The 132,105-nt window shown below is 35.9% G+C and overlaps 1 protein-coding gene across 1 annotated transcript; it reads right to left on the reverse strand.

Annotated features, from left to right (window-relative positions):
* Positions 1-41,727: 41,727 nt before the first annotated feature.
* On the reverse strand, positions 41,728-99,144 carry LOC145683084 (uncharacterized). Its single transcript, XM_081754443.1, has 10 exons — positions 99,084-99,144; positions 85,407-85,485; positions 82,536-82,592; positions 75,259-75,303; positions 66,714-66,755; positions 65,221-65,277; positions 60,693-60,749; positions 54,017-54,064; positions 48,225-48,272; positions 41,728-41,783 (listed from the first exon to the last, which is right to left on the reverse strand). Exons 1-10 carry the CDS (start codon positions 99,123-99,125, stop codon positions 41,728-41,730), a joined length of 531 nt encoding a protein of 176 aa, XP_081610569.1. The 5' UTR covers positions 99,126-99,144.
* Between the last annotated feature and the right edge of the window lie 32,961 nt (positions 99,145-132,105).

Here is a 132,105-nt window from a genome sequence, read left to right on the forward strand (position 1 = left end):
ACTCGAAATTTCGATAATACCCGAAACTTCGATAATTTCAAATACTCGAACGGTTTCGAGTAACCGATGACAACTTAGTAAAATTTCACTCCCGAAGTTCGATAGGTCCTCAGCCTTATCGAACACCCCTACAACACGTATAAAGTGAGAGAAATAACTAAGAACTTCCTCTTTTTTTCTATAGTCTGTTAAGAGGGATATTGGCATCAGCAATAATTTTAGACAATGTATTTCGTATAGCTCTATTGCTTTACTTGATGGTATATTGAAATTAAGTTATAATAAATTTACATTAATATAATGCACAATTATATTACGAACAATAATATGTAATATATCTGTGCTTTTGTTTACAACTGTCATATCCGTTTTCAGATTTGAGTATTTTATATTTAAACTAGCTGAAATACCCATTCTTCTCATGGGGGCTGTATTTGGAAGTCAACACCTGTAGGAGTATCACCATTCATCTCAGCAACCGCAAAAACTATGGATTTGACACTAATATCAGTCATTTTGGATTATTTTTACATGTCTTGGTAACCCGTCCGCAGATAAACCTCGGCCGCACACAATTGTAGCTGAATTTGAAAGTCATCGCTAATGGGAGTGTCACCATTAATCTCAAGGAACGTGAAACTATGAATTCGACACTAGTATCGGTAATTTTCTACTATTTTTACATATCCCCCCCAGAGACCCCCTGGTTCGAAATTTAAAAAAAGAGCTTCGTCTTGGTCTGGGACTTAGACCAAGGTACCCGTGACCCAAATTTGGTAATTCTCGGTCCACTCGTCTTATCCCCATGCCGCACACAGACAGATAGATAGACACAGAGACACACAGACAAACTCTATTTTATTTATATTAGATGATATATTCACAGCCGTAAGTTTAAATCGTTCACTTTTGGTGCATGGAGTCCCTGGTTTGATCCCAGCTCGCGCCAAGTGGACTTTGTGGTGAACAAACACCCTGTGCATTTGTTTTCTCGGGGTTCTCCCATCTTCTCCCACTTTTTTCATTCCACCATTTTCATTCGTTTCTTATCATCACCATCTGCTTTAGTGTAGCCGGTATAATTGTGGGACGTAAAACTTAAAGATTTTATTTCAGTATTTTCGTGACTCTAAATCAAAGCCTTCAAAGAATGAAAAGCTGTTCATACTTTGAAGTTCACAAACCCATAGTTCAAATATACACTAAACCTATTTCGTAAGTGCATTTAAAATTAATTAAAATCCTTTTAACCAATTCACTTACAAAATCCGATAATTAATCTTTCACTTGCTAGCAATCAATAATAGAGACAATACGCGTATTAGTGATAATAAAGACAATTTTGATTATAATCGAAAGTCTTGGGTTTGTCTAGGTTGTCTTGGCAAGAGTCGAGGTTGTATTGCCTCGAAAAGGTGTCGTGAATGTTATGTTTCTTCTCGGAAAGTAGTTATATCTGTATCTATTGGAAGACTTCTGTCTTGTCTCATGGGGAACCTTGTAAACGTGCGATTACCAGAATCAACATTACTTCCTCAATTTAGATTTTTAACAAGTGAGTATCGTTTCGTAGTGTAAAACTAAGACTTCCAAATTATGCTAATTCAATACTCAAACCTGAAGTAAAACATCTATAACTACTGGTTCCAGTAGAGTAATAAGATTAAAGATAGAATTTGTTTCTCGGAAGCTGGATATATATCAGGAATCCATTACTCGCTATGCCTTACGGTTTTTGTTCTATGGTGGTAAAGATTGAAACCAAAAATTGTTTATCTTAACAATTTCTGGTTCAAATTTACTGTTGCTGTCGGTTTCAATACTGGTTTCCGTAGAGCAAAAACCAGTGTTTGAAGTGAAAAAAAAGCAGAGGCGGTATGTTTTATTATGATTTTGACTCGACATACCGGCTATGTAAATGCTGAAATACAGTGAGGGTATGTTGCCTAAAAGATTGCATTCCTATTTACATAATGACTGAAAACCATTGTAGAACTCTTCATAGTTACAGGAGAGGGAGATGGAGAGATTTTGCCAGTGCCTTCAACTTTCTGAGAATGAAAAAAAGATTTCCTTATGTTGTATTGTAGAAAATTATACACAAAAATGCTCTAAAACCGAATTTTATATTAAACAATTTTAAACAATTTTTCACTAGACTCCCTACTCGACTGAGGGATATTCCAGACCCCAGAAAGTTTGTTATCCAATTATTAGATAGACGCAAAAATACGTTTTAATGAAAGTACACAAGCTCAATCAATTTACTCTTCTTGATACACCACATAAAAACGAACACTTAAGCAAAACAACAGATTTTTTGATTGCATACACTACGTATATTTTTTCGTAAATACCGGACTCAGTTACAATAATATCATTGTAGATACAAAAGAAGGCAAACATAACAATACTTTCCAACTTCAGTTTAAATGAGTCGCCTTAATTACGAGTTCTTGCATAGGAGGAAGGCGTGTACTTCTTTGTAGACACATCATTTTAAACACACACACACACACACACACACACACACACACACACACACACACACACACACACACACACACACACACACACACACAAATATTACAATGTTGGTGTTACCAACTTGGAAATTATTTCTACATAAGAAATAAGATCTTTGATGGGCAAAGCTCTTCGTCAACTACTGTGTATAAAAATGAATTTATTAAAGGTGCATTAGCATCCACTTTCCAGTGACGATATGTCTTGATCACTGAAAAATCAGAGGCGGTATGTCTTGATCACTGAAAAATCAGAGGTGGTATGTCTTCATCACTGAAAAACCAGAGGCGATATGGCATACCACCGCATACCGTCTCAGTTCGACCACTGGCAAAACGATAAAAGCTATCAAGGTGCTGCTTTTTGCAATCGATTCAGCGTTCCAAGAATACAGTGGTGCCCCCCCCCTCATGTCCATGACGCACCCCCCCTCAATTGTCTATCCGTAGGTGTTCTTCCATGCAAAAAAAAAAAAAAAACTTTTCGATTAATTTTTACACCCCCTCAAACATATTTATATAGATTTTTACCCCCCCAATATTTCAATGACGCAGTTTGCGTCATAGCCCCCCCATGTGGGCACCCCTGCAAGAATAAGTTCCAACTCCTCTGAGAAAGCTCGATTCAAACCAGAAGTGGTTAAAATTAACCATTTCTGGTTTGAACATTTACTGCTATATAACAAACACGGTAATGAAGCGTTTATTTTCTTGCAAACAATTTAACGTCTGACGATAACATCATGACTATCCACAACACTCTACCGAACCGAAAGTGGTTCAAATTTACTATTAACTTCCTGTTTCAATACCGATTTCCGTAGAACAAAAATAGTAATCGCTATCAACGTGCTGTTTTTTTTTTTTTTTAAATCAATTTAGCGAACCAAGAATAGGTTTCAGCTCCTCCGTTGAAGCTCTCTTCAAACTGGACGTGGTTGAAGTAAACGCTTTTTGGTTTCAACCTTTATCATCAACAAAAATAGTAAAGGAGAGCAAGTAATGGCTTTTTGATATGGATTCAGCGTCTGAGGAACAGGTTCTATCTTTGATCTTATTTCTCCATTCAAGTAGTTATGGGAGGGGGGCGCGGTTGGTCAGTGGTACAGCGTTCACCTCTGGTGCATGGGGTCCCAGGTTCAAACCCTGTTCCCGACAAGTGAATTTTCTGGTGGACAAACACCATGTGCGTGGGTTTCTTCAGGGTTCTCCCGTTTCCTTCCATTTTCTTCATTCCACCGTTTTATCATTTCTCATCATCACCGCCTCCTTTAGCCTAGCCGGCAAAACCGTGGGGCGTAAAACTCAAAGTTTTCATTTAATTTCATTTTCAAGTAGTTATGGCAGTTTGAGAACTGAATTCGCATTGTTTGGAAGTCTACCATAGTTTCACACTGTGAAACGAAACTCAGTTGGCTTAAAGTTAAAGAGTATCCACAAATCTGGAAAGTATAGAAAGAAAATGTGCTGTAGTTTTAAGTTCACGAAATAGTGTACCGTAAGACGGGGTTACTTTGCACAAAATATGGAAAGAGTTGCACAGTCCTCTGTCCGTAAAACCATGACCTGTAAAGAGGAAGTTTCAACTGCCACCGTTATGTAGAGGTTGCCAAAATTAGGGAAAGCAGTCACTGTAAAGGCCGCCAAAATTGAAAGATACAGTAGTATTTAATTTCTACAGTAGTGTAGAAATTGAACACTACTATATATAATGGCACTTTGATGCAATAATTGAAGTTGAAATGTGAAACGTTTTAAAGTCATAAAAAAATAGAACTGAGAGATAGTGGTTTCAGCCTCTACTCGGTGTTACTTTGCACCAGTCCAAAATACCCCTTAAATAGGAAATTATTACTACTGGAAACTCCCGCATTCTAAATTTAGGTAAACAAATGGAAATTTAGGTAAACCTCCTACTTAGGTAGATGCCGGAATGAATTTCTTGCTGGAAAATAAATTATGAACAGCGGCGGATCCAGAAAAGTAGTTTGAGAGGGACTTCACTCACAAAGGCTTCTTTTTTTTTATTTATTATAATTTTTATTTTAGAAATCACGACTTTTTGGGGGCTTGAAGATTATACATAGGAATGACTAACATTAGATTTTTTTTTTTTTTTTTTTAAAAAAAAGAAATCATGCAATTTGGGGAGCTTCAGTCTGAAAGTTTCAAACCCCGTAAATCTTCCACTGATTACGGTTCGGATGATATTCTTGGACATACGAAATAAGCAAGGCAAATCAGTTCACGCAGGGTTGCCCACAAAAGGGGACTATGACGCAAACTGTGTCATTGAAATATTTGGGGAGTTAAAAATCTGTATAAATATGTTTGAGGGGGTGTAAAAATTAATCGAAAATATTTTTTTTTCATGGAAGAACACCTACGGATAGACAATTGGGGGGTGCGTCATGGGCATAAGGGGGGCAACCACGGGGATTTTTTTCTGTTCCGAGTTAGTTGGCATTTTTATGGGACATATGCTAAACTATTAGAATGTGGTTCCTGTGCCGGTACCAGAAAATACATAATTCTCTTTACAAATATTGGTATTTCATACTAAGTATCGATATCGGTACCCTCATTGTAATATCAATGTTTGTAGACTGTGCAGTTTTGTGTAGAAGATAAGATGTATAAATACTGAAGGGAAAACTTTGCACAGAAATGTTATGTTCGTATGTTGAACATACTTTTTTGTATGTTGTGTAAAGTACTTTGCACCAAAGTTTATATTTCAATAACTATGGTCATACTGAATGTTTACTAATGACTTGCACTGTTTTCCTGATATATATATATAGCTATTATATGTTTAAAATACAGTGTTCTAAATCATTACATTTGTAAGTTACATGCGATTTCTTTAAAATTTCTTAAATCTTGTGCAAAGTAACCCCGATATCAGAAATAATTATTAAGAGCATACGAATACTTTATATCTGACACCACACTCAACGAATGATATTTTCCTCTGCTTATCATTAGTAAAACATGATTTAACCTACTATCGGTCGTTGCACATATAACGAAAAGGCGTAAACATCTAGTTCTTAGACTTTCGAACTATTCTAAGATGGTGCGTATGCATGAATTTATTTTGGAAGAGTTCCAAAGCATTTGAGGGTCCAAACTCTATTAAAAATTACGAAATAACTTCTAAAATTAAACTACATTTAATTGAAAGTAAGGATTTGATGAGAGAGAAGACCCAGTTCTTCAGGACTAATCGCGTACGTATATCCGTGATACTAAGCATAAGAAGACCCCTATCGGAAGTCTTATAGAACGGCTATGCCAGTCAGTCTTTCCACATATATCAGAGCAATGGCGGTAAGAGATATCGATAAACGGTATTCTGGAATCGATTCGAGTCCCAATACCCTAACAGCACAATTACATAGCAGGCATATGCCTATCATGTTCCCTCCGGTACATGGGAATGTGTCCAGTATGCGCCTTATTTACCTCTGACAGAGAAATCACATGAATTGCAAGTGATAGTCACAGTCTATGTCCGCCCCTAGGTACATGCCTGACATGCACCTGGGGAACATGCCTAGTATGTTCTAGTTATGTTCCCCATGCCGTAAGGGTCAATGAACCACAAAATTACTCCCCCAAAATATGTTAAATCGCCTATAAGCGTAATGTGTTTATATTAAGGCGATTCTAACAACTCTTTAAACAAGTAAAAAATATGTACTCCAGGGTGGGTGCAAACCCCCAACCTTTGGATTACTAGCCGTGTGCTCTTCCGACTTGGCCACGGAGGCGATGAAAAGAACGGCGCTTGTAGAGGGATAAATTGTTGAGGTCTTTTGAATTTGACTAATCAGAATGCTCCTTTAACCGCGTAGATTCGACAATAGATAAGATAAAATTTACTCGCCATGTAATTTTATAACAAAATGACGAGTGTCTATTTAACTTATTTCATGGTTCTTCCATATTCACTTTCAAATGATCGGTGACAGCTGCCATCTAATCAAGTTGATGCGTTTATTGCTTCTAGTACACAATCGCTTAGAAAAAGAAGCAATAAATGCATCAAATGTGGAAGATGAATTTAGAACATCTAAATGGCACATGCCTGGCATATTTTGTGCTGTTAGGATATCTGAAACAGTATGTACCTAAAGGAAGTACCTAGAACATGACATATATGTCCCAAGTGACAACATAAAAACAAATGACTGTTAGAGTGCAAAACTGAGCCAGCTATATAAATGCTATATTTGTGGTACATACAGATGGTGATTAGAAAAATGGAAACACCTGTAGTTAGCAACACGTCAGATGTGTGGGTTGGCAGTGGTGTCGTGACACCGCAGCGCCGGACCGCTGGTGGTGGTGTGTTAGGCCGGTCTCCATACTACGTCAGGTGCAGTGGAACAGCAGTGTCCAGTGGCTACAGCAGACGGAGATAGGTAAAATGGGAGACCTTTCAGATTTTCAGAGGGGGCAAATTGTTGGTGCGCGGTTATGTGGAGTGAGTGTGACGGCAGTGGATACTCTGTTAGGTGTGTCGCATGGGACAGTGTCGAGGGTGATGACGGCCTACATAACAGGCGGGAAAACCACATCGGGGAAGCGGAACAGTGGGCGGAAGAAACTCATGAGTGACAGGTCACGCCGGGTATTAAAGCGCATTGTTACGCAGAACCGTCGTGCCACTGCGGAGCAAGTGACGGAGGAACTCAATCAGCACCTCCCCCACCCTGTTTCGACAATCACAGTCCGCTGCGAATTACATGACATGAACTTACGGGGTCGTGTTGCACTGGCCAAATCGCTTATCAGGGACCATAACACTTTCGCACGCCGCAAATGGTGCCACGACCATGCAACTTGGACCGCTGAGGACTGGAAACGTGTGATATGGTCGGATGAGTCATTCTTCACCCTATTCCCAACCACGGGCCGTGTTTATGTGTGGAGAACGCCCAAAGAACCTTATGATCTGCAGTGACTCCGCCCAACTGTAAAACATGGCGGCGACTCGGTGATGCTGTAGGCCGCCATATCATGGTTTTCATTGGGTCCTGTGGTCACACTTAGCGGACGAATCACTGCCAACGATTATGTCGCAATTTTAGGAGACCACTTGCATCCTATTGTCCGAATGTTGTTCCCGGACAATGACGCCATCTTCCAGGATGATAATGCACCCATTCACACAGCTGGCGTTGTTGCAGCATGGTTTGAGGAACATCGGGATGAAGTTCAACACCTCCCCTGGCCCGCCCAATCCCCAGATCTCAACATAATTGAACATTTGTGGTCCGTCTTGGAAACACGACTCAGGCGACGATTTCCACCTTCATCCTCTCTCACAGAACTGGCCGATGCCCTGCACGAGGATTGGTGTAAAATTCCACTTGCTACCATTCATGACCTTTATGCCTCCATCCCACGTCGCATCAAGGCTGTTCTGAAGGCGAAAGAGGCCCGACACCATATTAATCTGGTAAGTTGCAATTTCGTTCAGGTGTTTCCATTTTTCTGATCACCATCTGTAGTTGAAGATATCAATTAGGTGTAACAAGTACCTAAAACTGTAGGTAGCTGAAGTACATACTTATCAGATGAATATGAAATGTGCCAAATGTCGAGTACCTAAAAAGTAGCTGGGACACCTAAATGGCACATGCCTAGCACATCTTGTGCTGTTAGGGTAATAGGTTCCATCTCATCCATTTACCCTCTGTTCAAATCGGAAGTGGAGTCATTAACTGGTTTCGGTTTTAACAGCGATCAACATAGAAGAAATACGGTAATGGATAGCGGCAAGCAGTTCATAGGAATGAATTCAGTGTCTCAAGAATAGATACCACCTCGACTTGTGACATTCTACTAAAACTAAAAGTGGTCGAAATTTACTATTTCAATACTTATTTTCTTAAAGCGAATAAAGCAAGATATTTCGAAAAACGGTTTTTGAGACAGATTCAGCGTCCCAAAAATTAGTTTTGTGTCGACTTTTGTATACCTGTTGTCAGTGTTGGAAGTGAAAAAAAAAAGCAGAGGCGGTATGTTTTATTATGATTTTCACTCAACATACCGGCTATTTAGATATTGTCTTGATCAATGAAAACCCAGAAACGACATGTTCTCATTACAGAAAAAACAGAGGCGATATGGCATACCACCGCATACCGTCTCACTTCGACCACTGCCTGTTGTAACCAGAAGCGGTGAAAATCTACGATTTTTCTATTGCAATACTGATCGCATAATGGATGGAAGAGAAAGATAGTGACAATCAGCTTTTTGGTATGAATTTAGTACCGCAAGGATGTGTTTCATTTCCGCTTTTATTTCTGGATTGTAACAGGAAGTGATAGACATCAATTAGCATTTCCAGTTTCAGTGATAATCTTTATAGAGACAAAAGAGGTAGCGAGTAGTGGTTTTTGCTATTGAATCAAAGTTGGAGAAACAGGTTCTATCTTTGATTTTATTCTTTTATTGCAACCTGTAGATGCAGAGGCGGCGTTAGGTTTCGCGAGGCCCTAGGCGAGACCCTAAAGCGAGACCTCCTAAAAACCCGTCCCTGGTTACATAAGTTCCAGGCGAAAACTGTACTGGTTACATAAGTTCCAGGCGATGGAAAACGTGTGTTTTACAACAGTTGCGTACCCACAAGTTTTGGTTTCGGAAGGATCTGCTCGGGTTGTATAAGTTCTAGGCGAAACCCAACATGTTCTTAATAATAACACGCAATATTTAAATAAAGCCACTAACATGTGTTTGCACACACAAATACACTTAAATAGAAACTTACCTTTATTGCATTTACCTTTACCTTTATTTGTTGTATCTTTTCCTACTGTTCTAGGGAAACGTTTTCAGTCAAGATCTTCCTAGTCCTTTTATACGAAAAAGATTTATACAAACCAGTTTTTTCTTAAAAGTCTTTCATTTCTTTTTGTTTTCCAAAATATCCCATTCACTTGCATGTCATAACTCTTTTTTTAAAAAAAGGAACATATTTTTTTATATTATTTTAATAAGATGGCAAAATCACTTTCGAATATGCACTTTAGGGTTAAGATGTGTGGAGTTGTGTTTTTCCACTTAAATATTCAAAAGTAAATAATATTACAAACACTAATCCAGAATAAAAAATTATATATACACAGTAATTACGAAGAAATATTTACATCGTAATTTCAACAAACTTAGATCAGTTTCCATTCATTCAAGCATCATCATTTGGTTGTTAGTTGCACCTCATAGAGCTCGTTATCATAATCGTTCGATTTTTTTTTGTTTGACTTTTCTATTGTGGAGAATTTCTTCGGCAGTTTTTGAGCATACTTTGAATTATAACGACAATATGTTTTAAAAAAGTTGGGAGAACACCTTTGATTCTGTCTACAGAGGGATTCTTCAAATTAGATTCATAAAGGATATTTAAAAATTGCTAAACATATCTAAATGGGAACTTTACGAAATTTCCTGCTGCTGAACACTTGGATCGCTTCTGTCATATCAATACTGCTGGATATGTCGTTTTTGATAGATAATATAGCTAATGAAGAAAGTCTGTCCTGACTCATTCTCAACCGCAAGTATGTTTTAATTAATTTCAAACGCGGAAATCTTCTTTCTGTTGATACTACCGACACGGGCATACTCAGAATAACCCGCAAAGCCACCTCTAAATTAGGATACACTTTTCCTAACTTATTTTTCGCTATAAAGAGAGCAGAATCTTAAAGAGAGCTTTAACACATCTTCCTTTAAAATTAAGAATAAGGGTATTTTTTCTTACAAGTGTTGATGCGGGGCCCCTTAAAGCGCGAGGCCCTAGGCGGTTGCCTACTTCGCCTATGCCTAACGCCGCTTCTGTATAGATGTACTACTTCAAGCTTGAGTATTGAATTCGCATAGTTCGGAAGTCTATCGTAGTTTCATACTGTGAAACGAACTCGCTTGTTTATATAAATTAAAGTTTTTTGATCATTTTTACTGGAAAGCTTTATGAAAAGAAATCTACGTATAAAAACAGGGAACCATACCTTTGAAACGGACAGAAAATGTTCGTTTTATATGGCTGTATTTTCGTTTCCTACTTTTGAGAGAGTCTCCATTCACACTGGATAAAAGTAAATTGAAGTTACATGAGTAATGTTATAGAAGCCATTTTGATATATCTGATAATTACTATGGAGATTTTGAATGGCTAATTTCATGGACAAACACCGTATGCGTGAGTTTTCTTGGGGTTCTCTCGTTTCCTCCCACTTTCTTCATTCCACCATTTCCTTCATTTCTCATCATTACCGTCTGCTTTAACCTAGCCGGCATAACTGGGATAACCTAACCTGGGATGTAAAACTTAAAAGATTTCATTTCATTTCCATTTAATCGCTTATTTCAGCGTTCTTTATTGGCTATTCTATTCTTGATAAAGAAAAAAAAGCGGGTTGGTATTACTCGTGTAGCTTCCATCCACTCCTACTGGAAGTTATAACTTCTGCCATCTAGCGACCAGATGCGTAACTGTTAGAGGAAGAAGCAAAAATTTGGGCTGACTCATTAGCAATTACAATAATCTGCAAGGGGAAGACGAGCTGTCATTTGCAGAAAAAAAATGAAAATGAAAGGAAATCTTTCAGTTTTACGTCCACGGTTATGCCAGTCAGGCTAAAAGAGACGGTGATGATGAGAAATAAATGAAATGGCGGAATGAATAAAGTAGGAGGAAACGTTAGAACACCGCGGAAACCCACAAGTACGGTCGGTGTTTGTCCACCACAAAGTCCACACGGCGCGAGCTGGGATTAAACCAGAGACCCCAAGTACTGGAGGTGAACACTCCATCACTTAGCCAGCGAACTCCCTCATTTGCAGGAAGTTTCTGCTATAATAGGCACTTAAATTCTAGTCTATCCAGTTCAATTGTATTGACTTTCACTGATGAGTAACATTAATAGTTCCTACACTCTAATAACAGTTTCGTGATCACACATTGTAATATATTAATAAGGAAATATCCTACAAGTTATTTTCATTTCCTTCCCATGTCTAAACTATTTCACCATGATATCTATCTTTGTTAATGCATTATCCAACAATATCATGTAATTAACTGTTACTTACCTGGACATTCAACAGCAACTGCTACAATTCCATTAAGTTGGATCTGGTGCTTTTCCTGATATCACAAGCTCTTAGACAAATGAAACCCTACTTACACTCAATGGTACTATTCAGCCGGTTCGCATCGGTTCATTCGAATTCGCAGAACCATTTGTCATACCCAGACATAACAGTAAATTTTTATCCAGTTATATCCAGGAATAGTAAATTTTAGTTTAACTATCTTTATTTTTTAGAAATTCTTACAGTTACAGGATTAAATATATGTTCTCTCAGAATAAGGTATAAGCGTTTATTTCTTAATCTGAAATGCCCAGGTATCAAGAATGAGAACTGAGTCACATGAGTGTGGTGGTGAGGGTTATTTATATCTGAAACGCATATCATTACTAACAAATGTATCTTCCCAATACTTTTTGACAACCATCTATCTTGAATAATTCATTTCCAACATATTTACAGAGCTACCTAATTTCGTAACAAAACTTTGTATTGGGGTATGCTGTGTAGGTCTCTACTTGTCACTTGTGGTATCCAGGTAAAAATTTTGCTTTTGTATATCTTGTATGGTTGTTTCCTAAGACAAGCAATATCTATACATCTACTCTCTCTTCTCTCTTCTCTCTCTCTCTCTCTCTCTCTCTCTCTCTCTCTATATATATATATATATATATATATATATATATATATATATATATATATATATATATATATATATATATATATATATATATATATATATATATTATATAAAAGAAAACATATATATATAATATAGGGAGAAGAAGGGTGCATGCATAATACTAATAAGAGATTTCAATGCAGTTGTGGGAGAAAAACAGGAAGGTAGTATCGTAGGCAAATATGGTTTAGGCGAAAGAAATGAAAGGGGAGAGGGACTGGTGAATTTCTGTAGACAGAATTCACTAGTAATTGGGAACACTTGGTTCAATCAGCACAAGAGAAGAAGATATATATGGAAATCACCAATAGACGGCGGAAGATATCAGATAGACTATGTTATGATTCAGGACAGGTATCGGAATAGCTTAAAGAACGCGAAGACTCTTCCCGGGGCTGATATTTTCTCTGATCATAATCTTGTGCTGGCCGAAGTAGATATTCAACTGAAAAATGTAGGCAGAAGAAAAGTAGGTAACAAAGTGTTGAATACTGAAAAGTTGAAAAACGAGGAAATAAGAAATCTTTTTGCTGAAAAATTCGAAGAAAAATGTTCAAACGAGGAAAGGATACTCGCAGGTAGTAACGCACGGTGGGAACATATTAAACGTTGCTTACAGCAGGCTGCAGAAGAAGCAGTAGGTTACCGCGAACACAAAACTGCTAAGAAACCATGGGTTACAGAGCAGATGTTCCAGAAAATGAGGGAGAGGAAGATGTGGAAACAGGTTGATGCAGAAGAGGGCAGAAAGATGTATAGAAAGTTAAATAATGAATTACGAAGAGAAACAAACAGAGCGAGGGAAGAGTTTTACACAAAAGAAAATGCGAGGACATAGAAGAATTAGAAAGAGTTGGGAAATATGAGGAAATGTACAAGGAGGTGAAATCTATGGAATTTCGAAGGAAACAAGGGGTATTATGATGGCAGTAGAAAATAAGAATGGGAAGATAGTCAGCGAGAGAAATGAGGTCATAGGAAGGTGGAAAGAATACGTTGAAAACTTATATGAGAGTAGGGATAGACCGTGTAGCCTAAATGTTGAAGTAGAAAATGAAGTAGGCGAGGATGATAAAGTATTTAGTATTCTTAGGGATGAGTTTGAAAAGGGTATATCCTAGATTAGGAATGGAAAGGCAACCGGAATAAATAACATACCAATCGAATTCATTAAAAATGTAGGAGACAAGGGAAAGAAAGAATTGTTCTATGCAATGAAATACATGAAACAGGAGAATGGCCAAAAGACTTTATGAAAACGATCATGATACCGATGGCTAAGAAATCGAACCCAAAGAGATGTGAGGATTATAGAACTATTAGTCTCATATCTCATGCAGCTAAAATTCTGCTCCGAATACTGAACAGAAAGTTATATGGAAGAACAAATAAAGATGTTGAGGAAGAGCAGTTTGGGTTCAGAAGAGGCAAGGGCACAAGAGATGCTATTGGATTATTAAGGGTGATCGGTGAAAGATTTATAGAAAAAGGGAAAGAGGTGTATGTTGTATTTATTGATCTAGAAAAGGCTTTTGACCGCGTGAATTGGGAATTGTTGTTGGGAGTTCTAACAAAGATAGGGTTGGAATGGAAAGATAGAAGACTCATAAGAAACTTATACATGAACCAACAAGTAAGTGTTAGGATAGGGGAAGAACTGACGGAAGAGAGCGCAATTGGAAAGGGAGTTCGACAAGGATGCTGCCTCTCGCCAACACTATTTAATGTCTATCTAGAAGAGATAGTGAAAAAGAGCCTACATGATGATGATGGCATTTCGGTAGGAGGTAGAATGATTAGATGCATAAGATTTGCAGACGATATGGCGCTTGTTGCAGAATCTGAAAAGAAAATCAATAAAATGTTAGAGAAAATGAGAAAGGGCTTTGAAGAATATGGGATGAAAATAAATGTTAGAAAGACAAAAGCCATGGTGATTGGAACGAAGGGGTCTGTGTCAAATATAAAAGTAGGAGGGGAGAAAATAGAACAAGTGAATAGTTTTCGATACCTGGGTAGTATTCTTAGTAATGACATGAAATGCGAACGTGAAATAAAAGCAAGGAAAGGAATGGCGAAAGAAGCCTTTAAAAGAAAGAAAAGTCTATTTTGTGGGACTTTGAACAAAGAGTTGAGAAAAAGACTCATAAAATGCTTCGTGTGGAGTGTTGTACTGTATGGGGCGGAAACATGGACATTACGTAAAGGTGACGAAAATCGACTGGAAGCCTTCGAAATGTGGGTGTGGAGAAGAATGGAAAGAATTAGTTGGGTCGAGCGGAAAACGAATGAGAGAGTGTTAGAAATGGTGGGTGAGAAAAGAACACTTTTAGATATAATTAGGAAGATTAAGAGAAACTGGTTGGGACATTGCCTAAGAAGAGATTGTATCATGAGGGACGTCCTAGAGGGTATGGTGGCGGGAAAGAGAGGGAGGGGGCGAAGGAGACTACAATTAATGGATGATATTAAAACAGAAAGGTCATACGCGAAGACGAAAAGGTTAGCAGAGGACCGTGGAGCATGGAAGCTTCTCAGCTGCGGCAAGTGACCTGCCAATAAAGGCAGAATACCTATGATGATATATATATATATATAACAGATGTTAAAAATATTAGAATAACTCCACTGCTTACACCTAAAGTTTGAACCAGGAGACCAAGCTGGTAAGCCTGGTGGAGCACTGAAACAGGTTTTAGCTGGGCAGTTCATATATAGGAAATGTCTCCAATTTAAGATTAATCTCTATTGTTCGAAGCGTGTTGTCCAATGAGTCATATCAGTGGCATTAAAATTTGTTGTGTGCATAATGTATTATTTCACTACATAGGCATGTTCCATACGAGAGAAAAAAACAAGACTATACTCGAGTTAGAAAATGGTTGAAATTAACTGAAAATATCAAATGTAGAACAATTGAAGGGAATGAGTGTCTAAATCTTTGTCTCAATTCATGGATCTATTTCAATTCCTCGTCAATTACGTCAATGAACACTTCTTTCCTTCTCCTGAAGTGAAAATCTTGCACATCACACATAGCATGGATTATAATTAATGTTAATGCATGTTAATGTTAATGCATAAATTTCGAGTGTTCGGGATTAGAACTCGTGCCGCCTGGATAGAGTCCAGTGCGATAATCATTTAACCAGGGCGATCACTTACTTGGTGTAACACAAGAACTGTTAGCTAGTTGAAAACTTTTCATGTAAGACCAGTCCAAATACTAAAGCTTGTATGAAGAGACAATCATGTGTTGAATTACTGATCATGTCCTTCTCCAACTCGAGAAAGATTAAGTAGACTTTCCCCAATGAAGGAAACGTCTCAAAACGTTCCTCAAAGTTAAGGCTTATGTTTCAATAGCTGTCCCGCATTTTTTTTTTTTTTTTTTTTGCAATTCCTTAAACTGTATCAAGACATGCAGGAAATATTTTAAAATAAAATATACTTAACAAACGTATGTCCCGAGTAATTAGTAGTTTAATTGGTCAACTTAACATGAAGGACTTGTATCGAGTGAAACTGCCAAGTCAGATCTGGGTTCGAATCAATGTAAATTAATTTTCTTAATCAAATTCTATTGTTTAGGTAACTGTTATTGTAATTCTATTAATGCTGTATAATTATTATTATTAACGATCATTCCAATCTCAACATTTCACGGATTGAAGCTATTTTACATTAGTTATTGTAACGTAAAATAAAATGAGACTTCAGCGAAAACTATGTTTATATGTTGAAAGAATTGTAACTCCCAATCATTCAATCAGCCGTGTCTGATTGTAAACAAAACCTTGCAGAGGCGGACTGGGAGTACAAGGATCCACCTGGAGAATGATGCTTAAGGGTCTTGATGAATATCGAGTTGATCTGGAGTCTGGACTGCCCTTTAAGGAATGAACCCTTAGCTGGAGATTTGGATGGCTAAACCCCCTCCCCACGAAATGTAAAGTTGTGTATGTGTATCTATAGCGAAGTATTATTTCGCTTTCTTTATTTTCTGCAGTCTGAAACCTTTGCAATGAATCGCACATGTGCCTTCTAAGCAGCGACTGTTTATATTGAAAGAGATCTGAATATGATTCGATTCCATCTTCAAAATTATGAGGAATTTAATTTTCATGAATGGTATATGCAAATGCGTGAATACATTATAATAAACTTAATTTTATTGTGTAAAATAATAGTCTGTCTTTGTAGATTTGTTTACATGATATATAATGAATAACATTGAGTAACCATCCAATTATGGAGATAAGAAAAACGAAAGTAATATTTTGAAAACTCAGAAAGTTTAGACAAACGGTTTTAAAACATTTCTGGCAAAGCACGCTGAGTTTGATAAGAAATAATATCTTGTTGACTTCTTAAACATTAATTAAATTGGAACATTACTACAATATATTAGCATTACAGCCTAAAATATTATTTCTACTAACGGCAGTTAGGAATCACCCTCTCAAAATGAAGAAAGAAAAACGGGTGACCTGTTTGATTCGGGGGCCCTTCGTATTAAAGATCCATATGACATGTGTAATCCATATATTTTCCTAGGATGAATTATTACACATAACACACGCATAAATACAATTTAAATTATATTATTTTTAATGTTACTATTAATAGTGTAACTAAGATCGCATCCCCCAACTCTCCGCAGTATTCGTAAATGGGCCCCCGTCAATATTTGTGCACTATTGTTAGGTATACCAAATTAGAAATCCCATCTTGCTATCCCCTTTTCCTCTTTATCGACTCGAAGTTTGATTGCATCAGCAATGGAGACCTCCTTCTACCCGAGTTTTGAAAACAAGTAAAAATATAAAATAAAAATCAAAAATGCTAGCGGAGGAAATAAAATAAAGATTTGAAAAAAAAGGAGTGATGTGCTTCCATTGGGTTCACCATTTCCCATGTACTTTATATATATACATTAAAAAGAAACTGTCCCAATCTAATGACCTATTAATTACCACAGCTTTGTAATGTCTTTGTTACTCTTAGATAAGAACATGGAGAATATTCCATGAAAATCCTCTTACAGTAAGGAAACCGTGTCAGACATGGAGTTGGAAACACGAGTTGTGGCGTTGGTTAAGAAAAAGTTCCTCTGAGCACAGCGGTGATGTTAGAAATCGGTCTTGTGGCCCGAAATCCAAGAATTCGGATACCACGTGTTTGGACTCAGGTCCCTTCTATTCTATATCAAATATATTGCGCTTTCCCTTACTGACATGCAGCATCACGGTATTGTCTTGTAATGTTCAGTTGAATAACGATGATTCAGGATAATAAGGAAACTTACTTTTGTGAGCAAACAGCATGGAGAATATGGCATGAGCATCCTTTGGGGGCTGATTTCTTGGGCTTCGGACTCCGGGCCAGATTTACGACATCATCGGTGTTTCAGGGAAATCTAATGCAACCGCCCACGTTCAAAAATTCTATGCTTCATTGGTAAATAGAAGATCCAAGTTCGAAACTTCGGGGCCCGATTTCTGGGGCTTCGGGCCCGTGTTCGGGACCGCTGTGCTAAGGGGATAATTAGTTATCGCAATCACTCGCGTCCAACAACTTCATGTCTAACACGGTTTCCTTACCATAGGAGAATTAGCTGCATGTTCTTTATATGCTATCGATTGCACATCATATTATTGAATACATAAATTATGGACGACATTACATTTTCGAGTTAATAACTTACATGTATTTTTGAGACATTTTTATTGTCTTATTGATTTTTCAACAAACAAGACTATGGGTTGGGCAGTTGCCCTCTTTTCCTAGTTGCTTCCCCTCCGCTAGCACTGCGGATCCGTTAGTTACGCCACTGGTAACTATGAACGAGAACGGAGTTTTGAATTAGTTATAACTAATAGAAAAATATCTTAAGTAATTTCGCAAAGGACAGGGTCCACCCGGAAATTTCCCGGTTATCGGGCGGCCCAGTCCGTCTCTGAAGTTTAAAATAGGAAAGCACTTTACTCCAGTGAAAACAGTGGCAGAGCCACAAGGAAAAGTGACGCACCCTATACAAAAGAAAAACGTTACTCTTTTTGTTATATTTTCTGAGAACATGGAAAACTTTTGGATATGTGTTTTCTTAGCACATAGAAACATTTTAAATACATTAAGTTCTTAGTTAATATAGATAGTAATGAAAATGTTATGGAGACTATATATATAGGTATAGTGCAGCTACCGCAAAAGTTATGGCAATGAGACTAATGCAGGAAATTTTACAATGGTGAATTTTGAAATCGAATGAGATTTCCAATTTTAAAAAATTACATGTGGTTGCCTAAATTTAATCACTCAAAGTTCAGTAGATACTACTTTATGTTACTTCAATGACACAATTGGGTGAAAGTATTATTTTTGTGAATATATTAGATCAATAATCTGTTGTCAGTTTATTGTTAGTACCTAATATCCCAGAGTGTTACAGCGGGTAACATTGTGCTCTTCATTTGACTCTTCATTATTTCTGCATAAGAATGAAGAGATACAAATTATAAGAATTGATTGATTGATTGATTTTGAGTTTTACATCCCGTTCAGCAGCGAGGCTATATGAGACGTGGACCTACTGATTAACGTGGAATCCGAACCACATGAGCTCCCGCCGGGAATCGAACCCGGGTCTCCCACGCCAAAGGCGCGTACGCTAACCGCTTAGCCACGGAGGATCTCATTATAAGAATTGTTCAACACTTTTCTAATGATGTGGCCTTCACCACAGCAACATAATATATGAATATAAATATTTCCAGAATGGTTAGAAAAACACGATATAGTCATATTAAAATTTAAAAACAAGCGTCTTGAAATTGAATTATATAGAGGTTTTAAGCAAATTTTGAATTATACAGAGATTTTTATACAAGCGATCGAGCCGGAGTATCAAATTTCGTAAGACCACATTGCCACGTTAAATGAATCTTGTAGCTGTCATAAAAAAAAAAAAAAACCTTGTTCATTTTGAGAGTAGACCTTAGGGAAGGAGGAGGAGAGGAGGGGAAATATATGAAAATGAATAAAACTTAATAACTCTTGAACCACCCGACCGATCTCGATAAAACTTTTAACATAGATAAGGTTTGGGCCTGGGATGTTTCCTTCATTACACTTTTAGGCCTACCGCTCACTGGCAACAAAACAGTTGCGCAACTATCTCGTCGCTGTCGCCTGCAGTCAGCAACTTTACGGAGACAAAACAGTTTTGTTGCCATACCCTCGCTCACTGACGACGGCAACAGAAAAGTTGCCGAGCATTTGATATCACAATTTACATAATTGGCAACCGGAACAGTTCATATAATCGCTGGTTTCGGTCATTTAAAAAAACTATAGCCCATTCCAATGGTTAAATAAATATAAATAAATGAAATAAGACCTGCTTGGATAAATTTCAAAGTCCTCCTTTTCTACTAATTTCAAGACGCTCAATCCAATAGAACTATTTTCTTAACATGTCCCTCTCTGGGCTCTCGAGAAAAATAATCTCAAAATTGGGTGGATTGAGCGTTCTCAAATTAGTACGAAAGGTCTATTAGACATGTATCCTATCGTGGGCACCTTTACCATTTGCATGAGTTTTTTTTTTTCTTTAATCAATTCACACTCGGAATTAGTGCACAAGTTTTCGGGCGTGTTAAAGGTGTATAAGTTCAAAAAAGTCATGAGTGGAACTAACAATGCGGAACTAAATAATTTGAAAAGATTAACAATGAGGACGGAGGATGGACTCAGACGACGTAACATTATTATAACAAGATCTTCTAAAATGTTCTTGCAATGTTTAGTCTAGAAGTAAGGAGCCATGGCTCTCCAGCAAATTACCCTAATTACACCAATGCTATCAAATTTTGGAAGGTAGCGTCAAGAGGGGCGTCATTTCAAACTTCGCTTGAGGGGGACAAGAGCACTACCGACATAAGACTTTCACGTTTTGTACTAGTATATTAATAGACAATAGATTAGAGTATATATATGGTGGCAATTGCCCCCTCTAAATGACGTCCCTGAGCGTCAATGAGTGACAAAAAATAACCGCATTATGTAAGCTAATACGAACGGGAACAATTATTCGAATCAAAAGATAACAACGAAAATATAAAACGACTGGAAATAACTAACAGAACGAAACTAACAAGAGCGGCAATCCGACAACACTGTACCGTAACTGAATACTCTCAGATGTTCTACGTATAGCCATAAAATAAAAATTGGCTTTCTTCGTTCTTCCTGCGTATTCTTCACGTTTTAAAATCGGCTACTTTTATACTGTACAGTTTTTCTTTTTTATATTTGAAATGGAAAGAAAATTGATAATGATAATTTTATCTCTATTTTTCTACTTGTGGGAAATTAATGAAAGTAGTAGTGTGTAGTATGACAGCGATATATCATTATCAATTAATGTACACTCATATCCAAAATGATTGCCGCATATCTATAACTGTATTCTTGTAAGATTATAATTTGATAATGATTTTGCAGGATACTTTTAATACTGATAGGGCCTACTATGTGTACGAGGGCTATCCAGAAAGTAGATTACGTTTTCGTCTGTGTCCGCTAGGGGCGGGGCTAGCGCGGCCATCTTGGGGTCAGAGCGTTGCGCAGCTCAGGCGGCATCTAGCCGTGCTAGTGAGAGGTTCGTGCTGTGCTCCGTTAAGATACTGTGACGGTTTGAAATGTCTGCGTTAATTGAAAATCCCGCGAGCTGCGAGGTGCGTGCAGTAATAAGGTTTCTGACAGCAAAAAACTGTAAACCGATAGAAATCTATCGGCAGCTGTGTGAAGTGTATGGGGACAACATTATCACTGAAGGTGGAGTGCGACAGTGGGTCATAAGATTTAAAAATGGCCGAACCAATGTTCACGACGAAGATCGAAGTGGGAGACCCAGCAAAGTGACTGCCGAACTTGTCGAAAAAGTCGATGTTAAAGTCCGTGAAAATCGAAAGTTCACAATAACGGAACTTTCTTTGAGTTTTCCACAAATTTCGCGAAGTTTGTTGCACGAAATCATCAGCGAAAAGCTTGGTTACCACAAGTTTTGTGCAAGATGGATTCCAAAAATCTTGACAGAGGACCACAAAAATCAGCGAATGGCTGCAGCGTTGCACTTTTTGGACGCCTACAATAAGGATGGTGACTCTTTACTCGATCGCATCGTTACTGGTGACGAAACATGGGTGAAACACGTGAACTGTGAAACGAAATTGCAATCAATGCAGTGGGGGCACACAGGTTCTCCCCAAAAACCCAAGAAATGCATGCAAACAATGTCGGCAAGGAAGATGATGGCGACTGTTTTTTGGGATTTTGGTGGACTTCCTGGAAAGAGACACTACAATAAACGCTCAAAGGTATTGCCAAACTCTGCAAAACCTCAGAAGAGCAATTCAAAACAAGCGCAGAGGAATGTTGAGCTCTAAGATCTTGTTGATTCACGACAACGCCCGGCCCCACACGGCAAATGTCACGCGTGAAGTTCTTGAATCTTTTCAGTGGGAGTTGTTTCCTCATCCGCCGTACAGTCCCGACCTGGCACCGAGCGACTTCCACCTATTCCCAGCAATGAAGAAGTGGCTGGCTATGCAGCGTTTTGATGACGACGAACAGCTGCAAGAAGAGGTAAGGAAGTGGTTGAAGTCGCAGGCGGCCGAATTTTTCGACGAAGGAATTTCCAAGCTCGTACATCGCTACGATAAATGCCTTAATTTGAATGGTGACTATGTCGAAAAGTAGTATTTGTGTGTGGCTTTCATCTGTATATAATAAAATTTGTTTCCTATACTTTGTTGATTTTTTATTCCAAAACGTAAGCTACTTTCTGGATAGCCCTCGTATAATCAGGAAATGTATATTTGTGGTAAATTTCATAGGAAAAGTATTATAAATACGAAAATTAGAATGAATAAAACAAAATGTTGCTAAATAGACAAGAAAGTTTTATTTTCATTTTATTGTTCTTACTCTTTTGACATGAAATTTTCCACATACATGTCTTCGCTGATTATACACATACTAACATTATAAGAAATACCGGGCGAATTCGTTATCAAATTATATTCCTACAAAAAACATATTTATAGACATGCGACAATGATTTTGGACATGAGTGTATCTACCTGTGTTGTTTTTTCTTGGCTGGAAAGCTCATTCTAGTTTCTTACAACAGCAAAACACACTTCCTTCAACAATTTCTTCTTTATATATATATATTTTTTTTTCTTTAGCGCTGGGCGTTTCCCTATTTCCTCAATTATTTTTTCATAGTCTGTATCACTAATTAAAGACATACTAGTCACTAATCAAAGAATGTGTTAGTTTCCTTTGCGAACACTTCTTTTCACGCGCTACACACGGAACGAACTTGTAGAAAACATTTATTTTTTACCTTTCTACTTCGCGGTACCTCGGCAACTTTTCTGTCGCCGTCGCCTCAGTGAGCGGACTCCCATTAGACTCAATGCATTTTTAGATGTTGCGCAACTGTTCCGTCGCCGAGCTGTTGCCCTGCTGTCGCCCTGCTTGGCGACACCTCGGCAACTTTTCTGTCGCCGTCGCCTCAGTGAGCGGACTCCCATAAGACTCAATGCATTTAGCCAGAGCAACAAGATAGTTGCCCGACAAAATGTTGCCAGTGAGCGGTAGGCCTTACACTGCAACGAAGAGGATGGGGAGGGGGAGATATATGTAAAAAAAAGTCAAAATAAAAGTGACTGTCTTTGTGACTTTATCACGTTTAAACTACCCGACCGATCTTGACCAAATTTTCAACATAGATGAGGTTCAAATATGAGGTGGCTTTTATCATATCACTTTAACTGTAAAACTTAGGGAGGGGGAGGGGAGGGGAGAAATCTATAAAAATAAATAAAACTTAATAACTCTTGAACCACTCGACTGATCTCGATCAAACTTTCAACATAGATAAGGTTTGGGCTTGGGATGTTTTCTTCATTTTACTTTTACAGTGCAACAAAGAGGAGGGGGAGGGGGAGATATATGTAAAAAAAAGTAAAAAGTGACTGTCTTTGTCACTTCATCAAGCTTAAACCACCCGACCGATCTTTTAAAAAAATTCAACATAGATGAGGTTCAGACCTGAGGTGGTTTCTATCATATCACTTTAACGGTAGAATTAAGGGGTTAGGGAGGGGAGGGGAGAAATCTATAAAAATAAATAAAACTTAATAACTCTTAAACCACCGGACCTATCTTAATCTGGTGCATGTAGTTGAAGGTGCGCATTTGTAAGAAAATTAAATTTAAGGGACATTTATGGTTCTGCCCTAACTAGCGATGAGCAAATCAAGACCCGGCGGTCTTGGTCTTGCAAACCCAGTCTTGGTCTTAGTCTCGGTCTTGCTTGCAAGAGTCTTTCAAGTCTTGCTTTTAAGAAATCTTATGCTTTTCATAGGTAAATTTTTCTCTGGATAAAAGGGATAATAAATTCTACAATGCGCCAATAGTAACGGAAATGCAATGTATATTTCTAAATGTAATGTAGTTTACCTTCTTATACGTATGAACATAGTGTAAAACATAGATGATGACCATTATTTTCTTACTGGGTGCCCACACTTCACTACTTATAAGATAAATCCATTTCATAATCTTTTAATATTTTTAACAGATCCATTACTCCACTGGCTCCCAAACTGGGAAGCTACCCTGAGACGTATGACAGAAAATCAAGACGGCACAGATTATTGAAATACCATAAATTGCAAAATTATTTTTACGCTCTAAAGGCATCTTATTTTTCTTTTCAACCACGATTAGCTAATCCTTGTATTGATCAAACTTCCAATTAAATATTGATATTTTGTTTTACTGATTCCAATATGTACGCTATGGGACATAAACATAGACATTACGCAAAAGCTATGAAAAAATGCAGGCTTTCAAAATGTGCATGTGGAGAGACAAGGAGAGAATTAGCTGTGCTGAACGGAAAACGAATGAGGTGTTAGAAATATTAGCAGTAGGGGAAAAGAGAACAATTTTAGATATTGTCAAGAGGAGGAAGAGATGGTTGGGATATTGGCTGAGGAGGAACTGAATTATGAGGAACGTGTTAGAGGGTATGGTGGAAGGAAAGGGAGGGAGGGAGCGAAGGAGACTGTAGTTGAAGGAAGGTGTTAAGACAGAAAATTGCTACATCAAGGCGAAAAGACTGAGGACCAATAGTGGCAGAATAGCTATGGTGATGAGATGATGCTGATGATGATATGTTTAGCAATATTCACCAAAAAATAAGAGAAAAAATTAAAATAATAACCTCTTAATATTTTAGCATAATTCGAGTGAAAACTGAAAAAGATTCAATTGTCTATGTCTTTTATGTAAACTCAATTCATATAAATACTTTCGATATATAAGTACTTTTGACCTATATTAGAAATACAAAATAATGACATCAAACTCCAAGTTATTTGAAATAATTGTACAAAATCAATCTCACTTGTAAATATGGATTACAAGTATCAATTATTCATTTCGTTAGGTTAAATTAATAAAATAATAGTAATATGTTTCGTTGGTCAGTCACTTTTTACTATTACTAAAGCGTTCTCTGATATCAGTCATTTCCGATTACTTATATATTTCTCTCCCTTCCTCCATCCCAAGTTGCGGGGCTGAATTTGGATTTAAACGGCATCAGAAGTGTCCCTGTTCATCTCAGAGACTCCGAAAACTATGAATTTGGCACTGGTAAATATCGGTCATTTTCAATAAATTTATGTATTTCCTCCTCCCCCATGCTGCGAGACACGACATCGGAAGTGTCACTGTTTATCTCAATGACCTCGAAAACCATGGATTCCATATTGATAATGATCATTTTCGATAATTTTTATATAGCTCCTTCCTCCACCTACCCCAAGTTGCGGAGCTAAATTTGCATTTAAAAGGGATCGGAAGTATCACTGTTCACCTTAGGGAACCCGAAAACAATGGATTCGACACTAATATTTGGTCATTTTTGATCATTTTTATGTATCTACCCCTCCCCCAACTTACGGGGCTGAATTTGGTCGTAAACGGTATCAGAAGTGTCAGCATTCAACTCAGCGACCTCGAAAACTATGAATTCGATATTAATATTCCTCATTTTCGATCATATATATATATATATATATATATATATATATATATATATATATATATATATATATATATATATATATATATATATATATACCCTCACCTCCCCGCAAGCTGCACCGCCAAAGTGATATGACAGAAACCATCTCAGGTCCGAACCTCACCTACGTTGAAAATTTTATTGAGATCGGTCGGGTGGTTCAAGAGATTAGGAGTCACTAACATAATCACTTTCAATTTTATAATATAGACTAGCCTTTGGCTAGCTCAGGGCTCCGCCCCCAGTCCGTCTTTGCTCGGCCTATGGCCTCGCATCTCTTATGAATCAGCCTTTGCATTAAGAGTGAATTTTGTGCATTTGCTCTCAAATTTCATGAATTTGTTCAGCTCGGGACTTCACTTCTACACCACCTCCTTTGTTCGACCCACGATCTCGCACCTCTTAAACCCACAGTTCTACCGAATTTCATTTTCTTTTCCTATTTCAACTATCTAAAAGATAAAATTTTGTATCCCAAGAAAACGCCCATTTAAATAACATGGGAACTTGTTCACCTCCTTTAGAAACTTAAAAACTAAAAGTATTCACTTTTGGCAATTTTCCTGTGGTTTAGTCATGCCAAATTTCATTATTCTAATCTTGCCGGAAGTTTCTAAACATTTTGGGGTGTGGAAGACGTCCCATATAATTAACATGGGTAAGATTTTTCAGTTCCCCATAAAACTGCTCTAAAGTTGGAAATTTTTATTTTTACTCATTTACTTCGCTAACGCTAAAGAAAACCTACAAGTATACCGAATTTCAAGTTTGTATTCCAATTTTAAGTATCTAAAATAAGAGATTATAGGTCCAAAACAAGGCCCATTTATATAATATGGGAAAGTTTTTCATCTCCCCTTAAAACCCCCTAAAATTAATATTAACTTTTGGCAATTTTTCTGTCGGTTAGTCACAAAAGCTACAACCATGTCAAATTTAATCATTGTAGACCTACAAGAACTGGCCAATAATTTTGGGGTGTAAAAGGTGTCTCATATAAACAACACGGGAAAGATTTCTTCAGTTCCCCATAAAACCACTCTAGAGTTGGAAATTTTTATTTTTACTTGTTTACTTATGTAATGCTAACGAAAACGTACAAGCATACCGGATTTCAAGTTTTTATTTTAATTCCGAGTACCTAAAACATGAGATTATAGGTCCAGAAAAAAGACCCATTTAAATAAAATGGAGAAATTCTTCATCTCCCTTTACACCCCTTAAAAATTAAAAATATTCACTTTTGATAATTTTCCTGTTGGTTAGTGCCGGAAAGCCGCAATCATGACAAATTTCAACTTTCCACGTCAACCGAAAGTACCCCTTTAATTTATGTCAGTTCATGTAGTTTTATATAATATAGATAGATATAGATTTATTGTTGTAGTATAATGTTATATCGCTCAATCCTCGATGTGTCATATATCTAAGGAGGCTAAAAGTTATATTGATAAACAATTATTCAACGTATAAGCATCTGCCCATAAAATCAAACCTGCAGTCACATGCACTAAGTATTGGTGAATGTCATGAAAATGTTATTTCGATATCGATTTTATGAGCACACATTAAAAATTTCCAACGGATGCTTGAATCTTGGAGCCAAGGCCATACCTATGTAATCGGCATCTATGGTGTACAGAATTACCGATGTTCAATACTATATTTCTCTTTAGTTTTGGGTGGTGCTGCGGTGGCTCAGTAGTAGAGCATTCACCTCTGCTGCCTGGGGTCCCTGGTTCGATCCCAGTTCTCGCCAAATGAAGTTTGTGGTAGACAAACATCGTGTGCGTGGGTTTTCTCTGGGTTCTCACGTTTCCGCCCACTTTCTTCATTCCACCATTTCATTCATTATTTCATCATCACCGTCTCCTTTAGCCTAGCCGGCATAACCGTGGGACATGAAACTCAAAGATTTCATTTTTTCTTTAGTTTTGGAAGAAGAACACCACTAATATGTTTTGAAATGAAAGGAAATATCAGTTTAACGTCCCACAATTATGCACCAAGGCTAAGGGAGACAGTGATGATGAGAAATGACTAAATGGTGGAATGAAGAAAGTAGTAGATAACGGAAAAATCTCCGAGAAAACCCACGAACACTGTGTTTGTCCACGAAAAAAGCCCACATGGCGCAATATGACACCTATGTACTTGAAAAAAGTAATATCTACAGAAAACGCGAACAACCAATTCAGAAAACGACATATTGTAACTATATGCTACAGGGGCAGATCGATTCACACGGATTGCATAAATTACTGGGAACATACTCATTTCAGGGGCATTTTTACTGAAGCCAAGAAATTCAAGAAAGAGATGTAATGATTTTTCCCCTTCTTGTTTTACATTCTATAAAAAAATCAAGTAGTACCGGTACTTCACCAAAAGTCTTGGTCTTGGTCATGCAGATATTGTCTTGGTCTTGATCTTGGTTTTCCATTAGGATTCCTGGTGTTGGTCTTGGTCTTGCATGCAAGACTCTTGCAAATACTGCAAAACCAAGACTCTTTCGCTCATCACTAGCCCCAACACTTTTGTTTTCAAAATATTACACAAATGTACGAGATATTTTAAAATTTCTTACCGTACCAGTGTAGTAACTAAAATTTACTGTTTACTGAAACAGCATTTATGAGATGTTTCTCATTATCTACTCTTTGTCTCTTTTTCAAAAGGCCACAACATCCTTAATACAGTCCCGGATCCAGGATTCTATGAGGAGGGTGCACCAATAACTACCAGTACATTTTAATAAAATTTGAGTTTTTAAAAGCCTTTAGGCATCTGTGATGTGAATGAGGATTTCCTTTGGAAATGGTAAATGTCTGTGCTCTCGATGAATTCTTTTCCTTCAACCTTCAGAAAATTGATTTAAACTATTGATTTTGCAAAACTCACTGCTAGCTTCTCACTTTAGGTAGTGTATATTTACAATGAAGGGGGGATGCACGTGCATCTTTGCACCCCCCTAAATCCGGCCCTGTTTATATATATATATCGGTGTAGGAAGAAAACCCTATCTCATTGATTGTATTTCGTGGAGCTTCGTACAGGACCCACTTCTCATCTCATTGCTTGTATTTTTAAATCTGATGTTCTCAGTCGTTTCTCAGGTCTTGCTTTCAAAAGTGTTTGGAAGAAGAGCACCATATATGGGTAAATATCCAATTAAAAAATCCTTGCGTGCTTGTATCACATCTACTCCTATCTTCTATTATCTGCTAATGCAATGTATTCAAAGCAATTATGACCCCATAACTTTAAATGTCAAAAATCTAATAGAGCTCTCTTGTGGTATTATGCTTAGTTAAGGCACTTTGGGTGCGGAAAACGTGGGTTTAATTCCCTGTGGGAGCTCATGTAGTTGGGATCTCATCTTAAGCTCTAGGCCTGAGTCTTATACAGTTTAGGAACGCTAACTTCAAATCAACCAACCACAGAAGCCAATGGCAAGTAACGAACAACATTGACTACATTATTAAATAAGGATTTGTAAGTGTTAAATAATTACGGAGCAAAGTTTAGCCTATAAGATCATTTATTTTTGGTTTTTCATAAAGTTTTGTGAACGTAAAAAAAAAGAGGCGGGGGCGGAACCATACAAGATCCCTAATTTTCTGAGGTTGTGACTTTGGAGTGTTACACAATAAAGTACTGCACCTTCACGATATTTTATTACACTGTACTTTTTAGAAATGATATTATTTAGAAGTAATTATCCTGTCAACTAGTCTAGTGGCTAGCATGCATACCTTTCGTGCACGGGGTCCCAGGTTCGATTCCTGGTGAGAAAACTTTAGAGTTTAAACGTGGTTTTTATTTCCTCTTAAAATGTAGTTCCACGTCTTATATAGCTCGGTGCTGACAGAGATGTAATTCCAATACAATTAGCCATTTTAAAAATAAATATCAAGTAAATGCCGTTGATTCGTTTACAATAAAATAAACTTTTCAGATCTGTACAAACCATCATTCTCCTTTGTTTAACCCGGTAATGTAATGAATGGATAGTCTTATTTGCAAATCTAATAATAATGTTTAAACATAATTTCTAGTTGGCTTATAATACTCAAAAATACGTATCAGTATTAGTCAATCTTCTGTATTAAGAAATTATTAGAGCCCTACTAGAAACAACGTCTACAGGACCAAATGATCAAGCCTGAATGTGGGTCTGGATAATACAGTAGTTCATTATTCACTTTACTCAAAAGTACATTGATACCATTGTTTCCTGGTCGTATTGAGTTTCACTCCAACAGTTTTTTTTATGAAGTAATAATAATAATCTTGCAATAAATTTATTAAATGCCTAACAATTTACCTCAGTAAAAAAGTAAGGGAGGTAATTTACTAATAGAATGCATTCCATTTACAGGAATTACCCGGAAGTCAGCTTTTTTTACTGTACCTATACTTAATGGATTGGTCATTTATAAAGGTAACGAAGGAAGTTCTGCCGTTTTTTCACCAACCACCTTCGAACATCAATATGTCACCTAAGACGTACCTGGGTGATCAAAAATAATCTCCATCACCATCGACGACCTTCTGCCAACGTTCTGGAAGGGCACGGATTCCGTCGTGGTAGAACTTGGTGGACCGTGAAGCGAAGAATGTATCAAGTACATTTTGCACCTCTCACAGGTATTTAAACTGGCGTCCTCTAAGGTGATTGTCCAAGGAATGGAACTGGTGATAATTGGACGGTGCAATGGCTGGGGAGTATGGTAGATACAATAGTGTTTCCCATCCAAGATGTAGAACGGTGTCCCGGGACATCCTATCCATGTGCGGCTTAGCATTGTCTTGTAACAGGAGGACCCCTTTGCGATTCAGAAGTGCTGGATCCAGAGTTTTGAGTTTTTCTTGAACACGGTTCAACCGCTAACAGTTCACAGTTACATTGATACTCTGACTAACTGGTAGCAGTTCCCGATGTACGATGCTGCAAGTAGTCCACCAAATATACAGGAGGAACTTCTGGTGCAGTGCGGTTTCGACTGTTTTGGAACCGGTTCATGGGATGCTAACCAATGAGGATGGCGCCGTGGAGCTTCGTACAGGATCCACTTCTCATCACATGTCAACACCCTGTCCAGAAATGGCTCCTTCCTCATACGAGACAGCAAACAAACATAGGTGTCTGCTCACGTTGCCTTCTGGCTCGGAGTGAAATCATGTAGGATCCATCTACCCAACTTGTACTGCTTCCCAAGTTGATGGGGGTGTTTCCGAATGGTTTCTCCACTCACACTAAATTGTAGTTCCAGTTCGCCTCAATTGCTGACTGAAGATCTTAATTTTGTACATGTATTGGTCTTCGAGTGTTTCGCCACCGTCGTTAAACTTGCTAACCACCGCTGCACTGTCCACGTAGTCACGACACCTTCACCAAAGGCTTGGAGCGGTGTTTGAACCCAGTTTAAACTCGTACAACATACACTCCCTTATGACGCTCTGTGGAGGTTCCATATTCAATCTGTCCTTACGCAAGTTCACAGTGTAACTGAACTGCCAGAAGCAGGTAGCATGTTGGATATATCTTCGCCTTATCTCCATTTGAATTGAATCCACGGAGGGCCAATGGAACCCAGGCCTCCACAAAAAGAGACAGAACTTTTTTGGTTACTTTTATATTATACTATAATAAATAATTAATCCATTAAGTATAAGTGCAGTTAAAAGAACTGACTTCCTTTTAATTTATGTAAATGAATTGCACCCTATTAGTAAATTAACTCTCTTGTTTCTTCTCAGATAAATTGTTCGACATGATACTATAATGTGTAATTATTCGTTGGAGAAAAGAAGTATTTTCTCTGAAGGTGGAATTGATTTGAATCCATTCATTGTTGAGTGATGCAGTTAATAAGATAGACTTGTACTTTCTACTTTAATAATATACACTAGGCTATAAACATATTTATAACATTTAATGAAAACAACTAGATGGGGGACACGTCAGATGTCTAGGTTGCAGCGGTTAAGTGGTGACCAGAGCGCCGGACTATTGGTGGTGTGTATTAGGGCAAAATTCGTACTGCGTGAGGAGTTGTAGAACAAGCAATCTCATTGATTTTCAAGGCGCTCGATTAAGTAGTGCAAACAAGTGTGGCAAGTAGGTTGGTGTGTTGCGAAGGTCAGTGTCCAAGGTAATGAGGGCCTACAAAACAAATGGCAAAATCACATCGGCGAAGAGGAACAGTGGTTGGAAGAAAATCCTGAATGACATTTCCTACTGAACATTAAACTGGACTGTCACTCAGAATCATCGTGTTACTGCTGCACAAGTAACGGAAGGACTCAAGCAACACCTTTGACAGCTTGTATCGACAATCACAGTCTGTTGCGACGCATAGGGTCAGGTTGTACTGACAATAAGGGAGCCTAATGCTTTAGCACTTCGTTAATGGTGCCACGAATATGAAAAATAGACCACAGATGACCGGAAACACATGATGTGGTCATGTTTATGTGTGATTAATACCCTAAAAATTAGTGTGATCCACAGTTTCTTCGTTCAGCCATAAAACACTTTGTCATGCAGCGGACATTAACATCCTGGATTTCAATGGTTCGTGTGCTAGTGCTTACCGGTCGTGTCTCTTCGTGATTGAGCCACCACTTTAAGGAACCAGGTGCATCGTATCATCTAGATGTTGTTTTCAGGCAGGAACATGATACACCAGGAAGATAATGTAATTTACACACTGCTGGGGCCTGTTGCGACGTGGTTTGAGGAACATCGGGATGAATATTCCTCAGCCTGCCAATCAACGAACGTGAACGTATTTGAAGATCTGTGGCCCGTTTCGGAGATACGATTCCGATTCTGATTTCTGCGTTCATTTTCTCTCACGGAACTCAGTGATACGCTGCCAACACGTGGAATTGTGTAATCTCTAGTAAGCTGCAGTTTTATCAGGTGATTCCATTAAATTAGTAAGTATGTAATAACGTTCAAAATAAAATTAACAAATTGCTTTCAGGAAGAAACATAATGTTTATATCAAACAATAAATATGTTCAAATTATTAATCTCTAATATTCAGTATGTAAGAATATTAAATATAGTTTTTATTTTATTTTTTGTATTTATACAAGGCTTAGTGAAACTTTTAAGATCTTGTAAATATATTCTTTCTACGAGGATCCGGTACATCTTCTGGAAATATATTAGAAAGAAATATTAACATAAATATATTTTATTTTGAGGTACACAAAAATACAGATTACTATAGAATATTTTAATTTAAATGTTCCATTAATTTTGTTTTATTGATATCCAAGAATTATTATATTGCGCATTGTATGAGTATATAAACCTACTGTGCACCCCTATAAACATACAATATAAATATGATACAGACGTACACAAACGAATACATATACACTTACATTCTTAATGGAATATAAAGGTTGATCAACTAAAACCCATTCGTTGACGATAACTACAGTATGATGTGTTAACGAAGTTGTAGTGGTATATAATGACATATACATATGTACAGTACTTATTCATTTACAGTAGAGATAATGGTTGGATGTTTTTTGTCGGTTAAGGAATAATCATTGAAAAATGGGTTCCACATTCACAACACATCCAAACAAGATTATTGGGTTGTCATTCCTCACTCCTGAAGAATGCCAACGTTATAAAGAATGTTTCTTCGAAATAGGAAAAAAAAAGTTTATGGCGACAAATACATTTCTTAATCACAGTGGTCGATGGGTTGAAAGTGTTTGAAAAACGACGTGCAGTAGTAAATGGTTCTTTCCATCCTGGTGAAGCTCATTTTGCAGACACTAGGACAATTGTGTAAAGGTATTTGAATTTATTTATGCGAATAGATGCATATGAGGAGTTAAAGATCGGCGTCCTTTAATTATTCGTATGTCAACCTTCCAAATTTTTCATGGAAGGCAGTCGTAGACTGGCCACATAACGAATAAATACTTGAATGTATATGGTGACTTCTTCTGATGCAGAAATGCTGCGACACACTTATTATAGATGCCTTTATATTATGAATAAGGGGTAGTTAAATGGCAGTAATACTTTTGTAGTTAGATTGTGAGACTATTTATGTACATATACTGAAAAGTGTTTCCGGAACATCACTTTGAAAATGTGAAACCCGAAATTCAATGGCATATAACTCGGAAACTCACAGCCTACACACCATAATATTTAATCTGCATACTAAGCTTGTAAAATCTACCTCCATAGTAAGTTTATCGAAGAACGGATGAGATCAATTAAAACTGTACGATATGTACTGTCCTAGATTTTCAAAAAAAAAATCAATAAAGAACGAAAATAAACAAAAATAAAACGTAAGATGTCAGATAGTATGAAAAAGTTTCAAATGCGTAAAAGTTAGATAGACAGCAGTTTATATTCTTATATTCCGCACGTAGTTTATATTTGCAAACAGAGCCACGTGCGTTTTATTTGTAAACAAAGCCAGGTGTTCTCTTACTACAACTGTTAAGAAGCCTGATGACAGGCACTTTATTAACACTCGGATACGTGACAGAACAGGAACACTAGAGACGCCGCTGTCCATGAACAGAGTATAAAACACGCTTCATCTGCATCAGTTTCGATGGTCATTCCCTCTCGTAGCTTGCTTGAAGCTATGAGAGATCTAAGCTAACCCAAGCCTGTTAGCTTGCCTAGAGCTCCGAGATCTCCTGCCCACTTAGTTTACCTGGAGCTTTGTGGGAGCTCAACCCTCTCTTTGCTTGCCTGGAGCACTGGGAGATCATAACCTCAACCATTTAGCTTACCTGGAGTTCTAGGTTTTCTCGACTGATAAGCTTGCCTGGAGTTCTAAGGGACCTAAACCTCTCTTTACTTGGCTGGAACACTGAGAAATCGTAACCACATCAACTTAGTCTGACTAGAGCTGTGTAGTGCTCTTCCCTTAGTTCTGCCTGGGTCTTGTGACATCTATTTTACTCAAATAAACTAAACATAGATATTGTATTGGTCTCCGGATAAGAATTAGAGTGATTTTATGTGTTATATTTGTATACAACAAGACTTTGATAATAAAATAATGTGGGAGAAAATCGAAAATTCCATGTGCTAATGTTATGCACCCCAACTATTCACTATGAGCTCTAACGTGTTGAACTGTTGAACTTCTTACCAGTGGAATAATTGTTTGTCATTCTGAAATCTCTTTGAAGTGAGGATTCTTTAGATATAGAATTAGTTGTAGAGTTTTTCTTCAATTTATTAAAGCAACCAAAACGGCATGGAGCTCTCTACATTGCTTTTATTATCTTTCTGGTTTCTTTGCATACATATTCTTCGTCTATTTCGCTTCTGTTTAATAACAATTTAGATTTTTGTACCTGCCACTTTCTACAGTAGATTTACCAGAACCCATTATAACGAATTAGTATATGTTAACCAACGTTTCGTAATTACGTTATACTAAAGTTTTGATAATAATAGTTTTATTCATTTATAACGGAAGTAATGATATGAAGCATTCTAACTAGTAAGAGCGTACCCTAAAAAACTTATGTGCAATCTAAATCCTTGTAAATTCCATTTGAGGTATTAAAATAGTAACAGGAAACTGGTCTGTGTCTATATGTGTTGTTTGTGGAGCCAATTCCTCTTTCTATTAACAAATACAGTTCAGATTAGAGGAATTATTTCTTTTTCCCGTTCAGAGGCATTTTCAGGAATAAAGCCTTTGATTAGTTAAGTCTTATAAGGCCTCATATATTTTTTTACATGGATAAACTGGTGTACCGAACGACCATGCATCAGCTCTTAACACTTCAAACAATATTTTCAGATGACAAGATGTTTTAATTTCAAATTAACCATTTCTAAAAGTAATATTATAGGTGTGTGATCTTTTACATTATTTTCCGGATTCATTTGAGGTTCATCTTCTACGAGAAATATTATATATTTTACGTTTAATAAGCTTTGTCCCTCTTGGCGTTGTCCTTAAGCCCGTTTTCAAATGCATATTTAGAGAAAAAACATGATTATTCTGTTCATGATTAAAGTAATGAAAATACAATTGGTAAAACACTTCTAGTACCGTCAAAATAAAGTAATTCAGTGCATAGAACACAAAATCATCATCGGAGGATGGAAACACATGTTTAGGGAACATACACGATGATTCTCTGTTAATGATAAAAGTAATAAAATAATAATAAGTAAAACACTTCTAGTTCTTCCAAAATACATAAATTAAGTGTATGAAAATATTAATTGACGTCATTGACTTACTCAGTACATTTTTCACATTGTAGGCAAGAGTTACATTTTTATCGCTTAATATTTAAAAAAACAAATAATTTGATTAATCTTATACTAACACCAAAGCATGAAACGACATGAGAAATATACATACTATTTATAACTTGTTCTCAAGCTCAAATATAAGTTCACGAGCTCATTTTTGCCTGTTTCTGGACCATGTGTAGTTCTGTTGTGTCCTAGGAATTTGCAGAGATCACAGTGATTGACACGATATTCACTATTTGAATCGGTCCACACTTGTAGTGAGGGTTTATACCTACCATTACTACCACTTCAATTGATTTGTATACAGATAATTATTTCTCAACATTAATATAAATTGGTACTAACGATCGTATAAGATAAAATTATATAAATTACAAGCATGGCTTTCAATGATTGTAAGGAAATTAACATAATGAACAGGAAACAATTATCAGCATGCATAAAATAAAAGAAAGATATCTAGTTAGTAAAAACACATTACGTAATTTTATGTAGCAAAGTCATGTAGCCCTATAAGGAGATTCATAATGCATGATAAAATATTCAGTATTGCAGTTAAAATTTCCTGTAGGACCATTTTAACTTAGTTCTAGGGTGTAACATATCACTCTGTAAATTATGAAAAAAAGAAAAATGAAATTTTTAAGTTTAACGTCCGACGATTATGCCGATTAGGCTAAAGGAGACGGTGATTATGAGAAATGAATGAAGTGGTGGAATGAAGAAAGTGAGAAGAAACGGGAGAACCCCGAGAAAACCTACGAGCACGGTGTTCGTCCACCACAAAGTCCACACAGCGCGAGCTGGGATCAAACCAGGGACCCCAAGAACAGGAGGTGAACGCTCTACCACTGAGCAACCGCGCCCCTCAGTGAAAAGAAGATGTATCAGCCTTTGTCTGTATCTCAATTGATTTCTTATGGGGTCTTCGGTTAGAAATTTTGTAAAATATTTTTGATTACAGCGCCTCTGGTGGCGTCTTTCTGCGATAGTAGCAAACACTTCAACCTAGGTTGTAAATGTGTGCTGGAAATCGCACTCGACAAATCATTATTTCATTCAAGTGTTTCTATATAACGTTCGAAATAATTACATTGTTCTACAAAAAAAAAAAAAAAAAAAAAAAAGTTCTATTTGTGAGTAACAAAGTAGTTATTCTGAAAGGATTTTCACTCCTGGATTCAAATCTGATTTTAGTTTTTTTTTTTTTTTTTGCATCAGGGATAGTTTTGGAGTAATCAGCACGTAATGTTTGTGTTTCTAAAGCATTGCTATATATTGTTGACACTATATATTACACAGAATTGTAGGTATGCGAAACAGCTGTCGACCGTACATAATGGTTTACTTTTTTCTTTTGTACTAAGTGTCTGTCTTGCCTCTAATGATACACCACGAATAGTCTGCCAGCATGGTGGACATCCACTTCCCTTCATAGCGTTTTTCAATTGTGGTAATATATTTATGAAATTTTTCTCCGTGTTCATCGGAAATATCACAGCAATTACTGGGGAAGTAATCCAGATGCGAGTCCATGATATGCACCTTCAAGTACATTTTGCACCCTAAATCCTGATAAGCTGCAAGCATTTCATCCATCATCACCTTGTATTTAGGGTCCCGTCTTCTCCCAAGGAAGTTGTGGGTAACATTCCTAAAAGTCATCCATGCGCGCTTTTCGTTCTCTGTGAGACATGCGTCAAAACCTCTATCTTTCTGCAGTTCGCGTATCTGCGGATCTACAAACACGCTCTCTCTTATTTTTGCAGCTGACAGTCGAGGAAATTTGTCAGCAAGATATGCAAAAGCTGGCCCATTGGAATCCATTGCCTTCACAAGCTGTTTAATAAGTCCAAGTTTTAAACGTAGGTGTGGAACAAGAACATTTCTAGGATCTACAAGACTGTCCCGTTGCACATTCTTTACACCAACTGTCCAATTGCGTTTAGGCCACTCCTTTTTCACATAGTGGGAAGTTCTTTCCCGACTATCCCATTCACACAAAAAGCATACATACTTCGTGTAACCTTGTTGCATCCCTAATAATAATGCTATTACCTTGAAGCCACAACACAACTTCTACTTATGTTCATTGTACTTAATTGAGGTCAATATCTTTCTGAAAATTTCATAACTCTCCTTGGTAAAAGTGGCATGTGCAACCGGGATTGAAGGCAGTTTATTCCCGATATGCAGCAATACACCTTTTAAGCTATTCTTAGAAACATCCAAAAATAATCTCCATTCACCAGATTCGTATGTTATGTGAAAGGCTGTCATTAATCCATGAACATCATTGGAGAATGTCACGGAACTATCACGCAAAATAAAACACAAAAGCACGTTTTCTGTTCTTGAAGATTTGTTGGTTGTTTCGTGGAGAAGGTTATATTCCTGTAACCTGGAGGCTAACAATTCTGTTTACTGAGTCCTAAGTCTCGCACTAAATCATTTAAATCATCCTGCTGTAATACATGTTTCTTTGATTTGCTGTTCATGAATCCCTGAATTTTGGTTAAGCAGAAATAACAGTCTGTCAAATGGTACCTTGGTTCCCTCCAAACCATCGGTACAGCAAATAATGAAACATTTTTTCCTTGCCACCACTTAATTAATTTACAATAACATGTAGCACAACACATATTAGGTGACCACTTCTTATCAAAATCACCAGCCCCGACGCCAAAGTACTGCTTATATGCTCTCTAAATGATGGGTGTGATTTTCTTCCTGTTGCTCACGAAGGTGAACTCGTCACAAATATAACAGAAGTTGTTAGCTACGTACTTACAACAGCGAGTGCAAGGTATTTTTTTACTTCACTTAAACACAGACAAAATGAATCCACAGCACTCAGTTTACATACAGTAAGTAGTACTAACGCCCGATAAAATACCAGATTCACACGCTCAGTTTAACTCACAAACTACTCCCAACATCACTTTGCAACAACAAAACACTGTCGGGCAAGTTTTGCCAACCTCTGAAAAATGAAAGCTGTCAATGTTGCAAAGTCTTACTTTCCAAATTCTCTTTTGTCACCATATACTGTGTTTGGTATGTATATGAATATATTTAGTACATGAATGCTTGAATTACTCGTAAACTATCCCTGACGGATCAAATCGGATGTCCGATTTGAACTTCCATGTCACATTCCTTTCATAGTACAAAATTTTATTTCAGAAATACAACCCTTGTAAAACAGTGTTATTTGGTTAAATTATAAAATTATTGTGTATTTGCGAGTGTATCTCGTGAAATTTGTTTGAATTTATAAAGTGTGGATGCATTGAATGCTCATTAAATTGGTGAGTAGTCATTTTCGTTTACTATTCCAAATAAGTCACCACTTGTTCTAATTGAGTCAATAATTATAAATTTGAATGGGATATAAGTTACACTTGGGGTTCTCATAATAGTAATTTCTTGCAAGTTTTGTATATTAAAGAAACGCGACAGGTGTAGTTCAAATTATTTTAAATCATTGTATATTTCGTGGTTAAGTTGATTATTAATGAGTTACTAAAATTAAATTCTCTTAGGGTACTGATTCAAATGAGTATATTTGGTAATTGTAAGGTTAATGTATTCGTTTGTAAATCTTTGTAAACGCAGATGGATTATTATAAAGATATAATAACTTTAATTAATTAATTTATTCATTATTGAACTAAAGTAGAATAGCCTCTCAACCCGTATTTAGTGCTATGTATGAACATTGTATTACTATCATTTGTAGAAATTCTACATTGTGTTTATGTTCAATATATGATGTATAAATTGAGGACTCTTTCAGAGAAGTAATGCTCCCAGAAGTAGGAACTAAATACACGGTTCTGATTGGTTGCCTTTATCCGTTCCTCACCACGTAGCGTACATATAGCAGAAATGAACCGCTTTCTGCTGTCGGTCCTCTTGACCGAGCATGCTAGCGCAACACGCTAGTACTGACGATGCAGTTACGCGTGGAGTTTTGCTATACGAATCCATAGTATAAGTAGTATTAGGAGATTGAGGAGGAGAAGTAGGAGTAGGAGTAGGGGTAGTAGTAGTAGTAGGAACGGGTTAGAAACCCTGCAAGGCTCGTTTTGTTCCACCTTGACCCCCATGGTATAAATTTAACATCAGCTGCTTCCTTGTGACCAACTTAAAACAGCTGGCTAGAGTAGGGCGCGAAAAAACACTTCTGGAATTATTAATCTCACGGAACGGCCGTATAAATCGTGCCTATTAGAAATAATATTACTAACTATGAGAATATTAACCTTCTAAAGAATTTCTTATTAAATGTGGCGGATCTCCACAAGTGGGAAAGCCGTATCGAGTAGCGATCTCTTTAAGAAAAGGAACATTACATGGGACTTACTCAAAATATTGCTAGCAATATTGTACACTATTCTTTTGTACCATACTTGAGTTTGTGTAGGCCTATGCCGTAGTTTCTATATAAAATGAAGTATGATAATTTAAGTAGAGAGTAGTATTTTAAAGACATACGTCACCAAGATAATACATTGACTTCAGTACAGAATGGTATAATAGAGTGTGGAAACTGTCTTAATTTTTCCGGTTGTATGGGATACTATTCACATTATTCCTTTTAGAAAGTGTGTTAATTTGTACTAGTAAGGCTCGAATTCAGTTACTATACGTCCCTGGGCATAAGAAAAATTTCACTCCTTTTCTTATTTGTTCGCATTTCAGTTATGTGTAGGAGAAGTTAAAAACAAGAAACGACAAAATACATAAAACATTATAGTAATAAGTGACAATAATACACACATACAATATACATTTATCAACGATCAATCCAACACAGATTAATAATATCAAGTGTAGGCCTAAACAATATGGCGACATCAGTTTACATTCAGTCATCAATAACGGGGTTGGTCGTATAGAACGAAATGTGCAGAGTACCAGTAGCCTCTACAGCTTCTAGTCCCACTAGGGTCGTAACCAGTAAAACTGTTCGTGCTGTGGTAACAACTTTTCCAATTGAAATGTCTTCCTTAAGTTCATCTCTCGTGGATATAATCTTTCTTCCACATAACCATACTCCAATCTAGATTTTTAAAAATTCCGCTAGAGTCCTATGACCCATGCATAAATGAGCGGTTTATACAAGCATAATCGTAAGCACCACCTCTGGTAAAATTAGTAATTAGTGGAAATGGACGGGGATCGAACCACAGAACGATATGTCGGTAGTTTAAATGTACATGTGACAGGGGAAGCTTGTTTGGCATGTCATTGTATTGAATTGCGTTGGTCATTGCAGGTGTATGTTTCTTTTCCTGCTTACTCGAAAGTTCAAAATGTGATATACAGTAGAGCGTCGATTATCCCAATGTCGGTCAACCGAACGACCGCTTAACCGAACTGTGTACTCGCTCGCACCTTTTACTCTCCCACCCTACCGTCCATCATCCCCCTCACTCCCAAACTAAGTTTCTCACAGTAGTCCCCGCACTGAGCCACCGCTGGCGGAACATTGCTTCTAATGGGGCCTTCATAAGGCGGTGCTGACCGGCCAAGCCGCCAGTCGCTGTGTTTCAACAATCAGCACACTTCTGTCGGTTTGGCACTGGCTGTAGAAGTAGCGGCAGTATCAAAGCTGTTCACAGCAACAGCTGCGCCAGCTTAGAGTTGTGGCGTGCCGCTCCGCGCATGGCAAATAAACATATACAGTTCCATTATCCGAACAAACCAGTTTTCCGAACACCCATGTCTCCCAATTACTTCGGATAATCGACGCTGTACTGTAGCATTATGTTTTCCGAACCGTTCAAATATAGGGCTGGCTATGGGAAAAGCACTGTACCTGAAGTAACACAACAGCTAAGTATACCTCAAATAGGGTTGAGTAGAATTTGTTTGACAATCGTTACTGAATTATTAAATACTTAATCGAGAATTATAATATAAAATCATGTAGTACTTATTTACCTTCCGGCGTTTCACTTTGATTACTTTCCTCCTCAGTTTCCGTATGAGCTGAAAATAAAGTAGAATGTTCTTAAATTCAACTATAAGGAATTTCTAAAATGTGCGATTGTCAATTGCGAGATCGATCTATTATTTTAAAATTTCACCACTAATGAAGCATTATTCCCTGCTCCGAAACATTATTATCTGGTCAGGTTTAATTATAGTGATTTCCATTCTTTAACATTTTAAGAATGACTTTTGCAAGTTCAACATTTTTTCGTGAGTAGATACTGCAGATACTTTTCTGAGTACAGATATCCTGCAAATCTCAATGGACTTTCTTTTGAGGGGATACACATTTTCTTATACTTACGTTGTTCTATCCCTTTTATTTTACAACCCACAATCGAATGTATCGTACTATGTTTCTACCTACTGGTATGTATGGTTGAGATCCAGCGGGTCTCGACTCCCAAAAATCTTAGTATATAACGATGGTTATCATTTGTGATTGTCTGCAGTAGGGACTCACTCATTCGGGTGTACCTTGATTCAGACTCAGCATAATCGTAGAAGAAAAGAACATGAAAATCTCATCCGGACATCCGAATAAACCTAGTCCACTCGATAAACATAACAGAGATATGTTCATGCACAAAAAATTAGGTGCCGTGGGCAACAGAGTAAGTTGATGGGGCTCATTAATCCTATTAGTATAAAGAAAATTGTAGACTTGTAGTAAAATAGCTATTGCATCAACAGTGTTTATGGAAAGGTCATGGTTCATAGTTCATTCTCTTTAGCATGAAATAAGCTTTCCAGAGATGCTGTATTGAAACCCATAATGAACTTGAACAGGGAAAATTGAAAGAATGTCGGGAAAGTTACCTCCAGAAATCTCTACCATCAACTTTGGATCCCTCTAGAGTGGCCTCTCTTAAAAGCACAGAATCCAGATATATCTCTAAAAATAGTATATGATTTAGGAAATGTGTATACCAAGTTTTGTATTGATACACGGAATAGATATGAGGAAAAATTTTGTATAACAATACACATTTTCTATCCCTGACGGATCAAATCGGATGTCCCATTTGAACTTCCATGTCATATTCCTTTCATAGTACAAAATTTTATTTCAGAAATACAACCCTTGTAAAACAGTGTTATTAGGTTAAATTATAAAATTATTGTGTATTTGCGAGTGTATCTCGTGAAATTTGTTTGAATTTATAAAGTGTGGATGCATTGAATGCTCATTAAATTGGTGAGTAGTCATTTTCGTTTACTATTCCAAATAAGTCACCACTTGTTCTAATGGAGTCAATAATTATAAATTTGAATGGAATATAAGTTACACTTGGGGTTCTCATAATAGTAACTTCTTGCAAGGCGTAGTTCAAATTATTTTAAATCATTGTATATTTCATGGTTAAGTTGATTATTAATGAGTTACTAAAATTAAATTCTCTTACGGTACTGATTCAAAAGAGGATATTTGGTAGTTGTAAGATTAATGTATTCGTTTGTAAATCTTTGTAGACGCAGTTTGATTATTATAAAGATATAATAACTTTAATTAATTTACTTATTTATTTTTGAACTAAAGTAGAATAGCCTCTCAACCCGTATTTAGTGCTATTTTTGAACGTTGTATTACTATCATTTGTAGAAATTCTACATTGTGTTTATGTTCAATATATGATGTATAAATTGAAGACTCTTTCAGAGAAGTAATGCTCCCGGAAGTAGGAACTAAATACATGGTTCTGATAGGTTGGCGTTATCCGTTCCTCGCCACGTAGCGTACATATAGCAGAAATGAACCGCTTTCTTCTGTCGGTCCTCTTGACCGAGCATGCTAGCGCAACAGGCTAGTAATGACGATGCAGTTACGCGTGCAGTTTTGCTATACGAATCCATAGTATAAGTAGTATTAGGAGATTGAGGAGGAGAAGTAGGAGTAGGAGTAGGGGTAGTAGTATTAGTAATAACGTGTTAGAAGCCAAACAAGGCTCGTTTTGTTCCACCTTGACCCCCATGGTATAAATTTAACATCAGGTGCTTTCTTGTGACCAACTTAAAACAGCTGGCTAGGGTAGGGCGCGAAAAAATACTTCTGGAATTACACTGTTCAACAAATTTTGATCGAAAATATGTAAATTCTTTGAAATTGCGATTTTTACATTCATTTAAGCATAATATGAAAGGAAATGATAATAGAAGAATTTTCTTAGCTCAGGTTGTAAAAAAAAAAACGCCCTTGTACAACAGTATGTGTATATGTACAAATATATTAATATTTATAGAACATTTAAGCAAAATCCTTGTAATAACCTACATTTCACTTTTTTAAAATCTATTTCACTGTGATGTGATAAGCTGGGGAGTTAAGAAGTACTCTAACCTATAGCTTTCTATACCCTTGTACTTCCTTTTTCAAAATTGGGCAAATACCAGTTTCACAGCGATACAGAAAATAAAGTAACCGTGGTCAAGTTAAACATTAACAATTCCGTAATAAAAATCAGTACTAACATCAAAACATGAAAAATATGTACAAATACCTTTTTGTGTAAGAACTACACTGCAATGTAGACAAAAGTTTCAAGTGATCCCATGTACAGGATTATGTTTATTTTATTTTGAGCGTCTTCGCTTGGCTTGCCTTTTGTAGGTTACATCTGGAGCATCCCTTGCAATAGTCCAACAGTAGTCGGCCAATATGCTAGAACTCCACTTTCCCTCATATCTCTTCTCCATGGCTGCAATATCTTGATGGAGACGCTCACCATGTTCGTCACTTACTGCTCCACAATCTTCGGGAAAGAAGTCTAGATGTGAATGAAGAAAGTGGAGTTTAAGAGACATATTGCAACCAAGATTTTCGTTGCACAATAACAACTTTGCTACCAGTTGTTTGTAATTTGTTGCTCGGTGTCTTCCCAAGAACTGTGAACAAACACTCTTCAAGCTTTCCCACGCAGCTTTCTCCTCACCTTGGAGAATTTCGTCGAACTTGTGATCTTTGAATAGTTGCCTAATCTGTGGCCCTATGAAAACACCCTCTTTAAGTTTGGCATCACTTAGTCGAGGGAATTGTCCTCTTAGGTACTTATAGGCCTCATCCTCTTGGTTCATGCTCTTAACAAAACTTTTCATAAGACCTAATTTAATATGTAGAGGGGGAAGCAAAATTCGGTTACGATCTACCAGTGGTTCATGCTGCACATTTTTCACTCCCGGCTGAAGAGTTTCTCTGGTACTCCAATCACTTTTGCGGTAATCAGATTCACGATCTCTACTGACCCATTCACATATAAAGCAACAATATTTTGTATACCCTAACTGCATACCTAGCAACAGTGCTAATACTTTAAGGTCACCACAAATGAGCCACTGTAAATCGTAATATTTAATGGCTTGAAGTAAACGTTTCAAGTTTTCATAAGATTCCTTCATATGAACTGCGTAACCTACAGGAATTGAAGGAAGTTCAATTCCAATATGTAATAGCACTGCCTTTAAACTCACCTTGGACGAATCTATAAAGAGCCTCCACTCCGTAGGTTCGTAATTAATTTTAAGTGCCCTCATGAGACCATTTACATCTGTACATGCCACAAATGCGTCTTCCATAGTAAAAAATGAAGTGAACATCTCCCTATTCCGATACACTGAAATATTTACTTTTTCCTGCAATAAATTCCATTGTTTTAAGCGTGACGCTAAAATTTCGGCTTTGCTTTTCGAGAGATCCAAGTCTCTGATTAGATCACTTAGTTTCTCTTGAATAAGTCTATGTGGTTCACATGGAGGTTCTTCTACAACAAACGTAGGGTCCTTCGAAGTACTTGATTCAGGAGCTTCAACTTCTTGATCATCATCAGACAAAAGATAGTATTCTTTAGGTGGGTCAGGAATAGGTAGTCCTTCTCCATGTGGAACAGGGCGCATTGCAGAAGGAATGTTAGGATAGATCAAGGCCCGCTTCTTCTTCGTGGAAATTCCCTTCTTGACGGAAGGAACCATACAAAAATAACAGTCTCTGATGTGGTCGCTTGACTCCCTTTAAATCATGGGCACTGCAAAAGGCATTGAGCGCCCCTTCCCATTAATCCAATTTCTTAGATTGCTGGCACAAGTGTTACACATAATGTGGGGTGCCCAAGATTTATCTTGGTCTCCAATTTTACAATCAAAGTAATATTGATAGGCTTTTCTTATTAGTGGTGTTATAGTCTGCCTTTGTGAGGAAAATGTCACTTCCTCACACACGTAGCAGAAGCTATCCGCACTGTTTACACAATTTCGCGGCATTTTTGTTTATTGAAATCCTCAAAATGTCACTTGAAATAGTTCCGACAACTATTTAAAAATATACATTCGAAATACCAGTATTTTTGCGTACTTGTAGTTGTATTTTTATGTCCTGCACTACACAAACGTCACACCCAAAACGCTGATAACTGCACTAAACCTGTCTTTTCTAACAATAGCAGAACACTACTGAGATAAGGAACACAATGAAACCAAGCGTTCATATAGTTTCTCCAGTGTTACCCCAAACGAAGCGAATATATTTATTTTTAAAGCGTTATTATTAGACATGCCTGTAAAACGAAAAGTAGAGCTAATATTCGAAAATAACTTTCAAATTCGTGATCAGCACCACAAAATCAATAAGAATTAGTTGATTTTGTTCAATTTACATTTTCGTTGTTGAACAGTATTATTAATCTCCCGTAATAATTGTGCCTATTAGAAATAATATTACTAACTATGAGAAGATTAACCTTCTAAATAAGTTCTTATTAAATGTGGCGGATCTTCAGTAGTGGGAAAGCCGTATCGAGTAACGATCTCTTTAAGAAAAAGAACATTACATGGGACTTACTCAAAATATTGCTAGCAACATTGTACACGATTCTTTTTGTACCATACTTGAGTTTGTGTAGACCTATGCCTTAGTTTCTATATAAAATGAAGTATGATAATTTAAGTAGAGAGTAGTATTTTAAAGACATACGTCACCAAGATAATACATTGACTTCAGTACAGTATGGTATAATAGAGTGTGGAGTGTGGAAACTGTATTAATTTTTCCGGTTGTATGGGATACTATTCACATTATTCCTTTTAGGAAGTGAGTTAATTTGTACTAGTAAGGCTCGAATTCAGTTACTATACGTCCCTGGGCATAAGAAACATTTCACTCCTTTTCTTATTTATTTGCATTTCAGTTATGTGTAGGAGAAGTTGAAAACAAGAAACGACAAAATACATAAAACATTATAGTAATAAGTGACAATAATACACACTTACAATATACATTTATCAACGATCAATCCAACACAGAACACAAATAATAAATTAATAATATCAACTGTAGACCTAAACAATATGGTGACATCAGTTTACATTCAGTCATCAATAACGGGGTTGGCCGTATAGAACGAAATGTGCAGAATACTAGTAGCCTCTGCAGCTTCTAGCCCCACAAGGGTCGTAACCAGAAAAAGTGTTCGTGCTGTGGTAACAACTTTTCCAATTCAAATATCTTCCTTAAGTTCATCTCTCGTGGATATAATCTTTCTTCCACATAACCATACTCCAGTCTAGATTTTTAAAAATTCCGCTGGACTCCCATAACCCATGCATAAGTAAGCGGTTTGTACGAGCATAATCGTAAACTCCACCTCTGGTAAAATTAGTAATTAGTGGAAATGGACAGGGATCGAACCACAGAACGATATGTGGGTAGTTTAAATGTACATACAGGTGACAGGGGAAGCTTGTTTGGCATGTCATTGTATTGAATTGCGTTGGTCATTGCAGGTCTATGCTTCTTTTCCTGCTTACTCGAAAGTTAAAAAAATGTGATATACAGTAGAGCGTCGATTATCCGAATGTCAGTCAACCGAACGACCGCTTAACCGAACTGTGTACTCGCTCGCACCTTTTACTCTCCCACCTTACCGTCCATCATCCCCCTCGCTCCCAAACCAAGTTTCCCACAGTAGTCCCCGCACTGAGCCACCGCTGGCGGAACATTGCTTCTAATGGGGCCTTCATAAGGCGGTGCTGACCGGCCAAGCCGCCAGTCGCTGTGTTTCAACAATCAGCACACTTCTGTCGGTTTGGCACTGGCTGTAGAAGTAGCGGCAGTATCAAAGCTGTTCACAGCAACAGCTGCGCCAGCTTAGAGTTGATGCGTGCCGCTCCGCGCATGGCAAATAAACATGTACAGTTCCATTATCCAAACAAACCAGTTTTCCGAACACCCATGTCCCCCAATTACTTCGGATAATCGACGCTCTACTGTAGCATTATGTTTTCCGAACCGTTCAAATATAGGGCTGGCTATGGGAAAAGCACTGTACCTGAAGTAACACAACAGCTAAGTATACCTCAAATAGGGTTGAGTAGAATTTGTTTGACAATCGTTACTGAATTATTAAATACTTAATCGAGAAATATAATATCAATCATGTAGCACTTATTTACCTTCCGGTGTTTCACTTTGATTACTGTCCTCCTCAGGTTCCGTATGAGCTGAAAATAAAGTAGAATGTTCTTAAATTCAACTATAAGGAATTTCTAAAAGGTGCGATTGTCAATTGCGAGATTGGTCTATTATTTTAAAATTTCACCACTAATGAAGCATTATTCCCTGCTCCGAAACATTATTATCTGGTCAGGTTTAATTATAGTGATTTCCATTCTTTAACATTTTAAGAATGACTTTTGCAAGTTCAACATTTTTTCGTGAGTAGATACTGCAGATACTTTTCTGAGTACAGATATCCTGCAAATCTCAATGGACTTTCTTTTGAGGGGATACACATTTTCTTATACTTACGTTGTTCTATCCCTTTTATTTTACAACCCACAATCGAATGTATCGTACTATGTTTCTACCTACTGGTATGTATGGTTGAGATCCAGCGGGTCTCGACTCCCAAAAATCTTAGTATATAACGATGGTTATCATTTGTGATTGTCTGCAGTAGGGACTCACTCATTCGGGTGTACCTTGATTCAGACTCAGCATAATCGTAGAAGAAAAGAACATGAAAATCTCATCCGGACATCCGAATAAACCTAGTCCACTCGATAAACATAACAGAGATATGTTCATGCACAAAAAATTAGGTGCCGTGGGCAACAGAGTAAGTTGATGGGGCTCATTAATCCTATTAGTATAAAGAAAATTGTAGACTTGTAGTAAAATAGCTATTGCATCAACAGTGTTTATGGAAAGGTCATGGTTCATAGTTCATTCTCTTTAGCATGAAATAAGCTTTCCAGAGATGCTTTGTATTGAAACCCATAATGTACTTGGACAGGGAAAATTGAAAGAATGTTGTGAAAATTACCTCCAGAAATCCCTTCCATCAACTTTGGACCCCTCTAGAGTGGCCTCGGGTAAAAGCACGGAATCCAAATATATCTCTAAAAGTAGTATATGAGTTAGGAAATACGTATACCAAGTTTTATATTGATAGACGGAATAGATATGAGGAAAAATTTTGTATAACAATACATATTTTCCTCTCACATCTGTTCTGTCTATCAATACAAAACTTGGCATCCTCATTTCCTAATTTTTGTAGTGTTTTCAGAGGTACATTTGAATTGTTTGCTTTTACCCAGGGTCACTCCAAAGGGATCCAAAGTTTATGGCAGGGATTTCTGGGAAGAATTTTCCCGACATTCTGCCAATATTCCCTGTTAAAGTACATTATGGGCTTTAATACATGGCATCTCTGGAAAGCTTGTTTCATGCTGAAGAGAATGAACTATGAACCATGACTTTTCCATAATCACTGTTGATGCAACAGCTATTATACTGCAAGTCTAAAATTTTCTTTATACTATCAGGATTAATAGGCCCAATGGACTTACTCCGTTGCCCACGGCACCTAATTTTTTGCGCATGAACGTATCTTTGTTATGTTTATCGAATGGACTAGGTTTGATTTCGATGTCCGGATGATATGTTCATCTCCGTTCGTTGTTAGTAATTTGATAAAAGTTTGTACCCTTTTCCTAATGAAAGTATGCTTGTTTTAGCAGAGAAATGATTGATGTAGCTTAGTAACTTAGCAGTACTTAGCTAGCTTAGTAGTAGATCTCTGCAACTTTGAACCACCTCCAAGAAGAAATTATTGGATTGGCACCTGCTTCTACTAAAACTAATTAGTTCAGGACAGAATCTAGATGTGCAAAAGTCCCAAAGAAACTCATCCATGCGCGCTTTTCGTACTCTGTGAGACATGCCTCAAAACCTCTATCTTTCTGCAGTTCGCGTATCTGCGGACCTACAAACTCGCTCTCTCTTATTTTTGCAGCTGACAGTCGAGGAAATTTGTCAGCAAGATATGCAAAAGCTGGCCCATTGGGATCCATTGTCTTCACAAGCTGTTTAGTAAGTCCAAGTTTTATATGTAGGGGTGGAATAAGAACATTTCTAGGATCTACAAGACTGTCCCGTTGCACATTCGTTACACCAACTGTCCAATTGCGTTTAGGCCACTTCTTTTTCACATAGTGGGAAGTTCTTTCCCTACTATGCCATTCACACAAAAAGCATACATACTTCGTGTAACCTTGTTGCATCCCTAATAATAATAATGCTATTACCTTGAAGTCACAACACAACTTCCACTTATGTTCACTGTACATAATTAAGTTCAATATCTTTCTGAAAATTTCATAACTCTCTTTGGTAAAAGTGACATATGCAACTGGGATTGAAGACAATTTATTCCCGATATGCAGCAATACACTTTTTAAGCTATTCTTCGAAACATCCAAAAATAATCTCCATTCACCTGATTCGTATGTTATGTGTAAGGCTGCCATTAATCCTTGAACATCATTGCAGAATGTCACGGAACTATTATTGGCAAAATAAGACACAAAAGCACGTTTTCTGTTCCTGAAGATTATGTTGGCTGTTTCGTGGAGAAGGTTATATTCCCGTAATCTGGAGCCTAACAATTCTGTTTACTGAGTCCTAAGTTTCGCACTAAATCGTTCAAATCATCCTGCTGTAATACACGTGGCGTGGGCGTACTCGTGCCTTGATACGGTGGATCCCTTCTTTTTTCCGGAGAAGATGTAAGTTCTGTAGTGCTACTTTCTTCACTATCACTCATCTCTTCTATATCTGTGGGCCTTGAAGGAACTGGTAAAGCTTCAGAATGTGCCACAGGTCGTCTTGTTGACGGCAGATCCGGATAAACAATATGTTTCTTTGATTTGCTGTTCATGAATCTCTGAATTTTGGTTAAGCAGAAATAGCAGTCTGTCAAATGGTACCTTAGTTCCCTCCAAACCATCGGTACAGCAAATAATGAAACATTTTTTCCTTGCCACCACTTAATTAATTTACAATAACATGTAGCACAACACATATTAGGTGACCACTTCTTATCAAAATCACCAGCTCCGACGCCAAAGTACTGCTTATATGTTCTCTTGATGATGGGTGTGATTTTCTTCCCGTTGCTCACGAAGGTGAACTCGCTACAAATATAACGGAAGTTGTTAGTTACGTACTTACAACCACGAGTGCAATGCATTTTTTTACTTCACTTAAACACGAACAAAATGAATCCACAGCAATCAGTTTACATACAGTAAGTAGTACTAACGCCCGATAAAATACCAGATTCACACGCTCAGTGTAACTCACAAACTACTCCCAACATCACATTGCAACAACATAACACTGTCGGACAAGTTTTGCCAATCTCTGAAAAATGAAAGCTGTCAATGTTGCAAGGTCTTACTTTCCAAATTCCCTTTTGTCACCATATACTGTGTTTGGCATGTATATGAATATATGTAGTACATGAATGCTTGAATTACTCGTAAACTATCCCTGACGGGTCAAATCGGATGTCCCATTTGAACTTCCATGTCACATTCCTTTCATAGTACAAAATTTTATTTCAGAAATACAACCCTTGTAAAACAGTGTTATTAGGTTAAATTATAAAATTATTGTATATTTGCGAGTGTATCTCGTGAAATTTGTTTGAATTTATAAAGTGTGGATGCATTGAATGCTCATTAAATTGGTGAGTAGTCATTTTCGTTTACTATTCCAAATAAGTCACCACTTGTTCTAATGGAGTCAATAATTATAAATTTGAATGGGATATAAGTTATACTTGGGGTTCTCATAATAGTAACTTCTTGCAAATTTTGTAAATTAAAGAAACGTGATAGGCATAGTTCAAATTATTTTAAATCATTGTATATTTCGTGGTTAAGTTGATTATTAATGAGTTACTAAAATTAAATTTTCTTAGGATGCTGATTCAAATGAGTATATTTTTTAGTTGTAAGGTTAATGTATTCGCTTGTAAATCTTTGTAAAAGCAGATGGATTATTACAAAGATATAATAACTTTAATTAATTTATTCATTATTGAACTAAAGTAGAATAGCCTCTCAACCCGTATTTAGTGCTATTTTTGAATGTTGTATTACTATCATTTGTAGAAATTATACATTGTGTTTATGTTCAATGTATGATGTATAAATTGAAGACTCTTTCAGAGAAGTAATCTCCCGGAAGTAGGAACTAAATACACGGTTCTGATTGGTTGGCGTTATCCGTTCCTCGCCACGTAGCGTACATATAGCAGAAATGAACCGCTTGCTACTGTCTGTCCTCTTAACCGAGCATGCTAGCGCAACAGGCTAGTAATGACGGTGCAGTTACGCGTGCAGTTTTGCTATACGAATCCATAGTATAAGTAGTATTAAGAGAAGGAGGAGAAGAAGTAGCAGTACGAGTAGAAGTAGGGCTAGTAGTATTAGAAGGAAAGGGTTTGAAGCCCAGCAAGGCTCATTTTGTTCCACCTTGACCCCCATGGTATAAATTTAACCTCCGCTGCTTAATTGTGAACAACTTAAAACAGCTGGCTACTATGGGGCGGGAAAAAAACACTTCCGGAATTATTAATCTCCCATAAGGGTCGTTTAAATTGTGCCTATTAGAAATAATATTACTAACTATGAGAATATTAACCTTCTAAAGAATTTCTTATTACATGTGGCGGATCTCCATAAGTGGGAAAGCCGTATCGAGTAGCGAGCTCTTTAAGAAAAGGAACATTACATGGGACTTACTCAAAATATTGCTAGCAATATTGTACACGATTCTTTTCTACCATACTTGAGTTTGTGTAGGCCTATGCCTTAGTTTCTATATAAAATGAAGTATGATAATTTAAGTAGAGAGTAGTATTTTAAAGACATTCGTCACCAAGATAATACATTGACTTCAGTACAGTATGGTATAATAGAGTGTGGAAACTGTATTAATTTTTCCGGTTGTATGGGATACTATTCACATTATTCCTTTTAGAAAGTGAGTTAATTTGTACTAGTAAGACTGGAATTTAGTTTCTTTACGTCCCTGGGCATAAGAGAAATTTCACTCCTTTTCTTATTTATTTGCATTTCGGTTATGTGTAGGAGAAGTTAAAAACAAGAAACGACAAAATACATAAAACATTATAGTAATAAGTGACAATAATACACACATACAATATACATTTATCAACGATCAATCCAACACAGATTACTAATATCAAGTGTAGGCCTAAACAATATGGTGACATCAGTTTACATTCAGTCATCAATAACGAAGTAGGCCGTATAGAACGAAATGTGCAGAGTACCAGTAGCCTCTGCAGCTTCTAGCCCCACTAGGGTCGTAACCAGAAAAAGTGTTCGTGCTGTGGTAACAACTTTTCCAATTGAAATGTCTTCCTTAAGTTCATCTCTCGTGGATATAATCTTTCTTCCACATAACCATACTCCAATCTAGATTTTTAAAAATTCCGCTGGACTCCTATAACCCATGCATAAGTAAGCGGTTTGTACGAGCATAATCGTAAGCTCCACCTTTGGTAAAATTAGTAATTAGTGGAAATGGACAGGGATTGAACTACAGAACGATATGTCGGTAGTTTAAATGTACATACAGGTGACAGGAGAAGCTTGTGTGGCATGTCATTGTATTGAATTGCGTTGGTCATTGCAGGTGTATGTTTCTTTCCCTGCTTACTCGAAAGTTAAAAAATGTGACATACCATTATGTTTTGCGAGGCGCTCAAATATAGGGCTGCCTTTGGGAAAAGTACTGTACTTGAAGAAACAAAACAGCTAAGTATACCTCAAATGGGGTTGAGTAGAGCTTGTTTGACAATCATTACTGAATTTTTGAATACTTAATCGAGAATTATAATATTAATCATGTAGTACTTATTTACCTTCCGGTGTTTCAGTTTGATTACTTTCCTCATCAGGTTCCGGATCAGCTGGAAATAAAGTAGAATGTTCTTAAATTCAACTATAAAGAATTTCTAAAAAGTGCGATTGTCAATTGTGAGATCGATCCATTATTTTAAAATTTCATCTCTAATGAAGTATGATTCCCTGCTCCGAAATATTATTATCTAGTCAGGTTTAATTATAGTGATTTCCATTCTTTAACATTTAAAGAATTCCTTTTTCAAGTTCAACTTTTTTTTTTCGTGAGTAGATACTGTAGATACTTTTCTGAGTACAGATATCCTGCAAATCTCATTGGACTTTCTTTTGAGGGGATACACATTTTCTTATACTTACGTTGTTCTATCCCTTTTATTTTACAACCCACAATCGAATGTATCGTACTATGTTTCTACCTACTGGTATGTATGGTTGAGATCCAGCGGGCATCGACTCCCAAATATCTTAGTATATAACGATAGTTATCATTTGTGATTGTCTGCAGTAGAGGCTCACTCACTCGAGTGTACCTTGATCCAGACTCAGCATAATCTTACAAGGAAAGAACATGAACATTTCATCCGGACATCCGAATCAAACCTAGTCCATTCGATAAACATAACAAAGATATGTTCATGCACGAAAAGTTAGGTGCCATGGGCAACGGAGTAAGTCCATGGGGCCCATTAATCCTGTTACTATAAAGAAAATTGTAGACTTGTAGTAAAATAGCTATTGCATCAACAGTGTTTATGGAAAGGTCATGGCTCATAGTTCATTCTCTTTAGCATGAAACAATTTTTCTAGAGATGCTATGTATTGAAACCCACAATATACTTGAACAGGAAAAAGTGGGAGAATGTCGGGAAAATTCCCTCCAGAAATCTCTACCATCAACTTTGGATCCCTCTAGAGTGGCCTCTAGAGTGGCCTCTATCTATCTATCTATCTATCTATCTATCTATCTATCTATCTATCTATCTATCTATCTATCTATCTATCTATCTATCTATCTATCTATATATATATATATATATATATATATATATATATATATATATATATATATATATATACCTTCTGAACGATGCAAAACAGGTTTCAGGTTCAGGTTCTGATTGCAGTCCATGTGCTCCTACAAAATTCAAAGAATGTGCTATCCATGACACAAACAGCGCAAGATTGTTTAAGGATTGGTTCCTTGCCTGAAGTCCACAATATTGGCACCATTGTCGTAAGATTGTCCTAATTCTGCTAAATTGAGGCCATTTTACTCAATTTTTTTCATGCTCTTGAATGAAATCAATGAAGCTGTCTTTTATTTCACACTTCCTTTCTCCACTTTCTTGAAGTGTGACATAGCGTAAAACCTGACACATTTGCTCGGCGTGAGAGTACATTTAGAGTACAGTCAAAAATTATTGAATGGTGTTTAACCTTCCACACTTCATTAAAAATTTCTTGCTTTACTCTATTAGCTATAAAATGTACAAACTTGGCTCTTTTTAAACAGATTTCACCTTTTCTCGTAAGATAGGATTATGCTTTGAGAGAAGAAAAATGAGGTTAAGAAAGTTCCCATTCTCTCGGTCAAAACGGTCAGAGCAACGTAGTTTTGCGTTCCCTCCTTTACTACCACAGAAGAATAAGCAACTTGCTAATAAAAACAACATTGCATCAATAATTATCGATAAAACCTCCTTCCACTTCTCTCTTTCTGTTCGAATGCATTCTTGAAGTTCTTTGTGATCCCCTTTGTCTAAATTGAGAGAGTTCAGTAGACCCTTCCATTCCACAACAAATCTTATGGTAAACCGAATTTTAATGATTTGGTGTTCTTCCAGATAGTTTCTTCCAATCTTTAAATCCAAAACTTACTAATTTTGATATGGCATTAGAAGACGAAGATATAATTTGTTTGGAGCAAGAAAATAAATTACAAGGAAGGCAAGAGAGATCATTTTCACTTTTTGAATACACGAGCCAGAACCGCTTGATTTTCTCCCCGTTGTGAAGAACTTCATACCACATGTGGTGAGTTAATCGTCTTCCTTCTCTGGTTGTACAAGAAAAGTCTATGTTGTCTGGATTCAATGACGAAACCATGACATTTTGTACAAAATAGCACATTGATTTGTCTGATATTTCGCTCGGGCAAGTACAATTTATATTTGGGCAAGTACTATAGTATTTTCAAAGCACATATCAACTTTTTTCTCGACATTTCCCATGTGTAGTAGTGGTGATGTCGATATTGGTAGTGAATGCTCTTTAAATCGAAGATGTACCCTAGTTTTGTAACGAAATATGTTTAGCACATTCAACTACATTTACTCTCTTCATTAAACAAAAATATAATCGATTGCATTTGACTAAACTTGATCATTACGTGTAAAAAATATTATGAACCAATTAACAAAGGAAAAACGTCTTTTTGGCACTTGATTTATTACGTCATAAAACCAATTGATTTATTTTTGACTTCACAAGGTGTAAATTCGTTGAAGTAATTCCAGTGAATAAAATTAATAAATGTTGGAAACGCTTATATTCCTCTTATTTGACTCCTCGTTTCCTCCTACTTTCATCATTTCACCAATCATCCCATCATCGTCCATACGGTCTTAGCCAAATGTTGCATCTAAATGGGACCCCCTACATACTCTCAACTAGCTGCGCCCCGGGGCAAATGCCCCGAATTGCCCTCCCCCCGTAGATCCGGCCATGATCATGTGTTCTCTCTTTTAAGTGTACTTCATCTGATTAAACTTTTTTGAGAATAGTTTTGAAAGAGTTTGACAATTTAAGTTTGTGTTTCCTTCTTGCATAAATTACATAATAGAGATTACTTATCTACTAAGAGATGATTTAGAAACGTTTGTGAATGTCTCTGTATAGCAACGGCGCCGACTTTCCAAAATATTATATGAGTGCATATAATGGCGAGACGTGTTACGTTCTCAGGGGAGTCTCGATAGTCTCTGATTGATTTCCTTTTAGTTAATATCTTTTATGAATACTGTCATAAAGGACTGTGCTCGACTCTATTCATAATATATTTTCGTTGTTTATTGTGAGGACTGTCTTTGACTTGGCCAGGCAAAGAAGGGAGAGTGTGGTTAACTTTGTATAAACACATTTGAAACAAACAATTTTGTTTTAAAGGTTAGAAATTTTAAGTTCTATCTCAATGTTTTAATTACTTATTATTTTTTGATAATGGCAAGTGAGAAAGATTTATTTTATTTTGTTTCTATCAAACTAAAAATCTTGTGGATGCGCTGCACCCACTAGATTATTTGTGTGGGTGCTGGAGTCCCGGAGCACCCACGTAGTCTGCGCACATGTGTACTAGTGCTAGAAGTTACGTAGACATTAGTAAATATGAATAATAAAAATTAACTATAGACTCGTACTAACTTCAAACGGATCCATCTATACATGTACTGCGAAGAGCAGGATATCGGTTTAATTACTTGTTTCATTGTCATAAGTTTATTTTTTGGAAGAAATCTGACAGAACCTATTTTATAAGCTATGGGAAAGTCAACTTATTAGGTTTCTATATGCCCTACTTATGATAACATTATTAATTCAGGAGTTTAATAATAAATATTCTTTGCTATTATTAAATTATAAATGTACTGAAAGCATGTTACAAGGGAGTCCCAAAAATCATCTACACTTTTCGTTCTACAACTTATTTACTCAAAGATATGTATATCATTTTTCTACATTATCAGCTATATTGTTAGTGTACATGGTCCGACGGTCCCAAAAGCATGCATATTTCAGTAAGGCAAACTACAATAAACTATATCACGAATTGGGAAAGGTAGAGTGGGAGGTACTGGGTGAATATACTGACGTTGATGGCGCTGTTGAAAAATTTTATTCCACCTTATATAATATATTTGACAAATGCATTCCGAAAAAGAAACAGAGCACGGGAAACTATCCTAGCTGGTTCACGCTAGACATTATATTAAAAAAATAACATGAAAGCTCGTCACCGCAAGGCGATAAGACTCGGAAAGTCAAAATAGAATTACATAAACGCGAATTTAATAAACTTCGAAAAATGATTGAGAAAGATATACAAGTCGCATACGCAAACTTCGTTAAGGGAGCGGAATATTTAATACAAGATGACTCATCTACGTTTTGGAACTTTATTAAGAGTAAAACAAAGCATTTAAATAGTAATGTATTGTGTTATGAGGGTAAAGAGTTAGCATGTGATAAAGATATAGTAAACGCATTTGCAACTTACTTTAAATCAGTGTATACAGACGGGGCACCACTGCTAGTTGAAACAGATGATTCGACATTAGTTGAAATGTATGAAAAAATTGATATGTTACAAATAGCAGTAATAGAAGTGACGAGATTCGAATGGCAATCAGAAAACTAAAATCAAAATGTTCGATAGGTATCGATGATGTACCATCATATGTAATAAAAGGTTGTGAAGAGAGTTTCTTATTACCTTTATACATGCTATTTAAACTAATACTCCAAACCAGCACGTTTCCAGCAAAATGGAAACTTACAAAAGTTTACCCTATTCCTAAAAATAATGACAGTAAAGAAATTTAAAACTATAGGCCGGTTTGTATTCTAAACTCTTTGCTAAGATATTTGAAAGCATAATTTATAAGTGCATTGAAAATCACATTACACCAGTAATATCGGATTATCAACATGGATTCGTTCCTGGCAGATCCACCGTAACAAATCTCGCTGTCTTCACTGGCCATCTAGTTGATATATTGGAGAGCAATAATCAAATAGATGTAGTTTATACAGATATTGCGAAAGCATTTGATAAGGTAAACCACACGTTGTTAGTGAATAAACTTAAATTTCTCAACTTTTCTAATCAGTTAATTGCTCTTATGAAGTCATATTTGATGGACAGAAAATAATATGTGGTTTATAAATCCTGTAGATCATTCTAATACATTCAATTTTCTGGAGTCCCACAAGCATCTAATTTATGGCCGTTACATTTTATAATATTCATTAATGACCTTCCTAATTGTATTAAAACATCACATAAACTACTCTATGCAGACGATCTAAAATTATATAGGAGAATTACAACAGCACAGGACTGTTTCAGTTTGCAGGAGGATCTAGACAGAGTAAATGAATGGTGCAAGAGCAACTTGTTAAACATAAATTCAGATAAATGCAAAACCGCGTCCTTCACTAAGAAACGGAATGTTGTTAAATTTCAATATAAGATAGATGATAAACTATTAAAGGGGGAAAAAACTGTCAAAGATTTGGGTGTAATATACGATAACAAACTATCGTTTGAGTATCATATAAATCAAATTGTAAATGACACAAACAGAAATCTTGGATCCATTTTGAGAATGGGAAGTTAATTTAATAAGTCGAATGCTTTACTGAAATTATATTTTTCCTTTGTTAAATCAAAATTAGAATATGCGTCTATTATATGAAACCCCCACACGAAGAAAGACTCTATTAGAATAGAAAGAGTTCAAAATAAAATTCTGCGGTTTCTGGTGTACAAGAGAACAGGCATCTTCCCCACATATGAAAATAGTACTTCTCTTAATAAAAATTTTAACACAATGTCTCTCAATCACAGAAGAGTGTTAAAAAACATAATATTCTTGTACAAAATATTAAATAACAAATTAAATAGCAAGGATTTGATTTCTGCCTTTCATCTCAGGGTACCCAATGGAAATATACATGTGGACAATGGAAATTTCTTTTATTGCAAGAAAGCTCGGACCAATGCAACAAAACAGCCACCAACGTGGAGGATGGGCGCAGTCTACAACAAACTGAGTAAATGTAAAAAAGTTCTGGATATACACGATATGAGTCAGAATAGATTTCGCAAATGTATTACAGTTATTCTATGTAACTCTGATATGAACACTGTAATTGGGTAGAATTACCTGTTGTGTTCTTCTTAAATAAATAAATAAATATTCCTTCCAAGAGGAATTTTTCGGTTGGATGCGAAGCCTCTTTTGCATTGCTTCCTGCACGTCTCTGCGTGTGTGAGAAGAACCGAAGTTGTTCAAAGAAGATGCCTCCTCATTAATGGTAACACTTTCTATTTGTCTGAACCTTTGCAGTATCATGTCGTCCATAGTGGAGATAGATAGGCGTCCTGATTTCTCTTCGTACGTCCAACTCTTTCGGCTACTTTTGAACTTCCCGATCCATGAAAGAATATTTCACGTCACAAAGTAGTGGGCCTATAATATCATACAATTCTACAATGAATTTCAGCCACTTTCATACTCCCCGACCAGAAAAATCTGATCACTACTCGTTGTTCCTCATTTGTGAAAACTGGTAGGGAGCGGACATATTCACAATCTAATACAGAAAGGCAAATCCCACGATCGGAATCAAATTTCACACACATGGTCGCAGTCGGACCAACTATAAGCACGCATGTACAGAAGGCAGTCTGACAACCTTGAGGATGTGTTATGGGGAAAGTGTAGATATATTTTTGACTTACTGCCATATTTGATGACATTGGAAGGCTGAAGAGTAACAAAGAAGCATAACTACTTATTTCCTAACTGAGACTTAGTCTATTGAAGCCTGCAGTGTTAGCCATATCTTATTATTTTTGAACAAAATAATGTTAGTAATGAAACATTTATTTACCTTGTAACATTTCATCTTCAGCCAATGGAAATATTTCTTTCTCATCATTTTGCGGAACTTATGAAAAAAGAATAGAATGGTATTAATTTTAACTATAAAATAAACTTTGTATAAATTATAATTATGCACGGATCACGACTGATCCACTTAAAGTTTTTATAGTTTATAAAATGTATTTCCCCTATTTAGATTTGTTTCGCAATGTGCATTCTTTACATTGTAAAAATTGATAATGTCTATTCGACATTTCTATTCTTGTATAATAATGTATTTTAAGTATGTCATATGATTTGTATTAAATTTGTGCTTAGGCTTGAAGCCAACCGATTTCTTATAGGGAGCAGAAATTAATACTGAGGGTTGTTACATGCGGACACTTTTTACACACTTTAAAAAAAATCTTGGAATGTGTTTGTCTGGGGAATATGCAATCTGAAATAAATATGTATATTTTCAGCACCTCTGCCGGAAAGTTTTGAATTTCGTGCTTGGCGAGGGTGACTTAGCCATTCGATGACTACTGTTGGAGTGGGCACTATCTGTTCTATTATAGTCAACTGTAACGTAATTACATATCTCAATTATCAGGAGTGTGTTTAACAGTTTCTTCAATGAAGAGAAATATATATAATTTCAAAAGCATTGTTATATAATTACATAAAAGTGTTAACCTTTTTTTATGATATTGTGAAGTTAAAATACTGTGGTGCTGCATAAAATTATTAAATTGGAGGTGAATATAGCTATATACCAGTTTTTGGCAGTAGGTGAGTTTTTGTATTTGTATGTTATTTTCTCTGATTTAATGTGTAAATCTATTGAGGAGTAAATATATATAAATTTAAATTATTTGACAAAGCCCTATCAGAAAGTTACTAAATATAACTTTATGAGAATTAAATAACATTAGTGCATTGTTTTAGGATATATTTTGCAGATGGGTTAAACTTCTCAATTAGACTTACTGCAAGAACACGTTTGGAACATATATATGAGGATATCAAATCACAGATTATTATAAATTACTATTATTGTTCAAATCAATTTCCAGTTTATATTACTCAATTTCATGATTGTTATAAAGTTTTCAATTGATAGATTTAGGTTATCAGCTTTTATTTCTATAGCTTATATTTCCTATTTGATTATTGAAAGATAGGTTTCTCTTTTGCTAGTCAGAAGTACGGGTTGATACCATAGAACAAGAATTATTAGAGAGAAAGAATCTAGTTTTTGCTATAGAATGAATTTCAATTATCTTCCCTCATATAACAATTATAATTGCAAGGCTTGTCTCCCAGTTTAAATACTTGTCCTGGTCATTAAAGACCGGTGGCCCATGACGCAGCTATAGCAAGGCACGTCACAGGGTACAGTGACAGACAATAAACATCAGAAAACTGTTTATTAATTTATTCTTCCGGAATCTGTAACATATTTGTGCTAAGGTTGCACCTTTCCAAAGTAAAATATAGGAACAGTTCACCAGCAAATGAGGGGAAGGGTTAGGGGAGAGGTAAATATATCAACTACCGTATCCTTTTTATGTATTAATATAATATGTCTTTGAAGTAAAGAGCAAATCATTTTTATCTGATTGAGAAAAATAAAGGGAGGTAATTTAAAAACATAGACTCTATATCATATAATATATAATAAAAATATGTCGAGTGAAAATAGTATGTAGCCTATGTACAAACATTCTATTACCGGGCACATTGCTACCTGCCTGTCTACTTCCATTGTTATGAAATTTCCTCTAATTTTGAAGGCTATGTAATAATGTGAGAACTAAATTCCAATAATAATAATAATAATAATGATAATAATAATAATAATAATAATAATAATAATAATAATAATAATAATAATAATAATATAATTACATATTTGAAGTGCAAGAACTGTACCGGTATTAGCCAGGTCTATAACTGTATGGTGGTAACTCAAGGCATAAGGTAAATAAATGCATTTGTATCCAATACCGGTGTGAAGCATAAAATTAAGTCTTGAATACCGTACATAGGGATAATTATAAAATATCGTAGTATATAAGCAGAGTCACATAAAATAAAATAAAACAAAAATAGAAACAGAATAAAAACACTAAAATATCTCTAATCATCACGATTAGATTTGTCTAATGCTAAAATATACGAGTAAATAAAATAATGCATAAGATAAAAACATGTACCGATTATTTAGTCAACAAGTTAAAATATAACGTATAATAATAAACATTAATCATAACATTCTATTTGTCTATTATTAAAAATATTAGGTAAATTGCTTATAAGTGAGCGCTTTGAACGATTTCTACACAAGTGGCTTGTTTGGCTTAGGTACTGACCTTATAATTTATTTTCTACTACTAAATCTGTTTTTGGTAATGTTATAGTTGAAAATGAAGTGATTATTAATAGTTACCAATATGTTGTTAGTTTCTAGAGGAAATTTGTAGTAAGATCATGGAATGACAATTTATTGAAAAGAATGTTAGTGAAAACGTGAAAGTAATACGAATTTAGTTTATTTTGATTTAGTCATGTGTAGCGCAGAAAGATGGTTCGAGTTAGAGGTCAAAATCATCAAAAATTAAGTGAATTGTTGAAATTTAATTAGAACCTACTTTTAACTGTTCTAATTATACTGAGAAAGTGAGAATATACTTCTTGTTTCCGGACTATCAGGACCAGAACAAGTGTCATAACACAGAAAATGAGGTATTTCGGAAATATAAAATTGGTTACAGGAAGAAATGGATTTACCAATTACATACATTCCGTCTACCTTTCAGTGTTTCTTCCAGACATGATTGGGGAGGGGCACTGCTCCCTCGGAGGTCTGAGAGTGTCCCCCCGGAAGAGACCAAAATAATACGTCCATAATATAATAATCCACCCCCTCGGAACATTGTTTCCGAAAGAAACACTGCTGCCACCTTCTCTTCTGAAGAGGAATAAGGACGACTGCCTCAGGGATGGATCCAGGAAGGACGGTGGGTTGTAATACTGCTATTTAGAGCTACTTTTAATAGCTCGAAACTCTGGGATGGGTTTTATTATATATATAATAAGAAAGTTTCCTCTTCTCGGGGGAGGGGAGGCGATCGCCCTCTGGCTCCACTCTTGGACTGCCAAAAGAAATTTAAGAATTGAGTGAAAAACTGAGAGAGAAATTTGAATTTGCTTGTGCCACAATGAAGAATCATAATGTTGAACGTGTCAAAAATGCGGGTTAGTATTCTTCGCGGCATGCTATTGTAGTATTGCTCACGTTGTGTCTACTGGTTGACCAGGAGTGGTCACACATCATGTTTCATTAACATGGCTGATTTTCTCTTTCTGCCTCCGTGTGACTTTACGCTGGCCTCGAAAATCCTGTACATTGCTGCTCTTTGTGAATCTCTGTATCTTTGTGTCCGATGCATGCATTCAACTGTGAGTATTTTGCACCTGTCTTTGGGGATTTCCATTGCAAATCGATATAAATCCGCAAAGGAAATCCCCAAGACTTGGATCAAAAGGGAAATCTTTCCAAATTCATATATACAGAGTCCATTATAAAAGTAATGTGAATTTTCTGGGAAAAAATAGATTTATTAATCGAACTTGTACAAATGCTTAAAATTCTTCAAAATACTCTCCTCCTGCATGAATACACTCGCGGAGACGTGTCTGCCACGCCTGGAAGGCATCCTGAAAGCCCTCGACGTGAATGTCTCTTAGGAACGTTGTAACATGCTTTTGGATGTTTTCTACAGTTCCAAAATTCTTTTCTTTCAGCTCACTCTTCAGTCGGGGAAACAAAAAACGTCTCACAGAGCAAGTCGGGATTGTAAGGAGAATGGGGGACCACCGAGGCGTTGCTCCGGGCCAGGAAGTTCGTAACGATGAAGGATGTATGGCTGGGGGCATTGTCATGGTTGCAGATCCTCGGTCACTATCCCACGTTCCGCAAATGTGGAAATGTGTACGGTGTAAGCAATTTGATGGATGCTCAATCGACGGTCGGAACTCAAAACTTCGCGCTCACGATCCATGTTTTCGTCGGTTCTGGCCGTTGTTGGGAATCCAGAACGGGGTTCGTCGGCGACCTCCTCCCGGCCCACATTGAACGCCTTGTGCCATCTCCGGGCCTTGAAATGCAGTCATCCTTGAAGGTGTCTTAAAGCATCTGGAATGTTTCGGTTGCATTCTTTTCAATCTTCACGCCAAACTTGACGGCGTATCGCGAACGCTCCATCGCACCGTGTTGAAAAGTCGAAAAAAGACACTTCACGCGGAGACACGTCTTTCCGCTCACACTGCTCGGAGCAAACCGGCGACTGGCTGCGTTGGAAGGGCAGATCCCCGACCATATTGCCAGACCGGTTTTACCGCGCTGCCATGGATAGTCGCGTCACAATAAAATCATGCGAATTACTTTCATAATGGACTTCTATAGGTATTCATATTCGTATGTATCAGCAACCCCCTTCAGAGAGTTCAGGAACGAGCTGCGAACTAGAAAGAATTTGTATAACTACCTGAATCTGATGGAGCATCTACAGCATCTTCAACTGTTCCACAGCCATTGCTCATTGCTACAATCAGAAAAATAGAAAATAATTATTTTTAGGAATATCGAATCAAATTTACGAAGATTCAATTGATTCGAATCCCTACTCTTCTATCAATATATCCGTACGATATCGATATCTATCGATATACATGTACTGTTATACCTAGTGACTTATTAGCTGCCATAGTGTTTGATTTCACTGCTAACTCCCTTTATGTCTAGTTAACTTATACACTTTAAATATCTACATCTATTCCATTGACGGTTTAAAGTGCCTATTATCAAGAGAAAGATAATCATAAATTATGATAAAAAGATGTAGCATAAACCCTCTCCTTTCATATCGATTATAAACATAATATATTTCTTCCATGAGAAACGTACCCATAGGAAATTAGCATAGTAGAAACTAACGTTGCAACACTTTCGCTCACATAAAAACGTTTTCGTACAAAAATATTAACTGAAGTGCTTAAGAGCAGGAAGTAATCGATCTATTCTAATAAGGTATGTATTTATTTAACTCACTTTAATGTACTGTAAAGCGATGAATTTACGAACATATCTATACTAGTTGATAATCCCAAGCTTTCAACAACTTTGAAAATTGCCTGCTGGCTTGCAACATTTCTTGGAATCAGGTAAAAGCGCAGCTAGCGTCAATTATTAATCTATGAACTATTAGGAATTAGTGTGAGAGCGCAGCTACGTCAACTATTGATCTATGAACTATTAGGAATTAGTGTGATAGCGTAGCGCGCAAGATTATCATTTTTACATTTTATCTTTTTATCTTCATCTTGCGCTTTGGTTATTCTATTTTCTTCCTTCAGCCATGTTGTGTAGTAACATTTAGGTTCCTTTAATACAGACCATGTAAACAGTTGCAAGATTTATTACAGGTTTCTAGTAGCATCCTAGACTTGGCTTAATTACCTGCCCGTGTTGGTAAATACGCCACTTACTAATACTTTTTTCTTTTACCTTGGGTATAAAATAGAAGTGAGTCACAACATTGCCACATTTTTTCTACACGCTGAAGAGGCTACTCTGCAACGCACATGTCTTGTTCTTTGTGTTTCATGAAAATTAAGGCTAAAAAAATTCCAACATCCTTAACATGGCGTATTTACCTGCACCTACCTTATATAATACTACCTATTAGGATTGTAAGATTAAAGGCTATTTTAAGAGTTTTAATTATGCGAAACTGATTTATTTGATTTCATAATTTGCTTTGTATGGCGTTCATTTAATAGTTTTCTTTTTTATCTGCTGCAAAGTTTGGGGCTTATAATTATGTATTAACTCGTTCGCACTTTAGTATTTGAAACCTTTACTCATAAGAAATGATATATCGAAGTCGAACTCTATAAATGTACGGGTTATCATTCTCAAGAAAAAAAAATATGTGCAATCACTTGAAATTAAATGAAAAAGTAAATAGAAAATGCTTACGTAAGTTAATGTCTGCATATAGTTTTACTGCAGGTTTTCCACCTGGAAAATAATACACTTTAATGAATAGAGTATTTCATAAATACGGCATTTCCAAGATTTCTTTTAAAAATAGAGGACAAATATTACTCCAAACTAAAAGTGAGAAATATGGTATATACTGTAGGTGACTCTCTAAAATACTTGAAACTCTTGAAACGTAACCAAGACAGAGATGTCGAAATTACCTACCACGTCTCTCAGACTCAATCGTTCTTTAACTCAATAAATAGACGCATGCTAACTCTAACCGTACAAGTAGGGAGCAAGCCAGGGGTTGAGTCAGAGCGAATCTGAACAACTGTGAGGCTACTGAGCGTAAGCACGAACGAATGCGAGCTTCATTGGTGAGAAAGAATTGGAGTTCTCAATAAGCACGAGATTGAACTTAGATTTCTCAGTGATTATAGGACGCATGCACTTGTTAGCTCTAATCCTATAAGTAGAGAGTAAGCCAGGGATCGAGCCCGAGCGAGTGTGAGCATCAGCGAGGCTAGTGAGCTAAACATGAACGAGTGTGAGCTTCATTGATGACAAACAATCGGAGTTTCTAGTAAGCATGAGCCTGAGCTTTTAGTTCTCAATGAGGATAGCAATCCCGAGCACGAGCATGTGCGGGTCGGAACTACGATGAACCTTATTGAGATTAGTGAGTACGAGCTCCACTGAAGATAGAGAACCTTGGCTTACTCGAACCTTGGCTCACTCGATTGAAAGTTGTTCATTTGTGATCCAAGAAAATTCAAAGCTAAATCTGGGCAAGATAAACACTGGAGAAACGAAGAACACCGAAAAGAATGTGGGAAGAAAATGCTTAAATTACATAGGTCATCGCTGCCCGCAACGATAGAAAAGTAACTTTCCAACTGTAAAATAGATTTTGAATAAATGTAAACTGATTTAGATAATCCTTATAGGTGTTACCTATTCCAAAATTGTAGCTGATAGTGGGCATAAATAATCAAGTTGTGGTCCAAATAAAAATTTCAAAAATATGACCTTCAGATAATAGTAAAGTTTTGAGATAATTTCAAATATTTTCGAATGCACTTTAGTAATCTTGAACAAATTTTGGTAATAATATACAAACTATAGAAGATATTCAAAAGTGTTACCATCAATGCTGTTAGTAATGCAGTGATACAAACTACGTAAACATTTTTTTAAATTTTAAAATGTCAGTCCATCAAGTTGTTAAGTATATAAGATAGTTGGATATTGATGAACAAAAATACTATTTGATAAGTAACAGTACAAACTTTAAATGTAAATCGAGGAGATTTATTGCTATAATGTTGATCAATAGACTGGAAAGTACATAGAAAAGAATAATTGTTCTGACGAAAATAATTCCAAAGAAGGCTCTCCTAACATTAAGTACATCATTATATATTCTGGGTGTTATCAGAATATAAAATTTTCATTCGGTAATTTTGTATAAAATATGTAAACTAATCAGTTTCCAAACTAATACAATATATTTTTATATGAAAAGATTTTAAGCATACGAACCAAAGAACAACACAGTGAATTAAATAAAATAATTATCAAAGAACCAGGACAGGAAGAACTAATAACGTAAAAATCACTAAAATCAAATTCGTTACGTGTTCTCGACATGGTAAAGTGGTTAGCATTTCGGAATTTTGTGTGGCAGTTTATGGTTCGAATTTTACCCTTATCAGCTTTTATGTTTTGTTCCTCCATTCGATAAAGAATTGGAAAACAGTATAAAATGTCATATGCACTCGAAATAGCATCAAGTACCAACATCAAATAAGTAATTTTAAAGTAATAATTCTGCCACCTTTTGGTATAAGTAGAGACAGAAGTATAACTTAATATATATATATATATATATATATATATATATATATATATATATATGTAAATTTTGAAAAATGTTCTGCTACTGTAACATCACAATAATATCACACTAGTCTTTGAATATAACGAAGTGAACAATATCCAGGAATGTTATGTAGTGCACCCTTAGGTGTCAAATGCACTAGTATCACACCTGGATTAATATGGACCGATGACTGAAAAATAGGAAATTGTTGGATGTAAATCAACATTTTGTTTATATTGATACACATTATATGGAAAACTTTTAATGGGAACGTAGCGATAACGCATTCCAAAATGCATTTATTATCGTTTTAAAAACATAATTTAATACCACTTTTTACATAGCTGTATGATAACAGTGACAATCGAATCTTGACACTAGAAGGAATAGTGATATCATTCGACTTACCCATAGAAATTACCTACGTTTGGGAGTTAAGCTTGGTCTCTGATATAGATTCACAGATTTTACGTACTATGATAAAATATTTAGATCATCTTCAGTCATCATGAAACATGTAACGTGATCCATAAAGAATTGAACTCTAACGGAGGTATTATAGATGGTGATACCTTGCAGTGCATAGTAGATATTACGTTGTATATAAAGGTGTAGTCAGAATTAATATGAAAAACTGACTATTGAACAGACCATTCTGTTTAACCTTCTTACTAATATGAAAATTGGAACTGACATAGCAATTAGGTTTTTGCTTAATCAACTAATTAATTTACGCACAACAGTTTGACTCAGTAAGATCAATTAGTGAAATGTATGTGCACGGTTTACTTGGTAAAAGGCATTAGAATAGCCAAAAACGATAGAGGCCACGTTGCAATTCAACATTTTGATTACTAGCAATGACATCTCGTATATCAATAAGAAAATTTTGAATTCTTTTGTGTTGTAGTCTGCAATACTGTATAGATCCGATAAGTTGGTTAATAACAGCTTTCAAGCTTGCACTAAGACTTCGACTAATAATTTTATAATTACAGGTCAATAAAGAAATATGTCAATAATATTCCACTGCACTGGACTGAGGCTTCTTCAGTATAAACAAAGTGACAGAGGTACCAGATGATTCCTTCGGAATACTTGCTTGAAGGACGTAATTCAGTCACTCAGTAAGCATGGGCACCATTAGGTGAAAACAATTATATATTTCAAAACCTATTCCACCTACGCCAAACATTCTGTAATCCGTAGTCGTCAGTTCGGCTTCCTTGGCTTCCTCCAGGAAAATAGATTCAGAGATCTCAGTTCGTTTCCGCCATTAACTTTTGCACAAAAGGATATTGCATATTTAGCAATCTATGGATCAAAACTAGCAATAAAAATCGTTAAATTACTCTCAAAACTTTGTTTTGTATTAGGCTGTATTTTTATTCATCATTTTCCACTTAACCTGTATGACTGGTGTAGTGTCATTTTAAAATTAAAAAATGGTACCGAGTTGGCAAGACTTGATTACTTAAAACACGGACGACTTTGAATAGCTTTTATAACATACATATATATTACTACCAAATTTTCTTCAAATTGCTTTAGGTACATTGAAAGATATTTTAATTTATCTTAAGACGTTCCTCAAATCATTAATCGATGTATACCTACTGCCAGTTACAACTTTCAAATATGTCTCGTCTTCTTAGAGGTTATCTAAATGTGGATTCAGATTATCTAAAACCCATTTTAACATCTGGGAAGCATTTCTATGAGTGTTATATTTGAAGACAGGTTACAGTCCACGGATATTAGAGGGTCACTAAGCTAATAGTGTAGGGTAAGGTGCATGTGAAGGGTATATAAAATTTGGAAATTTAAAATTGGGTGGATAGATAAATCAAGAATTAGGATTAGACATGAGCTAAGAATTGAGTAGTTTCATTACATACATATTTACTTATACTTTTAATGTTAGGGATACAAGAAATTGACCATTCCTTTAATATTTTGAAAACCAAGCATAACTAAGAAAACATGAACATTATTCAATGGTCTAAACGTTAATAAGAACTTGTTACAACGATATAATACCTTTAGAATTTGTTGTTTGAAAAAGATTGTTTTTGAACGTAAAAGTTGAAACTAATTGCCTTTAGATATAACGGAAACGGAAAGTTGTCTCACGCCGTATTCTGAGGACCTTTATAAATGATAGTCAGTAGGATCAACAGCCGATGGATATGGGGTAGATAATAGGAGCTCCCATCCTAACCGCTTAATTTTTACCTTAGAATGCAGTGTTGCATTATTGTGCTGCACGATTACTCTTTTTATATTGCCAAGCGCAGGATGTTTGGATAACAATGCTTGGTGTACTTGCATCGTATACAGTAAATTGCTGATATTATAGTCTGACCTTATTCTATGAGATCGTAATAAATAATTCACGAATTGCACACAATTTAATGAGTGACATTTATTTCTAAATGTTATTATTGGAAGTTAATTTGATAAAAAAAAAAAAAAAAAAAACAGTATTGCTTGCGTTCACTAGCGTTTTACAATACTTATTTTCGTTACCAGTTACGACGCGTTCTAAAAAGGAGTAATTTTGATATATGGTCAACAATGAATTTCAAATCGTACGACTCCGTACTTTGCTATTTCCTGACAGTTTATGCAATACCCACATACGCCATTTATGAACCTGACAAGATGCTGTAAATAGTTTTGAAGAGTTGACCATAATAAATTCAATGTCTCCGCTAATTGTCGTATGGTTTCTGTTGGATTTGATTCATCGAGACTCCTCCTGCCATCGTCATTTACAATCCAAAGTCTTTTTCAATTTGAGGACAATACGAGAGATAAAAGTTTTTTGTCTGCAAATCTTATACATTATCGCTGACGTTCGCTATATTTCGATAACTCTCCATATTTTGAGCAAATGATCTTTGTGGGCTCTGCAGCACTTTTCTCTTGATGAAATAGAAACAGTATGCAATGATACAAATGCCACTCTTAAACTTTAAAATCGGCAATATGGGAAAGAATCAACCGAAATTAAAATCGAAGATTTTTTAAAGTATAACATTCTATCTATTTAAAAGCGATCATATTTACTCGTATCTGTTCTATTTACAGAAATAGGTTAAAGCGAACCCTTTATAAAATAATTAATACTCTTAATACTTACAAGTAAACCTTACGTTTGGGTGAATCGAGTTGCTGACTGAGACACATATGAGAAAGTAGTACTAAATGTGGTCAGTATTTCAGTGAAGTTTTAGGTGCGAAGCTCCAGGGGTTTAGGAGATACAGCTACCAGAACATCACATGAAAGTACAGAATAGTCTTCATACAGTTGGAGGTAAAAGCTCTGTAAGACCTCTTATAACGACAAAAGGTGAATAACAAATATATGGGTACATATTAGGACTAGGGGGAAGTCATATAGTAAGGGTATACCTGACGGCGGCCATCTTGAAATCCGCCATTTTGAATTAAGGTTAAATTTTTAAAATAGGAATAGGGTCATGTGATACATGATTTAAGGCGCAAATTTAATCAGAAGAACAATGGTGACGTTAATTTTGATTTACGCGCAATTGGTAAAAAGTTACAGGGAAATTAAATATTATTGCAACATATGTATTAGTCCTTTACCCCACCTTGTAAATTTTGTGTTAATGATAATAATTAAATAAAAAGCAGGTGGATAAATATTAGGTCTATGGTAAGAGTTGCCTTGATGGCGGCCATGTTCAAATCCGCCATTTTGAATCAGACAAAAGTTTTAAACAAAACGCATAACAGTGAAATCCTATTAATAGCAAATTTTACCATAAATCCAACGGTATAACCATTTTTGCTTTATCTTTAACCAGCATTTGTTATTGCATAAACAAGTTGCTAATTTAAGGAAAAATGACCAAAGTGGAATTGAGTCATAATTGAACTTGGGTCTTTCTTCCAGAAAAGTCCTCAATTAGTACAATCAGTATGTAGTTCAGAAAAGAGTGCATGACTTGCACAAATGCTCTGCTCACAGTGAGCACACCTGACAAAGGCAATCGAGTTACACTTGACACATTTGTCGTTAACAATTCCGTCAAAGCAGTAGTCGTAAGGAGCGATCCATTTAATTTTGTGCTGGTTAATGATAAAGCAAAAATGGTTATACCGTTGGAGTTATGGTAAAATTTGCTATTAATAAGGTGGCACTGTTATGCGTTTTGTTTAAAACTTTTGTCTGATTCAAAATGGTGGATTTGAACATGGCCGCGATCAAGGCAACTCTTACCATAGACCTAATATTTATTCACCTGCTTTTTATTTAATTATTATCATTAACACAAAATTTACAAGGTGGGGTAAAGGACTAATACATATGCTGCAATAATATTTAATTTCCCTGTAACTTTTTATCAATTGCGCGTAAATCAAAACTAACGTCACCATTGTTCTTCTGATTAAATTTGCGCCTTAAATCATGTATCACATGACCCTATTCCAATTTTAAAAACTTAACCTTAATTCAAAATGGCGGATTTCAAGATGGCCGCCGTCAGGTATACCCTTACTATATGACTTCCCCCTAGTCCTAATATGTACCCATATATTTGTTATTCACCTTTTGTCGTTACAAGAGGTCTTACAGAGCTTTTACCTCCAACTGCATGAAGACTATTCTGTACTTTCATGTGATTTCTGGTAGCTGTATCTCCTAAACCCCTGGAGCTTCGCACCTAAAACTTCACTGAAATACTGACCACATTTAGTACTACTTTCTCATATGTGTCCCAGTCAGCAACTCGATTCACCCAAACGTAAGGTTTACTTGTTAGTCAAAACAAAACACTCTTAATTGGTTCAGTAGCAAGCAGCCAGATCTTTTGGTGTGCACTTTTTTGAACGCGCAAAATGGAAATGTACAGTTGTAAGAAACAAATAATATAGGGTATAATAATAATATTATAAATTTGCAAACGTCGGTATTGTGCATGCGTGGTGAGTATTTTTTACGGTTTAGCCTGACAAGGAATATTTACTTATTTCCCATTGCAGTCAATCGTAATTTTTATATTCAGACAAAGCTGAAAAATAGTTAAACAAGTTTGAAATAACCAATGTGTCTATGGATGCTACCACTAACTTTACTTTCTCCTATGTTTTTTAAAGAGCCAAATATAAACCTTACTTGGTGCCCAAGTGCATAGTTCATAATCTTAAAACTATTATTCTTATTTTTTTTTTTTTTGTTTCTGACTAAAACAACGGTTGAAAGAGAACATGCTGAATCTAGTTCAGAATAATTTCGTTAATGAAACAGACGCATTCTCATTAAATGTAAATAATTCTATTAAATCATTATATATTTTTTTAGGGAAACAGATATATGTACGAGCAATGTATACATATGCTTAGTCAAGAAAAATTAATATATAGAGTAACGTTTCGATACTATAATTACCAGTATCTTAATCAGATTCAAGGGTGCTTCTAAAATTACATGACATTCTTGTTAGCATAGTTAGTTAGATTATCTTTTACATTTTCCTCTTAAAAGTTATGATACGATGGTGGTTACCTTCAACACGTAGAATGCGTTAAGGGGCAGACTACTAAATATTTTTCAAAAGCTAACAATTTTTCTTTTGTCTGTTTGTCGTAAGTGAAAGGAGATAATGGAAGGTAACATACCATAATAATAGATAATATTATTCTACACACGAAAATAGAAGAAGAATAATCAGTGTTGCTATCCGTAGAAATTACAGTGTAACCAAAATTTGAATTACTCAAAAATCTAGGTTAAGGCAGCGACTAGAGAAATGAACTCAACCGTAATTGATGACTTGTCATGTTATCTGTGTTCCTTGTTAACTACTTTTTAAATAATATTTGTATTTATTTTGTAATAACTTATAAAAGTTTATTAAAAATAAATAAGTTATTACAAAGTAAATACAAATATTATTTAAAAAGTAGTTAACAAGGAACATAGATAACATGATAGGTCATCAATTACTGTTGAGTTCATTTGGCTAGTCGCTGCCTTAACCTATATTTTTGGGTAATTCAAATTTTGGTCACACTGCAATTTCTACGGATGGCAACACTGATTATTCTTCCGATTTGTATTTTCGGGTGTAGAATAACATTATCTATTACTGTGGTAAATTACATTTCATTTTCTCTTTTTACTTAAGGAAAAATGGGCAAAAGAAAAATTGTTAGCTTTTGAAAAATAATTAGCAGTCTATCCCCTTAATGAAATGAAATTTATAGTAAAGCGTTCAACGATTATGAGCTGAGACTAAAGAAGACGCTAACGGTGACAATGAGTGAAATGATGGAATCAAGAAAGCGAGAGTAAAAGAGAGAGCCCTAGAAAACCCTTACACACAGTATTTCTCCATCAGAAAACCCACTTTGCTCAAGCTGAGGTCGAATTAGGAACCCCGTTCAGCAGTAGTGAACGTTCAATCACTGAGCCACCACAGCCTCAAAATGCATTAACAAAAGTAATGTTATTATCAATTACGTGTAAATTTGCAACCTAAAAATTTTATTAGATTTTATTAACCTATAAATGAAGAGGAGCAAAAAATATCTGTATTAGTTACACTTTGATACCTAAAGGCAAGATATTCAACTCCATAAGATGCTACATTAATTTCCTTATGTTAACACAATACTTACCTAATATATTTCGAGGATCTTCAAGACAAAGAATGTCTTCACTTTCTGAAAACACAATAAATAAATAAAATTGAATAAATGCAATTATATCTTTTGTGCTTGAAATACCTATTGAACCAAAATTAGCAACCGATTGCCAATTTCCCAAAACTTTTAAATACACGGTATTTTTTATTTATTAGTTACTAATACAACTTCCTCGTGACAAAATGATTGCTCGATGCGGGATATTATAGTTGCGGGATAATATAGTTTAATTATTATACATGTAGTTTGGATTCTGCATTCAAGTTTAACTCTACACTTTATTACAGTTTTCGATTCTAAAACATAATTGAGAAGATTAAAAAAAAAACAAACTAGGAAGCTATAGTTCATTTCATAGAACTTGACATAGAAGCTATAGAACTTGACATCAAATAAAAAGAATCTAGCAACCTCCTTATCTGAGGAGGTCTCGAAAATGTCAGATGTTTTAAAAATAATTTTTTATAGGTCTATCTGCTACTACTACTACTACTACTACTACTACTATTATTATTATTATTATTATTATTATTATTATTATTATTATTATTATTATTATTATTATTATTATTATTTGATATAAAAACTTTAAATAAACTCACAACGAACTACATAGTGACAGTGTTTCGTCCAGTATCGAATAGTAATAAACCCTGTTAACTATATTTTTTGTTCAAATGCAGATTTCCCTTCAATATGCTGACGAGTAACTTTAAAACTACCGGATTTGGCAGCAGATCACTATAAAGCAGTAACTATATAACATACTTAACATTAGAGAGCTGTTCATCCTTACACTACTTTGTAAAACATACACTATTTAACATTTAAAGCGAAGTCGACGTATGTATGTTCATTCTTACACATACCGTCTTTGAGAGGCGTTCCAATATGTAAAGAGAGAAAAAGAATTATAAATTGTTAATGTGTCATTTCAACGAAAATATTTTCTACAGTTAGAATTATTGTGTATTTTGATGTACAGCTGAGAGTGCACCACACAATCTTATTATTTAATTGTTTATGCAAAAATCAAACTATTTATTACAGAAAGTATTTATGGCAAAAGACTTACAAAAAACATTAATATGCAATAAAATGATTTCACTAAAATTAGCAAAAGAACTTCACTCGATAAAATTAAGTATAACATATTTCACGAAGTACTAAACTTTATTTCTCTACAAATGATACCCATAAGTGAAAGAATGAACCATAATGCGAATAATTCAGATAACTTACCAGGGAAGGTCGCTGGGTGTTACTCTGACTTCGTGTCGATACTATGTTCATTCGACCCCTTTTTATATACCAAACAACTAGGCAATAGGAGAGATCGTCGATCACAAGGGTGTTCGAATTATGAGCGTTAGAAATTCAAAACTGAACATATTTTGCAGAAAGTTTGAAGTAGGTCTAATCATTTCTTGAGATAGACGCTTCATTTTTAGTACCGGGGGTTTTCTTGGCTGCTCAACACAATGGTAAGATAAAAATGTACGCATTTTGCAAGATAAGGGCACTTATTGGGGAGGGGTGAAGGGTAATGGCGTTTTAGATTTGCAAATTACCTCCCATTTGGCATACTGGATCAATAGGCTAATAAAATATATTTGTTACCCCTATTCAACTGTATTGTCATTCAAATATCAATTAGCTGTGTGGCCACCTTTAAATTGAACAATAAGACTTCTCGGAAACGCTTTGTCATGTATCCGAAATTCAGTGAAGAACGTCGTGTTGTTCATAATTAAACTTGTGGTGATCTATATTCTGTTGTTCTTTCCCTTTTATAGCTAGGAGTGAGACCAATATTTTCTCAAAAGTCTCTGTCTCCAATGTATTTTGCCCGGATCAGCAAAAATTCTGCACTGGAAAATGAAAAAAAAAAAAAAAAGATTGGTTATTGTTAAAATGAAGTTAAACTAAATAAATTATCCACCACAGTGAATACGAATTCTACTTTACATCATCGGTATTTTATTTGTAGTTAATCGGGCGGAAATGACGATTCAAACAGCTCGCGCAGCGCCAGGGAGGCCTGCCACAGAACTAACCTGAGCGGTACTCCGAACCCTGTCGGCCTATGCTTTATGCATCGAGGAATACTGTGTTCTAATACACTATCACCAGTCATGTATTTAGTTTTCAGCAAATTGGAATATCGAATTGGAATTGGATTATGTGAAAATATTGGTCAGACTTCAGGGATTATATGAAGATATTCAACGACAAAATAGACCGAGAAATTAAAACAAAATGTTTAGCCGGAATGTGGTCTCAAAGCAGTGAACCAAGTGGCATTTGTTCTCGAGAAAACCACTGTTCGCATACATCATCGCTAGCCAACTGTTTGTTTCTAGCCGAATATCGTAAAATATTACCTGACGTTTGGCCACTATTTTCCAACAATTACAATTAAAATCGGTTGAAATGGCTAGTGATGAGATATTGAAACACCATCTTCCACAATGCAAACCGTCGTGTCCAAGGGTTTTCTCGGGATACTCCCGTTTCTTTCCATTTTCTCATTTCACCAATTCTTCCATCATCATTCTCTTGTATTAGTCATCGTGTCCCTTCGCCTAAAGGTCATAACGTGGGACGTTAAACTGAAATATTTCATTTTTCCATAATGCATAAACTGAGGCCGGCTGGGTTGGGAGTCCTGTTCGCGTTAGTTCCGGGGCAAAGCGTTTCAGAGACAAATGTTATTGTTCAATTTGAAAATGACCACACAGCAAAGTGACATTAGAATGACAATACAATTGAATAGGGATGGCTAATACATTGTATTAGCCTATTGACCCGGTGTGCCAAACAAGAGGCAATTTGCAAGTTGTAATACGTTATTACCCTTCACTCCCTCCCCAATAAGTGTCCTGATCTTGCAAAATACATACGTTTTGACCTTAACGTTGTATTGAGCACCCAAGAAAATACTCCAATACAAGAAATGAAGCGTGTATCTAAAAAATGATTACTTGCAAAATCTATTCAATTTTGAATTTCTAACGCTCATAATTCGAATATGCTTGCGATCAAGGATTTGTCCGATTGCCTAATTGTTTCATATGTAAAAAGGCGTCGAATGAGCATAGTATCGATATGATGTCAGAATAACACCCCACAACCTTTCCTAGTTAGAAGATCTCCTTCACCATAATGAACCATCTAAACTTATGGATTGGGAACGTGAATTTTCGCGGGTTTGTCTTGTTTCTTCAATGTACTGTAAAACCTATTTTCTTTACCCTCTCTTAGTTGAGCTTTTTTCTAACTTGGTATCTTTCTTGGAACCTTCTTTTTGCGATAAGCTATTCATTACTTATTTCTTCACAAGTTCGGCACTTGTCAATTTTGGAAGTTGACCGCATTGACACACTATTGTTTCTATACTGTTAGTAGTAAATCCGCCTCTGTATGTTAGTCACCAATGTAATCCTTATTTCTCATGAACATATTCAGAACATATGCTCACGAAATCAATTAATTCAAAGGAGAAAGAAGGTAAACTTGTCAATTAAAAGAACGTCTCCAACAGTACAGGAGGTGATGGTCCTGCTTATTATTATGTCGGGGAATGGGTTAACATATCAGCATGTTAAGGCTTTTCATTCATATTCTATATCGGAAAGCATGTGGAAAATTCAGTCTAAACGGTTTTATTGAGTTATCGTTTTTTTCGAGACCTGTTCGTATATATTTTTTTATTTTTTCGTGAAGCTTGAAGCAAAATTTTCTAGAAATGGCGATGGAATTCACATTGCAAAGTGCTTTACTATTTCAAAATACACAATAAGGCTACTTGGTGTTTCATTACTTAGAGAAGCAAGATAGCATGCATATTTCGAATATTTAACGAACTTACCTGCATACATTATCATAGGTCGGAGGGAGAAAAGAATAAAAAAACATTCTGTACATATTATGGCATGTTGAAATTACATTTAGATCATATTATTTGAATGACAACCTAAAGTAAATATTTACAGGTGCGATCTTTTCGTTATAAATAATTGTAAAAGAGAACAGATGTGGCATTCTAAATACATATATAATAATATATGACTCCCCGCAATAGAACAGATGGGTCGTGTTGATTGCTTTTTGCACATCAAGGGTGACAACAAAACATATCTACTGATATTCTAATACCTTAAATCACTTCAACTTCAATACTAATAGAAGAGTTTAAATACCAGAAATAAGTCTTATTATAAAGTCTAGTTTGTGGACCTTGAATAAAGAGTACAAAAAAAAAAAAGACTCATAAAATGCTTCGTGTGGAGTATTGTACCATATAAGGCAGAGGTGTGGGTGTTACGCAAAAATGATGAAAAATGACTGGAAGATTTCGAACTGTGGGTGTGGAGAAGAATGAAGAGAATTAGGTAGGTCGAGCAGAAAACGAATGAGGGGATGTTCGAGATAGTGGGGAAGAAAAGAATAATTTTACTTATTATTGACAAGAGGAAGAAAAAGTGATTAGAATAGGATAAGAAGGAATTGTGTTATGAGGGACGTGGTAGAAGGTATGGCGGCAGGAAAGAGAGGGAAGGGTAAAAGAAGACTGATGGACGATATTAAAACAAAAAAGTCATACGTGAAGACGAATAGGTTAGCTGAAGACAGTGGAGCATGGAAGCTTCTCATTTGCGGTAACTGAGCTGCCAATAATGGCAGATTGCCTATACCTATGATGATGATAAATTATTTATAAAATGTTAAATATTAAGTACTTGGATAGTAATTGTTTAAATAATCAATATAGATAAATAGGAACTGATTAAATTAATCACTCTTCAACGCAACCGGTTTTACTTTGCAATATTTTCATAATATAATGTTGTTCTTATATGTGCCCTTGAATCGATTTTTCTTCTTTAGCAGTCGAATAATAAACCAAATACAGTCAAAAGTTCTTGGACACCTGCATAAGTTTGAAAATCAACGGGAAAAGTAAAATGTGATGATGGGAACAGAGATTTGATGAGGGGTCACAACTTTTGAAGTGTATGTCATTCATGGCCGCCATCTTGAAATCCGCCATTTTTGATTCAAGTCATTTTTTAAAATGGGAAGGGAGTATATGACACATCAAATAACACTAGCTTGAGCTCAGGAATTTAGTGGTGTAATTTGTTTTTCTCTATCTTGTACAGGTATTAATGTTGAAAGGTGGGAAATTACCTTGGCACTGAATGCTACAACACATGTTCTACGTGTTGTCCATCCCGTGCAATTCACAACTGTAGTCGCCGCAACCATTCTGACTGCACACGGAGGAGAATGTCTCCTGAAATTTGGTCACAGGCTTGTTGGATGCGTTCCTCCAGTTGTCTCAAATCACGGATTGTCTCAGCATACACTATCTGCTTAAGATGTCCCCATAGATAAAAATCAATGGGCGTTAAGTCAGAAGATCTGGGCGGCCACTCCACGGGATCACGGCGACCAATCCACTTCCCTAGCAGTTGTTCATCCAACCATTCACGGAAACTAAGTCCATAGTGTGCAGGGACTACATCATGCTGAAAATAAGATGGGAAAATGCCGTCAGCGTTCTGTGTGGCAGTGAACACAAGGTCCTACAGCAGCATCAGATACTGTGGTGCAGTTAAGGTGTTGTAAATGAAAAATGGCCCAATGATGCGAGTGTCCCATACACCACACCATCACCTTCGCTGGACTATGTTCTCGACCCGGGTCAACCCAGTTCGGATTTGCATCACACCAGTATCGACAATTATGTCGATTAACCTCCCCGTTCAAAGTGAAATACGCCTCTTTGCTGAACAGTATGCTCTTGGCAAACGCAGGATCCAGTTCGTTTTGTTCAGTAGCCCACATGCGGAGGATTGGTTTATTGCTCATGCTAGGGACACACGACGGGTACTTCGTTTAGGACTTTTCACAAACGACGCAACAACCGCCGTGCAGTTTCCTCATTTGTGGCAGTCTTTGGTCGCCCAGTAGGGTCCTATCTTGAACAGAGCCCGTTTCCCGGAATTTGGTAATCACGTGAGCCACCATGCTGTGCGATACCGGTTCTCTCTCTGGGTGCCGTCTGTTGTAGTCAGCTGCTATTGTTCCGTAGCTGCGTTCCCCTGATATAAGGATGATTTCGATCTTTTGTTCACGTGTCAGACCCATTTTAGATCACCTGAAACAAAGAGAGAACTGGGTCAGTTGCAAGGTAATTTCCCACATTTGAACATTAATAACTTCTAAACTGTACAAGATAGAAAAAAAATAAATTACACCACTAAATTCCTGAGCTCAAGCTAGTGTTATTTGATGTGTCATACACAACCCTTCCCATTAAAAAAATGACTTGAATCCATAATGGCGAATTTCAAGATGGTGGCCATGAATGACATACACTCCAAAAGTTGCGACTCATCATCAAACCTCTGCTCCCATTATCACTTTTTATTTTCCCGCCGATTTTCAAACTTATGCAGGTATCCAAGGACTTTTGACTCACCCTGTATTTCATTTTATGGATAGAAGTAGAAACTTTATTTAACCATGTAACTTACTGCTGGATATAGTTATTTTAACCGTCTTCATTTAACTTTGATTAATAATTAAATGAAGTGGGTAGTACATGAAGATGAATTAAAACATGCGAAAATGAAGGTTGGTGAAAAGGGACAAGTTTGACCAATATATGTTACTACAGTCTTCGTATCTCTCTCACGTTTTTTTTACCTTTTACGAAAATTTACAATTTCTCTTACAAATTTCAACATAGAGACTTTAAATTTTTAGAGAAGGAACCTCATAACCTATCGAAGGCATCAATCCGTGCCGATTTTTTATTTAGAATTTTCTTCATTGTTGAAACAGTTACATTGTTAATCGTTTGGACATCCATTTCAACAACCAAGTCATTTCATCAATGAAGAAAATTCTAAATAAAAAATCAGCACGCATTGTTACCTTCGATAGGTTATGAAGTTCCTTCTCTAAACCTTTGAAGTCTCTAGGTTGAAATTTGTAAGAGAAATTGTAAATTTTCGTAAAAGGTAAAAAATACATGAGAGATATACGAAGACTGTAGCGACATCTATCGACAAAGCTTGTCCCTTTAAACCAGCCTGAAAATCTTTCAGGAAACGACAAGAAGGAACTTAAATATAGAAAGTAAAGCTCTAGAACAAAATAAAAGCAAACATATCGGATGTTTCATGACCAAAATAATACTCCCTTTATTTATTTACTTCAAATTCTGCCAAACATACCTTCATGTGTTGAGCTCAATCCTTCGTCCGATATCGTGTTTTCTGTTGTTGATAATTCTGCCATATAATCAGGAAAATTACAATTAACAATAGAAATATTCGATACTTATTTATGTGAACATCTTTATACCTAGGTATTGAAACCAAAAGTTGAGAGCAAGTAATATTTAATGGCAATAGTGACAAACCTCCACACAAGTACTAAATTCATCCGGCAAGCTCCAATAATATGTGAAGTATACGTGGACGTAATAAGTAAGCTTACGAAGGGTAGTATTCATTAAGAAAATGTGTGTTTGATCAAATGTTTATTATCTAGATAATAAACGTGAAGCAATCCGGTGACCTAGGCAGATTCCCGCGACGCAGATAGACTCGATGATCCGGAAGCTGAGATACTATAGCATTATTGTAGAACTACAGAGTCAGTTTATGATTACCACTATACGAACTCGGATAATCAATTTTTGACTCCAGATGTGACATTTCTGAATCAACGTATCATGTCTTGACTATTTCAAATATAATTCATATTTAGTCTCTTTCAATATTAAAAAAAACTGTAGTAGTTTTGAACACAGACCATAAAAAGGATCTAACATAATACTGTTTGGACTCAGACGTATGTCTCATATTCTACAAGATAAGTTTTACAGGTTCGCTCGATTGAATTCTGATGATCTCTCATAAGAAAAACATGTACACAACATGATATATATCTATAACAATATACAGAGTGTTCCAAAAGTAATGGTGAAAATTGAAATCGCAGATTCCTGACACCAAATAAGACAAAAAGTGTACATGATATATAGTCCGGAAGTGGACAGGGGTGGAGTTAGACCGCTCCGAAAGTGGGGGTAAGGAACTTCACACCTGCCTATCGGAATAATGAGAAAAGCTAGAAAAGGGGTTCAGAAAGACAGTAATATCATATCGGCTTGACTTGTTACATAACTGCACCAGAACTTTTCCACACGTCAAGTAGGGATTCACAAACCATTTCATTACGCCTGCTGTACAGACATTCGGTGAACCCCTACATGACGTATTCAGAATCTCTGGTGCAGTTACGTAGCATGCGTTTAACAGGTCAATTCGATATGATATTTATGTCTTTCTGAACTCCTTTCCTAGCTCCGTTGATTATTCCGGTAGTCAGGTGTGAAGTTCCTTCCCCCACTTTCGTAGCTGTGTAGCTCCGCCCCCTGTCCACTTCTAGACTATATGTCATATACACTTTTTGTCTCTTTTTCGGTGCCAGGAATCTGTACTTTCATTTTTCATCATTACTTTTGGGACACCCTGTGTATAACAATATATATACACTTCTGTGGTTCTCACTCATTTGTACTTTGATAGATTATGTAGTTATCTCTCTGTGAAATGCTTTGCAACACAGATGCATGCATGTAAGAAATTAAATTAACGATGTACTGAGGAAAAGAAAAAGAAGAAGAAGAGAGAGTGGTGTTTGTTACTACATATTAATGTTAGTTGTATTAGTAGTATCATACGTACTCTCTACGTATATAATGATGCTTCGTTCTCTTCGTCCAGATCTATCCAGATTACGGGTCTGTTAGGGATAATGGTACTGATTGTTTACCTGTTTGCTCGTGTCTTCCAGGTTACGAGTCCCAAATCTTGCGAGCTGTTCCATCACAGTTTGTTACGTAATGATGTCAGAGTTATTGCAGCATCTAGTTATCGAGCTCTACAAATTTCTCCAATATACACCAGAAAATGTATCATATTCTTTGATTTCTTCTAAACTAAAGTTCCTTTTTCATTGAGCAATGAGGCAAATCTATGCAGTGAAGCCATAACTAAATGGGTAAAATTGGTTCTGGGCAGCAAACATATTCTTAAATTAGTAGTATCTAAGAAGTATTTTGTTACAGTGTGTAGTGTCATTACATAGTGCGAGTGTCATTACTATTACTACCAATGATTAATCACTTGCAATCTGATATGAATTTTGTATTAGATGAAAATATACGATGCTTGATCCAGAAATAAGGTTTAAAAAAAGCTCCAGCCGCACGGGAAGGTGCAAGGAAAAATCCAGCAACACCGCTGTGTGCGGCTGTTCCCCCACTCTCGATTCTGCCCGGCCGTGCTTTCCTGCGCCGTTCAGTCTTGGCTCAGCAGCCGTCCGAGATGGAGGTGCCCATTGTTGCTCCCGCCAAGTGCGAGATTCGTTTCGTAATTCGCTTTTTGCACGCCAAAGGGACTCCACCCGTGGATATTCATCTTTAGTCGACAGAGGTGTATGGCAGCAAGTGTATGTCCGTTCAACATGTCGGAAAGTGGTGAAGGAGTTTAGTGCCGGTCGGAAGGATGTTCACGATGAAGAACGGAGTGAAAGACCGTCAGTTTCGGAGGCGATTGTCGAGATGATCCAACGCGAAATGTTTCAGAATAGGGGAATCACCGTCCATGAACTTGTTGCTCGGATTCCTGGGAGTTTTTATGGTACAGTGGAAAGAACTTTGATGAGCTGAAGCGCTTCCTTAACGGGTTGACGGCGAAGTTCTACGACATTAGGATACAGAAGTTGGAGCACCGTGCACAAAGATGTGTAGGAAATACATTGCTATGAGCATATACAACATTGTCTATCTGTAAAATTGATGATAATCTTATTTGTGGATCAATCCTCGTACGTATATATTAAACATTGAACGTAACCCCTTTCTTATAAAACACAATCATAAAAAGAATCTTAGAATTGAAGAACAATAAGCAGAAGGAAATGAGTTTCACCATAAGTCATTTATAAAGATAGTACCAAAAATAGCTGTTTGTACTTGTACGCTGTATACATATTAATAGATCCATAGATTTCTAAGGCCTAAGTACACTTACCATCCTCTTCCCTTCCTTCAGCGTCATCATAGTATTCATACTGATATTGGGGTACTGGCACCGCTCTCAGTGAATGGAACTGGAAAATTAATGAAAGAAACTTAAAAATAATTTTCAACATATAACAATTTAAAAACAGTACAGTAGAATGAAAAGTTATTAACTAAGAGACTTAAACAGTGTAGTAATACATATACAGGGTGTTTCAAAACAACATCGACAACGTTTGGGAGGTGATTCCTGACACCAAGATAGGACAAAAAGTATAGACCAATCTGAGTGGACAAAAGCTTTCTTCCGGAATTATAGGGTTTCGAAAAAACAAACAAACAAACAAACAAACAAACAAACAAACAAACAAAAACTAAAGGTTCATAGCTCCAATACTATGGGATCTACCGTAGTCGGGTTAAGATTTCACTTATGAACTAATATGTGACCTATCCGAATATCAATGTTTCAGAATCTTGCGGTAGTTTTGCAATAAATTTTATAGAAGTAGTTGGTGAGTACTTTAAATTATATGCCGCTAGCAAAACTGTCTCTATAAAAATTGTTGCGTGAGTACCTTAGGATTCTGAAAGATGAATTTTGAGATAGCGTACATATTAGTTCCTAAGCGAGGTCTTGAACTGACTATGCTAGGTCATATAGTAATGAAGCTATGGGCTTCTAAAATTCATTTTTAATATTTTTGGCCGCCTATAATGGCACGTGAGTGGGAAAAAGGATTTGACAGATTTCTCTATTCTTCAATTCTCGTGTAGAATTTCTAAGGATTCAATGAAACTCCAATGAAATGGCCTTGTATAAAAGTATCATGAAACGAGGAAAAGGTTTTACAAGGATACTCAGGAAACTAAATAATAAGGACTAGTTTCCACTGAAGAAATGAGTATTTGACAAAATGCCTACTGCAACGTAGTTATTAATAAATAGGACACTTTTGACGTAACTACCGTCATTGTCCAACATTTGTTCAGTCCAGTCATTAGATTCGATATCTAACAGTCATAGAATTCTAGTACCTGCTGCTAGAACAACACTTCAATTTCGTACTTGTTATCTCTTTGGTCGTGGAAGTGTTGTCAAGCAAGGTGTTTCCATTAACGGAAGCAAGTGCTTTGTGAATATCCGCTTGGCGCTTATCATATGCTTAAAGAACACGTATGATGTAGAGTAGTTCACATTTGGCGGGATTCGAAAATCGTGCAGGACTGTAGAGACGTGTTACTCAAACTAGATACCACGTAGCTACAATAAACATAAACATCGCGAGAGGGAAACGAAAGGCTGACAGTGAAAGCCAGTGTAGTCAAATTTATCACAAATATATTACTTGTCCATTTACATGAATTATAATCTTACTTTACGGATACGCCTCGTATTTTAAAACCAGAAAATATATATTTCCTCTTAAGGATATAAGTTTCTCATGAGTTTTTATTCATTGTTGCTGATGACCGTACGGTAAGATTTTGTAAAGTGTATGAGTTAAGAAGTAATTAACATTTTTAGCGAATTAAGTGACCAAGATAGACGTCCAGAGAGTAAGATTGTTATGAAGTTTATGTATTGAGAGATTTTATGAATATAGTTAGAAAAAAGGATCATACTTTTCTCTTTACAGAGGGATAGTTTTATAATTCAGAACATTTATAAACAGTATTGTATATGGTAAATGTAGTTAGCTTGAATTAGCCCATCTCCATGAAGATTATAACAGTACTGAGGGTTTGTACACTCCGCATAAAAAATTGCGACAGCTAACGCCATGCAGCTAGGCCACCCAATATACACCTTCTTATCCCATAATCGTGTCTGGTAAAGAGACCACCTCTCTCTCCTCCTTTCTTCTCTCCCATACTAAAATTAGCTAACAACATGAACGCAATTCTAATTTCAAACTACACATGTATTAGTATCGATAAAATGAAATAACAAAACCGAGACGAATCAAGATTCGTAAGTTAATTTAGGGAGAAACTGAAACACACGCAATGAAAAATTGAAACCAATGGATATCTATTCCACAGAGGTTCAGAAATGAGGCAGAGAGAGAGAGAGAGAGAGAGAGATGAATATAAATATGAAATATACTTATCATTACCGTGTATGATGAAAAACGCTCACACTATTTATTCGAATTCTCGCCAGTGATGCTTTGTAAGTTCTCCGACAGAAGATAAATCTCTGTTTGCAGCCATTATTTTATGCGAAAAAGTTATAATACCTGACGGAGAAACGAACGCAGATTTTCCGCTTGGAAGTCTGGTACTTTACCACTACACTACCGATTGCTTTGCCAAAACTTTGTCCAACAAATGCTGTAATATTTCTTTCTGAGAACGATAACACGAGAAGTGTTTACTGCAGATCAATGAAGTATTTCGAATGTTTGGGCAAGTCCCTTGCCCTTTCTCAACCAACATTCGTAAATCGTTTCTATCATGATAAAGGTGTTTGCTTCCACATTCTTAAGCATTGCATTTGGAATGTGAGAAATCGAATCTTCACTATCACTTTGTAAAAAATGCAACTTTGGCGTGAACAGGACTTGAACCTATGCGGGTCAGCCGTATTAGTCGTAACTCCATTACGTTACCGCTACACTATCAGTTTTATTGTTACTAACTTCAAATACAGAACTTTACTCAACTATTCTTGATACAACAGAAAAGTATTTAAACAACTTGAATGTGAGTACTCAGCTTAAAAACATAAGAAACAGAAATAAGAACAATAATTAAAAGAAAATACAGAATAAGAACAATAACTTAAAAAAGAGAGACAGCGAAAAGTTTATTGCAAAACAACTTCTAAAAACCGGCTGAAATAGTGCTGATCGCGGTCTGGAGGATAAAGCTTGCGACGTGTACGTCTTAAAAAATCAAAATAAGTGCATGCATCCAACAAGGGCACATAGCCCTGGAAATAAGCAAGAGTACTGGCTGCCAGAAAGACCACGGCCCGATGTTTAGTGAAAAAAAAAACGAAAATTAGGGAATAACATATGCTCCACCGTAAACTGAGAGCGCGGACGAAGAGTGATAAGTCCCACCAATTCCTGAAAAGCGTGCCAAATAGGAGGGGCTCCAGCACATTGGGTATAGCGATGAGCCAGAGTGTCCTCTTGGTTGCATGTATCACACAACGCATCAGGGACGCGTTGAATCTCGAACAAACGCACGCATGTAGGGGTAAGCTGCTGTACGACCTGAAACCAAAGGACTTGCATGTACGAAGGTATTACGGAGTTCGAGAGATTGGCCCACAGTTGCTGCCAACCGACGTGTGGAAAAAGCTGGACGACGCACAGTTTCGTTTGAGGATATGTTAACATGGCAAGAGCACAATATAACGAACGTGTATTGTGTGTCCTCGGGTTGAGGATCACCCCGGAATACGTCCAATAGCGGATGAAAGTCCGGACATACGCCGAACACTGGGCAGGGAAGTGAATGAGGGGTGAATTCATTGGATGTTCATAATCCGGCCAGAAACAACTAAACCAGTGATTAGTGAAAGAACCAATTGAAGAGAGCGCGGATTTGGAGTCTGGCATGAACAAAGTTTGACATTTTAAGTGAATGTTGACCAAGCCTAACCCGCCCATAGAACGTGGCAGATAAAGTGCAGTACGTGGAAGATGGAAATAAAATCCGCGCCAGATATGCCAAAGGAAAAGAGATTCAAATCGTTTGGCGTATATCTCCGGTAAGGGAAAAACTCGCTCTCGGTACCACAGCTTGGGTGCGACATAAATATTGATAAAGTGGATACGATGGAGTAAATGAAGTCGACGAAACCGCTGGGAATAAAACAAACGGCGTACTTGTGTTAATAGGGGTGCCGAAATCTCATTATAGTGGGGAGTAGGGTGTGACGTGAAGGGTATGCCTAATATAGTTAAGGAAGAGACATGCGGTAAATTTGGGGAACCAAGAGTGTTCACAGGTAACTGAAAATCATTAAATTGTAACACATGAGTTTTCCGGTCATTATAATGAAGACCAGCGCAACAGGAATAGCGTTGAAGAACAGGAAAAAGGCCCTGCAGGTACGCAGATATCACTCCAGTAATGGTTAAATCAACAGCGAAACCGAAAATATTTTGGCAGCCAAAAAGTGAGGGTCCCGAGGGGGATAAGGTGGCCAAACGGTAAAGAAGCGGGTCTAAAACTAAAGCAAACAATACAGTGCTGAAACAACATCCTTGACGCAAGCCACGCTGTAACGAAATGAGTGAGGATAAATGGCCATTAATTTGAAGATGGAAATTCGCCGTAGCATACAGATTCACTATTACCTGGCAGAAAGCTGAAGGAAAGCCCTAGGCGTCAATCCTTAAGCGGAGAAAGTTATGATCAACGCTATTGTAAGCTTTGGCCAAATCAACTGCGAGGGCTCCTGCAGGAACCTGACGAAAGTGAAAATATGCAAAAAGATCCCGGAGAGAACGAAGAGTGTATTGAATGTTATGAGTCTGGTGTAGCGCCGCCTGGAACGGACTAATTAATCGTTGAATAATAGGACGACCTCTAGCTGTTAGAACCTTCGTAAATAATTGAAAAAAGCTACGTATTTCAGGTCGACTGGTAATAAGGAAATTGGCCGGTAATCGGAAACCTCACGTGCAGTAGGCGATTTCGAGAGAAGCACCACTATAGCTGTATTGTGAGCAAAACTGTCACCCGGGCGCCACGAGTTAAAGTGCGAAACAAGAGTCTCGCGGAGAAAAGGCCAATAACGCTTATAAAAGGAAAAAATCAAACCGTCGACCCCTGGGGAACTGCGGCCTTTGGAACGCCGGAGAACAGAAGAGATCTCTTCCTCTGTGATAGGATGCATCATGACCATCACTCTCTGACAGCTTGTGAGGGATAGCTGACAAAAATTCAGGTGCTGAAGCGTAATCCATTGTCTGCGCGCTCGCAAACTCGGTATAGTACCGAGTAAATTCCTGTAACATGTTGAGCGAATCAGTCGTGATATTGCCATCCGCCATGGCGATGGACTCGATGAAAGTGGCACGCCGTTGACGCAACAAAAGATCGACATGATACAAGGAGGATGTTTCCTCCGGAAAACAATGATATAAGTCCTATGAAAAATATGCTTGAAGAGAGGCATGAGAATCTATCTGTCGCATCCGGCGTCTAAGATCATTGATACTGGCCTGATTGACAAGGGACGGTAGTGCCGCCAAAGGTCACAGAGCGCCTGGTAGAAAAAAATCATATAACTGACGATCCTGTTGACGTGCAAGTTTGCCACACCATTGAAAATAGCTACGTATTTTGGGTTTGCAATATTGACTCCACCATGCTCCTACCGTTGGATAATATTGTTGCATTTTACACCAGTACTCATAACGCGAAGTAAACGCTTGACTTGCTTGACATCACTTCATTGTTGATCTTCCAAAAGGAAGGGCCACGTGCGGCAGGAAGAGAAAACGGTAACTTAAAGAAACTACTTCTACCGCTGCATGATTAGACAGCGGGACGGGTATAGTTAAAACGTGTAGCACTGCTTTACATAAAGGGTCCGTTACGTATGCCCTGTCGAGGCGACTGTGAGTGGTAGAATAGGTAAATGTCATTGCGTGCTTAGAATTAGAGGTGATCAGCGCATCATGTAACTCGAGAGCGCGCACCAGCTCAACTAAGGGGTGACACGGAGGGGAAGGGGTGAGAGAGTCACGAGGATCAATCACCGCATTAAAATTCCCCACCACAATACAGTGTTGAACGCCAGGAGGAATCAAAGACGGAATAATTGTGGCAAAAAACTCTTCCCTTTCTCGTATCTTGAGATATCCAGAGTAAGCATATAAACAGATGAAGCACATATCTTGAATGTAGCAGCGCTACCATCAGGTAACAACATTATTCTATCGTAGGTTAAGCCTTTCCTCACTAAAATAGCAACACCAGTAGAAGATTCATAATTAAGAATGGCATGATAAGCAGTAAGAAATTCAAATGAATGGAAAGTCAGTTCTGTTAAACAACATACATCTGGGCTAAGCCCCTCTATATATTGCTTGAGTAGTGCTATATTTTGCGCTGAACTAATCCGATTAATATTTAGCGTAAGAAGGGTGACAGAGTTTATCATTGGCATACTCACATTCAAAAAGAAAAAAATATACAAAAAAGTACTTACTAAAAGAACCCGGAGGTACGCCGTTGTAGAAAGAAACCAAATATATAACAAAAAACTTACCCACTAATTTAGAACAATCAAGGAAAATAAACAAAATACCAAAGCAAGCCATAACAGGAGACCACGAGTCTCACGCAAAACTACGATGTCGTAAGTTGAAAGAGATAGTTTTTCACTCACTACAACTCGGAATCAGAAATAGCCAATTCTTTCGAACGCGTGTCACGTGATATTCGCTGTTTCATTCCTTGAGAGGCAGACAGAGAAGCATTCAGCTCCTTTTTCTTCGTAACTGACCTTGACACTCTTCTTCTTTTTTGCTGGGAGGCAGGATGAGTAATGATAAGTATGTTTGATATTTTAATTCGTCTCTCTCTCTCTCTCCTTTTTGACGTTTCCCTATCCTGTCGTTGCATCTTTCACTTCTCCTGCGTGTTCCAAAGTAAAAACGGAGCAAGAGACCGATAGACCTGGTCTGGAGAATGTAATTAACTGGCAACTTTAGTGCTTTGAGGATAACATCTCAGGTCCTGATCACCTCTGAAAGAAATGCTGTTAAAACGCAACGGAATAAGCAAAATATCTTTTCTATCATCTGGGTTACCGAGTCTCAGTCGAATTATCGGGTCACTTCGGGTTTGAATCCTCGACCCAGTGGTGGTCCATAAGCTAACCCACATCATCCGACTGACACTATGATCCGTTTGAGCTCTAGCGTGTTCATTCTATCCATGCAAATTACACCGTTATATTTGCAAGAGATGAAAGTGATGCTGGATGTTCCGAACAGATAAATCTTCGGAAAAGACTAGAAAATGGCAACCTCTTTGGTTATTTGGAAACAATATTTTATTTATACTAGTTCGACACAAATTTGTCTCCATCTTATAATTCAATGTGATTTATTCACGTTGAAATTTGAAACATAGAAGGTCTGCTACATCTATAATGAACATCCAATTTTCCATTTGAACATTTGTAACTTTTCATTATGATACAATTTGGACTTTTAATATAGGATATTTCTGATAAAAATTTACCAGTAAAAATTTACTAGTAAAATAAACTAATAGTGTACTTTCTTCGTATGTGTTAATGAATATTGTCAGTGTATACTTGAATGAAGGTGGGAGAAATGCTATTTTTAGGTGTACTATCACTCGTATTCGTGATTTTTATGAGAAGAAAGGATACTTAGAAACTACAATTATCAAAAAAGAGAAAGGAAAATATCCAACTTATCAGCAATGTTGAACAATTAATTAACGTGCAATTCGTTATCTCGGAAGAATAAAGTATAATTGCAAACTGAATCAGTAGTGAAAGCTTAGAAAAAGAATGGCATGTTTACAATAAAGGACAGTCTACTTTGTTCCTAGGTTCTAGAACAAAATGGCAGAGAACTCAAGGGACATCCCACAACAATATAAATTCCAGGAGTAACGACACAAACTATTATACTGTTTGATTATTGAAAAAATGGATCGTTGTACCTGAAAATAAAGTTTAGTTCAAATAATCTAAATTATTCTTTCTCCTTAAAGTATAACTAACTAACTCTATGGCCTATGAAACCCGGAGGTTCAATGCCGCGTTCACAAAAGTTCTCTACTGACTTCTACCCTTAGCCAATTGGATCCAGTTTCTACTTTGTATTTCTATTTCTGTGAGTTCCATCTTAATTTTGTCCTCCCATCGCCTAGGTTTTCTTAAGGGTCGTTTTCCGGTTGGTCTTCCAGTTAAGATTTTGAAAGCGTTCCTACTTTCTTCCATTCTGGGTACATGACCTACCCACCTGAGCCTCCTACCTTTGGTGACCCTAACAATGTTTAGTAAACCGTATAAATTATGTAGTTTTCCCATTATGAAGTTTTCTCCGTTCCCGTTTCTCTTTGGTCCGAATATTCGTCTCAGGATCTTGTTCTCAAATACTTTCAATCTATATTCTTCATTCCGAGTAAGCGCCCATGTTTCGCAACCGTACAGAACAAGAGGCATGATTATCGTTTTATATATTTTAAGCTTCAAATTCCTCGACAGAGTTTGGGACGACAAGAAATTTTGAACTGAATAATAACATTAAAGTTTAATCTTGCAAAAAATGAGCAAATGGCAAAATATAGGAGATTGATCTTTTACGCAGGGTACTGAAATTCTGTTGTTGATGGAGATGTACACTCATGTTCAAAATGATTGTCGCATATCTACAACTGTCTTCTTGTAAGAATATAATTTGATAATGATTTTGCAGGGTACATTTATTACTGATACTATATGTATAATCGGGAAATGTATATTTGTGGTAAATTTCATAGGAAAAGAATTATAAATACGAAAATTAGAGTGAGTAAAACAAAATGTTGCTAAATGGACAGAAAGTTTTATTTTCGTTTTATTGTTTTAATTTACTGCTCTTTTGACATGAAATTTTCCACATACATGTCTTTGCCGATTATACACATACTAACGATATAAGAAATACGGGGCGAATTCATTGTCAAATCATATTCCTGCAACAACATATTTATAGACATGCGACAATAATTTTGGACATGACTGTACATAAGTTAATATTCCACGTTAAAGAGTAAGTACCCAACCTATATAGTTTCACGGTTTAAAAGCGATAATAATAATAAAAAGGCTGTAATAAATAAATAAATAAGTATGAAACGGTTTACTGATCACAAAATGTGCTCATGGAGAATATGATTTCAGTTTCCTATTCACTTTCTGTCAAATAAAACTGCCGATATTACAAATTTCATTGAATCAGACATTCAAGATTGCCTTGCAGTGTGAATGTCAGTAACAAACAATAATTTTGTATTAAATTCTGAAAGTTGATATTCTTTTTCATATGTGCAAAATAAAATAATATGGGTATATCATTTCCATATTCTTTTTTTTTCGGAAGAAATCTGTAGTATTGATATAAATTTTGACGTGAAGAAGCAATTGATCTGAATTTATAAATTATTTATGAATTACAGAATAAAACTAAACCATCAAAACCGCTATTGAAACTAATGACAATTTTATTCGTTTATTTTTGTTCCGTATTTTTGTAGCGGATCATTTTTCCTCTCCAAGTATTTGGATCGTCTCTAAACTTCTTGCAGACTAGTGACATTTCTTGGCGTTGGCTAGAAGGTACCACAGCTAGCGATAACTATTAATCCGACTGTAACTATACCTTAGCTAGCGACAACTATTAATCTGACTGTAACTATACCTTAGCTAGCGACAACTATTAATCTGACTATAACTATACCTTAGTTAGCGACAACTATTAATCTGACTGTAGCTATACCTTAGCTAGCGACAACTATTAATCTGACTGTAACTATACCTTAGTTACCGATAACTATTAATCTGACTGTAACTATACCTTAGCTAGCGACAACTATTAATCTGACTGTAACTATACCTTAGTTACCGATAACTATTAATCTGACTGTAACTATACCTTAGCTAGCGACAACTATTAATCTGACTATAACTATACCTTAGTTAGCGACAACTATTAATCTGACTGTAACTATACCTTAGCTAGCGACAACTATTAATCTGACTGTAACTATACCTTAGTTACCGATAACTATTAATCTGACTGTAACTATACCTTAGTTAGCGACAACTATTAATCTGACTGTAAGTATACCTTAGCTAGCGACAACTATTAATCTGACTGTAACTATATCTTAGCTAGCGACAACTATTAATCTGACTGTAACTATACCTTAGTTACCGATAACTATTAATCTGACTGTAACTATACCTTAGTTAGCGACAACTATTAATCTGACTGTAACTATACCTTAGCTAGTGACAACTATTAATCTGACTGTAACTATACCTTAGTTAGCGACAACTATTAATCTGACTGTAACTATACATTAGTTAGCGACAACTATTAATCTGACTGTAACTATACCTTAGCTAGCGACAACTACTAATTTGACTGTAACTATACCTTAGCTAGCGACAACCATTAATCTGACTGTAACTATACTTTAGGACACCGGTCAAATGATTGTAAGAAATAATAGAGTCGTATACCTCTCATCGTCGGTATGAGACAGATGGGCAATTGCGCGAAAGTGTGCAAGAAGCCTGTCAACTGATAACTGCTTACACGATGACATATCAAGGAAGACATGGATATTCATACATCGAAATGTACGGCATGATGAAACATATTAGATTCACTGATTTCATACGTAGTTCATACATCAAAGTACTCGATTAGAGTAACCACTAAATAAATAAAATAAAATTACACTAACATTGTTCTATATGATACCAACTCTCTGTATAGTACAATTCTATAATTACCATCGACATCTTGGAAGCCTAGCACTTTATGTAATATCAAGAATAAACTTCGATTTACAAATGGATTCATGGAATATTAATGTTCCAAAAGTTTAAAGAACCAATAATTATATATATATATATATATATATATATTAGGGTGGTCCAGCATAGAATGGTAAAGAAGAAAGAAAATATCTCTGATCTAAGCGTATAGTTGCCAATTTTGATCCATGTGGTCTAAATATACTGAATGAAAAATTTCATCGTAAAAAAATATTTAGAGGTCGCTCAAAGCCTTCAATTATGCTCCATACCTGTTATTTGAAATATTGAACGTATTCGCATTTAAGCGGTGATGAACCTTTTCGTGGTTTTGTGCAATGATCGTGAATTTCATACAGAAAACAACATGTAAAGTGACCAGGAATCCGTGACATGAAACAACTCCGTTACAACAATATTCGTTTTTAACTTACACCCCCCGTTTCTTCCACACAAAGCTGCTCATAAGAAAGAGTAACCCAACACTTGCTGTAGCTTTTTATTTTTAACGCTGATTCTTCTTTTTCTCGTTTCCTTTCGTTTAATCCTTCGTTAATTTTTCCATGTTTTGGTTTCGAAGGGGGGTCCATACCCCCTTGGCTACGTTCCTGAAATGGCGTTTCTAGTTTAGGCATAAATATAAGACATATAAGTCCACGACTGGAAGAGAAACAGAGTTATATTTATGATTGGTATCGTCTAAAATACGGCTAAATTTAACCTAATTAATTATGCACCTCCCATAATTTTGGAGAACATACTAGAGGTCCAAATATTCCACTGTTTCAACGTTTCCAAGAGTTTTGACCAAACCTTAAGCATTATAATTTTAAGGCGCTGGAATACGAACGCCTTTCCATGCCATATGAACGAACACTGAAAAATGAAGTTGTTATGTTTTTACAAAATTGTCTTGTACATAATGAAGATAATAACTATGTTCCCCGTGATGACTATAAAGAAATGATAGAGCTTTGCCTGTTGATATTTGGTGAATTTCTAAAAAAGTACCGTTTCAAGTCACCAGGTGCTTACCATATGGCTCGTTGGATGAGAAAGGTAATATGCTGCTTCAAGATATAAATTTTCCGCGAAATGTTTAAGCTTACAGTCAAAGAGGAAAAAAAAATCTGCGGGAAGTGTGCTTATTTGCAAGTCTCATATACGTGAAAGCCTGGATTTCGTGTCCCAAGACATGTCATGCCCCCGTCAACGACTTACTTCTGTTCAAGCAGATCAAACAATACGCCATAGTGAATAAATCTGCAATGAACAACAGAGTTAGTTTCACTCTCCCTGTTCTTTGAAAAGTTATCTTTCGAGGACAAGCGGAATATTATAAATTGTCTTAAGACTTGTGAAGAAAACTGGAGTTCAAGAGGCATAAAACTCACAGATTGCCACGGCTTAGAAACAAAGAATCTTCATGATTTGATTAATTCAGCCTCTCTTTGCGCTTTACGTAGTCTTCGAGTTGACATCAATTTCATGTTCCAATGTGATCCCGAGCACTGGAGTAACTCGGACAAATTTCAAAAGGAGAAACGAATCATCGAGTCACTTAATGTTGTCAACGATGCTGCTGAACGTTCAGTGGCCCTTATGTCCAATTTCAATGAATCAATCACAAAGAAAGAAAGTGAAATGCAGAGCCTAATTCAGGTTGTTGAAGACCACAGAAAGCGTGTTTCAGGCACTCGAAAGAACACTTTAAGAAATTACCAACTTCGTTAATAACATTATTATTTTTTGTTTAAAATGAACAGCAACTGCATATTTAGAGGTATCTCACTTATTTTGAAATCAATAAATGGTAATTTTGGTAATAGCTATTTGCAAGTTTGGTACTAATAATAAATAATTCATTTTGTAGGGCAAAAAGTACAATTTTTAAACCTCCAATATGTCTCGTATACGACATCATTATATGCATCCTATGGCACAACTTCGTGTCACTTGAGCGACCCCTAAATATTATCCAATTGAGTTGATTTTTTGGAGTGAAATATATTTGTAGGAAAGGGACAATATTAACAACTATGCGCAATTAAATTCGCAAAATTTTTTTTGGATCACTCTATATATATAAAAAAGGCGACCACGGGCCACAGAACATTATTCTACAAGTCAAAAAGTAAAAGATATATATATATATATATATATATATATATATATATATATATATATATATATATTTGTATACCTTTCGAGATCTCGACTGAAGACACAAATTGTACTATGTGACAACATCACAAATAAAGAACCATAAATTGGATCTAACAATCTATCACATAGTTATATCGGTTCTTTGCAAATGGCATCTAAAGTCGATATTGATTAACACTAGCGTCACTTATTTGTGTAGCAATCGATTCAATTGCTTATTGTATTCGTGGAGTAAAGCTAATGGCTCTATGTTAATCTGGAACGTTGCCACATTGTGAAGTTTTGATTCCCCATAACGGTTGAAGTAGACCCCGGAGACCATAGAATCATATAACATTTTCGCTTTATTTTGGCCTGTAGAGTAGTGCTCTGTGGTCCTTAGGCGCCAGTTTTAATTCAATATATATATATATATATATATATATATATATATATATATATATATATATATATATATATATAGTTAAAAATGTACGTCATTACAGTAATGCAACGTAAGATTAGCAACAGCTAACTGCGTTTTCTTTTAGATTGATCACTAGTCACAAACACAGATCGCAGAATATTTATCAAAAGAGTTTAATATATGAAGTAAGGATACACTTCACTTAAAGTTGATTATGATATTTCTAGCTAGATATTGCTTTACACATAATAATGATCATAAATTACCTTTAATAGCGAAAGCTTGTTTGCGTTCATTTTATACACATTGCTATTAATTACTATTTTTCACAATTTGTCATAGAATTATATACATTTAATGTGGTTTAGTAATTATTAAATATTAGTGTTAAAATGATTTATAGTTAACAATAATAATACTATGTTCCTAATTTTAGAGTTCCAATAAATAAGGTAAATAATCAATTGCACTTGAATTTAATTAACTTATCAATGGAAAGTTATTGAAAAGGCACAACATTTGCTTTTAACGTTCTTTTATAGTTTACACAACAGATATTGGCAAGGCTTTACCTGAGATATACTAAGAATTAAAAAGTACACTGTGACGCTCATTCTTGTTTCTTTTCACTTGTTCTATTAATAAAACTCACCTATCAAATTATTATTATTATTGATATTATATCTACTACACTTCGACGTTTGGTTTTACTCAATACATATTGTCTTTTATTACGCGATGGAGTTATGAAGAAAGCTTCCGTGATTACGAACAGATTTAAAGAAAATTAATTTTCTATGACAAGATTTTAAATTTTATTTAATCAGCTATTCTTTTAGAAAAAGGAATAAGCGTAAAATTATATGACATAGTTTAGAGTTTCGTTTCGATCAAGAATTTCCTTCCACATGAGAACGAATTAAAGTTTTAAGAGTACATTTTATTGCTACAAAAGCAATCACTATTTTTTATGGGAAATACTCTCCATCATCTAATTCCTTATTTTTCTTGCATTTTTCCTGAATTTATGTCTTTCAAAAGAAAGAGAAAAGTATGTATAGTTTCACTTAAGTTCTTCAATGATCGTCTATAAATGAGAAAGATTCATGTATAACAATTTGTTAGAGATGCTTAGTTTTATGATCATAATATCCAGTTTGATATATAACAATACACAATTGTTAATTTCTCTAATAATAATTACCTATAGAAATAAATTTAACATTAAGTTGGAATAATGACAAATGTATAATAACATTGGCCAACAGAAAAGTTTTTCTTTGTCTCAAGAACTCTAATACGTGAATCTAATAATATTGACAGCGATGATTTCGGATCTGCTTTTAGTTTTTTCCGTGTAACCCACAGTTTTGGTGAGACAGGGGAAAGAAATGTGTACTGCGGCTCATGTAACTTATGCATGCAAGAAGCTGCTTTTGCAATGAAAACATGTTGAAAACCTCTAAAATGTTTGGAGTATGATTTTCGTCTGTATTTGGCATCAGGAATATCACTCTGCAAAGTCCAGGTATAATCATCTGACATAGAGGGGATCCATTTTCCCTGGTAACGTTTCCCCATTGCCGCTATAGCCTGATGAAACCTCTCGCCATGCTCGCCAACCACAGCTCCAAGGTTTGGGGGGGGGGGCTATGTGAGAGTCCAGGAAGTTAATTTTAAGACTTATGATGCACCCCAATGCTTGATAGGCAGTTACGAGGTTGGACACAACGTTGTGGAAATTGTCGGACCTATGATTCCCCCCAAAATCTCTGAATATTGTTCTGAATGCCAGCCATGCGTTTTTATCGAATTCATTAAGTCTGTCAATGAGCTGCACATCACGGAATAATTCCCTGATCTGAGGGTCCACAAAAATACCCTCTTTGATTTTACCATCACTCATTCTGCGAAATTTAGTTCTCAGATATTGGAAACTCCTGCAAGTTCTGTCCATGCTTTTGACGAAGTTCTTAATCAGACCGAGTTTTATGTGTAGAGGGGGTAGAAAGATATTTTGCGGATCAACTAAAGGAAGATGCATGATGTTGTTTCTCCTTGGAGCCAATGAAGTTCGTTTAGGTCAGGGGTGTGCAAGTTGGAACAGTGGGCGGGCCAATCACAGAGCATTAAGTGGCGTCGCGGGCCTCACTGTAGGTATATCATTTTTACGACAATTGAATAGTATAGTATTAAATGATGGAACATGTTCATCGTAATGTGCATCACAATAACACAAAACTACTGTTAATACTGGTAACCAAAATATTTACCAAAATATTTAGAACTTTGTCGGTACATCTACAATCCTTATACTGAGGAAATTTTCCCCCAAGTATCTGCGCTTGCGAAGTGCTTGTCTTCAGGACGTTACCATATTTCGCACTGTGTGATCGATGGAAAATTTCTAGTTCACTCTTCACAGGTTTTTTAAAAAAGAAAAAATATAATAATTATTGTTTTCAATAACTGACCAGCGGGCCGGAAGACAGAGTTAGGTGCGCAGCATATGGCCCGCGGGCCGGCTGTTGCACACTGCTGGTTTAGGTCATACTTTCTTAATATAGTGATTCTGCCTGTCACGACTGTCCCATTTGCAAAGGAAGCACGAGAACTTCTTGTAGCCAGCTTGCATTCCTAGTACAAGTGCGACAACTTTCAGATCGCCATATATATTCCACTGAAAGTATTCATATCTAATCTTATTTAGAATTTGTTTCATTGATTCATATGTGTCTTTGAAATATGCGGCATGAGCCACAGGACCTGCGTGTAACGCGTTACTATTGTGGAATAGGACCACTTTCAAACGTACACGTGAGAAGTCTACGTATAGACGCCAGTAGTGTGTATTAAAGTCATGGGAAAGTTTCATCTTCATGGATTTTATGTTATTACAAAACATAATACTATCTTCTAGAGAGATGAAATATTTAAAAGCCGTTCCCGATCGCGAAAAGAAAACAAACCTTTGTTTCAGGCTGTAGTAAATGTCAAGCTTTTAACCGGGAGGCTAACAGTGCAGATTGTTGCTTGGACAATTTCAAATCTCGTACAAGGCCTGACTCAACAAATGCGGTTTATTTGAATGCATACTTACTGGATCTGCAGTAATACTGTCCTGCTGAGCATCATTTGCACCACCAGACTCATCACCCACCATCAGATTACTAGGGTGTTTGGGTACAGGCAATTATTTACTGTGAGACACGTGTCTCGTCGCGGACGGTATATTTGGATATGTTAATGTGTGATTCGATTTTGCTGTTGTGCCCTAAATGTTCGTCATACCAAAATAACAATCTGTGGTGTGATTTGTTGGTTCCTCCATACCATTGGAACTGCACACGGTATGTGACGAGACCCTTTTGCATATGCTGCGAGACGTCTGCAACATGACAGACAACAAATATGGGGAGATCAACTACGGTCTTGATCGCCCACTTTGCAACGAAAGTAGTACTTGTAACATTTCAAATGGTGTTAAATTACGTCTTTGCGATTTGAATGTCAAATCACCCCATATGTAACAAATGTTATTGGGAGAATTTACTCAAACTCTTCAGAACGGTTTACTTGCAGTGTTGACAGTTCTATTTGTAAAACTCCTGACGGCAGTTCTAGAGGGTACAGAAATTCTCAAACGAGATTTTTCGTCGGACTATTTAGCACGTTATTATCAAGTTGCTGTGCGCGTGGTGCTAGTTCAAAGCTTGTTTCATTCTGCAGAAAATGACGCACGAAGCATGAGTTTTGGATAAATAGTGCGATATTGGAGAATGTTTCTATTTATTCCTTATATATATATATATATATATATATATATATATATATATGATTTTTGTATTGTCAACGAGGATTGCAAAATACTTTTCCCTCATAACGATTCCAGATATTGCAATTTAACTTGCTACACAAATTACCTCTAACCTACAGCATTTTTCAAGATACATCATATTTTGATATCTGTAGCCGGGGCTAGTGTTCGTCAGGCTGTCTCGTCTCGTCTCGTGCAAAGCATGTCTCGTCTCGTGTCTCGTCTCGAAAAAATGTGCTCGTCCCGTCTCGTGTCTCGCCTCGAGAAGTTCTGTCCCGTCTCGTCTCGTTTTGTCTCGTCTTGTTTCGCAAAAAATATAGCATACCATGGGAACGAAAGTAAAATGTAGCAGGTTGCACCATGCTAATCAAGATACAACTAAGTTACAAGTATTACCCAGAACACACAAGACAAGAAATGTCACGGTAGCTACACCGTGAAGCCTTCACCACTGGTGTATGTGGTAGTCGTTTCGATCTCGGTTAGTGCCATGTGAGCTTTGTGGTGGACAAACATTGAATGTGTGTGGGGACCACGGTGGCTCAGTGGTAGAGCGTTCACCTCTGGTGCTTGGGGTCTCGGGTTCGATCCCAGCCCCGCCAAGTGAACTTTGTGGTGAACAAACACCGTGTGCGTGGGTTTTCTCGGGGTTCTCCCGTTTCCTCCCACTTTCTTCATTCCAACATTTTATTCATTACTCATCATCACTGTCTCCTTTAGCCTAACCGGCATAACCGTGGGACGTAAAACTCAAAGATTTCATTTCATTTTTCGAATGTGTGTGTTTTCTCTAAGTTGTCTAGTATCCTACCACTTTCTTCGTTCCACTAGTTTTCCCATCATCATCCATTCGGCCAAAGTTGCCTAAAGGTCTTAAAAATAAATTCAAATAAGCTCACAAGGCAAGGACAAATAGTTTACAATATAATATATATCTCTGCTGTTAGTTGTCTGAGGCTTCTCGACCCTGGCTTTTTTTAAACATTCTGAAAATTGAAATTTGTTTCACCCTTTTCAATACACGAATATACAGTAAATTGCGCATAGGTACGTCGAAGATGAAGACACTAATGTCAAATAATGTTTACACGACATGCAAAGTTCGATGTAAAGGCGTCACCATCCCCGACACTATCATATACTATCAGCCCACTTGCTTTATAGTGTTGGTATATATATATATATTAGAGACAGAGACAGGGATGGAAAGATATATAGATAAATAGAGAGTATATATGTGTATGTATACTTTGATTTCATATATATATTCTAGCCTTTAGGTTTCACAGTGTTAACCCATACCAATCCAAAAATTATTTTCCATTTTAACATGTTTAGATTTGTTGCAATTATTTTTTTAAAAAGCTTGGAACCAAATAATTTTATTGTGTAATGGAAAGTATTTGATTGAAATTTCATAGGTTACTGCACAGTAAGCTCTACTTAAAGTGCCATAGTAATGGGAGCTGAACGACACATTGGAGGAAAGAATGCTTGAGGCGTCTTCACCTCCATGGTACAAATATGTTCCCATACCCACGGGGTGTGTCACCCTATATGGTGGTTGCCCCGTTTGTGTAACAAATTCATAACAGTACACCCAGATTAGCTAGTGGTCTAAAAAAGTTGATTTTTGGGTGGCCATTTGGATTAAGGTTTCTTATATTGTCGTGATCTATTCGCAATCATACAGCGTACATCTTCATACCAAGCTGAGTGGTTTGCGGCGATAGAACATCGGCTTGAAGGCCTCGGGTTGAGTCCCGGAAGGGTCATGTGTATGGATTTTAACAGCATTTGTTTTTTCGTATTGTGTCAGGGGGAAATCGTACAGGATAATAGGATTTCAGTCTGAAAAAATGGAGAGAATATCCTCCCCAGGATACTTTCATGGGAGTAAGGAATTAGTAAAAATATAGGATATACATTTTATAGCAGGTTTAAAAATATGGTTTGGGTATCCTATTTCTTTTCTGTTAATTATGTTTTTCAATGTTCGAATTTTGATCATTCTCATGATATTTTCTGCTTTCAACGGAGTTCCATAAATATTATATTAAATGTTCTTTACACTCTGCAAGAAACCATTTCAGAAGATAATTCAGGTCCTAATGAGTATTATTCACTAGGAAAGGGAAGTATTCCCCTCCTCTCAACATGGAAGCAGAAGGCAAATTCGCACTCTGGTCAGATCAAACATTTTCGCGTAACAAAACGAAGGTCCCCCTGTAAAACCTCTTCACCTGAAGTGTTATTTATTATTAGTATCATAAATTTGCTGAAAGCAAACAATTTGAAGGGTTCGTCGATAATATCTTTGCTTTCTTTGTCCTTCGCGCGCTTTCCAAACGAAGAGGTGAATTTTACAACATAACTGCTGTATAATAAGCAAGCGATTGTTAAAATGGTAAAAGTGTTTCGTGTGTGTGTGTGTGTGTGTGTGTGTGTGTGTGTGAGGGAGAGAGAGAAGACCAAATTTTTGTTGCAAGATGACATACTTCAATTGACGTTTCGGTTCATATAGCAAAAAGAATACCGCCACCAGAGAATAAAGACAAGTGTAGTCTGTTCTGTTCTCTTCCGCCATCTCAGCCAGAACTTTCAACTACAGCCTGTAATGAGTGTAGACCTTACCCAGTTTTCAAATTGAATAGATGGTGCTTTTAGTTCGGTTTCTTGGCCTTGTAAAAACATTCTCTGTCTTTGATTTTATCATCATTCCAGCCAGAAATGAAAAAAATGAGAATTCCTCAGTTTACAGCAAGGGGAATTGGGGATAAGACATTAAGGATGATATTCCTGGAAGCTCATGTATCACGATTGTTTCATTCAATGTACAGAGGACACTTTTCTATTAAGGCTTTTCAACATGTTTTCTCACAAAGGAGGTTTTACTTTTGCGATCTATATGACCACTGGCAATTTCAATCTTGGCCATTCCCGCCAGCGTTTTCATTTCACGATACGTCCCGTCTCGTTTTCGAGACGGGACAAGTAGTCTGTCTCGTCTCGTGTCTCGTCTAAAAGGGTTCTGTCTCGTCTCGTGTCTGGCGATGGATAAATTTTGAATACGGATTCACCTTCAGCAAGGAAAACTTTATCAAAGTTAATTAATTTCAGCTCTAAACAGAACCTTTGTTGACCAGTGTTATTTATTCTTAGTAAAGTTGAGGACTAAAAAGATGTATTGAACATTAGTACACTGATATGAAAGAATCCTATTTTTAAGATGCTTTTTTAAAACTTAAAATTCTTCAGCTTTGTTTGCCCTCAAATCTTGCAACGTTAATTTAATTCATTTCCTGATGTAATACAATGATGATATGTTGTAAGAAACAGAAGTCGAATGGCAACACAATATATAACAGCAATCCTGCGGCGAGGATCACCAAATTATATAACGACGAAATCCCACAGTTCATATAAATTTATAATTGAATTACTAGGCTACTAATTCATCTAAAAACATTTGGTATACTGCATCAAGATATTACCTTTTATTATATCGTGTAACAAATTAAACATTTATACACCTTAAAACTTGTGCATGCAGTTTACACAAGATGGTTCTGGAATTATGTGCTATTTATATTTCGTTGCTATGACAACGAATCTCTATTTTAACATAAAACTGCAACGTATATCAACAGTAAAACAATTACATTTATATATCATTTTCTTTCTATATATTTCGTCTTCCTTTTCTTAGATAGCTTGTGCATCAATTTGAAGTACATTCTGCCCAAAGATGTTGAGATATAAGTAGAAAAATACACATATCATTATATAATGGCGCCTTGAACAAATGGACCTTTTAATTTTTTTCTAAAAATAAAAAGAGAAATCCTGGGCCGTTAACTATTACAAACGAGGTACTGAACTTTCCGAATGACCATTGTATATATAAAATTACAATTCTCATCATCATTATATTTCATATTTCACTTTCACAAAAATATTATTTTTATATTTTACTATAACATCTTAATTATTTTCACTTTATATATATATATATATATATATATATATATATATATATATATATATATATATATATATATATTAACGTCAAACATAAAGACACGTTCGGATTCCAGCCTAACAGTTGTTTAGCTTTCAGGTCCTTTTGTGGCTATTGATACATAATATAAGATGTAATTTGATAAAATTCATCTCAGTTTAACGGACAGAATTATGAAGATCGCGAACAGAAATCAACATTTACATAATTACTATTATACACAAGGAAGGATGAAATACAGGATATATGCAACAAAATATAAATTAAAATGAAATATCAAGAACATCCAGAACAAAATACGATAATTAACTTCTTATCAAGATCACAAATGTACGAATTATTTTATTCATTGATTTATTGAATTATCTTCATAGAATTCAAATGAAGTACGAATAACAAACAAAACCATAACGATATTTAAAGCGAAATAAAGCAAAATCAATTTAATACGGTTTTTTCGGACGCCGTAACGTTAGCTTAAGTTACATGACCAACGAATTCATTCAAGTTCCATTGAAAGTCACAAATCGGAATACAGTCTTTCACGCTACTTACTTCTACAGCTCTTTGTTTCTTATTTTGAAAATTTGTACCATCTATGAAATTTCTATGAAATCCAATTCGAACGAAATTAGATGTTACGAGTACATGCTTCTTAAGTGTACGATTACTATTACTGTTCCTACCAAGATTAGGTTCGGTTGCGCGATTACTATTACTGTTACTAATAAGGTTAGGTTCGGTTATCTTACCGGTAAATTTAGGTTCAGTTCTCATTCGTTTTACTGGTGGAGAAATGTCGTGTCTACTAACAGATCTGTACCTATTCCTTCCATAATATTCACGGTAATTTGTACTACCACGGTTTTTGTTTTCTATGTAATTAGGTTCGGGTACATTACCGGTAGACGTGAAATTAACATTACTTTTCACATTAGTATCACACTTTAATCTCACATGTACACTTCGAACTTGGTTTCGATTAAGGTTAGTTTGGTTCAGGTTAGTATTGTATTGCACAATTGATGGGTTTTCAAAATTTTGCCATGTCAACCTAGATGATTGAAGTTAACGCACTGCATCACATTCGCTAAAAACATCATCTGATTGTTCACTACTATCATTTTGGTCTTTTCGTTGAATGAACATTTCAATAGCTCAAACTCAATCTAACAATCACTACAAGCATTGGTGGGAACACACATTTTCTTTCTGAATTTTACGAATACTGGAATCAACTCTCTTCCAGTACATGAATCAGTGTCGTGTACATATCATCAAACGGTTCTATTACCATTACTTCATCCCCAGAATTAATATCATGTTGAATATACTGGGAATACAAGCAACCAATAACATTCACTAGACGAAGATGACCATAACTTTTCGCATATTGATGCATACTAAATTCTTCGTTACACGCGGCATCAATAAGACAATAAAACAATTCAAATGAAGAGAGAAGTCAGGATAATCTGATCCAACCAATACCACAGTATGTTTTTTGAACACTCAGCAAATTTCACCAATGCAAACTCAAGATCTGCATTTTATGTCGTTTCTATAGAAGGTTCAGGTTCATTTTGTTCAATCCTTTGATTTGTCTGATTAATCTGTTCTGATAAAAGTTGACTGTTACTGTTGATTTTACTAACGAGTTGTTTCATTTGTTCCATTTGTCGATTCATGCAATCACTAAAATCTTGCTTTAATTGTCCCATCTGTTGATCGATTTTACTATCAAGTTGATTCATTCTTTCCGTTTGTTGATCCATTCGACCACCAAGATCTTGCTTTAATTGTTCCATGTGCTGATTCATTTGTTCTCCAAAATCTTGCTTTAATTGTCCTATATGTTGGTTCATTTGGTTCATCTGTTCCGTTTGTTGATCCATTCGGTTACCAAAATCTTGTTTTAGTTGTTCCTCAAGTTGATTGATTCGTTTCATTTGTTGCTTAATGAGATCGGCCAGGTCAGAAAATCTCACTTCCCTATTTCTGAGAATTTTTGTGCCACTCCGGAATAAAGTATACTCCGCTTTGATATTTCTTTTATCAAAACTATGTAACCTTAAAGTCAATCTGTACACTCGGATTACACAGTCTAGGAAAATGTCTATTAAACTTCGTGCGGATCTCCTTAGGTTTCTGGCGGCAAATCACCAATTTATATAACAGCCATCCTGCGGTGAGGATCACCAAATTATATAACGATGAAATCCCACAGTTCATATAAATTTATATAGGAATTACTAGGCTACTAATTCATCTAAAACCATTTCGTACACTGCATCACGATATTACTTTTTATTATATCGTGTAACAAATTAAACATTTATACACCTTAAACGTTGTGCATGTAGTTTACACAAGATAGTTCTGGAATTATATATTATTTATATTTCGTTGCTATGACAACGAATCTCTATTTTAATATAAAACAATAACGTATATAAACAGCAAAACAATTACCTTTATATATTTTTTTCTTTCTATATATTTCTTCTTCCTTTTCTTAAATAGCTTGTGCTAGGGATGGCCAAAATTTTCCGGAATCCGGATTCCGGAAATTTCGTTTTCCGGAATTGGAAAATTTACTTTCCGGAATTCGGAAAAATTCCGGATTTCGGAAAAAATCGGAATTCGGAAAAAATCCGGAATTCACAAAAATTCCGGAATTCAGAAAAGTTCCGACATTTGGAAAAAATCCGGAATTTAGAAAAATCGGAATTTTTCCGAAATCCGGAATTTTTCCGATTTTACTTTCCGGAAAGTAAAGATTCTGGAATTGGCCATCCCTAGCTAGTAGCTGTTAAAAGAGAAACACAATAATGAATTTATATACTGTATTAGTTTCTTGTAGTTGGATGTCTTTATCACTTATGTAAACAATTGCTACTGCAGTTATTTACTGCTTTATGAGAAAGGTCTTATTTTCACACACAAAAAAGTCGCCGGTATGTCTCAAACATTATCGCGTTCCCACCTGCAGCTGCTCCAAAGCACTGCAAACTTATTTTTAACCAGGCGAAAGGCAGCGAAGGAAAAGAAATCTCAACAAATATTCTAATAACATTCGCTTATTGTCAACATACCTACAGTGAGCGCAGAAAGTGTTCGTACACCGTTCATACTTTATATTGAAAACAGCTAGCATGAGAACTGAGGTGGAAAATATATATAGGGCCTATAACCAGAATTAAGACTACACATTCATACATTTTATTTCTATATACAAGAGAAAGGCCAAATAAACACAATCACTGTTTTGTTCAAAAGAAAAGAGAGAATTCCTTTTTTGTAAACGCAGAAAGTCACCGTACATTTATGCTTGAATTAATGCTTATAAAGTATATTACGTTATTTAATACTTTGTGGGATTACCCTGTGCGTTAATGATTGTCTGTAGTCTTCGTGGCATTGATTTCACCTGTAGTAGTTCGTAGTTCTGTTGCTTCGGGACTGATTATGTCCCATTCTTCTTGAATAGCTTTTCTCAGGTCTTCTTTAGTAGAGAAGCTGTGCCTTCTGATTCTTATCTCCAGAACAGACCATAGATGTTCTATGGAGTTCATGTCTGGGGATTGGGGAGGTGTGCGAAGCTGTTTCAAGGTATTATAGGGTATCCACAATCGAGTATTTTCCGCTGTATGTTTGGAGTCGTTGTCTTGCTGAACAATAAATTGTTTTCAAGAACCATCTTCTGCGCACTAGTATGGAGATTTTCCTTTAATATGTTAATATACACTTTGTGGATCATCACTCTGTCGATAAGGTGGAGACGACCCACTCCTAAGGCACTCATACAACCCCAGACGAGCACGGACCCTCCTCCGTGTCTTACTTTAGGGACGAGATTTTGAGGATTCATCTCTGTATTCACCTTGCGCCATACCATACGCCTCCCATTGGACTCGATAAAATTAAATTTACTTTCGTCCGAAAATATGACTCTATTCCAGAAAGAAGCCTGATCTCTTATCTTTATACTCTTTTTCAAACTTTAGTCTCTTTATACGATTTGTCTTGTTCACCCAGAACATTTTCCTGGCTATCCGACCATGATACCCTGCAAATATTCCGCACTGTACTGGCTGATACTTTAACACCGCGTGTTTCCAGATCCGTTGCCAATTGCACAGCACTACTTTTTGGAACCTTTTTTCTTTCCCTAATAATGTAACGTTTATCTTGTTCACTCAACACTCTTGGTCTTCCAGTTTTTTTTGTTTGGTTTCGCACAGTGATAGAAACATTATACATCGCAATTATTGTTTGTACTGTTGAACGAGGCCTGTCTGCAAGGTTTGCTATCTTTCTCAAAGACTTATCCTTCTTATGTAATTTAATAATTACTTTTCTTGTCTCCTCATTTGTTTCTGTTCGGTTGCTTCCCATATTGACAGCCTACCGTGCAGCTTTTTCACTCCTATTCACAACTAAACTCATTCTGTTACTTGTCATGCTATACAGAGGTGTATACTAAGGTGAATACTAGTGAACCCCAGTTGTGGTATCTTTGTTTCGTATTCGTACGTCAGGTGTACGATCACTTTTTGCGTTTACTCTATACACTTTGTACGGAATTTATTTACGTTCTGACCATTAAACTTGTCTTTGTGATTCTTTATTGATATATCCATAAAGCTTAGTTTTCATTATTCATATTGTGTGTGTTATTACAGTTCTTAAATTTTCTGTTTCTTTTTTGCAGGCATTCTCGTTTCAATAGCATAGGTGTACGAACACTTTCTGCGCTCACTGTATGTACAGTAAATACAAATTTATAATTTTTGACTTTACGAAGTATACAATGTAATTGTTCAATAATTAACATAAGCAGGCATTCATTAATATATATTAATATAATAATTAATAAAATTAATAAGCGGGTGATTGATGACTCAGTGGTAGAGTTTTCATCTATGGTATTCTAACCCAGGACATGTGGGTTTTCGATGGCTAATTTTGTGTTCGAAAATTTTCCCGGTGGTAGGCCTACTCTTGGTTCCCTTTCTTATATTTGTTCCATCATCACTCATTAACGAATTTAGTTTATCAAAACTCTATAGCCATTATGTCCGTCAGTGAAACAAACAGTCTCAAGAACTATCTGATGAATTACCAATCAATTTTGGCCATGATGTACAGAGTCAATAGTTAAGAATCGAGTTCCCTGATGAATGTAATATTCAAACCGGAAGCGGTACAAATCAACCATTTCCGGTTTTAACGTTAATCATTATATAGTAAATATGGTAATAGATAGCGAGAAGCGGTTTCCAGTAATCGACATATATAACATTCATGTAGATAGAATGTTACCCAATTTGTGCATCTGCTGAAAACAATGAGCTTAGGTATTTAGAGAGCATTTTCCGCTTTAGAAAATGTGTGCTTGGTAAAGAATGTAGAGAATTAGCTGAGTCAGGCACGTAGCTAGAATATGGTAATAGGAAGGGGGGGGGGGTCTATCACGAAATACTGTGGTTATTTACCAGGGGCTCAATCATTCTAAACTATTTTATTGCAACATATATTGGTTCGTTTAGCCAAGATTTCTAATGGCGGGATGATATGAAATACTGTGGTTACACACCAGAGGCTCGATGAATCTAAATATTTTACTGACAACATACCCATATTGACTGGTTAGGACAATAAAATGAGGATATATTAGTAAGTATTTTAATAAGAAGCTATGAAGAAATCTCGAGTAAAAGAATATAAAAAAATGTGTTGAAAAAGATATAGTCTTCCGAGGTCATTCGAACGATGTCGAGAATTTTGCGTCTGGGAAATTTGCGCCCTACCTCAAGAACAGGAAAAATTGCGTCTGCGATGTACCTCCACAAGGAAGTTTGAGCCCTGCGAAATAAAAGAACCTATTGGAGCTTACGCATTTGCTAGGAGGGGCTGACATTACAGCATAAACAATCCTCCCCCCACAACCATGCCATTTGTGATTTATTTTCATTGTGGCTATATAAGGGGAGAATAAACTTCAATATAAGCCAAAAGAACACAACGGATGAACGCAATCACTGCTTCTTCCAGAGATGATTTTGGGGGAACACTGGCCTCCCCAGAGCTCTCAGAGTGCCCCCTCGGAGGAGACCAAAATAATACGTCTATAATATAATAATAAATAGAATAGTACCAGCAGTGACCCCCCTCCAGAATACTAAGTGTGCCCCCCGGAACATTTTTCTGAAAGAACGACTGAACGCAATTGTGTGTTTGAAGTGTAATTCCAGCAAGTAAACACACTGTACATAGTTTTCTTGATAATATTACTGAACTGATTTTACATTCACTTTACATTTTCTTTTCTATATTTTGTGTCCTGAAAAGCCAAACAACTCGCAAGGATTGTGAACAGAGATATCTGGGTAGAGCCAAACAGCCTTTTGTAGATTAAATTATACTTTTTGATTATATTAATAAATAATTACATATCAGTAATCTATAATTTTATTGTAAATTTTGTAGTATAATGAAAAATTGTATTTGTATGGATTGCCCTTTAATGAACTAAAATTGTATATTTTTCATTTCTTCCGAATATTATAACGGATAGAGTAACTAACTGAGACGATGAGAGGCAAGCCTAGTTCAAGTGTGAGTGGAAGTTACTTTACACAATACAAAAATAAGTTGAATTGTAGGGCGCTAACATCCCAGTGCAAATATATAGCTGGCGCATTTCCCCTCTCTTTTTGGGGTAGGGCGCAAACATCCAGTGCAAATATATTGCGCTCGCATTTTTTCCTATTTTTGTGGTAGGGCGCAAATTTCCCGAGCGCAAAATTCTCGCATTCAAGGAAAATATAATGTCCGTGAAGTTGACAAGCCACTTATGTCAGACTCCAATTTCGACTTTAAACGTCGCTAGTGCTACGTTAGTGTTCGATAGTGACGCAAATCGTTAGCACTCCACAGATAACGTGTGCGTTTTAAATAATGGATATAAGTCTTCTAACTGCATGCCAACACGCCCACTTCTAAGAATCATCTCAAAAATGAGGTTAACCGTTAGAGCAAGTAAGTGTTCATTAGAGTAGATATCCCCGCGGATAGAAGGTCGAGTCAGCGAAATTTGATCTTGTTTTCCTAGAATTCGGTATCATTTCCTGGAATTGGGAGGCAAGTTTCGACAAGCCTTTAGTTGCTATGTTCGTATCCTTTTACGGCTAGTACAGAAGTTCGTGGGAAAATGTTTTTTTTATGAGAACAGTTTGTTGCTATGGTGATAGTCTTGGATGGCTTCATCGTCTTGGATGGTCATACTCTTGGTCGGATCATAGTCCTATCAGTTCTCATGATCGAAGCTTTCCAATTGATTGATTGATTTTTGCTTTTCGTTATGTATTGAATAGCTAGATGCTCTTGGCCTTCATAGTCTTGGATGCTCATACTGTTGGACGGATCAGAGTCCTATCAGTTATCATGATCGAAGCTTCCCAATTGATTGATTGATTGATTTTTGTCTTTTCGTTATGAATTTGAACCCCCAAACCCCTCCACTCCCTCCTGCGAAGAACGTAAGGGAACGTTGTTACTATGCTCATACTCTTGGACGGCGAAGCTTCCCAATTGATTGATTGATTTTTGCTTTTCGTTATGTATTGAATAGCTAAATGCTCTTGGACGGATGAGAGTTCTATTAGTTATCATGATCGAAGCTTCCCAATTGATTGATTGATTTTTGTCTTTTCGTTATGGATTTGAACCCCCCAAACCCCTCCACTTCACTCCCTCCTGCGAAGAACGCAAGCGAACGTTGTTACTATGCTCATACTCTTGGACGGCTACCGGATCTTGATGAGAGTCCTTTCAGTTATCACGTTCGAAGCTTCCCAATTGATTGAATATCAAGTTCGAAGCTTCCCAATTGATTGATTGATTTTCGTCTTTTCGTTATGTATTAAATAGCTATTTTGCATAGCGAAGAGCATACTTAATGTCTTAAAATATTCAATGCTTTCTCATCGAGAATCGAACCTGTACACTAAATATGTTTTCATTTTGAAAGCTCTCTCATTAAAATTGAACGCAAGACCAGTACTTCACGATTTAGAGTTGAATTAATTCTTGCATTAAAAAAAAAAAAAGAAGAATTTCATGTATTGATTTTAGCGTAGCATATGATATGTACATTGTTCGAAGCTCTTCATTTCGAAGCACTATAATGTTTTCAAGTGTTCAATGCTCCCTTTCTCTCTCCTTCTCTCTCTCTATCATCGAGAATCGAACCCGGACCAAAGTGGTATTAAAACATAAAAACCACATAAAACCACATAACACAACCATAAAAATAAATTTAAAAAATACAACATCACATTATTATTATTATTATTATTATTATTATTATTATTATTATTATTATTATTATTATTATTATTATTATTATTATTATTATTATTTTGGGAGTGAAAGTGAAGCAGACAACTAACCTTGATTGTAGCTTCGTTAACTTATGAAATAAAGATTGTACATCGGAATCGAACGCGAGACCAGTACTTCACGATTTAGAGTTGAATTAATCCTCGCATGAAAAAAAAAAAAAGAATTTCACGGAGTAATCCAACTTGAGGTGAACACTCTATCACTGAACGTCAGTGCCTCGCATATAGATTAGATTTTATTTAAAAAAAAAAACTTTTCGTCTTATTTTTTTTTTCTAGTCGTCTTGTATTGGGTAGCTAGATTCCCCCCTCAGCCCCCCAGACACATCTTGTAATGCTAAGAATAGAAGTTCCCAGATTTTCTGCGAAGAGTTTGAGGAGTTTCTTACGAAACGTCTGGAAAATTTTCGTCTGGAACCTTCTCAGGAAATTGAGTTGATAAGACGATTGTTGCAGTTCATGGATGTTTTTAAAACGCATTGGTAGCGGAAGCTTCTCATAGCATATCATAATGTTTTAAAAACGTAGGATGAAAAAATTGGTATGCTCAAATCAGCAGGGTTGATTATATTGCATGTGAAAAGTATTATATGGATATTCACATGATGATGTCTGTTATGACAAGTAATTAAAATCACTTAAGTTGAAGCCGTGATGAGATTTGTGTTATAACATATTCCCATAGCACAAAAGATTACGTCCCACGAAATGTCTGTAGGTTATGAACTATTTGCTTTATCTAATTTGGTCTTGGGATTCTCACGAATTCGCTTGTAAGTGTTCCTGGGAATAGAATTTGTTTGCAGAGTGTTCTTTGATCGAATAGACCTTAGTTGCTCAGGGGAATATCGCATTTCATGAATCGTGAATATCGTATTTTCAAACGTATACAGCATTTGAGATTACATGTATGTTTGTTGTCGTCTTCACATACGAACATACTCACGTGCGACTGAAGATAGTGTAATCTGAATGCGAAAACGCTGAGTTATGTGTAATGAAAAATAAGTCTGTTAATAGATAAGATTTACTAAAGATGATATTTTGATACACCTATCAAATAATGTGTGAGAATAAGGAAATGAAACTTTGTTTCAGATGTGAAACTGAATAAGGATATTAAATGTAGCAGGGGATAGGTGGGGAGATTTTATTCCCTTGGAAAAGCTCATATGTTTCTTGAAAACAGTTATCATAATAAACTTGCTTTATTTTTGACTTCCAATGCTCTCCCATCCGTAAATCGAACTCAGGACCACGTTCACCACATGTCCGTGTTAGCTATTAGATCAGCTGGGGGTGCTGAAAAGATGAGCAGACGGCACAGCGGCAAAGCGCTTACATTTGTTATATGGTGGTCCCTAGTTCGACTACCGAATATATTAGCTCATGGTGCCTTAGCATAATGGGCATAATCGTACGACATTAAATAAATTTGTGATGGACAACATCGTGTTCAATGATTCTCATGTGGTATTTCCGCTTCATCTCATAATATCATTTCATTTACCTTAATCATCCTTTCATCTTAGCCTAAAAGAGATATTCGTGGGACGTTAAACTGAAAGATTTCATCTTTATCGTTGCACACAATTGTTTTCCCAATCAACATGTGTAACATTCTACATTTAGTCGTGTTTCTGTTCTTATGGTTAGGTTTGGAAATTTACATTTTAATAAAAAAAATAAAAGAAACGAAAAATCGTCTTGGACGTTCCTTAAGTAGAATTACTTTGAACAAGAAATCTTAATTCTGTGGCGAGCGTACGTGCCTCATGATATAGTTCATTCTCGAGACGAGATAGAATACATCGAGAAGCAAGATCGACGATACTTTTACAAAAATTTATGATGAGATCCAATGTCGGACAGAACTCCTTATAAAAGTCATAGAAAAAGGATTCATTCTGTTTTCACTGTTGTAAATTAAGGCTTTAATTGGAAGATATCCGTTAAATCGTGTAATATGGCAACTCGACTTGGAAGTGCAAGACATCACATACAAATTTTGCCTTCATGTATTACTAGTCTAGATGCTCAGTATAATAATAAGGGCGTCAACGCATCTCTCTCTGTTTCAGACCAATCTCATAGCTCGTGAAGAAAAATTTATTACTTTTAGATTCATTTAAATATATGTTAATTAGTTTAAATAACTTTTTTTCGGTATTTCAAATTTTGTTTCCCACATATTCGAGTCGTAGGCCTTTCTCAAGTTAATAAATAATTGATATGTATGGATATAGCATTAGCACTTTTTTAGTTGTAAAATTAGTGTAATAAATCTTTTGTACCCATGATAAGTAAATTCTCTCATTACACTATTCGTTAACTTACTTAGTTGCAAATTTCATTATTTATGCAATTCAGCTTATTTCGTTTACGATTTACTTCCTATGTGATCAAAGAAATGATCTTTGTTCGTGGGATTTCTTAAGACATCATGTTCTCACACAATGTTAAGGAAAATCGATGAGCTTGAAAATTTTCAATCCTGTGTGAATGTATTAAGTTTTGTGTCTCACGCAGGAGAGTCCTTTATTATTATTATTTCCATCGAGAGATAAGAAAGGTATCCTGCGAATTCTTAAGGCAATGAGGACAAGATGATTTAATGATCATACATATAGAATACGTCTTCGAGAGTGAACATATTATTCAATAGTTAAAGATGGCATCAACGACAATGGTGACTAAAAAAGAGTGTTTGCTGTTAAGTGTCCAATATGGACTTAGTTCAATGAAAACAAAATTAATTTGTATTGGTTTGGATAGTGATACATTTGAGCCAGTGATCCGTATTGGTAAATGAATTATTTTTGGAGTCGAGTTAAATTTGTCGGAGTGGGAAAAACTTGTACATCTGATCCCATTTGTTTCGGATTATTTAAATTCGCAAGCTGAAAGTACATCTATAAATTCTCTTGGACGAAATAATGAACTGCTGATGCGAAACTTGATGGGTGAGAAAATAGTTATAATAGAGAAAAAGGTACACTTCATGCTCCTCGAAACAGTGTATACTTAAATTCAAGCGAATGGTTTCACTTTTTGGAAATATTACCGTGTATTGAGCATGCTGTAAAAAAAAGTAAACTTTGCATTGAGGTGGTACGTGAATATATTCAATTGTGTACAGTGACTATTCGCAATCATGTAGAATCGCAATGTCTTGCATGTACTGGACTTGAGGCAATTGATACGTGTGTAAATGAACAAAATATTATTAGTGAAATGAACAATAGTTTTCCGAATGTATCTCCTGCTTTGAAGAAGGACGGCGATATAAACATTGATGATGAAAGATTAAAATTGGAAATGAAAGTATTATGTAAACAAAAAATTATAGAATCAATCAGGGATGAATTATTTGACAGAATTCAAACACAATCATGGTGGGGGGAAACTGATACTCAACCTGTAGATGATATCGATGAGATGGGTATGTATTGATAAAAAAAGAAGAAGAAAAATATTTTTCAGTGTAGTGATTTTAGTGAAAGTGATATATATATTTTTATGACGTAAATTGGGTGACAAGAGGATATCTAACTGTCTGAAAATAATATGTATTATCAAGTTTACTATACCAATAGTGAAATGAAACACGCAAAAAAAGAAAACATATGTTTCAGTCTAGTGATTTTATTAAAGTGGTATATTTTATACATTTCTGAAAAATGTATCATTCATTAGTGAGTAATATTTTACGTTGTATGCAAAAATTGTATTTGAATTCATTATTATGAAAAGAAAAAATATTTTTTTCAGTGTAGTGATTTTAGTGAAAGTGATATATTTTATACATTTCCGATTATGTATCATTCATTAGTTCACTAATATTTTACGTTGTATTAAAAATCGTATTTGAATTCATTCACCAATAAAAAAACTAATTGAAGAGAGAAAGAGAGAGAGAGCTATTAGGTTTAGATTTAATCTTGTACATTTGTTTGGAAGTTTTACATTTTAATAAAAGTAAAAGAAACGAAAAATCATCTCAGACGTTCCTTAGGTAGAATCACTTCGAGCAGAAAATCTTAATTTTGTGAAAAGTTATGTACCAAATTCATAATTTGAATATTATTATTATTATTATTATTATTATTATTATTATTATTATTATTAATTTGGGGGAATAGATTCGTTTGATATAAAGATTGTGTACACAAAAATCTACTTTGTTTAGGGAGCTGAGACCAAATTTGGTACTTCACGATTTAGGGTTGAACTAATCCTTGCATGACAAAAAAAAAAGAATTTTACGTATATAGTACTAGGATGACAACTAAGTTCCTGCCGTTTTGATAATAATATGTCTACATGTCTAAAGCACAAGTATTTTTAAATTATCACTTACATAAGCAACATGCTTCATAATTGATAAAAATAATTGTACGAACACGATGAATAACATTTATCAAGGTGCTGAAACCTCAAATTACTATTACTTGGGTAAACTACTATTATCAACGAATCGATAAACTTTTCGGCACGAAAAGAGATAAGTCGCAAATCGATAAGTACATTTTTCAAAACCGAAATGAAACAGAAACATCCGAGACTCATAGACAATACTAGTTCACTCAAGTTTTAGTCCTCAGACATTGTTTTAATGTTACATGTGACATATATAAATACTTTAAATTGATATAGCAATTGCACGAACACAATGTATTTTCAAATTCAAGACAATACAGAAACATCCGAGATTTATGAGCAATACTAATTCACACACATCATAGACTTATGAACAATACTAGTTCGCCCAAGTTTTCGATGAGGAAAATAACCACATTAGACAAAATTTACAGAAAAGTCGGAATATTAAGGAATGGTGGTGATCTGACCTAGAACACACCTTTTCATTATAGTAAACAAAGAACAGGAATGAACATGAATTGTACCTCAAATGATGCGTACGGGTTCGGATTTAATCACAGTTCTCATGAAGTAAACTTTGTGATGTACAATCATCGTGTGTGCGTGAGTAGCGTTTATGTTTCTAACTTCTTATTCAAAGATCCACAAGATAGGTTATTTCTTATTTAAATGCCTCTTTCAATATTCCTACTCCATCTTTGTTGTTAAATCACGTTCACATTTTGTTTTATCTAATAACTACAGAGATATAAAAGTAGAAACAAAATGTACAAATGAAGGGGGGAATGAAAGATTTATTATGAAGATCTAAAGCTGAAACCTCAAAATACTATTACTAGGGTAACGAGTAATGCCAACGAAACGAGAGAAACTTCTCGATACAAAAAGAGGCAAGTCTCAATTCGATAAGTACATTTTCAAATTCGAGATGATACAAAAACATAGGTACGTTCAAAAAAGTTTGTGATAACTTGATCCAAGATCCAATTTATTTTGAATCAAAAAGTTTCTTGTACGTCTTATATCTGGACAACTACATAAAAGTATAGTCAGATCAAGATTGAAAAAAACATAATTACTGCAGACGTCACGTAAATAAAAACGTTAGAACACAAGTTGCAGCTCTGGGAGAAACTATTACAAAACGAAGGTTTAATACATTTACCAATTTGTGTTAAGTATGGAACAAGTACAAGGCACTACTTTTCAAATAATTTTCCAATCAATTTCTTCTCTTCTTTCTATCTGTCTCCAGGGAACAGGAGTTTGAACCTGGGACCCTCACGTACACGGTGTTTGTACACCACAAAGTTCACTTGGTGGGAACAGGATTTTGAACGCTGTAGGAATTTATAGCACATTGAATTCCGTCTTAAAAAGTGTTTAGTTTCAAGAGCAACATTATATTCAGAAAAACGATATCGAAAATAAAAATTTGTACACACAAGCCCATTATCAGCGATGATTTTTGATTTATATTTCCCCTGTTAGCAGTGACTTTGGGGATTTGCTAGAGTTAGGAAGATATAGATATTTTTTTATCCGTAGTGTCATCACTTATCAAAACTTGTTGACCATTACGTGATGCAGCTTTTTTTCGCATTAAAGGTTCATCTGAAAATTTCAGATTTGTGCAATTTTTCGAAGTGTGAGTGGTCAGTTCCAGTTACAGATTCGATTAACCGAATATAAGTCTAGGTACATCTTTAATAGTCTAATTCAAATTGTGGACCTGATGTCAACATGTGCAGAGTTATGTAAAATGCATCATGTATTATATCACAGAATACTACATTGCTAGATTTAACCACTTTCTCAGATTTGTTCAAAAAAAGTAACACAAGACTATTGTAATTCGTCATCTGAATTACCTTTTCTTATTTGTCTTAAAAAGCAATACATCTTCGCGGATAATCATTTAGTGCCCATACAGCCAGTTGATAAAATTCTTTAGTTGAGAAAATTTCTTTTCCTATTTCAGTACCGACTTGACAAGTTCTCAAATTATAACTATTCCAAAGATAACGTGAAAACAGATTAATTCATTTGTTCACGAATTAATGCGAGAAAGAAAATTTGTCAACTGAAGAATACTTTCTTTTTCGTGTGTACAGGAAGATTATATGGCTATACGTAATAATGATGCTACTGTATCTCCAACAAATATAGATCAAAACGTATTGGTCATTACGTGATGCAACCTTTTTTCGCTAGTAATTCAAATTGCGGACCTGATGTCGGCATGTGCAGAGTTATATAAAAATGCATCATGTATTATATCGCAGAATATTACATTGCTACTCCATCTGTATATAGGATAGGTCAGTGTTTCTTTCTTTAGATATATGCTATCTTTTGCTGTTCAGCATTACGTCAGAACATCACGTTAACACTTCTCATTTTTGTTGATGAATGTCTTGGTTTAATATTTATCTTCACACATATGTAGTTCATTCTTTTTTTAAAAGTAAACTTGCGATGTTTAAAGATGTTGATGATGAACATGTACAATAGATTTCAATCTTTTAATGAAGTCATTCGATTCATTTTTAATGTTAGACATTCGTTTTGAAAAGTAATTAATTTTCTAAGAAACGATTACATGTTACTCTTGTGTACATCACATCTTTGCAAATACTATCTAATGTAACCACTAACGTTTTGAATCAGGTCCAGTTGGAACAAAATTTTCTAAAAGGGAGCATGGACATGCCAATTTTTGGTTGCTAATCATGGGCCCCATGTTCGTCAAATATTAGTAATTTTAAGCATTACCTCATTAGCCTCCTGTCTCCTTGGTATTATCATATTGGAAAGTTCGCTGACGGTATTCGTAGCTTTTTGTAAAAGATGATCAGTAATCACAATTTAATTTTTTAACGGTCATGATGGATCAATGGTTGAGTCCCAATGGTAGATTGGCAACAGTCAGCCCCAAATGTAGGGAGATGGGCAGTAGAAGTTAGGAAAGACCGAATTCAATCATATTTTAGTTCATTTGCAAGCCTACCGTGATGATTTTAGGGGCGCTCGTCATCCCTTTGGATAAGGGCATGGGTAGAGTGATTATTTCTGGTGCGAGTTCATGTTAATAGGGAATTGTGGTAAACAAAAAACTGTGAGCATTAGCTCTCCTGTTTACTTCTACTTTGTTCATTCCTGTATTTTTTATTTTTATGTTTGTTATTTTTCTAAAGCAATTATGTCAGGTTAGAAGAACATGTATCTTTTCTTTCTAGTACGTGTATTGTTCTTCTACTCATAAATTCAATGGATTTCAGGATGCATGATGACTCAGTGATATAACGTTTATTCACATTGTCATTCTATCAACTATTATTTTTTCGTCATTCATTTGTCTTAATCATATGTCCTTTTACCGAGAAAGGGCATATTTGTGGAGACGTATCTTTATTTCTCCGGGGGTCTTTACATGATGTACAAACCTATTATATTTTAGGTTTGAGGAGTATGGTGGCTCAGTGGTAAAGGATTTACAATCCGTACTTAGTTTTTCAAATGCTGAAGCTTCTTGGTATGCATCCTGTACAAAGCAAGTGCTGGAACTTAATGGCGATCAGTGCCTGAGATTTGTCAATCATCACACCTTCAGTTAATTACTCTAAAAAAAGAAAGATAACGAGTTCGGAATTTGCTAGTTTCATGTTTCTCCAAGGCTGATGATGATGATGATGGTAATGTTAGGTGTTCAGTATAATAATAATAAGGGCATAAACACATCTCTTTTTGTTTCAGACAATTCTTATAGTTCGTGAAGAAAAAATTATTACTTTTAGATTTATTTGCCAACGAATGGAGAAACTTTTCGGTACGAAAAGACATAAGTCGCAAATCGACAAGTATATTTTTCAAATTCGAAATGAAACAGAAACATCCAAGACGCGTAGTATTGTCACTAATGTACCTTCAAAAAAACATGTTATGTTAAAAGAAAATGGCAACGTTGATTTTCACTGAAGAGTGGAAATACGAAGAAATTCTGTTAGGCGGAACGTTAAACTAAAAATATTTCATCTCTCTCTCTCTCTCTCTCTCTCTCTCTCTCTCTCTTACGAAGGGCATGATGTCTCAATGATTGCGAAAACTATTACTTAACACAATATGGTTCTTATTCCGTAGCAAATACGAAAACTCAATTTAGAGGTACGTTCAAATCAGTTTAACGTATCACGACTATACCCATTATGCTGAGGGAGATGGGTGATTAAGACAAATGAATGAATGAATACTTAGTAGAATGAGAATGTATGAGTAGATCATGAAAACTCACGGACACGATGTTCGGAGATGAAACTAGGGGGCTGCATGCACTTTGTCACAGTGCACGACAATTAGTAATAAAAAATATAAGCTTATTTGATCGGAGATCGAACTAGGAACCGCATGCACTGGGTTGCGGAACAATGCTCTACTATACTAAGTATTCATCTGAAAGAATAAGTCATTGCTTTATCACTGAACCACACACAAACTTTCACATATTTCTTACGTTCGAAACGTAAGAAAATATTTCAGTTTAACGTACCATGATTATGCTCATTATGTTGAGGAAGACGAATGATTAAGACAAATGAATGAATGAATGAATACTTAGTAGAATGAGAATGTATGAGTAGACCATGAAAACTCACGGACACTATGTTCGGAAGTCGACCACAGTGGGCGGCAATTAGTAATAAAAAATTATAAGCTTACTTGATCGGAGATCGAACTAGGGACCGCATGCACTGGGGTTGCGGAACAATGCTCTACTATACTAAGTATTCATCTGAAAGAATACGTCGTTGCTTTATCACTGAGCCACACACACAAACTTTCACATATTTCTTACGTTCGAAACGTAAGAAAATATTTCAGTTTAACGTACCACGATTATGCTCATCATACAGATAGACAGAGAAAGATATACACTTAGTTATATTTACATTTATATTTCACAAGTATAGGGACAAATGTTTATGGGATGTCAAACAATCATTGCATGAGTAATATAGTTTAATCTTTCATTCCAGTGGGTAAAACTTAAAGATTTCCCATTAACCTTGTTGACTTTATTGTGGGACGTAAAACTCAAAGATTTCATTTCATTGTTCAAAGATTTCATTTACAGACAGAAAGACAGACAGACCTTGTTGGCTTTATTGTGAGACGTAAAACTCTTTATTGTTCAAAGATTTCATTTACAGACAGAAAGACAGACAGGTATGCATCATATCAAACGGGCCCCAGGTTCAATATTCTGTTCCCGCCAGATGAACTTTATAATGAACAAACACCGTGTACGTGGATTTCCTCTGGGTTCTCCCGGAGCGTTCATCTGTAATGCATAAGGCACCGTGTTCAAATTCTGCTCCAGACAAAGTGACCTTTGTAGTGAACAAACACCGTATGAATGGATTTCCTTGGGAGTTCTCCCGTTTCCTCTCACTTTCTTCACTTCATCATTTCTCATCATCACTTTCCCCCTCCACTAGTCTAGTAGTCATAACTATAGGACTAAAACTCATAGATTTCATTTCTTTTTTTCTCTCGTTCCACAATTTTTTATTCTATCATCATTACTTAAAGGTGAAGTGAATCGATGTTCCAGGTGGGCTCACCAAAGCACATACTACACACACACACATATATATATATATCATTTTAAGACATAATATGATTTAACATACAATTAAATGTACTGTACCTTTTATCATTCGTTTAGCAGGGCTGTAGGTCAGTCTGTTACGAATCATCAAAACATTTGATAATGTTATCTTATCTGTTGCTCTTGAAACTAAACCATTTTAAGATGGAGTTCAATGTGCTAGCAAACAGAGAAAAGAAAGAGACTAGCAAAACAGATATTCACATATGTGTCTGTGTGTTTTTTTTGGTTTGACGAGTATGATGGCTCAGTGATAGAGGATTTACATCCAGTATTTTGGGGTCCCTGATTCGATCACGGTTCACACCGTATGGACTTACTGATAAATTCAAAAATCTACAAACACAACGTTCTTCATCGTAAACGTACGTTGTGCTGTGATCGAAAAAAAGACGTCCGTACGGTTTCTTTTCAGATCAACCATTCTAAATGAAGTTTCTTAACTCCTAAAAGAGAAGTATCGGAATAACAACAACATTAGTATACTAATTTAAAAATCCTACCGTATTGATCGTTCATAAAATACAAATTTTTATGTGAAAATAATAAGAGATTTCAATTTCACTATATTATTATTATTATTATTATTATTATTATTATTATTATTATTATTATTATTATTATTATTATTATTATTATTAAATGCACTAGAATTAGTACTACACTGTTCAGTATAAATGAAAAGTATTTTCTGCTTCTTTATGAACAGAAGTCCACTTCATTGACACCTATCAACTTTAAAGTTCGTTTTCCGTCAAACTTGACTGTGTTTGTACACTATCAAATAAATCAGTCATAATTGAATCTATGAGTTTTTTGTTTATAGTCTGAAAACAAGCGGAATCAAATGTACAAGTTTTCTTTCCCATTCTGTTAAAGTTTCACTTAAATCCAAATACAAGGTCTTTAGCAACACGATTCACTTATTCAAATGTTCCACTTTTCAGTACAATACACATTAATTTGGCTTTCATTAAATTAAGACGTTATGCACCATTTAATATGACAAGGAGGAGAAACAACCATGTTTCGTCTTGTTTATATATGTCCTATACACTTACGATTATGATATCAGTTCAGTAAATTTAAGATCGTGCATGTTACGTCCAAATAAATTAATCTTCATTCCTTTATATATTAAACATATATTTCCATTTTTCCAAATACGATGCTAATGCATCTGGAAGTTATACATAAAAGCACATACGTAAATTATTTGTATAAATACATATTGTTTTGATAACTTTAGAATATGTACATGTACTTTTTACAGTTATATACAAAGAAAAAGTATGTAATGGAACTTTATTCAAGTTTCACTTCAAATTGTACCATATTGAAAATTAAGTTCTTTATTGCAACTTTTACTGGCATTTTTTGTATATCATCATTCGGAGCACTACGTAATACTTGTATATGAGGGCACTTTTCCTGTATTTGTTTAATAAAAGCATATCCTTTCTTAAGGTAAAGAAATGGACAATTAGGAAACCATTTCGCATGTTCTATCCATGGAACATCGTTATCAGTCCAATCTTTTAATCCACCAGCACAATAGAAGCATATAGTTTGGTCTCTTGTCTTCGTGTAAAAAAATCCAGCATCACTTAATTGATCCGGGCATTGTTTTGATGAAATAGGCCAGTGTTCGAATGTTCTTAAACGTAATTCCTTTGTACAATACTGATTATATTGAGGGGCAAAACATTTATATGCACCACTATATGGTAATTCTGGCATTTGTTGGAATGGTATCCTTTCAGATACAGAATTTGGTCGCAGTTCCATTCTTAATCTTCCACTATTCGTATTTTTCTAATCGTCTACTTCAATGAAATCTTGCTTACGTTTCTATGTTCAATTATGTTCCAAATCTATGAAAGTCAATATTATAAAGTAACTTATGATTTACAGAGCCATGTTATTTCAGCAGATGATCAACAGAGACTAATGACACTACGCATACAAATATCTGTGCACACATGCATGATGCAGGAAGGGATGACGAAGAGGAAATCATGTTTCATCTTGTTTATACATGTACCATACACTTACGAAAGACCACAATCGTTTGGGATCCGTGTTCGATTCTCGATGAGAAAGCATTCTTTTTTTTCTTCGCAGAAAATCTGGGAACTTCTATTCTTAGCATTACAAGATGGGTCTGGGGGGCTGAGGGGGGAATCTAGCTACCCAATACAAGACGACTAGAAAAAAAATAAGACGAAAAGTTTTTTTTAAATAAAATCTAATCTATATGCGAGGCACTGACGTTCAGTGATAGAGTGCTCACCTCAAGTTGGATTACTCCGTGAAATTCTTTTTTTTTTCATGCGAGGATTAATTCAACTTTAAATCGTGAAGTACTGGTCTCGCGTTCGATTCCGATGTACAATCTTTATTTCATAAGTTAACGAAGCTACAATCAAGGTTAGTTGTCTGCTTCACTTTCACTCCCAAAATAATAATAATAATAATAATAATAATAATAATAATAATAATAATAATGTGATGCTGTATTTTTTAAATTTATTTTTATGGTTGTTATTTATGTTTTAATACCACTTTGGTCCGGGTTCGATTCTCGATGATAGAGAGAGAGAAGGAGAGAGAAAGGGAGCATTGAACACTTGAAAACATTATAGTGCTTCGAAATGAAGAGCTTCGAACAATGTACATATCATATGCTACGCTAAAATCAATACATGAAATTCTTCTTTTTTTTTTTTTAATGCAAGAATTAATTCAACTCTAAATCGTGAAGTACTGGTCTTGCGTTCAATTTCAATGAGAGAGCTTTCAAAATGAAAACATATTTAGTGTACAGGTTCGATTCTCGATGAGAAAGCATTGAATATTTTAAGACATTAAGTATGCTCTTCGTTATGCAAAATAGCTATTCAATACATAACGAAAAGACGAAAATCAATCAATCAATTGGGAAGCTTCGAACTTGATATTCAATCAATTGGGAAGCTTCGAACGTGATAACTGAAAGGACTCTCATCAAGATCCGGTAGCCGTCCAAGAGTATGAGCATAGTAACAACGTTCGCTTGCGTTCTTCGCAGGAGGGAGTGGAGGGGTTTGGGGGTTCAAATTCATAACGAAAAGACAAAAATCAATCAATCAATCAATTGGGAAGCTTCGATCATGATAACTGATAGGACTCTGATCCGTCCAACAGTATGAGCATCCAAGACTATGAAGGCCAAGAGCATCTAGCTATTCAATACATAACGAAAAGCAAAAATCAACCAATCAATTGGAAAGCTTCGATCATGATAACTGATAGGACTATGATCCGACCAAGAGTATGACCATCCAAGACGATGAAGCCATCCAAGACTATCACCATAGCAACAAACTGTTCTCATAAAAAAAACATTTTCCCACGAACTTCTGTACTAGCCGTAAAAGGATATGAACATAGCAACTAAAGGCTTGTCGAAACTTGCCTCCCAATTGCAGGAAATGATACCGAATTCTAGGAAAACAAGATCAAATTTCGCTGACTCGACCTTCTATCCGCGGGGATATCTACTATTAGTGCCATTAACATTAACGTTAATGCCTCCATCGTACGGCCCTTTGAGTAATAATAACACCACGCTCTTTGCTAGTCTCAATGCGTCCCTATATTCTCGCGAACATTCTGACGTGCCCAAGTTAGTTACTTTTTTCTTGCAACTATTGTTTATTGTTTATTGCTAGTCTGCAGAGTAGTCCTTACATTAATATGCCATTGTCCTTGATAATCAATGCGTATTTACAAGCAGTTTGTTATTACTGTTAGAAGATATCAAAAAACAACAGATAAAATCTACTACTTAACGGTTCATATTTTTCTTTTACAGTACATAAACTATTAATAATAATAATAATAATAATAATAATAATAATAATAATAATAATAATAATAATAATAATAATAATAATAATAATAATAATAAGACTATTCCAGCATAAAAGTTATCAATTGCATCACACTGGCAACAAGCGACGCATATTTTAACTTCATAAAAATTCGTTTCTCACGATTTTCTGGAAAACTACGTATGATAACATCTTCATGTCAAGTTGTTTATCTCAGTGTGATATATGTCTTACCTCTGGACAATATCACAGTAAAACAAAAATTAAATATTAGGACTACATCGTACTTTTGGATTACATCTTATTAACCATGGGAAGATTGAGTAGTGTATACTTTAGGATGTAAGTTTCAGCTTAACTTGCATCATACATTCTTAGGATTACAAAAAGGAAATGTGTTCGTTTGCGTTTGAACAAAATTCTTAGGATTACAAAAAGAAAAAATATTTTTTCCGAATTCCGGAATCTTTCCGAAATCCGGAATTTTTCCGAATTCCGGAATTTTTCCGAATTCCGGAATTTTTCCGAAATCCGGAATTTTTCCGAATTCCGGATTTTTCTGAATTCCGGAATTTTTCCGAATTCCGGAATTTTTCCGAAATCCGGATTTTTTTCTGAATTCCGGAATTTTTCCGAAATCCGGAATTTTTCCGAATTCCGGAATTTTCCGATTTTACTTTCCGGATTCCGGAAAGTAAAAATTCCGGAATTGGCCATCCCTAGCTTGTGCATAAATTCGAAGTACATTCTCTCCAAAGATGTTGAAATACAAGTGGAAAAATACACGTATCGTTATAAATATTACATTGTTATTTTTATATATTTCGATATATTTATATATCACTTATCTAAAAGAAATTTTTTTTTGGACCCTATGGAGAGGAAATGTACAAACAATATCTTGAAAATCTGCAACCTTAATTTAAGACATATTTCGATGTCATACAATGATAAAACTATTCGTAGCAACACAAGTCATATAACAATACAATATTTTTTGATAGTTATATGTATTTCTATGTATCAATATATTTCTTTTAACCAAGATAAATGTTATTTGGACCATACGGAAATGACGTATGAACCATGTGTTCAAATCTTGCAACTTTAATTTACCTAATTTTCATATGAATCACTAATTTGAGAAACGTCATAAATCAGCCACATTTCGAAAATGAGTTTACATGCAGTTTTGATTTTTGAAAGATAGCTACACCGTTGAGTTGTGATATGTCAAAAGTCATGTTAATAGTTCGTGCAGTATGGAGTTGCAACAAGTGTCCCTGAATTTAGAAACGTCACAAATCATTGACTTACGGCATTATTAATATTATACGCTTATAACGTTTCTCAAATCAGTGATTCTGTCATACAAATATAAAATTTGTACAGCAGCAGAAGTCAGATTTTAATGTAATATTCCATAGTGATTATTAGGTTTTTCTTTATATTTTATAGATGGACTATACGAACATGGGCTGTACTAAAAATAGAATCTAAGTAATAAAAGAACGAAATAGGACAAAATATAACTAAATATGCAATTATATCTAAAAAGCATAAAATAAAATAAACTAAAAACATTTTTGGAAACACACTCTCCTTAAAAATAAAACTTATTGTGCTTTGGTTTTAAGAAAATTAAAAATGTTTCTATTCATGTATAATTATGTTGAAATGCAGTGCTCTTACTTACCTATATTATAAATTAATCTTATATGAAAGCTCTCCCCATGCTTTCCATTTTAGTTATGTATACAGGGTGTCTCAAAAGTCCTCTGACATAGGGTAACTCTGTTATTATCAGAGTTACCACAAAATGTGAGGGGAAAAAACATCTCCAAATATCATGTTTTAATCTAAAGTGAAGGAAGTTTTTAATTCGGTCAAGGCGTTTGGGCTATATACTCTTTCTGTACGCAATGTTAAATGAAAATGCAATGTTGTCATTTACCTGGACCCACAATATAAGTGAATGAAGTTATTGTTTGAAAAGGTGGGAGGGGGGATCTCCATCGACGTGTTAGTGTAAGAAACTATGGGACCTACCCTGTCAAGACTTCACTTAGGAATTAATATTTGCGCTATCCAAAAATACATGTTTTAGAATCCTAAGATACTCACGGAACAATTTATCTGGAGGCAGTTTGCCTGTAGCTATATAATTTGAAGTACTCAGCAACTACCTCCATAAAAAATGTTGCGGAAGTACAACAGAATTCTGAACCGTGGATATTTGGATAGGGCACATACTAGTTCCTAACTAAAGTCTTGACCTGACAAAAGTAGGTCCCATATTATTCGAGCTATGGGCCTTCAAACTTCATATTTTCATGTTTTTAGCAGCCCATAACTCCGAAAGAAAGCATTTGTGCACCCAGGTTGAGCCATACTGTTTGTCTTGTCTTGGTGTAAGGAATCACCAAACGTTGTCGATGTTGTTTTGAAACATCCTGTATAAACTCGACTGTTCAGCCTTCAGGATTGAAACCCTCTAGCAACGATAAGGCTCGAATAACGAGAGGGAATAAGGGTCTGAGTAGATGTTGTTTACGGGAGCTTGGCTTTTGTTTTTGGCCATGTGTGAGAGCCATGTAGCCCACTCATAACGGTCCTGGAGAGATGGTGCTGCCAGGACTTGACCTTTGCTTTTAAGGTGTGAGGGCCACCTAACTTAGACTTTTTCAAAGTTACTGGAAGTTGCACATATATTAACCTTGCATATAAGAATGCACCTCATCCGGGCAAGGAATTGCAACCTGTTTCGGAATATCCTCGACAAACTCTTTCAGGAAATATACAGGTTGTCCTCAAATTCAAGATCCAAGTTTGAAAGCATTCTTGATGAGTCTTACATTTAAGCTCATTCTGTGGGGTACGGTGTTAAGGAGAAGCAATTTGTTTTCTCTGACGTGGCTCAGAGCAAAAAATTAGTTGTCGATATTTTATGTGTTTGAACTTATCTCTTTACTAATCTTATCCCTGAAAGTTGTAGAAATCTGCTATTATTACTTCCAGTTTCAATGCTGAACCTTACTGAGAAAACCAGTACTAGAAAAGGACAAAATATGTTTTGGTATTGAATCAGTCTTCTAAGAATATGTTCAGCCTTTGTCTTTGTTCCTCTACTGTAACAGGGAGAGAGAAATCTACTACTATATTCCATTTCAATATTGATCCTTACAAAGCAAAAGTGACAATATCGAAAACTGTTTTCTTATATATGATGCATTCCAAGCGAAATCAGTAAATTTTGAAAAATGTTGTAGTCTCATCGTCTTTGAGTTTGCTCTTACTTTGGTATTATGTTATGAGGTATCAAGAGAGATGTTGAAATGCAAAGCGGCAAATGTTAAAGGTTCACCGTTTCCAAGACAGAGGGCACTGAGCACATGAAAAATGCTTCAAACATATATGTATTA

This window comes from Thermobia domestica, chromosome 4, assembly GCF_964235325.1.
Source record: "Thermobia domestica chromosome 4, izTheDome1.hap1.1, whole genome shotgun sequence".
NCBI classification, from domain to species: Eukaryota; Metazoa; Arthropoda; class Insecta; order Zygentoma; family Lepismatidae; genus Thermobia; species Thermobia domestica.

Excerpts from the sequence above, each read along its gene's own strand:
- LOC145683084 (XM_081754443.1), bottom strand. The coding sequence starts at position 99,125 with ATGAGCGTCACAGTGTACTTTTTAATTCTTAGTATATCTCAG. Across the intron at positions 60,750-65,220 it reads AGATGCTCCATCAGATTCAG|TTCCGCAAAATGATGAGAAA; the intron begins GTAGTTATACAA and ends TTTTTTCATAAG. Across the intron at positions 54,065-60,692 it reads TGAAGATGAAATGTTACAAG|CTGATCCGGAACCTGATGAG; the intron begins GTAAATAAATGT and ends CTTTATTTCCAG.